A 144,179-nucleotide genomic window follows, 5' to 3' on the forward strand; every position below is an offset into this window, starting at 1 on the left:
ATTCGGCATCCCTTACCTACTTTTCTTTACACAAGTGTTTCTTTACACTCCTTTTATTTCTAAACAGTTTTGATTTAATTACATATTGATTAAAATTCTTAATGCTTAGAATCCTTAATTTCTAGTAAAAACTACAAAGTAAGAAATTGAGAACTTTTATACTAGCATTCCATGAACTGGCAAAGTTATAAATACTTTCATAACTTCCATAAGTATTTTCTTCCTCATAGTAAATTCTTCAGCATGGCACAAAATGTTTACTAATAGACCCAATTATCTTTAGTTCCTCTGTAAAAGGAAGCCAAAATCAGATAAACCTACATTCAGTAATTAATCTTTCAGTATTTTACCTTAGTTAGAAATGATCTACATAGTCAATAGATACCCATGATTCAACTATCTCATTATAATTTTAGGTTTCAAGTTACCAAAAAGATTTTGGAAACTCTTTTTAAGTTGATATATCATAAAATATAATTGTTGAAAAAGTTCACATATAAACTTTTATCTTTTATCCATTTAATTTACATGTTCTTAACAATTATGTTTAAAGTACTCACAAAAATTGCATAAGGCATTAAACAGCTTAATCATCATAAGTTATCTCTCTTGCAGGCAAATTCTACAACCTGAGCTTATTTGACTTTCAATAAATCTAGGTAGAGTACTAGTTGTATCTGCATTACATTTAATATTGATAACTCTAAAAACAAGCCTTAAGGTCTTAGTAAGATTTTGCCATTTTTGTACATATCTATAGTTTAGTTCTTAGACATAAAATAAGCCAAGTGCACTGAAAGGCGGCATCCTTAACTTTGAAATCTGAGTATCTTATATCTTGGCTAAGCCTCAGATATCTCAGAGACAAATTAATACCCAAGAGGTTTGTGCTGCTGGGTTGGGGATTTGACAATGCACTTCTCACACAGACATTTTCTTGAGGTTGACTGGTGACCTAGTACCAATCTAACCCATTCCTTGACTAACTTATCCTAGCACAGGAGTTTTAAGTTAGATGGCAAGTGCTCCAACAGCTTTTAAGTGCTAGACACATGTCCACCAATTTTGTGGCTTTGGCTTTTAAGATTCCCATTAGCAATAGATCTATTAATCCTTTCATGAAGTTTATTTACAATGACAGCTGCCCTAATGACTTGTGCCTAGTTAGTTTTGATGTGTCTTTCGTCAAAAAAAATCTAAATTTCTTATCTTCATTGATTTCCCCAAGTCCCCCAGTGGTTTATGTTGTGGACTTACTTAGAGGCCCTATGAGTCCCATAATAAGTATCATGTTGCTTTCTTTAGGTTTCCCCCCAACCGCTGTGTTCAAATAATATTTACTAATTCAACTAGACTTACTGTTTCTGGCTACCTGTGCAGTTTCTGAAATCTGTCAGAATTCCCCAAAGGTGCTTACCGCGTAGATGAGTCAGCCACAAACCCAAATGTTTGGCCCCTCAAGTCTCATTGTGAGAAATCGAGAGTCTATCTCACCCCAATTTTCTACCCTGAAAGATTGGGATGGGCAAGCAAATTCAAAGAGCTCAGAAGGCAAAACAAGCAGAGCTCAGTCTGAAGGAAGCTTATCAGAGATCTTGGAGAGCAGCTTGAGAGGCAGAGAACCACAGGCCTTGGTGGGTATTTTCACATGTATCTGGGAGCCATCCCCAGAGTCTTGAGCAGCTATCTTCCCATCTCATTGCAAAACTGTCAAATGACAAAATTTAAAAAAGTTTCAAGAAAACCCAATTCATGGATTAGGGGAATACTCACAAGCTGTGGAGCACTCTCCCTGGGGCACCTGGGACCAAAAAGAGCATTAGCAGAGGCAACATGGAAATGGAATGATTGGCTAGGAGCCTGGGGTCTCCTTTTAAGGGGAGCAGGTCCTATTTCCTAGAGCAAGGCAAACTAGCTAAAGCTGAGTTGGAGGACTGTGATTGGTGTGTGTTAGGTTTCCCCGTGTGACAGGTGTTTCCTGCAAGTGTAGGCTGACTTAGTTTTAGATTTGTGATGTGGGCTGGTCCACTGGGACGGCCTCCATTTGTGGGTCCCAACAGACAAATTAAATTTATTACTGAGTAGTTCCCCTCCTAGGTATATATTCAATAGAAATGAGCACGTAGGTACAACAAACTTCATGGTGAAGAATGCTCATAGTAGCTTAATTTGATTAAAACTAAAACAACCCCCTTACCCATGAATAGTAAAATCTGTTAATTGTGGTATAATCTATACATTTGAATACTCTAGAGCAATAAAGAGAAAGGGATTCTTGCTCGCCACAGCAATATATGAATCTCACAGTTATGTTGAACAACAGAAGTGAGACTTAAGGGAGTATATAATTTATATTCCAATTTTATAAATTTTATAAACAGACAAAATTAATCTATTTTGATAGACCGTTAATTCCAGGTGGTTAATGACTGGCAGGTAGGGGGCTGGGCAAAAGAACACCCTCTCGATGCTGGTAGTTAAGTATTTGTGATCTGGTTAGTTGTTTTGGGTAAAAATGTACAGATTCAAGTTTATCTAGGCTTTTTACAGGTATAGATTTCAATGAAAGATGTGTTTAATAAATAGCTTAAAATATAAGTCAGAGGAGAATTGTAGTTTGAAGCAGGGCAGTAATACAATGAAAACTAGTTGAATATATTTTGAAGGTAGAGGCAATACTCTATTGTGAAAATTGAGTGTGTACTATGAGATAAATAAATTAGAGTTGTCTTCTGAGAAGAAAGTTAAGTGTGCCGTTCAAAAGAAGCAGCAGTGTTTTGGAAGCAAGATCATATACTTGGTTTGTAACATGCTAAATCACATTTTCTTTTAATAGGTCAACTATAGATCAGGTTGGAAACTTTTATATACCCATCCACAGTTCAGAAGGGAAATTTTGGGAAAAAAATAAGTATACAGCAAAGATGAAAGAAAATAATAATTAGAAAGTATATAAATAGCAAATATTAAACCAAACGAAATTTGGCATATCTATAGTAGTATTACATAACTACTGTCCATTGTTTTGTGTATGTGTGTATGTGAGAGAGAGAAGTGTGTGTGTGGTGGCAGAGTTGAGGGGAGAGGCAGAGAGAGATGGAGAGAGAGAATCTTAAGCAAGGGGTCAAGCTGGGGCTTGATCTCACAACCCTGACATCACGACATGAGCCGAAATCGAATCAGATGCTTAACGGAAGGAGCCATCCAGGTACCCTCTCCACTGTTAAGAGAATTTTTACAGATGGAGAAGGAAAACTACATACTTATAAAATATAAAGTTGAAATTCACAGAATTATTTATATACTTCTCTCAGAAAATAAAGATTAAGCAAACAATAAGCCAAATAATCAATACTTTGGGTGTACTATACTTGAAAAGCACAAATAACACAATTGGTCTGACTGTATAAAACACTAACCATAACACAGAATATATATATATGTTCTTTTCAAGCATGTTTGAAACATTTTTTTCAGTTGAATACATAAAACCATAAAGCAAATATCAAAAACACGAAAGGCTCTTATTCATCAGGTCTCTAAAGACAATATATCTTTCTTAAATATCAGTAAACTCAGACACTGATGTAAACTGAGACAGTCTATTTTTTATGTCCAATATTCCATATCCATGGGGAGACATATAATAGGATGCACTCAGAAGTGTATCTGTATAGATGATAAAGTATATGTAACCATAGTTGTAAATGAATAATAAAATCTGTACTTAAATATATTTGGAAAAAAAGAAAACCTAAATAAACCATGAATCAAAAAATACCATAAAAACTATAATCCACTTAGAACCGAACAATAATAAATTTCTATAAATCATCTAAACTGGTTCTTGAAAGCAGCAGTGTTTTCTTCTCAGAACTCCTTTACAATCTTAGACGATATTGAGAAAACTAAGAGCTTTTGTACATAAAGTATTCACCCTGAATATTTTCAGTATTCACAATTAAAGCTGAGAAATTTTTAAAACACAATCTATGAACACACTGACTTGCAACATGAATGAATCAATTTCTAATACTAAAGTCTTATCTTGAGAAAACTCATGATTTCCATTTTTCTCCCAAACTGGTTACATCCATTTATGGTGTGTATTTAACATCTTCCTCCTTCTCATGTCATATTGCTAAGATTACAGTTTTAGAGCTGTAAAGTACTGCTGATCCTAGCTACTTCAATGTTAAAAATGTGGCTGGGCCATGATCCACAGCTTGATTTGCCTTAGACAAAGCTGCCTCCCAGCCCAGGGAAAGATTAATTGTTTCCATGGTTTTTCTTTTACAGTTCCTTACATTGGGCTTCACATTTTAGACCCCAGGGCCCTTGTAAAATAGGAAAATCAGAAACAGAAGATGTTTTATTCCATCTTTCATCCACTGGGTTCCCATAGGCAATGAACTGAAATTTTTTTTAAATGTAGGAAATTAGGGAAGAGAAAATACCTTTAATAAAACCATGTCTCTCTTCCTATTTCAAGTGTTTTGCATTCTGGCTACATACTATATTATATTTGGCACAGGGACCAATTCTTTAGAATAGATATTCTCAGAGGTAAACAAATGAGAAGCCATCAGCTTTGACACCACTTCAATATTTGTAGATTTCATGCAGGAATATAATTGCAGCATGCCCTCCAATGCCTATTTCCTTTTTTGGAAAAACCAACCAATCAATCAATCAAACAAACAAACAAACAAAAACTGCTTGCTGCCATAGAAATGCTCAACAGTGATTGTCTCTCATCTTGACAGATTATCTCTCCTTTAACTCTCCTTGCAGGTATTTTTGTTGTTTTCTATTTATTAGTCATAGTAATTTCTGGAAGGTTCACTTAAGACTGGATCTTTTGGCCCTGTTGACTATTTGCTTTCTCATTCAGGAGAAGACCCACTCAAAGTTTCTCGAGTATATTCAACCAATTAATGGAGAAATGTCGTTAGCACTGAACCAGGCTTTTTCAGGGCTCAAAAATAATTAAGTTTTGAATGATGGTCAAGACTCTCACACTATTTCCCAATAACTGGGGACCTCACTGATGACATTATTTTCTCCTGTCGTTTCAGCACGAATACGGTAATGACAGTGTTGCCAATAGATCTGAGAGTGGCTCCTATGGATCCATCTCCTGGTGTTCATATGTTCATGCAATCTAACTCTCCTGAATGTAGATAAGAGTTGTGATTTGTTTCCAACCAATGGAACACAGCAAAGGTGATAAGATATACTTAATCGTATGTATGTGATTATACAACATGTAACACCATCTTGCCTGAATCAATCTCTCTCTCTCTCTCTCTTTCCATTCTTGGCTTTCAAGAAGCAAGCTCTCATGAGTCCTACAACTGCAAAGAAATTAATTTTGACAACAACATAAGAAAGTTTAGAAGCAGATTCTTCCCCAATCAAGCCCTTAATGGGAATCCAGCCCTGGAGGATGCACTGCTTATAGTTTTATGAAAATCTAGGCAAAGGATCCAGCCAAGGCATGCCCAGACTCCTGACCCACCATAACTAAGAGGAAATATATTTATATCATTTTAAGCCACTGAATTTGTTGTAATTCATTTTGTAGCAATGAACATTATACACAGCATCTTCACTTTCAGTCGAAAAGATAATATTTTTCTGTTTTATTTCCCCCAAACTTTTCACCGACTGAATCCTAATGTCTATGCTATTTTAGCACTGCAAACCTATGAATTTTTGGTTACAGTGATAGAACTATTCGTTTTATTTAAGCAAGAGTGCGGAAATGTAAAAGTTACTGAAAAGTAGATAAAGACCTAAAATCATTATTTAATTTAATCTTAAGTGGCTGATTGATAAACTATCAAAATCCCTACCATTTCCTTGTACTAAATTACAACCTATGCCATTTTAAATGTATTTATTCTACTTTTATTAAAAGTAACATATATTATGCATAGCTACATTCTAAATAAAAGTATTTTAATAGTTGGGAACCTCATGCAGAATATTTACAAATATTACTGATTTACCATTAAATTACATAAAATAAGAAACATCAATAACTCAGTATTGTCCCTAAAATAGGAAAATTAATGGAACAGACTCTTCATATACCTGAATAAGTAAAATTTCCCCAAAACTCAACCTAATTACGAATTTGGTGCTCTTTGTAATAGATAATATAGTATTTGATGAAACATTATTTTTATATGGAATTAAAAACATATTTCATAAAAAGACAGCTATCAAATTATCTATTTTAAGCACATATTCTTATAAAACCCATAAATACATAGAAATAAAAAAGATCTAGCTGGTTACCGAAGGTAGTCAGAAAGCTGGCCAAACATCGAAATAAAAAGATCTACATTTAAAGGTCAAGAAAGCAGAAATGCACGATTATATTTCACACTTAAATTCCAAGAATATATTGGTAAGAATTTCAAGAATAAAGGCAGGAGTGAGAAGCTGAAACAGAAAAAATTGACAATATAAGGGACCCATCAAACAGAACTCAGTCACATAATTTTCGTTTATTCAGTTGTAACACAGGTGCTCTTTGAGTGGGCAGGTAAGCAATGGTTTCTATCTAGAGATAAGAGTCCGAAAAAGTATCCTGAAAATAGTAGTGAAGAAGGAAGAGTGAAATTTAATGATCCTCAAGGTGATTAAAGTACTAGGCTATAAGACATGAGTCACCTGTTTAATTATCCCAATTATTTCTAAAAAGAAAAGACCTGTGGTAACAATACTAACAGAACAATGCTCAGATACCTGGTAGACTAAAATTTGATGCTTATTCATAGCTGAGTCTCCAAGGGAGTGTAATTTTCTACTGATTTTGTGTTTGTTTGATTTTTCTCATTATATCCTGTTGAAAATGCAAGTCCAGCTTAACTAATATAAATTCTGGCCCAGAATTTATTCTGGGGTATTCCTAAATTTATTCTGGGGCAGAATTTATATTTATTTTTAAAAATGAATTCCAGAACAGACATAAATAAGAGGCATAAGGAGAAATACTAGGTTTGAGGTTTCATACGATATACAATATCATATAATACAAAACTACAATAACTGATAGAGCTTTGCTTGAAAAGCTCAGATGAACTATGTAAGAAGAACATATTATCAGATTTGGAAAGATGTGTTTTAATAACATTGATGATAATCTCCTTTATAATATGAACAGGTATTTTTTTATTTAAATTCAAGTTAGTTAACATATAGTATATTATGACTTTCAGGCAGAGTTTAGTGATTTATCAGTTGTATATAACACCCAGTGCTCGTTATGTCAAGGGCCCTCCTTAATGCTCGTCACCCATTTACCCCATCTCCCACCCCCATCCCCCCCCTACCCTCCGTTTTTTCCCTGTGGTGAAGAATCTCTCATGATTTGCCTCTCTGGTATTTAAAAAGGTACATGTTTTACTCAACAAGACTTTACTGTTTATTTTTAAACATCTTATTGTTTAAGAGTGCTTTACATATAATAAAATGAAGACATCTTACATGTTCAGTTCAATATAATTTGAAATTTTTATACAGTGTTTTAACCACCCCCAATACAAGTTATAGAGAAACATCATCACCACAAAGACTCTCTTTTCGACAGTTTTCAATCAATTCTTTTCATCTACCCAAAGACCACCACCACTCCACAGGCTGGTAACTATAAATAACCAGTGGAATCATACAGTATCCATTCTTTTTGTGTTCAAGTTCCTTTGATTGATTTTTAAATTAATTTGTCTTTGATTTTTTGTTCTTTTTTTCTAATTGTATTTAAATGTAGAAGTTTATCTGTATTTGTTCATCTACATTTAAGAACATTCTTGAATGAGTCTCCATGTGTATGTCTGTGCACATGGGTATCCACATACATGTGTATGTGTACATATATTTTCACTTATGTTGAATAAGTGGCAGGATATTGAATTACTGGGCCATAAAATAGGTGTATATTTAACTTTCTAGGAAACTGTTAAGTATTTCTCCAAGGTGATTGTACCATTTTTACTATCCGTCATCAATGAATGAGCATATCCTATGTTTCCCATACCCCAAAACATTTGACATTATTAGTCTTTTTATATTTTAGCCCTTCCAATCTGCATATTAAAAGATTGTTATTTTTCTAATTTATTATTAAAGTTTTTATTTAAAGTCTAGTTAGCTAACATATAGTGTCATATTAGTTTCAGGAGTAGAATTTAGTGATTCATCATGTACCTATAACACCCAGCGCTCATCACAAGTGCCCTCCTCAGTACTAATCACCCAGTTAGCCTATCCTTCCCCCACCTCCCTCTCTCAACCCCCAGTTTGTCCTCTGTTGTTAAGAGTTTCGCATGGTATTGCCTCCTTCTCTCTTTTTTTTTCTTTCATTTACTCTATCTTCACCTCCTTTGTTTCGTAAATTTAACTGTATTTCTTTTTGAGTACATATGCTTTTACTTTGTTTTCATATTTGAATGGAATCTTATTTGGACACAGAATTCTACTTTTTCTTCCTTTTAACCATGAGCCTAGTATCTCCAAGAACATACTTCTAGTCAATGTTTACTACCGCAAGCAGGACTGTACACCATAATCAAGCATGAGGCCCTTCTGTAAGAAATATAAGGAAGACTGGGGTGACTTTCTAAATCTTAAGAAGAGAAACTTGATATTATTATCTTTCTTATAGTTGGTAGCATTTCAGTGTTTGTTTATGCTATTAATAACTCAAGAGAAAATTTAAAAGTTTCCATTGTTATTGATGTTTCCATCACTAAGTTACTAATACTTACAAAGAATATGTTTATTTTTCATCTCAACAGAAAGAGCTCCTGACTTTTTCTTATAAAGAAAATTTATAGAAACTGAAATTATTCAAAGCTTCCTCAGGGTAAGGAGGAATATGGTCACTTTCTACTACTTGGGAAGAAATGAAGATAGAATTTCTTTTCTTGAAGAAAAAGAAAAAATTTTGTGGTACCCATAAAGAACTTTGACTCTAATAAAAGCCTTTTATTTCTAACACTTTCAGTGAAATTCTTTGCTATGATGAGTCTCCCTCTAAGAAGCTGCTCTTAAAACACCTGTCTCAATAAACTAGTGCAACCTCACAGATTTTTTTTTTTTTTAAACAACTTGGATTATTCCAGAGGGACAAACCAAAATGAATCAGATTCCAGAACTCAATCTTTTTTACTTCATTTTTCTTCATGTTTCAAGTTTTTATTTAAATTCTAGTTAGCTAACATATATTGTAATATTAGTTTTGGGAGTAGAATTTAGTGATTTATCACTTACATATAACACCAAGTGCTGCTTATCACACCAAGTGCCCTTCAATATTTTAATGACACTTTGCTAAATCATTTACTTATCACTTAAATAATTCAATCAATTATTTCTCATAGTGTTCTAGAACAAAGCATTCCTAGACCTTCTATCTTCTCATTTCAATAACTCATCCTGAAGCTCTTATAGGAAAGATAATGAAATACAGAATTGTGGTTTATCCACTGTTCCATTATATATAGCCACTAGGAAATATATTCTTTTCCAATAAAATCATTTTTCATAGCATCAGTAAAGAATTCCATTTGAACAAAATGGACATTGTGCAAAAATAGCAATCATATAAGAACAACAGTCTCCTGTATCTTCCTAAGTTTGAGTCCCACTCCTGTGCCAGAAAGTACAAAATCACTTATCTTGACTCTCAGAGATTTTCTAAAACACATTTGTAGCTATACCTCCCACTGCTTCCTGATAAAAACAAATCAAAAACCAATTAACCAATAAAAGGAAAAACCTTTTTGAACACTGAAATTTAGGTTGTTAAAAGACCAAATGTGGGGGGACTCTGAAAATGCTAAATTGCTAAACTATAATAGAAATTGCTAAGACGCTAAAGTATTAAGATAGAATTTCTCTGCTATGGGGTGCCTGGGTGGCTCAGTGGGTTAAAGCCTCTGCCTTCAGCTCAGGTCCTGATCCCAGGGTCCTGGGGCTCTCTGCCCCAGGGCTCTCTGCTCAGCAGGGAGCCTGCTTCCTCCTCTTGCTCTCTGCCTACTTGTAATCTCTGTCTGTCAAATAAAATAAATAAAATCTTAAAAAAAAATAAAAACAAATTTCTCTGCTAGTATGCTCTCCAAGTCTTCCCTTCACAGGCCCTCAAATCAGATTATGTTGCTGACAAAATGTAAGAAAAATGTGTAACTTAAGACTATCGCTGCTTCTAAATGACTGTTTTTCTTTGCCTGACTGTAGCTTTTATAAACTTGCAAAGAATATAGTTTTATGATAGCCCACTCTACCCCCAGCAGGGAAAATATTCCTCTTAGACCAGTATATTTCTGACTGGAGTAAAAGGAATATTTTTAACTTCTCTTCAGTTATTTCATGTACCATGTAGTCTTAACAATTTAGATAACCAGAGATTTCGAATACTCGACTTAAAGAACTAGCCATGCATTTTATTCATGTCCTTAAACACATTACTTTTTAACTTTTATTTTGCCAGTTGTATTCTTCTTTGAAATTCACCAGGTATATTCTAAAAATAATTTCTAATGCTAATTTCTTTTTGTCTTCATCCCCTTTATTAAAGTTATTTTTAACTATTCAATAATATAGAAATAAATGCCCTTTAAAAACATGTGATTGCATATTATTAAATAGATTGACACTTTTTTCCTGATTTTTGTAGAACTATTTCATTGATAAATCCATGTTTTCTAAAATCTGTACTTTTTTAAACGATTTTATTTATTCATTCATTTCTTCCTTCCTTCCTTCCTTCCTTTCTTTATTTTAGAGAGGGAGAGAGAGAGAGCGTGTGTGTGTGTGTGTGTGTGTGCATGCGCGCGTGCACGCGCAAGTGGGGGAAGGAGCAGAGAGCAAGGGAAAAGGATGAGAAAGTCCTTCAAGTAGACCCTGAGCTGAGCAGGGAGCCTGGCATGGGGTTTGATTTCAAGACACTGAAATCATGGGGCGCCTGGGTGACTCAGGGGGTTAAAGCCTCTGCCTTCGGCTCAGGTCATGGTCTTAGGGTCCTGGGATCAAGTCTCGCATCAGGCTCTCTCCTCCACAGGGAGCCTGTTTCCTCCTCTCTCTGCCTGCCTCTCTGCCTGCTTGTGATCTGTCTGTCAAATAAATGAATAAAATCTTTAAAAAAAAAAAAAAAAAGACACTGAGATCATGACCTAAGCCAAAACCAAGAGTCCGAGGCTTAACTGACTGAGCCACTCAGGTGCCCCTAAAATGTATACTTATTTTTAAACATATTTGAAAGCTCAAAAAGATTGTTTTCTCCACCCCAACCCATTCACATTTATAAAATAAGGTAGTTGTTCCAGTTTCAATCTCCCTAATCCCCAAACCAAAATCTATACTAGTTGTAGAATTTATACACTATTACTTGAATGCAGTTCCCTATTACCATATTAATTACCCCCATCTGGCCTCAGCAGCTACAGTTTCTGGTTGGTTATAGCTGTGGGAAAAATTATGAGGGGAGTTAATATAATAAATTATATACCCTGGCACTCCAATTGATCCTGATAGCATCTTTCTCCTCTGTCATCCTTTCTAGATTTCCCTCACATTTAGCTATCACTTCTACTGCCTGATTCTTTTTTTTCCTTAGTGAGGTAAACAAAATCTTCATTGCTGAGTGGACTAAGCCCATTACTAACATGGCCTTATTAGGTTGTTATTTCCCCACTTGCCAATTTAGAGTTAAAACTGGAAATTGGAGAACAATAAGATACCCCATTGGATTAAGTAAGGGCTAAACATATTTTTTCCCCCTCCTCATTATGTAGAAAAAGCCCTTGTTCCCATGATGATCAGGGACCAATTTGTTGTTTTCTCTGGAAAAACCTGACTAATAGTGATGTCAATAGCTGTCTAAAAGTTTTGAAACATTTTGGAAGCTATAAAGTTAATGAGTTTGTATTCAGAGACAAGCCAGAATGAGAAATCCTCAAACACATGATTATGGAATGAGCTGCTGAAACAATCAGTAACAGATTCCCAAACTGAGCCCTGAGAAAATTAATGATTTGTCAGGACAGGAGCAAGAAGTGGAGAGCAAGAGCAGACTCTGCGGATGACTGCTACATGAGAATTATATTCCCTCTCACTAACAGTCAAATTAATTTAAAATGAATTATTATATGACTGGGAAAAATGGTAACTGTTAAGATTGTTCTTATGACTGTTAGTATATATTATTGACAAATTTTGTTAAATTAGAACAAAAATTAACATTGGATATAATTCTAAATATATTCACAATTACTATTCACTCTGAAGATAATGATTGTGATTTTGGTAAAACACATGTTTTCATACAGAAAGAATTAAAATTAAGTAGTAGAAATACACAGTGAAATTCTGATAATCTTAAACCTAGGACTGGTTGAGATTTGTTTTGTCTTGTTTTGTTTTTTAGGATTTTATTTATTTATTTGACAGACAGAGATCACAGAGAAGCAAGGCAGAGAGAGAGGAAGAAGCAGGCTCCCCGCTGAGCAGAGAGCCCAATGCGGGCCTCGATCCCAGGAACCTGGGATCATGACCTGAGCCAAAGGCAGAGGCTTTAACCCACTGAGCCACCCAGGTGCCCCGGTTGAGTTCTTTTTTATTGAAGGTTTGAAAGAAGATTAAAGTAAATGTAGAACATTACTTTATAGAATAATTTTAGAAAAAGCTTCTACAAGTTATATAGCTTAACTTAACATCCTACGTGATCTTAGATGGCTATCAAACTCATCTGAGCTTTTTTGTTACTCTGGAAGCTGGATCAGTATTTTTTCCCCCATGCCTGAAACAGCTTTTTAACAAAAGAGAAGGAACAAGATATACTTTTCTATAGAGTTACTGAAGGTAAATATTTGAGCCTCTGAAATCAGAGTTCTGTTTTGCCATTAACACTCTTCAGCTCTTATTAGACTTTATTCTAGAATTTAACTATTGTACTAGTACAATAGAACTACCCATATCCATTTTACAAAATACCATTTTATTATTATTATTACTAAATTACTGGTGTTCTAGATGTAGAAAACAGTCTGGTTACTATAAACATTTCGAGCACGCTGTCTGTTTATAGCCATTTGGAGACTTCTCTCACAGTGTGTGTGGGATAGGTGTGTTTGTCTGAGTTATCGCCTTTCTAGAGCAGGCATTTTTTTCCTCCTCTACAGTTCATATTTTCTTTTTTTGGCTACTGTCAAATTAACCTTATTTTTTAATGTTAAAGGGAAAGAGTACTAAACTGGAAAAAAAAAGTCAGATATTCTCCATGGTCTTCTCTCTTGAATGAAGAAAATGATGAAAATTACCTGGCAATTTTCTGATAATAATTAGATGATGAAAAGTTTAGGAAGAACCAGCAGAGTATTTGGACCATGGATACCCCTTTGCAAGGACCAGCTAGCTCATTTCTCTTCTCCTGTTATGCTTTTATATGGGATACATAAATAACTCAAAGAGGGAATATAAGTTGTTAATTTTTGGAGGAGACACAGTGGCGGGAGCCATACAACTTATCTGGAAGATAGTAGTAGAAGTAATGACCCCAAGCTGAAACTCACAGTGGAGAAAGGGTGCCAAGAATTCTGTATAATGCATGGTGGTGATCACATTCATCTCTACTTTCATCAGTGATATAATGAACAGAAGAGTTAAAGCATTGTATATTATTGTTAAAAGAAAGGCAAATAAAATTTTCAGGTCACTCGATTCATGGTCATATACATATATATGTTGAAGCCTGAGAAGAGTCATTCTCATTGATTTCTGATAGTACCACTTTTGATAAATTACATATGATCACAATAAACAAGGCAGACACTTGGGAAGTTTTATGAGAACAGCCATCTCCACATGAATTTTAATAGTCATACTGTTGTAATTCCTCCACAAGGTATTTACAATAAAAATGTTGACAGAATTTTTAAGTATTTCTTATTTTTATTATATTTATTATTTTAAGGTGGCGGTGACTTAGGAAACATCTTTATTTGCCATCAAATACATTGTGTGGTGAAAGCTATGTAAGTGAAATATGAAAATTATCCTAAGAGGTTTGTAAATTAATCAATTCAGTGCCTGAATCTTTTTTTTTAAAGATTTTATTTATTTATTTGACAGAGAGAGATCACAAGAGGATCTCAGAGAGAGAGAGAGGAGGAAGCAGACTCCCGGCTGAGCAGGGAGCCCAATGCGGGACTCGATCCCAGGACCCTGAGATCACGACCTGAGCCAAAGGCAGTGGCTTAACCCTCTGAGCCACCCAGGCACCCCAGTGCCTGAATCTTAAGAGAAAGGTGCTTAAGTTTCACATTTAAGTGGACTTTCTTATGAAATTACCAAAAACAATATAATTATACATGACGTAACTACTAATGTATTGTAGCAATTGCTTAAAATATATGAAGTCCTCAGTTTATTTTTAATGTCACCACTGATTTAAAACAACTGTTAAATTGTTAAGCATATGTCTATACCTAAACTCCACCTATATCTGTATCTATATAAAATATCACACTTAAAAATACAGATTAGCAATAATGCACTACTTATGTGGTACAAAAGAGGTGGGCAGAGATTCAAAAGGGATATCAATTACTACACAATTCATAAAACTAGCAAAAAATTAGGAATTTGTTAAAAGATAAATTTGAAAGAACAGAAACAGAGAAAGAACCCAACAGGCTAGTGGAATATTTTTCATTCTTGGAATTATAGATGCGAAGTGAATTAAGACGTCAGAGACAGACTGACTGCACAAATTCAAGGTATCACTCAAAAACACTTTGTGAAAATGTTCCAGGAGCAACTTGGTAGTGTCTGAATTGTCTCATTGTCTCAAAAACTGAATTACATATCCAACTGACAAACCCAGCCTGAACATATGGGGATATATACTTATTTCCCTAACTTACTTTGTTTAAAATAGGAGTAGTTAACAGCTATGCTGCCTCATCTTATTGACAACATGAACCGAACGGAGACTTTTATTTGATCAGAAGAACCCCATTATCGGTGTAAAGAGGCTTTGGAGAAGGGGCATTAAATTAAGCTGCTATTTAGATAATTTCCTTTGCCCTTTAGCAGGGGTCAGTCCAGAGTGACTGACCTGGCAGTCCTACTGGCATCTCCTACTGCCTCCTTGCTTCTCAAAAACTGTAGAAGTCAGATGGCTGCCAAACTGAAGTAGCTTTCACAAACACTGTTAGATACTGTGAACTCATTACGAAGAATGTCCAGGAGAAAGCAGGGTCTAGCCCCCCAAAATGGCATTAACATATACTCCAAGCCTTGAGTTTTGTTACATCTGACTGACAAGTAATCATAACGCATCTAAATCCTACCGAAAACAAACCAAAGTAAGAGGCAAGCTCTGGTTTGACCAAAGTCAACTTGTTCATATCGACCCTACAGGACCTTCTTCCCTCCTTCAGATGTTTTTACTCAAAGCTGTAGTGCTTAGCATAGGCAAATATGTAAGTCATTCTCAAAGTCAAACTAAAGAAGCAAAATGAAACCCCTCACTCCTACTGTGTTGTCTGAGGTGGGGAAGCTGACAGCCACAAACCGGAAACAAAACAAAACGAAACAAGTCAAAATGGAAATCAAAACAATTCAAAATGGAAATCATTTAATATCAACTCTGGAAGTTTAACTGACTCAGAAGTCCCATTTGCTTTTGATTATTGTTTTAAGGGTTTGATTTCTGGAGAAAGTAATTTGAACAATTCAATTCTATGGAATTAATTAAATATATTAAGAGACACAGATATTTTGCCCAGTATGTGCATAAGCTCTCAGAGGAAAAAAAAATAAAATAGGGAATTACTGAAATGACAAAAATAAAAATTCCATTTAATCCCTCCCCAATATACACACATATTTTCTTCACTGGGAAGAGTCATGTCTGTATACTTCTAATGCAGACTATTGATGTACTACAGCTAAACATTAAAATCATCAATAAGTCAAAGTGTCTATAGTCCTTCACAAATATAAGTATACACACTGTCAAGAAATTTATCAGAGTAATTATAACCTGTCCATACCATTTGCTATTACTTCTAGTGATTGGAAGTAATCCTGGTATTCTGTTGAGCTTGAGAATTTAATTCAATTTATTATGTGATAGAGTTTATACGTACCAAATCTAATAATAACTTGGGATCTAGAAAAATTGTGATTTTTTAAAAAGTTTTTAAGGATAGGTACAGTTAAGTTTCAGGCAATTTATCATGAAGAACACTTGGGAGTAGGGAGAAAATTAGTTTCTTTGCTATGTTACAACTTATTTCCTCAAGGTGGTGTTGGGGAAGAAGGAGATTTTCAAGATGTGTTTAAAGTCACATATTGATATGATATATCAATAATTAATAAATAAAAGTGGTAAAGAAAATAGCATAACAATACAATGAGAAAATTTGTGAAATTGTAGACTTTTTTAAAAAATTATGTCCCACAATGACCCAGTATCTCAGATGGTGCTTTTTGCAATGACCTGCCCCCAGTTCCTTGTTTTCTCTCTCTCTGATATTAAAATCTCAGTCTTTGCCCCCTTTTCTCTGCTTCTAACTTATCCATTTATAAGTGATTGATTCCATTTCTAGTTTTAGCAATTCTCACTTAGGAAGTTGGAGGGAAAGATGCAAAATGTGATGATCACAGAAATTTGAGTTAAAAATTATGAAAGTGGAAAAAGGACTCTGAATCCAGAAAATGAGTTGGCAGAAATAAGCTAGAGAAGCTGGGGCACTGCTATCCTATTCCTGCAGTCCTAGTACCTATGTAATTCATTTAGTTGGTTAGGTCTGTTGAAATTGGTTAGTTTAATGTACATTTTGTGCCTGTCAAATGAACAGCATTCTTCTTCTGGTAGCCTAAATTTTCTTTTATGGCACTATCACATCTTCATTTCTTCCCTACTTATGATATATTTCATATTTTCCTTGACATAAGGGCAGTAGTATATATTAATGCTGAACATCTTTTTACTAAATGTAGCTGAAATTATAATCTAATATCATTTGTGACTCAAGAGTTTTGAATGAGATCAACTCTACCCCACAGCAGCAAAAGTAAGTAAACCTTTTTTGGCCAGTAACAGACATTCAGTGATTTATAAGCCTCTGCTACTTTTATTGGTTAAGGTGTAATTGCTTAACCCAAGTCAGATAAGAGACTTAATAAAAGAATTTGGTTGGAGTCACTGAGACAGAAAATCTTTATTTCCTTCACAAAAGTTAACTGTAAAAGTAATATGTATTTGGAGTTGCTGAGGGCTATTGGGTAGACAGGCACACATGACAATGAATCCACTCTGAGGAATTATGAAGCAGGAGATGTAGACAGAGATTCAATTGATGGTGTTATTTAAGCCTCTGCATTAGCGCAAATGAAAATGTCAAACCGAACATGAAATTTTAAGTTTTCAAAGGCTGCAATATCCCATTATTGCTTAAGGCAGTTTGGTTTTCCATCGAAGGAAAAATCATGAGCAATAAAATAATGAAATAATTACTGATGAAATGAAATTAATATCTTTTTGTCCATTATAATAACATTAACTCTACTAATCTACTTGGTCATAAATATTTCAAAATATTATAAAGCACAAGGAAATCAAATGTTGGTGTTTAGTGGACGTATTTCTACATTTCATAGCAACCACACAAAATTCAAGTTAAACAGAATGTATCAGTAATTTAAGAGAAAATTATTTGATCAACAATTTACTTTTACGAAATTCCGAATATTTCACTCATTTACATTGGTGTCTATCAAAAATAAGTTTATAATTACTATTTTAAGTTCCAGTATCATGGACAGTTCATTTTCCTCTTGATATAACCATATTCATGTAAAGTAATATTATCTTGTTTTGGCAATTTAGAAACACTGAAAAGGAAGATACATCTCAATGTATTTATTCTACTTCATTTGGAAGCTTGTAGGTAAATAATTAAAAGTACAAAGTGCATTCTAAGACTACATAAGGACAACAATTTAATTAAGGAAAAATGTCATTTATGCTATGATAAATTTAACAACTAATGACTGCATAAAGCCTAACTTTTAAAACTTGTATTAACATGTTTTAGATTTGTTTTATTATATTTTCAACTTATACTTTGAACCCAATCAAACTGTAATTTAGAAAACCAATTTACTTGTAGGTTTAGCTCTGAATCAGGTGTTTATGTACTTGGTTCCTATCCACCAATCTGTAAGGAGATCATGGCATAAAGTGACTTTAAGGTATAAATGCTGTCAGTATCTAAGCATAAATTAGTTACCTCCTAAAAATACCTAATGTAATTTTCTCTTGGCAAATGCAAGACTTTACCCTTCAGAGTCTGATTAACATTTTATAATTCAGGCTGAACTAATGTTAATGTATACCAAATTGAGATCAATCATTTTCTAATTAACAGTTTTTCATTATTTACTTAAACTAACTAGAGCCACTAAGCTTTAGCTGTTCCTAATTTTCTTTTATGATCTGTATAAGAAATATGGTTATTTTGTTATGTTAATACAGCTTGGCAGATTTAGAGCTTCAGTTCTTTGTGAGTTTCATAATATAGGGTTCTCATATGTTTCTTTGTATCCCCCCATCCTCAAGCAAAATGTCTGACAAGAGATCAGTACATGTATTTAATGAATGAATGAATACCTGCTAAATCATATACCTTCATGATTCTTTATTATACATTATTTCTGTGTGTTTGTTAGAAATTATTAAGGACCTTATAACAAAAATGTCATTGGCCAGACAAGTTGGTTTTTGATGAATGACTAACAGATCAATATTCCTCTGTGTGTGTGGTGTTATTCACATTTATTTTATTGAAAGCTGTTTTCCATTTATATGAAAGTACAAATATCTAGAGAGGGACGAGCATTCTAAAACCATAACAAAGATGGCAGTTAAATCACTTCACTGAGAAATAGACAGATGAGAATTACAATTAAACCAAGGCTGCATGCCAACAAAATAATAATGAAGTAAAAGCCACAAAAGAAGTCCTATGTTGTTGTTTATTTTTCCCTTTTTTTCCAGAAACAGAATACATAAAACTAGAAAGTGTTTTCCTTTTAAGTTAAGAGCTGTATATATGTTAAGGATGTTTAAACATGCCATATTACCGAGGTAAAGCTAAAATCTGTAGTACTACTGAAATCTTCTAACTTTTTAAATTATTTAGACTACTGAAATGAAAAAGAGCGCTGGACTACTAGACTAGACCAGCATTTACAATCATCAGCTCTGACTCTGGCATTGTGCAACACTAGATATGTAAACTTGAGGCATACTTAAAGCTCAAAAGGACTCATTTTCTTCTTTTGCAAATTTAGAATAACATCAGGAACAACCAAAGTGATAATAATATTATCTATTCAGCCAAACTTAAATATGGGGTTATAATGGTCTAATTGTCAGGAACCTTGCACGGTATTCTAATGGGCATTTTTTATACCTTATGTCATTTAATAAGAATGAATATCCTATAAGATACTACTAATTATCCTTATTGTACAAACAAGTTTGTTTTACAGCACACTTCACCAACTATAAGTTCATTAAACAGAATTACTAATATAATACATCTAGATTCTTTGTTGAGCAAAATGAAGAGCAGAAATTACATCCATAATGTGTTTCAAGCCATCAGTTGTAACTCTGTCACGCATGCTTATTTATTCATGAAGCATAATTAGTTATATTTGCCAGATTCCCAAGAGAGATCCTGAGCTTCATGAAGAAAGTATCATATCTAAGTTATTAATAGAGTCCTAAAGTACATAGGAGAAACCAAGAGTTAAAAAGTATTTGATAGAGGCGCCTGGGTGGCTCAGCGGGTTAAAGCCTCTACCTTCGCCCCAGGTCATGATCCCAGGACCCTGGGATCGAGCCCCGCATCGGGCTCTCTGCTCAGTGCAGAGCCTGCTTCTCTCTCTCTCTCTCTCTCTCTCTGCCTGCCTCTCTGCTTTTTGTGTTCTCTGTCAAATAAATAAATAAAAATCTTAAAAAAAAAAAAAAAGAAAAGAAAGTATTTGATAGGCAATATAAATGTCTACTTGGATTTTTATTTGATTTTATTTTTTATTTTCATGGCTGGATAATGTAATTAGTTATAAAGTACATTCAGGTCGCTCACATACAGAGGGCTTTTTAAATTCATATTATCACTAACATCATGTATAACAAATTATGCATTTATTTGTATAATATTTTTCCTTTGGTTTCAAAAACAACATTTACCAGATAGAAAATCCTTATATATAATTGACTGGTTACTTGAACAACATTCTTGAATAAGAATCATGTTTATTAAGTTACAATGATATTATAACATATTTAACATTTTGATGAGGCAAATTTCTTATTACTTTTCTTTTTTGGAGTGATCCTGGCTATTTTCACTATTTAAAATTCTTCCAGTTAAGATTATAATCATTTACACACTTTAGAATTGTGTTTGGATTTTTGTAATTTTATGAGTGGATTTGGACAGAATTTACATTTAATAATATAATTTCCCATTTAAGAACATAGTATACTTCCATTTATTTGAGATCTCTTTTGAGACTGTATTAAAGTTTTATTATAATCACCATGTCTTAAAAAATTTACATTTTTAACTTTTTTTAAAAGATTTTATTTATTCATTTGACAGAGAGACAGACAAGAGAGCAGGAACACAAGCAGGGAGAGTGGGAGTGGGAAAGCAGACTCTCTGCTGAGCAAGGAGCCAGACATGAGGCTCAATCCCAGGACCCTGGGATCATGATCTGAGCTGAAGGCTGACACTTAAAGACTGAGCCACACAAGCGCTCCAATTTTTAATGTGTTTTAATTTTGTATTGTTGTATTGAATGAGATTTTGCTCTCATATTCTCTAAATATTTATGAATTACAAAGCTGGATGGCCATCTAAAAATTCTTCCTCTATTACTGCTAGTTTTCAAAAAACACAACTTTTCATTGTAAGTATTAACAGTTTGACTTTTTATTTTTAATTATTTCTACGTCCTTAAATTTTATTTTATGTCTTTATAAACAGCATTAAACAGGATATCTACTGCATACTCCTAAAGTCTGAGACCATTCAATATGTCATTTTGCACACTTCCCAAAAACAAAATAGAACATCCAAAAAAAAAAAAAACTTGTTCCTTTAACAAAATCTTAAGATGAAGTGGAAGGTCTGTGTGTGGCCCTGACTCACTCCAGGCACTGACTATACAATCAGCCATCCAGAGAACCACATTCTGGTCAATAAGAGAACAGTCCTATCATGGCTGGAGCTATTTGAGGTTTGTCTTTGTGTAAACAGAACAAAAAGTTCAAACAGAATGGGAAATTACAAAGGCACTCAGAGGCCTAAGAGAGGAAATGGTACTCCCTGAACCAAAACCTACACTTTGTAACGTGTTATTATGATCCCTGTCTCTCCTTTGTTTTGTTTTCCTTCTGTGATAGTTCTTCAGGAAAATTCAGCCAAATGTTCTAAGATGATGTAACAGAATGGTCTCTTGTCTCTCTGTTACTTACAACTTGATTTGACTTAAAGAAGAATTATACCCTTGCATGGGGGAGAAACTGGGACACCGTTGGGGCAGAGGTTATCAGAATGCAAACACCACCGACACTGCATTTATTAACCACCAAGTTGACTCATAGCTTTATATGACTCTTGATTCCTCAATGCCTCTGTCAGGTGTCTAAGGACTGGTTTCTTTTTTCCCTTCTGTATATATATTACTAGTAAGTTCCCCCAGGTATTGTTTGCATTCAGAATGTCTGTGAATTTAATGTGATGGGTAAAGAGGATCACAAGGAAAACAGTCAATGTTGCTTTGTCTCATCCCTCATCACTTGATAAGGAAGTAGCTACCAGGGCAAGATCTTAGAGGGCCTGGGTCTTGTTTCCTTATCTTCTTTGTGCTTTTTTTAGTTGAGACCTTCAAGACAGCACTGCTGACCAGAAATTGGCTTACAGAAAATCATGGGGACCGTTGTATGTGCTATTCTTCAAGATCTCTTGTTTTTACAATGGCAAATCTCTTCCCACTACCACTCTGAACTAGTGCCACTGAGAGAACTGCAAGCAGAATATGGACACAAATTCACACAGGGGTTTTTAAAAGATAGAGGAAACAGGCTTCTTTGGAAACTTTTTAAGTTGTAAAGGACCTTGTTTCTAAACATTTTCTGTCAGGACACATGTAGCAGTCAGAAACCCAGGTGGATTTTCCAAGAAGTTTCCCCATTTCTATGTGGGAGGAGGTCCTCCTCCTGTGTGTTGAGGAGAGAAGGGAGAGATTCTGTCTCATTGCTTTGAATCTTGTCTGAACCTTGTATAAGTTAGAAGATTCCTCTACTTGGTAGCTGATTGCTATGTGACCTTCAGAAGTCAACTTCTATTTACTTTGCTTAAAAATAGCGAGGTTTATCTTTTATAATCACATGCCATTACTTTTCCATTCTTTTCTGTTTCATAGTTGTACTTAGGAATAACAGTAGAGAAATAGAATCTACAACTAACTGGCTATTATGTAAAGGGATTAAAAAAATGATTCCTGGGGCACCTGGGTGGCTCAGTGGGTTAAAGCCTCTGCCTTCGGCTCAGGTCATGATCCCAGGGTCCTGGGATCGAGCCCCACATCGGGCTCTCTGCTCTGTAGGGAATCTACTTCCTCCTCTCTCTCTGCCTGCCTCTCTGCCTACTTGTGATCTCTGTCAGATAAATAAATAAAGTATTTTAAAAAAATGATTCCTACAGCTGAAGAGACTAACTCTAAGTCATCATATTGTGATGGAAGAACACAGGGGCTTTGCAACAGCATGAACTGGAATCAAATTCAATATCTGACAAACCAGTTAAGTGCCTGACCTGTAACATTCCAAGCATTACCATCCTCATCACCACCACTATCACATCATCCACAATTATCTAACTCCAGTGGAAACATCATGACACTGTTAGGCAGTTAGCTGGACATGAAGGAGGAGCGATAAAGCAGATGCTGGCCACACCCTCAGAATCCTCCACCCACCAGCCCCTTCCCCCAGGGTTAACAGCCACACCTTCAGAGTCACCTCTAAGGGCTAACAGAACTGGAAAGTCCTAGCCACAGAGCTGGCTCAAAAGCCACAAAGGGACTTCCAAGAGCTGAGCATGCACACAAAGGATGCAACTTGCCCTTAAGTTCAAGTTAACGTCACAACAAAAGCTCATTAGACACTCATAAATATATAATACATAAATATATTCAGTTATAACAGAATGCATCATGGGTAGGCACATACGCAGTAGCCAAAACGTTTATAACCACCACTGTCAATCACAGCAAATTTACATATGTAGAAAGCAGTCTTAAAAGGAAATAGCTAGAGCTTTCTGTGCCATTGCCACTCTTGGACTGGCAGTGGCCCACTTTCACCTTTGAAAGTGTACTATACTTATCTACTCAACAAATTCCATCTCCCAACTCTGGTCTTGGAGCTCCAATGCTTTGGTGCATCTATGACAAGAACTGAGCGACCCAGCAACATAACAACTGTCTGTCCTTTAAGGCAAAATTCATCACGTGTATTTTAGCATTTCTGGAAAATCTTTTGACAATTTTTGAGTGATCTGCTGTTAGACTACTGAGGTTTAACAGCCTGATATCCATCTTCTTCTGGTTAACCTTGCAAAAACATAGACATACCAGGCAGAAGGTGCTATGGGAAAGATACTGTCTCAATCAGTAATTAACATTACTGAGTTTAGAAATTTTTGTCTATCATATTATAGCAAGGTAGAGAATACTAGTAAAGCAATCAGGATGTATTGACCCACTGACAACTGGTCATCTTATCTGCTCCCTGATTTTGTGTGAATTCAGAGCTCATCAAATAGCAAATATCAATTTGCTGAACCAGAAACTTGTTCAAAACAGACAAACTACTCCTTCGAGGGTATTCATCCTAGCCATTTTACCTATGAGTACGGGGGGGGAGGGGGCGCGGGGCAGACAGTGGCTGGGGTGAAGGCATGGTACAGAAAAGGGCGGCACAAAAAAAGATGGTGAAACAGTCCCTAACGGAGCCCTAAAAGGTCTTTGAAGAATGAGAAGCCTAGCCTAACATGGCGGCAGCCTCATAGCATCACTCAATTTGGTTGTCAAGTCAGTCAACCCAGGGAAGGAGGCATCATGAGGAAAGTAAAGTGTGAAAGGCAGTTGCTGAAACACAGTGCCACAAGGATAACAAAAAATTATCTATTTTTTCTCTAGACCACATGCCTCAGGAAACAGAGAATAGGCCGATCTACTCATATCTATATCGTTTACATGTGGGCCCGTGTGTAATCTTTATTGGGCACTCAATCAAAATTAGAAAAGTGAAGACAGAATTAATATACAAATACTGAGTAAATTATTAAAAATTATAATGGATATATAATTTGGCAGGCAGCAAGAAAAATCCCTTTGTGATAAGATAATTTTTGGATTCTTGAGTGGGATAAGAAGAACTTTGCTTTGTCTTCAATTATTTTTTTTTCCAAAATTAAGGTCTGCTGGACATCTACCTAAGTCTAATAAATATTCTTAGTTTGATTATTCTTATGCAAAAGGTTTTCTTGCTATGTGACTGTTAGCTGATGATTAGGTCTAGTCTCAGGATTCTTGTCTATTCTTTAGGCCAAGAAAAATTGAGAAAGAATATGCTTGATGTAGATGTATGTATTTTGTGGGGGGCAGATTAAAGAATCTGTGGTTCTCTGTATGATATAAAGAGCAATCGGAAACAAAGGGATGAACAGTTTTCCTTCATCTCTGCCTTGGCAGACTGTGGCCACCTGGAGAAATACCTAACTTTTTTTAAGAACAAAGTTTTATTTATTTATTTATTTATTTAGGAAATGATCAAAAAGTAATCCTATGTTCTTGAAATAACTGATGTTGATGGGTTGGCATGTAACCTTCTACAGATTTTCTTTATTCATAAAACAAGTGCTGGCTCTAAACAGGACAAATGGATAAACGGGTTTGCTCTTTTCGTCAGCTCTGGCAATAGATTAGAAGCTCAAGATTTATCAGAAACTAGATGAAAATAAACAAGACATCTATTTACTCACTAAGAGGTATCTGCTCATATATTGTACATAGTTACGTGTTATTATTTCTTGATGAGTTTATAAATGCACTATTATCTGTTTAAACTCATCAAAGTTTGGGCCCCTTTTTTCTAGTAGTGTACAACATAGGATGTCACTTATTTCATGAATACAGCAAATAAAAAAGCAGTTTTTAGTGGGCACAAACACACCCCACATGGCTATACACCTGGGCACAGGGCACAAGGAGCAAACAAAATGCCCACCTCCTGTTCTCCCTGAAAAAGCACTGACTACATACCTTCCCAGCAGCTGCCTGAGGGTCCAGTTTATAATCATCCTGCATCTATAATGAGTCTTGATACACTCTTAACTATTAGAAACCATGAAGAACAAAGACAGGCACTTGCAGAGTCACAAAGGTTTGAGAGACAACCAAGAGTTCAGACCAATCTGATTGACAAGGTTCATCAGAGACCAGTCTTCCAAGACTGGAAGAATGAGCTGATTCATCTATTGTGCAGAAACCAATACAGAGAGTCAAGAAAAATGAAGGAAAATAGAAATATTTTTTCAAACAGAATCAGAAATGTCTTAGTTTCAAACTATATTTTAAAGCTATAGTAATCAAAATAGTATTGGCTTAAAAGCTGACCCATAGATCAATGGAACAAAATAGAAAATTCAGAATTAAATCCATGGGTACATGGTCAATTAATTCATCATAAAGTAGCCAAAATTGCCAAATGGAGAAAAAAATAGTTTTTCAATAAATGGTATTAGGAACACTGGATATCTACATGCAAAAGCATGAAACTGGACACCAAATACAACATACACCATACACAAAAATCAACCTAAAGTGTATTAAGGACTTGAATGTGACACTTGAAACCTTAAAAATCCTAGAAGAAAATAGAGGGTGTAAACTCCTTGCCATTGATCTTGACAATGACTTTGAGGATTTGACACCAAAATCAAAGGCAAAAAAAGCAAAATAAGCAAGTGTGACTATAAAAAATTAAAAACTTCTGTACAGCAAAAGAAAACATAAAATAATAAAACAAACTATGGAATGGGAGAAAATATTTGCACATCATAAATCTAATTAGGAGTTAATATGCAAATTATATAAGGAATTTATTTGCAAAAAAACAAACAATAAATTTTAAAACGAGGCTAAGGACCTAAACGAACATCTCTCCAAAGAAGAAACAGAAATGATTAACAAGTATTTGAAAATGTGCTCAACATAACCATCATCAAGAAAATGCAATTCAGGGGAGCCTAGGTAGCTCAGTCGTTAAGCATCTGCCTTCAGCTCAAGTCATGATCCCAGGGTCCTGGAAGCCAAAGGTGGACAATTAAACCAACTGAGCCACCCAGGCACCACTGTCCCTGGAATTTAGATTTTGTTCATAAACCCTCTGCTGAGGCTTGCTAAAAACCTAGAAACACATGGTATGGGGGGGGGGGAGTGCCCATCTGTTAGAAGCTGACAAGGAAAAGACCATGGCTAGATATCTAAGAGGTATACAAGAATTCCACTAGAAATATTCCATAACCAACTGACCAGTGTAAACTCATAACCTAGGCCACATGCAACAATTTTATGTTGGTGGTGTAAATAAAACTGAGTTCGAGTTTTTTGTCTAATAGTTCAATCTAATGGAAGTATCCAGAAGGCATGAATGAATGAGTCTAGAGTTCTACTGACAGATGTACTTTGAAGTACAGGCTATAAATTCATCAATATGGTAGTCAAGTTATCAATGCAGATATGTTCACACAGATAATCTGATAAAAGAAGAAAGAAGTTAATCAACTCAGAGGACACTAATACTGTTTTGATTACAAAATCTGTCAATTAATTACTTTTCTACTAAATATATATTTTCTTCATTAGCACTTCTGAATAGGAAATTGTTGGAGTTAAATATAGAGTCAGTAGTCAGGACCATTATATTATACAACTTTAGAAGAATCAATTCACAGTGTGCCATATATATATATATATATATATATATATATATATATATATATATTTTTTTTTTTTTTTTTTTTTTTTTTTTTTTTAATTTGAGTACTGGGGTCCCTGAGTGGCTCAGTCAGTTAAGCATCTGACTCTTGATTATGGCTCAGGTCATGATCTCAGGGTTGTGAGATGGAGCCCTGCTCTGGGCTCCGAGCTGGGCTTAAGATTCTCTCTCTCCCACTCTCTAAAAAAAAGTTAAAAAATAAAAATAAAAATAAATTTAAGCAATAATGTTTAAAATATGTGCTAATTAGATCAAAACACAACCACATTATATGATTTTTTTTCCCATTAAAATCCTACATAAGGGGCATCTGGGTAGCTCAGTCCATTAAGCAGCTGCCTTCAGCTTGGGTCATGATCCCGCCCTGGGATCAAGGGTCATGATCCTGCCCTGGGATCAAGGCCCGCATCGGGCTCCCTGCTCAGCAGAGAGCCTGCTTCTTCCTCTCCCTCTGCCTGCCACTCTGCCTACTTGTGCTCTCTCTCTCTCTCTCTCCATCTCTTTGTCAAATAAATAAATAAATAAAATCTTTAAAAATAAATAAATAAAGTCCTACCTAAAAGCCTTCCTAAGAATTTGTATTTCCATGTTTATATAAGGTCTTTGAATTAAGAGACTATTTCATTCTTTATATCCTAAGAAACAAACCAAGGTTAGCTGTAACCCAAAGAGCACACTCTATGTTTAACTAACCAATGAGACTGAATGTTCGTATTAAGATTCTTTTTGCTTCTGACTGGTTTCAGCTTCTAAAAGCACAGAGTCAGTAACAAAAATTAACTGGGGATAAGCCTAGACTTTAGCTACATATTTTTATTTCATTTTAATTATCAGAATTCAGGAAAATAGGCACTATTTTATCACAAAAACAATACTTTAGTGACCTAAAACAACAGAAATTAATTTTATATTTTCTGAGATTCTAATGTGAGTAAGCAGGGACGCTCCTTTCTCCAGTCACTCAAGTTCCCAGGCTCCTTTCATCATTTTATGCTTACGGATTTCACTTTCGCTTGTAGCAAGAAAGAATGGTGGAAAAGGCATTCATTGCTTTTAAGTGTCTCAAAACAGAAGTGACGCATGTTACCTTTTTTCTCCATCCACTGATAGAACTAGTCACAGGGCTCCATTTTAAATGGAGGGGAGGCTGCAACAAGGCAGAAGAGGGAATATTTGTTGAGCACTGAGTATCTGCCACAGCATACTACTGACTAGAATAGACCCATATGGATCCCCATTTCCTGCTAAACATTCCTTTTATCTGACAATATTTGGTTAATGAACAGGCATAGACTCTCACCCAGACTTAATTAATCCTGATTTCAAAATCCTGCTAGCACAGGTGTATACTAAAAAAATTATCCAACAAATGTTGACTCAATAGCAATTTTCCATAATTTCATCGGTTATTCACCTCAGGTTTCATTTATGCATCTGCTATGTCATTATCTGAGTTCATTATAACATTAGCTTTCAAATTTAATAGACAATTACATAAGAGAGAAAGGTACTAATTATAGAGGCTTATTGTTGCAACATAGTTCACCACAGGAATAATATTATATGAATGCTTTTATCTTTTGAAATGAGCTTGCTATAAAATAATTAAGTAAATATGTCAATAAAATCATAAAAATCTCCTTTCATGTTTATATATAATTTTCCTATGTCATGATCATGATAAATAATTAGAAATATTTGGGATACACTTTTAATCCAAATCGCGATATGGATATCACGATATTTGGGATACACTTTTAATCCAAATCGCATATGCCATCATTTTTGAGAATGTAAACATTAGGAAGAATATAATCAGATTGGTCAAAATTATTCCCCATAACAGTGATACAGATTTCAGGCAGTATTCCTAGTTAACCAAACACCAAGCCCAATTTAGAAATCTTTTGATTTTGGTAGAAAATGTATTATGATTTGTGAGATTCAGAAAAAGAGCAGCAACTGCTTTGTATGACTTAGGCTAAACTTGTAAATCGTTAAAGTGGAAAATATGACATTTCAATTTTTGATATTATATTTTTGGCAGTTTCACAACAAACCATGAATAGTTAATTAAAGTGTATTGCAAGTGCCTTCTCAAGTTTAACTTCAAGTGTACTGTTACAGTCATCACTACATATGTGTGTCACTTCTTTCTACAGATGGTAAATCAATAGGTGTGGAAAGACTTAAAATAGTTCAATTATGAAAAAGCAAAGATATTTATAAAATGGGATTTGTCAGAAATATATTCTGTTCTTCCTTAACTCCAATATAAGTATCTATAAAACACTAATAAGAAAGTCATTTTAATGCTGGTAAATATAAGAGGTACATTTTATTAAAAACATTACATGTCAAAAAAGTTTACTAGCAGTGTAACATACAGTATTATTTAATCATATAATAAGATATGTGGTAAAAAGTATTACTCCCTTTTTTTTCAATTAGAATATAGTGTAATTTAGTTAAGGCCATACAATTATAAAAGTTATAGGCAGACTCTATACTCATTTCTGCCTAAAGCCTGCATTTATTTCATTAAAACATGCATAGGATCATCCAAATGAGACATTTAAAAAGAGGATTTAACATAAGTTGCTAGGAAAACCTGACTTTATAATAGATAAAAAGGAGAGAAGCCAAATCACAGTATTGTTTAAAGGAAGCATGCACATATGGAATAATATATAGATATTTCACTGACCCTATCCTTGAGAAGTTAAAAAGTGCATCAGAAAGAATATATACACACACACAACAGAATATTACTCAGCCATAAAATAAAGATATCTTGTTACATGGGTAGACCTAGAAGGTATTACAGTAAGTGAAATAAGTCATACAGAGAAAGAGAAATACCATATATGTGGAATCTAAGAAACAAAACAAATGAGCAAACACACAGATTTAAAAATAGAGAACAAATTAGTGGTTGCCAGAGGGGAGGGGAATAGTGAAGTGGGTGAAACAGGGGAAGAGGATTAAAAGATACAAACTTCCAAAAAAAAAGATACAAAGTTCCAATTATAAAATAAGTCACAGAGATGAGAATTACAGCATAGGGGACACAGTCAGTAATATTGTAATAATGTTGTATGGTGATAGGTGGTGACTACACTCACTTAGCATGGTCATCACTGAGACTGAGTAATTATCAAATCACTGTGTTATAGAATAGAAAGCAATATAACGCTATAGGTTATGCTTCAATAAAAAAATTTTAAGGGCAAAATACAATAAAAAGACAATTGAAAGATAAAGGGCTTGAGGAAAAATGGTAAATATATGAAAGTAAAATTAGAAAGAGAAATTTCATTTGATAAAGTCTAACAAGGAACTCGTTTTTTTCTCGTAAAATTAATAGAAAACTGACTTAATTGGGACAATCTTTTGGTATTGCTAATTTAGATGGATGTTGACACCAAGTGATACATTTTCCCTAGCTTCTTTTGCGCCTCTAAAATTTCATAATGAAATTTTGTAGCACACAACAAGAGTTTTCAAGATTTCATAGTGAAATCTTGTAGCATGCAACAAGAGTAGTAACAGTTGAGAACTTTCTAAGGTCTCCTAAGTATCAGGCAATGTATAGTACACATATACATCAAATGTCTCCTAAATATAAACAACAATATAATCTTAAATCATGGAAACAAAAATATTAAAATGAAGTTTTCTATTCATTGGGCACATGCCACTTTGGTGCAGTGTATTTTTAGATTTTCAAGTTTCTAAGAAACAATCAATCACCACAGACACCTATCTCTACTAGGACCCTATTATTAACTAGTAAGAAAATTAAGATGAAAAAATGAAATTGTGATGCAAAAACAACCTATTTCAAATGCTATTTAGAATCTTAAATACTTCTGCATTTTAATGTGTATTTGGACAAGACACTACAGATTACAGTGAAGGAAAGAGGAATTTATGAGTTTCTAAAGGAAGTTGCATGATTTGAAATCTCTCAAGATCTCCAATGTAGTGGAGTGTTTTAATCATTAAAAAGAAACTGCTCATCTTGAACATCATGATTACCTAGGATTATGTATCCCTTAGGCTGATATAAAGTCATAACTAAAGATACATGAAACAGACTGTTATAAAAAAATTTATTATGCAACACTAAATAAAAAGTGGAAGTGGCTAGAAGTTGTCAAAAGGACAATTTCAATTCAATGTAAATATAGTCTTCTGAAAACTAGAGACTTTTATATTTGAAAAAAATATTAATATATAGGATTGATAACCATCAAAAATACGATTTCTTAAAATACATTTGCTGAAGATTTAGTTTAGTTTATGCACCACTGAGTATAATCCCATGACATAGTAATATATATTCATATGTTAAATATCTCACATACATATATATTACACATATTACATGTGTTGTGCATGTATACATTTATCCTGACTTTTTAAAAATCTATGCTCTATAAAACATTTTTGGGGAATTAATAATCTATAATGGTGTTTCCATTGGATAGTAATGTTTTTCTCGGTTTCAGTGGATGTATGTTTTGCAGTGAGTCAGCAGAATCAGGATGGACATCACCTGAAATTTGGTGCAGATGTAAAGGCTGATGACATCCAAATACCCAGATAATTTGAGAGAAAATCTTTTAATCACATGAGGTACTTGTGGACAGACCTAGATACAAACTAGCAGGTCTGAGCTGGCTTGGACAAAGCAGAGGTTGTAGACTTGGCACTTACAGTGATGAGGAGATGGGACTTCAGTAAAATTCGTTACTGTGCTTTAAATTAAATTTCCAGGAAATTTAATCATCAGATAGGAGGCTGAAGGAGAAAAGGGAGTGAGGCATAAAAAAAGTGTGTAGTCAAATATCAATAATAGACTCATTTATTTTATTACATTTATTACAATTGACTCCCTGTTGTCTGATTGATGAGAGACATGTGCCTGTCTCATTTAATTGAAGTTGCATTTAAGGATAAACGTTGGAACCATATGACCGTGTAACCATCTATAATGAAAATGAGAAGACCTTGGAAGAACATAAGCATCCAATTACCCTAGATAGTTGAGGAGAGCCAGGAGAAGACTACCGTGAAGTTCAAGGCACTTGCTTAAATACCCTAGTGACATTAGTGACTTTAACTTGTTGTCTTATTTGCTATAACATCTGAGCAACTTTGCTTATATTGCTTATCCATATGAGGCAGCAAGTTCAGCGCACCCAAACTCCATGCCCACAGTCACTAGAAAATTTTATTTTAGTGTTTTTATTTCCAAGGCTTAGCTGGCTGATGGACAGTCTAATGCTAGACCTTTATCAGCAACCACAATTGCCAGAAAGGGTAGACATTCATCTATAATTTTGAGGGTAGAAAAGGTTTGAATCAGACATGTGGGTATTATTTTGAACAGTTCTGGAATGGCATCAATTAAAAAAATTTTTTGTATAATATTGTGGATTCTAAAAGCAGCACCATGTCCCACAATGTGATTAGCAGAATGGGGTAACTGGCAAGAATACAGTACACTTGGAAACAAGATTGGTGTGGTTTGTTTAGGGACAGGAGCTCAAGAGGATATAGTAAAGCCCTAAATGCAGATGGTAAAAGTAAAAATAAGAGGAGAAATCTGAGGAAAAGTATTAAATTAGCTTAGAAGGATGATAAAACCATTAACCTTTAGAGGATAAAGTCTTGAACCAAGAATGAATATGTTGCTATATCAGCTCTAGCACTGAATTGAATCTCATATGGGCAGAGGCATTTCAAATCTTAATTTGAATCTTTGTTCACTGAAAGTCAGGAATTCCTACAATTATTTACCCCAAAAGGACAGCCTTGAATAAAAAGTATTTTTTTATGGTCATTGTTTTTTGGAGTTTTTTTTTGGTGATGGCCCAACCAAATGACTAGATGGACTATTGACAATGGCCTAGGGGTCTGTGAAGATTTATAATTTGGGTCAGTTGTTGGCCTGGGCATCTTCCAACAGCAATGTGACTACCTGGAATTTGGCCTATTGTGCTCAGTATTGGGTTCCATCCTTTACAGAGAATGTTCTAGTTTAGGGATGAAAAGCAGCAGTTCTCTAGTGAGCTCTATCTATACAATGTGTGATTGTGGTACTTCTTCTCTTAAAGTATTATGAATGCATTTACTCTTCACTCAGTTGACCCCAAGGGGCTCCTCAGGCAGCCAAGGAATCTAGGAGAGTGGTGATCTTCTCTAGCATGATGGTACCTGGCAGAGGGCTGAGAGCAGAAGACCATCTCCTCTGCTATAGCCCAGATGTGGGTTTACCATATAAGTGCAATCTCCATCTCAGCAAGGAGGCCTCAGTGGCTGTGTTGACTTTGTGGAGTTCTATTACCATAACCCACAATGTGGAGTGAACTATAGACTCTCACAGGTTCAAGTCCTGTGAAAGCCTTAGTTTCTAAGAGGGTCTGGTAACTTGATATCCAAATATCATGTAATACAGGAATAAATAAGGCAATTTTTTCATGCAAAGTAACTTGCAGCCCTTAAGAGTTCTCCAGATACTCCAAGAAGCACAGGTCGTCATAAGAGTTTCCTCCATAAAAGAGTCTCCAAGACGTATTAAAGGGTATGCCTGCGCTGTGGCCATCTGTACTGACTCTTGGGCCCTCTGGTATACACAGCATTGTATAAAGTGGGAGGATTTATGGGTGACTACACAAATAGGTTTTGGTGGTGTATGTAAATGGGAAATATGTTGTTTCTAGAGCCAAAGAGACCTAATTGGTGTTGGGCTTACCTGACAATGGTCAGTGCTGACAAAGTTAGGGGTTGCATTTTAACTATATCATGAATAAAGCAGATCTTATTAGACCATATGATACCTTAGAATATTAACGAGACGGTAATGAGACGGCAAGCCCTTCAACCTTACATAGGCAAAAGCCCACTCCCTTTGGCAAATGCAATGATGAATGTTTACATGTTCTGTATGAGAGTGGTCCAGTGAATCTGCAGAAACCTGACATTAATGGAGAGTCTAAGCTAGGTGCCTGGCAAAGGCTCCTTGTCTCCTTGGTTGTTTATATCTCACTTCCCTTTGTGTTTGTTGTTGTTGATGTTTGTTTGGTTTACTTTTGAGTGTCTCTATTTGTTATGACATAAAGAACTTTCTGGGGGTTCATATATTGCACATGATAAAACAATAGTTTCCTTGAGTATTCTATAGACTGGATGCCAATATTTGGCTGAAACACACAGCCTAACAATCATAGAGTTCAAGTGTGTTCTCTAAGTCTAGCATCAGTCCTAGACAAGCAGTTCATTTGGTGTCACACAAATAGGTCTGGCCTGAGATGCATGATCCAGGGATATTTCCAGGACAGCCCCCAATTCTATGCTCATGTCCTTAAACTCCAGTATCAAAACTTTTGATCTGTGTCAGCAAAATTTTGAAAGGGGCTCAACAAGACTCAAAGGCAGCACAGTACAGCACAACTCAAAATGAAAGCTTGTCAGCAAGCAGCAGGGTCATTCCACACATACGTTCAGAGCAAACCAAGAGCCACAGAAAAGAGATGTCAAAGGAATGGTGGCGATAGCTTAGAGCATGCCAATACAATCCTCCTCAGTAGGCCAAGCCTTTTTTTGGTCACCCCATGGAAGTATAATGGACTGACACCTGAAATTTGGTTCACTATCAAAAGGGATGACATTTCATACACCTGTAAAATTTGACGAAAAGTTTACTATTCACAAGAAGGATGGTTGATGAGAGCTGGTCAGGTTTAAGGAGATTTGGTCTCACTTGGGCAAACTACAGGCAAAGAGTAGTTTGGGGAAAGGTTGGACTGGGGACACGTTCCTGTGCAATGGGAGTGCTAGGGAAAGGCCAGGAATCAGTACCAAAGGAGAAGATACACACATGTGAGTACTTTCTCATCAGTCTAAATGTGGAACGAAAGGAAAGGAGAGACTTAAAAAAAAAAAGTCAGGGGTTAAACATCAAAAAGGGAGCCAGGCTCTTTATTATAATATTCCAAGTCTAAGAAAATACAACTGTGACTATACTACTGTTACAACTACTTATTATATTAATGACAGTAATGATATTTATTGTGTAATGTCTAGTGTCTTATATGTGCCAGGCAATATGCCACACATTTTAGTACATATTCTTTATTGTCACAATCTTAACAAAAAGCTAATATCATTAGTCCCATATTTGAGGAAGATGAGGATCGGAAAGGTTATTCGGAGACCACAAATTTTACTCATGGCTTAAGACTCAACAATTATTGATAATCATATATTTTACTTTGTAAAATCCCCTTCTTTCTCAACTAAGATACATGGAGATTTTAGAACAATATATTTCAATTGCTTATTATTTCTCTGGTTTGACGTTTTATAGAAAATCTTATGAATTCTTGCTTTACTCATTTATAATTTCTCGTAATTTATAGCTGTGCTCATGTAGGAGTTTTTTTAATGTACATGTGAAAATAATTTGATTAGAAAATCTTTGTGTGCTCTAAATAAAATATATATATATATACACACACACATATAAACATGAATAATGTAAATATATGATATGTATGTAGTATTTAATATATTAATATATCAAGCTTTATTTGTTTTTTTCAGATATCCTAAATAAAATGTAAATATCAAGGTATATTCAACACTAATGTGCCCACCATTCATATTATAATTTACTGACTAGATTAGGAAGTATATGTTTGTAAGGTTTTGCTACACAAAACAAGAGTGATCATGAATTCACAATTTCTTTCTTAGGACATTTTATTTCCTATTAATGGTTAGAAGCTGTATCTTATTTGCATAAACTAATTAACTTATTTCTCAGGATAAAATCCAGACTTTTTATATGCATAATATCCTGCTGAGAATGGCTGGAACCTGGCATATTTCTCATCACCTTTTTCCTTCTTTCTTTTTCTTCTTTTCCTTTTTTTTCCTTGTATTAGTAAACGTGAATATGCTAATAAGGACAGTATGGAATTTATTTGCAACTGACTTTCGCATTCATTTTTTTCTTGGTGTCAAGAATTCAGAAGCTGATGAATATTAATTTAAAATAAATATGCTGTAAGAAAGCTAAGAACTGCTTTTATTATGTAATATGCTGAGGTCTTTACCATTGATCAGGGAGACTTGGCACATTATTCTTTCTACACATAGATCATAGTAATGACCCAGGAAGTCACAGAAAAATAAAAATTTGCATAGCTTGCTTTATATTAGTCTTATCCCTACTGCTAAAACACAGTAGACTAAAGGTGTAGTGGTTTTAGGCCAATAGGATAAATTCAGATTCTTAAATTGGTTTTGCATAGTGCATAGTCTTAGTATTGAAAAACAAATGGGCCATGTTCTATACATCAACAGAATAATGTTTTTAGAACTGATAAGAATTATTTTTACTTCTCCTGCATTTCAAATTGCTTGATAAAATCTGAGTCATCAAACTGCATAGTCCCGGGCATTAAGACAAGTTTAGGTTGATTATGTAGTTTAATAATTGCTTAATGATAACATATTTATTAAAACTACATCTTGCTGATCACATATTAAATATTACTTTTAATTTCAGGATATATTTAAAGACTAATTCATAAGCAATATGAGATTATCAGAAACCTGCAGGTATAAAGGAAAGGAAATAAAAATTACTCTGGGTTAATGGTAAATTCAAACACAAATCCATGGTCCTATGAAAGCAAAATTTTTTTTCTCTTTTTTCCCTTCTTTTTATATAATCATATGTATTGAAAAAATTAGTTTGAGATTGATTAGAACTACTAACACTAACTCAGATTCAACATTATTTGAAATGAAAATAATTTCTGATACATTATTTTTGCTACTAAATATGTTTGCTTATTAATTAATAAGAAGTCTATTATTCAAAACACACAATTCCTCTTGCTTGTGCATAATATTCAAGTTACTTTTATAAGTATTACTAATGCTGTATCACCTGTTACTAAAACAGGGTTGGAGTTAAACACAAATTTTATAGTTTGATATGGGTGATAAAATCAGGAAGAAAATGTCATACATTCATATCTTCTTAAACACTGGAAATAATTTAAATCAGTAAATAATACCAATCAGTAAAACCACTGCAACTCTCAGCAAAAGAGTATCTCTTGGTGCTGCTCTTTATCTTGCACAAATTTCTATTAATTCCAATTTTTCTTCAACATTTACTCTTCCCCCAGAAAATAGGCAAACATATGTTAGTGCATCTGGGTTGGATGTTAATTTTTGTTTCTCCAGAAGAAGGTTCTCTGGTACATTGAGGGCAGAGCCCTTTCCATTCCTTTGAGACTAAAGAAGTCACTTTGTTATGGTATCTTTAATTTACTCGCTCAAGGCTGAATGGCTTTAAGAACACTCAATAATTGTTACCTTTGAAACATAAGGTCACTCATTATTTATATTTGGCCAGAAGCTAGAATATTTTAATTGTTTTGATTTTTGATAAGTGCATTATTCAAATAATATTTTTAGATTATTGAGGCTTTTAAAATAAATATTGCCATACATAGGAGATCTTTTACACAAACTATGCTGTGGAATGGATAACCATTGATGTATAAACTTCAACATGCAAAAGCATAAATGATTTGTGTATAACTGAAATATAAAACAGTATAAAGAGCACAGAAATACATCAGTTCCCCATCATGACTATTAGGGAAGAGCAAATTATGCAAATTTTCATGAAGCAAGTATTTAAGAATGTAGTCTAATATTTTTAAAGTCTGCTTTCTAAAGTGGTTGTATGGTTTTACACTTCCACCACCAGTGTCTAAGAGTCTACTTCCTTCACACCTACAGTTGATAAGGACTGATTTTTTTAAAAAATTTTATTTATTTGAGAGAGTGCACAATGGGGGTTGGGAGAGCTTCAGGGAAAGGGAGAGGCAGGCTCCCCGCTGAGTATGGAGCCAGACACAGGATTCATTCCCAGAAACCTGGGATCAGAACCTGAGCTGAAGGTAGATGCTTGATGACTGAGCCCCCCAAGCACTCCTGGACAGATTTTCTTTTCTTTTTCTTTTTTTTTTTTAAATTAATTTGGCTAATATATATGCTATTTTAGCTTGCAGTATACTCCTTTAGGTGTGCAGTATTAAGCCACTGTGCTCCTCCTGCAGTTTTTAGCAAAGGCACATGATGACCTAGATTTTCTTCCAGCGGGCAGTTAAATTTGATTCAAAGAAGTGAATAACACTCTATTTTCAATATAAGGGAAAAATGACGTTAGTAACCTAGTAATTAACAGATATCCATCCCTCTATACTGTGAATTGTGTTTAAATTTATTTACGCAGTATGCTTTCTGAATATTCTTCTTCCCTTTCTCAGATAAAGAAATTCCTTCCTTTTTTAAAAACACAAGTAAATTCTCACATTCTTTGGGAAGCTCCTCTTGATTTATCCCTGGTCATAGTAATTGTTTGTCAGCATTAGATTTTTCTCTTTCTTTGGTATCTATATATACCAAAATGTATACATACTATTGTTTACACACTTGAGACAGTGAATTATAATTCTTGTTGATAAACATGTTCCCCCAATACATGATTTATGTATTCTTTTATTACTATCACAGATCAATCCAGACAATTGAGAACAGATTATAATATTTGGAGCAGTAATTTCTTAGAAAATCCTATAATTTTGAGACCTGAAAGTATAGTTTTTTATAAAACTGAACACATTTAAGCTTAATAATTTTATCTTTTTTTTTTTCTGGCTACAAATTACAAAAATATAGAAATACACAAAGTGGGTTTTTTTTTTTTAAAGATCAATGAAATCATCTGAAACGCCACAAACTAGAAATGAACACAATTAACATTAACATATTTTTCAGATGCTAAACCTATATTTCATTTTAATTGTTAACCATTTCTCTTTTTAGCTTTTCTGGTAATTATCATCGAAACTTTACGCTTTATATTTGTGACTCTTGTCCTGAAGTTATAAAACTTAGATGCATTCCACTAACTCTGCATTAAAACTGAGCTGTTCAGTGAGTTTATCACCAGATAAACCTGCTTCTCCATGGGGCGCCAGGGTGGCTCAGTTTTCTGAGCATCTGACTCTTGATTTCAGCTGAGGTCATGATCTCAGGGTCCTGGGATGAAAGCCTGCTGGTCTCCCTCAGTCAATTTTGTTTTTCCATTTTAAAGATAGTGGGAGTTCCTAGGCAATTTGCTCAGTGTAGATACTAACAAGGGTGGAAAGACGCATGAAAACGAGGAACTAGATAGAAAATGGGGGGTATTTTCTGAACATTTTAAAACTAGGTGGGCTTCTGGAAGGCTGAAACTAGATCCAAAGCACAATGGTAATTCACATAAGATGTCCAGTTAGGAGAAGGTGAAGCCTCATTATAGCTATAGGCAAAGGTGGTCATCTTCTATAAAATGGCCATTAGCACAAAGTTTTATTATTTGAATCAGAAGAATATACAGAATCAGTATCTTTAACATAGCAATAACCTCGTTCTATTCCCTCTTAATCCCTGTCTGTTCCCTCTGCCTGTCCATTCTCTCCCCATCCTCAGGCAACTGCAAAACCCCCTTCAGTCGCTGTACATGAGTTTACATGCCCATATAAATGGACTCATACTACATGTACCCTTTTATACTGCTTTCAATCACTCAGCATCATTAAGATTTAGCCATGTTTGCTACATGTATTAACATTTCTATTTTTAATCCCGAGTATTATGCCATTATAAATACATACACCACTTTGGCTTTGTGACAGCAGATGCATCTGTCAGTGGATATATGGATCGTTTCCAGTTTTGGCTGTTACAAAGAAAACGGCTATGCACATTCATGTATAAGCCAGTGAATGGACACAGGCTTTCATGCCTTCATTTTTATTAGCAGTGGAATGGCTTCATATATAGTATGTGTTTAATTAAAAAACAAATAACTAAATTGAAAAACCACTTTTCAAACTGTTTGCCCATGTTACATTCACACAACTGTCCATCTCACTGACATAAGATGTAACCAATCTTTTTAATTTTGGCCCCGGAAAGGTATACTATTGTATTGTGGCTTTAATTTGCATTTCTCTGATGACTGCTGATACTAAGGGGCTTTTTTTTTTAAGTTTTTATTTTGATTCCAATTAGTTAACCCTCAGCATTATATTTTGATTCCAATTAGTTAACCCTCACTGACAGTTGGAATAACTATCCTATGATATCATGCACCTAGTCTGATATTTTTAAAACCTGAATACTTCTGACTTGGTTTTGATGAATTTGTTTTTCTCGTTATATAGGCCATATTCTTCTTTTAAATTGCAAATCTGGTAATCCTTTATTGGATTTCTGAACACTATGAATTTCACTTTGTTGATTTTTGGATTTTTTCCTTAATTCCTAACAATATTTTTGAGCTCTATTTTATAAGGCAGTTAAGCTACTTAGAAAAGTTTGATGTTGGGGTAGCTTGGTGGCCCAGTTCGTTGGGCACCCAACTCTTGGTTTCAGCTCAAGTCATGGTCTCAGGGTCATGGGATTGAGCCCTATGTCAGGCTCCACACTCAACATGGAGTCTGCTTGAGATTCTTTCCTTATCCCTCTCCCTCCATCCATACCCCACTTGTGCTCTCTCCCTCTCTCTCCAAAATAAATAAAATAAGTCTTAAAAAAAAAAAAAAAAAAACCTGGGGAAACCTGGGTGGCTCAGTCATTGAGTATCTATCTGCCTTTGGATCAGGTCATAATCTCAGGGTCCTGGGATGGAGCTCAGCAGGAAGCCTGCTTCTCCATCTCCCACTCCCTCTGCTTGTGTTCCCTCTTTCTCTGTGTTTCTATCAAATAAATAAATAAATAAAATCTTTAAAAATCTGCTTCTCCATTTCCTATTTTGTGTGTGTTTTTTTTATTTCTAATGGTTCCCTTTAAGTATATAAATACTTCCATTCTAAATAACTATCTTTAAACAAACATGTGACTCTGCACTACTATAAAAGAACACACACACATCATCATCTGTACAAAGACTATACCTCCCTCTCCACCACTCAGATACCAGACAGATATATCATTTCCTAATGCTTTAATTTACAAAATAGACTATCTCATCTATAAGTATGTTTAGTGTACTTGTATAAATGCTGATTATATAAATGAAAGCCAGTATAAATAGCATCCCCAATATTATGGGAATTTAAACACACCTTTCTACTGAATAGGGTAATGTGATCATATCAATAAAAATAGTGTATAATTTCATATGACTGTATTTATCAAATCTGAAAGAGACCAGGGCAGGTATGAAGAGCAGATGGGTGTGCTTTTTTTAAAACACCTGTGAAAGCTCAAAATTGTGTCATCGTTATGCTCCATATTTTCAATATTTTCTACATGGCTTGGTTATCTCTCTTACAGATTTTGAAATGCCTTTCCACTGAAAATATTTACACATATTTTTAATTATAACATTATGTTTTTTTCATTTTCTTTATCATACAATCACTTATTTCACATACTGAATTGAGCCAATTGCTATGGAGGTCCTTTGCTTTCCTCTTTGTGTTGCTTTGCTTTTCATTGCATTATCGTTGTGACTGGGGGTTTTCTAAATCACCATTATGCTCATTCTTATATTTCAGTTTCATTTTTATAACATATATTTTTGACTAATATTCATTTCAGAAAATGTTTGGTGAGAGAAAAACTTTCCTCAGCCCATGACTGTTCAAAATACTTTATTCTGCATTCTTACATGAATAATGTCTAGCTAAGTATGTAAGTCTAAATTCGAACATATTTTGGACTCAGAACCTTGAGGGCTAGATTGAGTGCCTCCCAAAGATTCTTTTGTGGAAGACAAATCTGGAGTCAAAATGATTCTATTTTTTATAAACTTTATAAGGAAGCTTTGTAGACATTTTTGCTTATCCGTAGGTATCATTTAATTACACTACAATGCATGGATCTCTCTTCTTCACCATTTTCTTATTCATTTCTGCTTAGCATTTTTTTATGATTCAAGAATTTAAGTCACACATGCAAAACTTCCACTAACTGCATTAGCAAAAGATCAATGTAAAACCACTAGACAAATCTGCTATTACTAATTTAAAAAATTTTGTTTTAGTGGCTGAAAGGTCCAACCTTATATTCTTGCCAGCGGGCAAGCTGTACAGAACTTCATTAGCACAGAGCACAGACTTATAGAACCCTCACAGAGTAACTGCCTCAAAAATGAATTCAATGCCCAGTTTCAGGAGGGATGACGGGCAGGTCTAAGAAAAAGGAAAAGCTTAAAATAGTTACTGATAATACCAATCCTTCTTCATCACTGGTTGCATTTGACAGAAATTAACCTTTTAAAATTTTATGCAAGACACGTTTACTCCGTTTAATTATGATGTGTACAATGTAGTGTAAATTAACCTCCAAAGACTATTTTGTCAAAATAGTCTTTATTCTTTGATCATAATAGGTGCTGCCCACATCTCACCCGTGTCAGCCCATAGCTAAAGCAGATACTTCGAGGGAGGCACAAGGAGTAAAAGGCCTATTCAAAATCTGAGCAAAAGCGAATACCCTAAGTTTTTTTGTTTTTTGTTTTTTTAAGTCTCATTCCAAAATCAAATCAAAAAGATGGGATCCAGTGTTAGGGAATGGACAAAGGTTGATAAGCTACGCAACATTTCATGGCATAGATGGCAACATTTCATGAAGGAGGCTGTGTTGCTTTTGTATGAGAAACTAGTTGAGAACTTGGGAAGCTGCAGTGTCTCCTTAAAGACAAAGATCTTTAATGGTGAAGTGCTTAGTGTTCTCAGCACAACAATGCAACACAGCTGACAAGGTGTTTTCGCAACTCAAGCTGAGGGACCACAGAGGCTTTAGAGAAATAAGGCTTTAAGAAAGCTTGCCGTTTTAGGACTAAATTTTAATTTAATGTGAGAGTTTGAAGTCTTACACTTTAAACAAATTAAACCTAAAAATTCCTGATAGGTTCAAAATGGTTTTATGAAAAAACTAATCTGTAACAAAAGCTTAGCACTGAGTGAAGGGCTTCACCATTTTTGAGAAAAGAATAGGAAGATTCTGAGGAGGACAGGCCAGCACAGGGGCCCAGTGGGTAGAGGGGCCCAGACATTCAGAACAGCTGGCATTTTCTCTTCCTCGTCTTGACTGAAGGAGGGCAGAGAACCACCTTGGTTCTTGGAGAACCAAGAGCTACACCAAATATTGTCTTGAGGCCTCAATGGAGTGGGGAGCACTGAGTATATTTGATCTCCTTAGCCATGGCTAAAGCCTGTGGGTAGGGGGTGGGCATCAGCCTTGGCTCCTTCAGTTTCTCAATCGTGTCCCTGTGGTCCATGAGATTGAGTTTAGTCCACACCAGGATGATGGGGGTGTTGGAACAGTGAGGTCACCCCCCCTCCCCACCACCCCCGGCGCCTGGCCATCCAGCCCACGGGAAACCAGAGCCCAGAAGCAGCTGCCACCCAAAGCTGGGGAAAGCTGCAGAGAAAAAGGAGCTTTACTAAAGAATGTTCTAAATTCTAGGATTCTTGGCATTGAATATAGCAGACTAATATACTTAAAATTATGGAGGTTACTATACATTGAGAAAAGAGACAAAACATAAAGAAGTTAAGCAGCATAATGGCATTTGGGGAAGTTAACAGAGGATCAAGTTCTATTAAATCTTGAAGTTAGGGTAGATCTCTCTGAGACAGTTGCATGTGGACAGACATGGCAGCAGCAGGAGTGTTAAACATGTGAGCATCTCTGGGAAGAGCAGTATGGGCCAACCAAAGTGTCAGTTCACACAGCCCGAATCCGAGGGTCTTCAGCCTAAGGAATATAACAGAAAGCAGGTGACCAGAGGGGCTGAAGCAAGGAGAGTTGTAGGTGAGGAGGTCAGAGAGATGGGACGTGCTGATCTGTCAGGGCCTGAGAGGTCACTCAAGGAATGTGGCTTCTGGTTGTAGAGAAGTAGGAATGCACCAGCTTTGGACAGAGAAGCAACAGGATCTGGCTTTGCACTGCCGCTGTTTTGAGAACCATCTCTAGGGGCTCGGCAGGTAAAGCAGGGAATCTGCTTACTGCAGTCATCCATCCAGACAGAGAGGTGGGGATTCAGACCAGGGCTTTGGCTGTGCAGGTGGTAAGAAGTGACTGTATCCCACATATCCGTATCTGGTTCTGAGGCCAACAAGGTCTTCTTATCTTGGAATGAATGCACATTTAGAGGAAAAAAAAAAACAAAAAACAAAACAGGCTGCACCTTTTCTGAAACTTTCTTCAGTGTCATTTTTGACAGGAAGCTTCCATCTACTTCAGCTTAGATGTTAAAATGGTATCATGTGCTCCTACTCTTACAGGAATTCAGTCCCTCCTCAGCAGATGAATTTTTGTTTTTCTTGCTTTCTGTTCTCATCTCTTCAGTGTTAGTACCTAGCTCTAAGTTTCAGTACTTCAGTGTTACTCTGGGTAGATGGGAACACAAATTCATGTTCTAGGCTCTGGCATTATGACAATTAATTCCAATAATGATTTTTTAAGACTGTATTTTCTAGAGCTGTTTTAGGTTGATAAGAAAAGTAAGAGGAGGTACAGATATTCCCCATAAGCACCTTCCTGCCACAGGTGCACAGTTCTCCATAATCAACATGACTCACTAGAGTTATACATTTTACCAAGGATAAACGTCCATTGTTATATTGGAATCACCTAAAGCCCTCAGCGTATGTTAGAATTCATTCTTGATGTTGTGTATTGCTTGGGTTTGGGCAAATACATAATTACATATATCTACCTCATACTATCACTCAGAGTATTTTCATTGCCCTAAAAATTCTCTATGCTCAGCCTATTTATCTTCACACCCCTCCAAAAGACTTTGTAAATATTTTGTTACATAGCGCCACGTTTTCTAAAACCCAGTTTGTTCTTCCTCCAAAACAAGGTGACTTTATCTTTCATTGTCCACATTTCAGTTACATATATGATATTTTTTAAAATTTTAATATAATTTTTAATTATATTTTTAAATTATTTTTTAATTTTTTAAATTATTTATAGATATTATTAAATTGACCTGATGGTGATTAGCTGGGTAGTACGGAGAAATGTAGGAGACAGTGATACATTAGAAATGGTGCTCAGTGAACTTCTGTTACTGTTCAACACCTAGAGAGAACAGATGCTAACGAATGCAAGCCAAGGTCTTATTCACAATTGCTGCAACTGGTCCTTAGGTAAAGTTCACAAGATTAACCATTTTAGGTAAGAAAACCTTGAACTGAATATCCTTTCATAATTTTATATATTAAAGCATTAAAGAACATAAGCTGAAATGTGTGGAATATACGTACATGCTAATTGATTGCAAAATGTAAATTCTTCTATAATTTTAATTCAATCATAAGAGAACAAATTATCTTCTTAATTTTTCATTTTCTTCTGTTATACTTCAATTGACTGAAAACCTTTAGCACTATTTCAGTGTGAGCCCTCTTATAACATAGCTACCTTATATAGAGTAATTTTTAGACAGCTTTTATGAGACAAAATTTAATTAAATTTTCAAAGCTGAATCTATATCAGGTTTTTGATGAGGTGCACTTAAAACACAGTATGTGTTTTATTAAGTAAAAGTTAACAATCCATTTGTATACTTAATCATTACAGAAAACATTATCTCTAATTATTGAGGCAAAACAGTAAAAAGGCAGTTCAAGCTAGAAAGATTTATAAGTAATAATTCCAGTTATACTACCAATCTGCTGTCGCCTATTTGACACAATTACTTTGTCAGTCCTTCTTTTATTTATTAATTCAGTGAACTTCTACAGCTGCTTACAGTGCTTGGTACTAAAAAGGGATACCATGAGATAACTCACAGACATCTTCCTCAAGATGCTGACAGCTTCATCTAAAACAAAAGATTAGCAGAGACGCATAGAGCAGAACGAAAGCATGCACTACTGGGGTGTGCAGAAGGGCTAGAACACAGAGGACCAGGAGTCCCACATATAGATTCAGGGTGAGGAAGGTGCAGTTTCCCAAAGGATGCTTCCTCTCCAAAGCGACAGGGTTGAAGAGTAAGTAGGAAGTGAGCACGGGCAGTCAGTTTTCTAGCCAGGAAAAAAATGTCTGGCAAAGTCTTGTCTGCATTGGCAAGACAGCAGATTCACAAACTAAGAGCTCTGTACATCCACCATCTGTGGCTCTCTGATCTGTCACTCTTCAAACTCAGTGCTTTATCCTTTGTACCTTTTATATTTTCAGCAACCTCCTCAGTGTGTCCTGCCCCCAACCTGTGTCTTTGTCTTCCAAGTTAAACTCCACATACATGAAAGAACTATAGTTTCCTAAGTAACACAGTCAAGATAAATCATGTCAAGATCAAACTTAAAAAACATCCCTGACTTCCCACATCCCATAAAGAAAATTGGCTCAGTTGGTTAAGCGTCTGCCTTCAGCTCGGGTCATGATCCCAGTGTCGTGGGATCGAGTCCCACATCGGGCTCCTTGCTCGGCAGGGAGCCTGCTTCTCTCTCTGCCTCTGCCTGCCATTCTGTCTGCCTGTGCTTGCTCTCTCTCTGACAAATAAATAAATAAAATCTTTAAGGAAAAAAAAAAAGAAAGAAAATCTTAAAACCTTAGGTTGACACTTGGAACGTGCTCATCCCTTTGAACTCAGGCTGTACTCCCATCCCTAATCCTCACTCCCTCAATCCCACACCAGTGACCACTGTGGAGAGCCATCCTTGCCAGCACACGCCACACTCAGCAGGAGTCTGCAAATGCTTGTTTTCTGAGTACAGAATCCTTTCCTCTCACTTTCCCCCATCCTTCACCCTGTCACTTTGTACCTGAAAATGCCTATTTGCTCTTCAAGATCCATTTGAAAAATCCTCTCCTAGTGAAGTATTTATCATCCTAGATGTTAAGACTGAATTAACCACACCCTTTTCTGGAAACATTTTCTTCATATTCATACCTTTCAGTGTTTCAAATGCCAATTATTTCTCATATATCCAAGGCCTCAGTACCGAGGATTATACAAAAGAAATGTTATGTTTGCTACCCTTACAGAGATCACGTTTCAGGAAGAAAAAAAAAAAAAGACCTATCTATAATACCTAAAATAGATGGTGATAACGAACATCGTTAAGAATATATACAGAGAGGGGCACCTGGGTGGCTCAGTGAGTTAAGCCTCTGCCTTGTTTTGCTCAGATTACAATGATCAATGGAAGAAGAAAGACATTTAGCAACATTATTTAAGAAAAAGCCATCCCTCGGGGCGCCTGGGTGGCTCAGTGGGTTAAGCTGCTGCCTTCAGCTCAGGTCATGGTCTCAGGGTCCTAGGATCGAGTCCCACATCGGGCTCTCTGCTCAGCAGGGGGCCTGCTTCCTCCTCTCTCTCTCTGCCTGCCTCTCTGTCTACTTGTGATTTCTCTCTGTCAAATAAATAAATAAAATCTTAAAAAAAAAAAAAAAGAAAAGAAAAAGCCATCCCTTGGTGTTTAGTTAAGTACAGAAGGTTTTATGTTCTTCTATATTTGATTTCATAGACCTAACTGTCCTGGGATCAGGCCCCACATCAGGCTTTCTGCTCAGCGGGGAGTCTGCTTCCCCCTTCTCTCTCTGCCTGCCTCACTACCTACTTGTGATCTCTCTCTCTCTGTCAAATAAATAGAAAAAAAAATCTTTAAAAAAAAAAGAATCATTAAAAAAAAAAGAATATATACAGAGTATTCTGGACACAGATGAGGGAACATTTAATATGAACTTGGGCAAGAGATGAAGGAAGCATTGGTCAGAGATAGCTGTGAAAGGAAAGTAATATTAGCGCTGCTCTTGCGTATTTAATAACAGGAGTTACTGGTGAGTGTAAAGGCAGAGACTGGACACATACACTCAGATGGGAACAACGACTAAGACAGGAGCAGCTAAGGTGCTGTCCAGATGAACCAGGGTGTGCACCCCACTAGGACCATTGTGTTCATTTCTATCTCCTTCCTGGTTCTTGTAGACATAGAAGGTTTTGGACCCCCACTACAGCAGTCAGTGGTTGCTAGGTCATGAAAGAAAAGATAATCCATGGCAGGAGGTTAGGCTTTATCATGGAGCAATGGGGTGATTTAACATTTTGAATAAGGAGATTGACATAATCAAGTGATTCTTTAGAACTATTGCTTGAAGGCAGTGTGGGAAATTCACTGCAAGCCTTGAAAATATTGCTTCCTGGGATAGGGGTTGGGAGTTTATTGCAGGAGTTCAGAAGTTCAGCAAAGAGAAGTAAGAGCTTGACCTAGAGTTGTGACAGCTGGAGTGAGGTAGAAGATTTGAGCTTCAGAGTCTTTTTGGAGACACTATTCACCAAATTTTCTGACCCATAATAGCTAAGGGATATGTAGGTACAAAGGAGACCAGGTTTCTGTTTGGGTTTCTGGGCTCATGGCAATGCAATCAAGTTAAACAGAGGAAGACAAATAGACAATCACACTGAAGAGAGGAGAGGAGGGGGAAGAGACACTCATAATTGCACATCTTGCTCTTTTGATTACACTACACATGTAACAGGTAAAGATATAATTTTATAAAAAAATGGATTCACTATTTTTAATAGCTGGATATACCAATTTAACTACCTCTTTTATTACCATTTAGGTAACTGGCAGATTTTTTTTCCCCTACCACAAAACTAAATATATTTTTGCGGGCAAGTTTAAGAATAGCTTATGATGTAAAATAAATTTCTGGATCAAAAGGTATATGCATTTTTTGATAGACAAATATTTTGGGGGGAACAGATCTGGAGTATAATAAAAGCTCAAAGAGAAATCTATAGTTTTGCTCTTTTGCAAATAAGCATCTAGCAACCATGAATAATGATGGATTGTTTAGCTCCTGATAATAAGTGTCATAGTCAAAGAATGGTAGTCAGGAGCTTTGACATTCAGGGTTATCTTTCAACTAAGAACATGATAACAATTATCAGGATAAAGGTTATTATGCAGCCAAAATGATTCAATCCCCCAAATATACTTTATTATATGAAATATATACAATAATCTATACACAAATGAAAATCTCAGTTCTATAAAAGCACTAATGACTATTTTTTTATAAGTGCCTTCTCTTGAAATGATGTCTAGGTCATGCAGCTTAACGAGGCATGTCTCAATTTCTTGGAGCAGAGGAAAAAACACTGAATTCAGAGCTATGCAGTATCAGTTGAGTACTCAAATTGTAATTGTCCTTAGTTGACTATATATTTTAAGAAACCTCTTTAATTCTCTAAATATCCAATTTTCTCGCTTTATTCATTGCACTGTGTACAATTCCACCACAGCAAGCATGCATTTTGGATATTACTGAATATAGCAGGATTCGGTAAACTTATTCTGTAAAGCGTTAGATAGTAAATATTTTAGGCTTCGTAGCACATTCAACGTCTGTCGCAACTCCTTCCCTCTGTCACTTTGGTGTAAAAGCCATCAGAGACAATACCCAGACAGGTGCGGCTGTGTTCCCATAAAACATTACCAAAAGGTGGCAATCTAGATTTGGTCTTCAGGCTGTGTAGTTTGCTGACTCCTGAAATCCAGAAGTGAAGGAGATGCTTAAAAAATTATATTTTAGGGGCACCTGGATGGCTCAGTGGGTTAAGCCTCTGCCTTTGGCTTAGGTCATGGTCTCGGGGTCCTGGGATTGAGCCCTACATCAGGATCTCTGCTCAGCAGGAAGCCTGCTTCCCCCTCTTTCTCTGCCTGCCTCTCTGCCTACTTGTGATCTCTGTCAAATAAATAAAATTCTAAAAATAATAATAATTTTTCATATGTTCTCCAACCCTGAGACACCACGATCCTAAAGAGTTTGTCTTTTGGTAATAAAATGTTCTAATTAACAATGTCGGGGGTATATTTATAGATATTTTTCAAAGTAGAAAGAAAATATGGATAATATAAAAGGTGCAAAAACCAAAAATATTCCAGGATCCCCACTAACAAGTTCTGACACTCCTCGATAACTTTCTAGGACTCTTTCAAAACTATAGGAAACTCAAACAGCAGCAAACTGCACTCTCAGCCACTCTCACAGAGGCCATTCTCTTCCAGCTAAGTTTCCAAGGCCTTCCTTGTCTTACTTTGAAATGCAGGAATGAGTCTACAGAGACCAACCTGAACAGAATTGTTTGGTTTGAAATGGGTGTAATTGTCTTAAGTGTTGCTGTGGTTCCACGTTTGAATTATGGTTACATTCCAGTTTTAATAAAGAAGTGGCCCTGAAAAATACAGACTCGGGGTTTTAACATTAACCACAAGTGACCAAAACAATGAAATAACCTAACAATGTGCAGGGTATAGACCAGTGTCCCTTTTATTTACTAATAATAGTTCTGTTATGTTATTTTCCTGCTAAAGAAAAGCTACATTTCTTTCCATCATGTATAAGATGGAATAGCATGTCACAAAATTAAACATTATGATTTATGGGACTTATTAAGTATAAAAAAAGAGTATAATTAGTTTTCCAGTGCTAGAGGCATGTCTGAATTATTTGAGTGGAATATGGCTGTTTATGTGATAAATCTATAACTGCGAGTCAATGATACCTCTCCCTTTTAACATCTAGAGCTTTTTAAATATCGTTGTTGTTGACTGTAACTGGACGATAGAGTCATTAAAGCTTATAATTCATCTTTTTTGAGGCTCTTTGTAAAGACTTCTGAAAACATGACCTGGCTAGCACTTATCTGAACCTATAGACAGTTTAATTAATCAAACAAAATTGACAAAGATTAGGGAAAGTGGCATTAACAATTAACTTACTCTTTTATTACGCCATTTTTTAGACTCACATATCTTACATGATAAAATCTATTAGAATTTCTAATGGTGGTAAAATCTGACATTCGGCTCCCAGCCCGTCGTTCCCTTCTCCAGAATACAGTTTGACTAAATGGTTTTGGTCTTCACCATTTTCATCATTCTGGGTCCGAAGCTGAAGGGATACACAAGGGAAGCTGTTCCCATGGTAATCTTAGAGGCATACACACACAGAAAAAGAAAGAGAATCCTAAGAGTCCCCTTATGATCTTGTTCATCAATGCTTCATTGTCATTTTCATATACATATTTTTGTCCAAAACAACATAATTAAATCCACAATCAAGAAATAAGGAGGAATGCTGTCCATATGATGAAGCAAAAACAAAGGTATGGATATTGGTAAAGATGAACAATTATGAAGAGTGTTTCAATCTATTACACAGGCCTACTGTGCAAATAAGATGATCTACATTTTACCTTATGTCACTTTTTTTCAGAATAATTAAGAGACATAACAATATTAAATTTAAAAACTGTAGTTACAGTTTATTTACCAAGTCTATTTAGAAAGTTAAATCTAGCTTACAAAACTATTAAAAATAACTTCAGAACTGGGACACCTGGGTGGCTGGTTAAGTTGGATAAATTGGTAAGGTGGTTAAGTTGGTTAAGCGTCTGCCTCTGGCACAGGTCATGATCTCAGGGTCCTGGGATTGAGCCCCGTTTCTAGCTCCCTGCTCAGTGGGCAGCGAGGAGTCTGCTTTTCCTTCTCCCTCTGCCCCTTCCCCCCCTCATGTGTGCTCTCTCTCTCTCTCTCAAACCAATAAAACCTCTAAAAAATATATATCTTCAAAAATATATATATCTTCAGATATTTAATTTGATTAGATTATTGCCTATTATGCAGTTATCAATACAACATTTATCACTGTAAAGAATACTTACCGACACAGCTTGTACTCTCAAGGAATTCACAACTTACTGAGAAGCACAGATGTGTAACTGAATGATAGTATATTGAGCCAAAACACTGTGATAAGTTCTAAATTTGACAGAGTAATATGGAAATTTTGGAGATAACTCCACTTTGAGAATACAGTGAAGTTAAATGCTGAAAGAGAAGTAGAACTTCAGAAGCAATGGTAAAGGGCATTTCAGGCAAGAAGTAATAACCAGAGCACAGACACAGGCATGTGGGTGAGGGCCTGCCTTGTCCCCTGACATGTTTGTCAGGGGACATGAACTGGACTATGAAAACTATGTGTGAGATCAGGCAAAAATACAGAGATGGAAATTACTATCACCTGTTCCAGAATGTCAAAGATCTCGGTGTGTTTGCTGTCTGTGTGCTTGTGCTAAAAATAAATGCCTAGAAATAAAAGGAGGATAAGGACATAGAGAGCATTTTAGATCTCATGTCTTCATCTGGGGCACCCTCCAAAAGCATATCATCAGACAAAGCTTCGGGGTAAGTAATTTGCAAGATAAGCACAAGAAGAAGAAAAGGTGGAAAACAAGAAAAGAATAAATGGAAAAAAAAAAAAACAAAAATAGTAACAAAAAACAGTGTGTCAATGAGTGTGTCACTGCTGGGCCAACTCTTGTTTATTTCTTCCAGGAACACTCAAAGATGTTGTGAAATAAGACTTGTGGAATGAATACATCAATAGGACAATGAGAGACAGCAATTAAAGATGGAACTTAGCATAATTCAGAACCTTAATCCTTGAACAGTTTTCCCCTCCATCCCTTAAACTCCTTTCTGGGCTCTTCAATTGTTCACACAAAACAGTTTTGTGAATTTTGCTCAATCTATGATCCTCCTGAATATCATTTGGTTAAAATTTTTCTTTAAATCCGTTAACTATTTGCTCTCCTCCTGGAAATAAGGATATGAAATCACAGTTGGATGTATTAGCCTCATGTTTTCCATCTTTCATTTGTTTAGGGCTGCTCCAGGGGTATTAAGTCTCTAGCATTTCTGGCCTGTTATGGATGAGTTGAGTGCTTTTCCACGGAAAGAAAAAGCCCTCAGATAAAAAAGCAAGAATGGAACACTCTTCCACAGAAAGTGCCTTCAGACAAAAAAGGAAGAGATGAAAACATAAGAAAGATTATAGCTCCTTGACATGGATTTTGGTAGCGAATTCTTGGATATGATACCTAAAGCACAAGCAACAAAACAGAAAATAAACCAGTGGGACTACATCAAATTAAAAAGTTTCCACACAGCCAAAGAAACCAAACCAGAAAGAGAATGGGAAAAGATTATTTGCAAACCATATATATGGTAAAGGGTTAATAGTCAAAATGTAAAGAATTCATACAACTCAATAGCTAAACACATAACACAATTAAAAAATGAGTTAAGGATCTGAAAAGATATTTCTCCATATCAGACATACAGAAGGTCAGCAGGTATGTGAAAAGACATCTCTAGCCATTAGAGAAATGCAAATTAAAACCACAATGGGATATCATTTCCTGCCTATAAGAATATCCATCCTCAAAAGGACAAGAAATCACAAAATGCTGGCATGTACATGGAGAAAAAAGGAACTCTGATGCACTGTTGGTGGGACTGCAAACTTGGGATAGCCACTGTGGAAAACAGGATGGAGGATTCTTGAAAAATTAAAAATGGAACAACCATATGATCTAGCAATTCCACTTCTGGGAATGTATCCAAAGTAAATGAAAACATATGCAGAATAACTTGAAAAGATATCTGCACTGCCGTGTAGAAAGCAGCATTATTATCAATAGACTTGGAAACAATCTAAGTGTCCATGAATAGATGGGTAAAGAAGTTGTGGTATATATAAACAGTAGAATATTACTCAGCCGTAAGAAAGAAGAAATTCTACCATTTGTGATGATATGGATGAATCTTGAGGTATTATGCTATCTAAAAGAAGTCAGACAGAGAAAGACTAATACAGTATGATCTATCTCACTTATATTTGGAACCCGAAAACAAAACAAAAAACCCAACTCTTAGAAAAAGAAATCAGACTTGTGGTTAACAAAGGCTTAGGGTAGGGTAGAGGGAACTGGAGGAAAAGTGGTCAAAAGCAGAAACTTCCAGTTATTAAATAAATTCTATGCATGTAATGCAATTTTTTCAATATATATGGCAATACTGTATATCGTATGTGGAAACATAGTAATATAGATTGCATAGAAAGAGGCTACAGAGAAGCTTAATAACTTTAAGATGGTAGTTGCCTCTGGGCAGAAAAAATGGGGAAAAAAGAATATTTCTTTTAATAGAATCTCCATTCTTACTGTTTTAAAAATAGATCTCAACTAAATATATTAATACATAAATATTTGCAAAACTGTATGAGTGCAAAGGTGTTTTTGAAATATTTTCTGTCCATTTTTTATGTTTGAAATATTCTCCTACTTTTAAAATGTGTAAAATAAAATGCTTGAGTGTAATGAAGGAAATTTGCTTAAATCCTACCAATAACCAATATCTGAACTACATTATCAATTTGCATCATTCACAGTGAAACAGCATATTTAAACTATAGTAAAATTTAACTCTAAACAATTATCATACAATTTAAATTACTATAGCCTGAATTTATAACATTTGGTTATGAATATGGTTATAAATAATGAGTGCAACACAAATTTCTTTAGGGCACAACAATCTGTAGGTACAAAGAGCTCATATAACCATCAGTGTTCAAATTTATTAATGATTCCCATCTGCATTTATTCAAGATCTCCCCTCTAACCAGATACATATGACCTCTACTCTGTTAGTTATTCCTCTCAGAAGGCTCTGTGTTGATGACATAGAAACTCTAAGGGCAAAATTTGCTTTTTGTCTTCTTACTATCTTTTGACCATTTTGTTGTCAGATGCCTGCAATACAACTAGGGAAGCATCTGTTTATGTGGACCAAGAATTAAAAATCCTGCAAAACGCTGAGCTGTCACCGAATTCTGTTTAATCTTCTTTTGGACTCTCAAACAGATCTGTTGGTGCCCTGGAGTCTTAAATACTTTTTATGATCTTAAGTTCTCTCTGTCTGTCTGTCTCTCTCTCTCTCTTTTTTAAAGAGATAGAGAATGAGAGCCTGCGTGCAAGCAGCGGTGGGAGAAGGGCAGAGGGAGGGACAGAGAGAATCTTCAGCAGGCTCCATGCTCAGTGCAGAGCCTGACATAGGGCTCAAGTCTCAGGACCCTGGATCATGACCCAAGCGGAAATCAAGAGTTGGATGTTTAACCAACTGAGCCAGGTCACGTCAATGTTTTTATGGCTCTCTCAGTGTTTTGTTTTGTTTTGTTTTGTTTTTCTCTCAGTCTTTATTTAAAGTTTCCCATGTGAAGAATCAGATCTGTTTTGGGGGAATTGCTTAGATACAGATACCACCATGCTTCCACGGTTGCCCCCTAATAAATACTTTAAAACTTGGATACTGGATCAACTCAAAAAAGAGGTTAGAGGGTGTGTGCACTACTAGTTCATTAGATACCCATTCTCCTTATATAGGCTCAATGAGGTTACCACTCGGTGTCTAATACTATTAACTGTGGTGATAACGCTCTCATATTTTATAATTCAGGGAGGTTTTCCTGAGTATGGGATACAATTTGTGGGCAGTGCTTTATGATATAAAAGCACTAACAATAGCACCAAATCTTTAGTATATTCAGGAAATAGAAGTGACCCTTCAACAACAAGGCCTTGAACTACGTGGGGCCATTTACACATGGATTTTTTTTTCAATAAATACAGTACAAAACCATAAATGTATTTTCTCTTCCTTATAATTTTCTTCATAACACTTTTTCTCTAGTTACTTTATCATAAGAACACAGCATCTAATACACAGAACGTACAAAATCTGTGATAATTGACTGTTTATGGTATTGGCTAAGGCTTCCTTCCAGTCAATAGTAGGCTCTTAGTAAAGTTTTGAGGGAGTCAAAATTTACACACAAAATCCAACTGCATAGGGGGCTTGGTGTCCCTAACCTCCTGTTATTTAAGAGTCAGCTATGCATAAGTAGCTTAATGTGGTCAGGTATATTTACGTTTGACTTTTCACTCTTACCAACATTGATGTTAATGTGGCAGTTGCAAGCAACTTTAAGATTCTTGGCAACTCAGGGTCCCTGCATGGCTCAGTTGTTTAAGCATCTGCCTTCAGCTCAGGTCATGATTCTAGGGTTCTGGGATCAAGTCCCATATCTGGGTCCCTGCTCAGTGGGGAGTCTGCTTCTCCCTCTCCCTCTGCCACTCCCCCTGCTCATTCATTCTCTCTCTCTCTCTCATAAATAAAAATAAAAATAAATCTTAAAAAAATAAAAGATTCTTGGCAACCAAATACCATAGTAAGTATATTCATTATTTGCTAAAAAGCAAAAAGGGAAGTTAGAAAATATACCAGACAATGGTCTGTCCTTTAGAGAATTGAATAAAGAGAATGAAGAACCCCTAATGCAAAACCCTTAAATGCACCTGGAGATAAACTTTCTGAAATTGTATCATTGTTTAATCATTGGGAACTAACTAAAGCTCTGAGTTTTTCATTGAGGATCTAAACTGAAATTATAGTATATGCTCAGAGGCCATATGAATATTTCTGACAAAGACAAGCAGTGAAACGAGTTGATGCTTCTGTTGAAAAGGGATAAAACCAGTCTACTGGTGAGGCATTTATCATTACAGGAAAAAAAGTATCAGTAATTTTATTCCCCATTCTGAGATTATCACTCACAGCTATGGTCTCTGTTATTGCAATAACAAATTGAGAAATAATATTTCCCCCAGGAAAATGTGGGATGTTTTAATGTTTTATGGCAGAAAGACATTTTTGCAGACATTGCAGAAAGCTAATGTCTCCTTTAAATTGGGCTATAATTCAAAGAGAACTATGAAATGCAGCTGCAGAAAGTCAGCCAAATAAGTAAGCTTATACTTTCTAGTTTATTTTTTAAATATCTTTTATTTTTTTATTGTTGCTCATTTTGTGATTATAGGACTTAGTCCAATTAGTTTGTATCATATCTGTCCTTGGTTAGAGAAAAATTAAGTATCCCTAAATAATAAGGTATAAGGCTCAATATAAGCAGAACCCTATATAGGTATATGTTGATATATATCTTTTATAAATACATATATATTATATAGATACAGATAGATCTAGTGATGTCTCCATTTGCATTTTACTATTATTTAATGCAACAGTCCATTAACAAATATATATTGAGCAAGCTCCTTTGCCAAACAATATGTTACATGTGTTATACACATAATTTAAGGCAAGATCTCCATCATGAAGCCTAAACTTACTGGCTTAAAAGACAAGCAAGATCAAGTTAAAAATAAAAACATATATAATGAAAATCTGTGATAAGATGTCAAAGAAAACATAAAAGCAGATTATTTTATAGAGGAAAATCTATTTTTAAAATATTAATTTTCTACAGAATTGTTTTATTTTCTAATTGAAATTAAAATTTTATTATAGTCAGCTATATATTCATAGATTTGTTATTTTAGTCTTTATTGTGGTATACACTATTAATTTAGAAAAGTATATAACTGTGGAACAAGTCAAAGACTTATAATAAAATCAATACTCATATATACACAGCTTAAGAAGTAGCATATTACCAATACATGTAATAACTCTCTATGTCTCTCCCCCAAAGCATTACCTACCCTACCTCTCAAAAGGAACCATTATTACAAATGGTTTGCCAATTCTATTGCATCTCTTCATAATTTTACTACCTACATAGTTAATATTGCTATCATTAAATTTTTAAGAATGGAATTACATGTATTGTTCAGCAATTTAGCTCTTTTGTTTAATTTCTTGTAATTTCTCCATTTCTATATATGTAACTGAAGTCCATACACTTTAGTGCTTCATTGTATAACAAAATTGGTTTTTTCCACTGTACCTTTGATACATTTCCACTGTACCTTTGATGAATTGCTTCCCTTTTTTTTCTTTTCTTTCTTTCTTTTTTTTTTTTTTTTGGCAATTATGGACAGAACTTCAATGAGCAGAACTGTACATGTCTCTAGGGACAGGAGCATAATCATTTTGCCCATGATATATTTACTAGTTTACATTTACATTACACTGCATGCTTAACTTTACTATCTAATGAAAAGAAAAAAAATTTTTAAATAGAAAACAAAAACATTTAATGCACAATATTAACAGGATAAAAATAAAAGTCTTATAAGCGTCTTACTAGATACAGAAAAAAATCATTTGATGAGATACTAATTCATTAAAAACACAACTACCACAGTAAAAAAACAAACCATAATATCTGATAACAGATATCTTAAGTAAAAACTAAAACAAAACATCGTGCTTAAAGACAGAATTTTGAATGTTTTCCCTAGGAGATCAACAGTAAGATAGGAAGGGCCACTATTGTCCTCTCTAGTGAATGTTTTACTCAAAGTCCTGACAAGAAAAGGTGAGAAAATATATGAAAATTGAAGGGAAAAAAACCCTTAAATCATCTTGGATTTTCTACATAGATAGTCCTATTATTTGAAAAATACGACATTTTTCTTTTTCCTTTTCAAATAATATATTACATTCCTCTTCTCATGACAATGCTGCATAGATATGTTAGATCATAGACATGTTTGAAATTGTTTTGACTAAAAGGAAATGGCTTTATTATTTCAAAATTAAGTGTTATATGTGTATAGGTGTATTATAAATGCTCTTTTTTAGTGTAAAGATGTGTCCTTTTCTTTTATTGACTAAAATTTTGTGTAAAAGGTATTCCACAATGATTGATTTCGCCAGTGAAGCAGGTAACCATAGTATTTTTGTTATAGTAAGACTTTTAACTGCTCATAATTTTCTTTCATGGCTATAAAAGTATTTTGTGTCTTTAACAACTTTAAGAGCCACTACCAGAAGGTATTTTTAAAAGTAACGATTTCTTTGAAAAATTTAAATTACTGGCCTCAATTTATTTATATATTTTTGTAAGCTTTATGGTTCTGTCCCTTTTTCATTTACATTTTGTTTCCTTTTACTTTCTCTTTTGATCTTGATCAATCTTAAGATGTTCATGTTATTATATGTTTCAACTTTCAGCTTTGTTGATTTAATTTGCTTTGAATCTCATTTTTTAAAAAGATTTTATTTATTTATTGGACAGAGAGAGAGATCACAAGTAGGCAGAGAAGCAGGCAGAGAAAGAGGGGGGAAGCAGGCTCCCTGCTGAGCAGAGAGCCCTATGCAGGGTTCAATCCTAGGATCCTGAAATCATGACCTGAGCTGAAGCCAGAGGCTTAACCCACTGAGCCACCCAGGTGCCCCAATCTCTCTTTTTTTAAAATGTATTTACTTAATCGAGAGAGATAGCATAAGAATGAGTCAGGGGATGGGCAGAGGAACAAACAGACTCCCTGCTGAGCAGGGAGCCCAATTCTGGGGCCTGATCCCAGAACCCTGATATCATGACCTGAGCAGAAATCAAAAGTCAGATGCTTAACCAACTAAGCCCACCCAGGAGCCTCCCTCCTTTTTTAAAAAGATATATTTATTTATTTGAGAAGGAAAGAGAGAATCTCATTAATTAAAGATTTCATCTTTGACATTTACTTCTATCTATTGTCTGATTTATTCCACTTTCCTTTAGTTATTATCTTATTATGGACTGTTAGCTGAAGTTTCTCAAAGGAAAGCTATATATTTCCATCTAAATACAACTTTACCTTTCAGATATTTTAAAACATAATTCTGCATTTTTATTTATTTATTTATTATTTGTTTGTTTGTTTTAAAGATTCTATTTATTTGAGAGAGAGAGAGTGCATAAGCAGAGGGAGAAGGAGAAGCAGACTCCCCAGTGAGCAGGGAGCCCAATGTGAGACTTGATCCCAGGACCCAGAGATCATATCCTGGGCTGAAGGCAGACATTTAACCACCAACTGAGCTACCCAGGTCCCCTTGCAGTTATTATTTTTAATACTTTATTTCTGTTCTGGTTTTTCATCTGTGGTTAGGGTTGAATTTTTAAGTTTTAAAAATGCTTTTTAGTTGTTTTTAAAATGAATATCTAATTGCTTCTGTTCAGAAAAATGTCTGCTTGAACACAGATGTTTACAGGTATTCCAGCTACCATGTCATTGCAGTAGAACCTCAAAGTCTCCAGACTCTGATGATCTTTTAACCTCTAACTTTCCTACTTTCCCTTCATCCCAATCTTTCTTTGGATTCCTCCTTACACAGCTAGCTTAATGATTTATTTAAAAGTTGTAAATGACTTTTATTCACAATTTTACTTATTTTTGCCAGGCATTCTTAGGCAGTATCTATTCTACAGGCCGACATAACTTCAAGTCCTCTATTTTCTTTTAATCTCAGAAGGTGAACAGATCCTCTGAGTTAGTCTATATTTAAACTCATTTGTGGGTGCCTGGATGGCTCAGTGGGTTAAGCCACTGCCTTTGGCTCAGGTCATGATCTCAGGGTCCTGCGATCGAGTCCCACATCAGGCTCTCTGCTCGGTGGGGAGCCTGCTTCCCTCTCTCTCTCTCTCTCTGCCTGCCTCTCTGTCTACTTGTGATCTCTCTCTGTAAAATAAATAAATAAAATCTTTAAAAAATCCTTTAAACTCATTTGTGTGATTCCCCCATCCACATATTTTCTGTCAATGTGCTTATTCAGCAGAGATTTTTTCAGCCCCACTATTTTCCAGACACTGTTTCACATGCTGGTGATATAACTGAATGTTCAATGTTCGTCCTGGGGAAAAACACAAATAAATACTACATTAAATGAGATACTAATTATTGGTAAGTCCTAAGAATCAAAACAAAGCAGAATGAGTAAATGATGAGTGAAGGAGGATGCTCCTTAGTCATAAAAGACCTCTCTAAACGGTGATATTTGAGCTAAGATCTGAAAGTCTCACCTGAAGGAGTCAGATGTCTATCTGTAGGAAGACTAATCTGGCTAATAAAAAAGTACAAAAGATAATGAGACAGGAAGACACATGACATGTTCAAACTGCAAGGAAGCTGGTTTTGCTCTACCTGAAGGATCTTTTGGAGAATAGTCACAGATAAAAGAAAAAGTAGTAGCTAGATACCTGTGTTAGAGTTTCCTACTGCTTACAAATAGTAAAAGCAATTTCTGTGAATATTGATGGCTGGCATTTGATTTTTCATAGAGAAAGGGAAATTATTTTATTTCTGTTTTTTCCCTGTTTCTTTTGTTAGCCTCTTTACCTGAGTATATGAAATTATTTTTCTTTAATCTTCAAAATACAAGCATGGACAAGAGTCCATTAATTTTGCATTAATTCTGCCAACAATAACGTGAGTAGCTTTGTCCTACAGAAACAGGTTATTTTAGAATAGAGATATTTTTGTTTAATTTTTATTTCTACTTTATCTGTTTGTTTTGTGTACTTCTTTTGCTATTCTATTTGTAATTAGGACATTTTCCTCACTAATCCTCAATTTTGATCAGCTTCTCTTTTCATATCTGTCTTTTTTGTTGTTATTGCCATCATTCTTCAAGAATGAAAAAAGTTTACCTTCTAAAATTTCTACTCCCATTTCTTCAATTTCCATTCAAGATTTTACAGCGTCCAATGAGAATGATAATCATTATTGTATTTTTTATTTCCCTGCATTGCATTCTTAATTAAACAAGTTCTTTTCCTCTTTGCAACCTGCTTCTCAGATTTACGTCTTTGCATTTCTGCTTGCTCCCCTTCTTATGTTACTGTTTTATTTTTACAGGCAATTTCACTTTGAACTTTTTGCAAATGCAAAACTGTATTCTGTAAAACTTCTGTTGTTGTTGTTGTTGCTGCTGCTGTTATTTTCTATCTCAGTTCTCATTCAGAGTTATTATTCTCTTTAATTCTTCCTGGCAGTGGTTCTCCTTACTGCACCATTAATTGTGTTGCAGTCTATTTTTCATTTACCTTATACTGTCTTATTATTGTTCAGTCACATTTAAATGAAGAAATAAATACTCAAGTGCTTATTTTCCAAATATCCAAGTTGTGGTCTTTTGCTTATTTATTTGTTCTAATAATCTTGCTCCCTTTACTTATTTTCCACAGGCTGTTGGAATGGAGACTCAGAGATTAAGCAATGTAAGAAAAGGGTAATACACAACGGATAAGAGAAAAAATAAAAACAAAATAGAGAAACTTTCTGAAACCATGGAGCCACCGGATTGCTTATACTCATAACAGCAAATCCTACACTTTCAAAGATATTAAAAGAAAAGCTGAATATATATTTTTTTCAATCTTAAAAAATAATCATCAAATAAAGAATGTTTAGAAATGTGGCACTAATGGAATCACATTATGAAAATATCTCAGGTTCATTAATTGATTGAACCACTTTTTAAATTATCATTTATAAATACACTCAATTTTATTAATTTTGAAGGTTTATATTCCTCAATGTTAATTTCACATCTTGTATTTAATAAAAAAAATAGAGATTGAAAGTTAATATAAAATAGTCATACTTCCTCTACACACCTTTCACTTCATTTGGAATAAAGTTGCATCTGGACCGTTCTTCTTTCTATTAATTTATATCCTTTTAATTTACCTTCAGAAAATATTCTTCTCAAGTAATGTGAAAAAAAAAACTTCCTAACTCATCCCTTTTGGATAGGCCTTTTGAAAGTATTTTTTTTTTCCTCTAAACCTCATATATTGGTGACTACTAGTCTTTCTTTTTTAATGTTTTATTTATTTTAGAGAGAGCACATTGTGGGCGGGGGTGGAGGGGAGGCAGAGGGGGAGAGAGAATCCTGGAACAGACTCCGTGCTGAGCAGGAAGCTTTTAACCACTGAGCCACCCAGGTGCCCCCTGTAGCTATTAGTATAGCTTTGGCCTTCAGCAAGGACTTTTAAGAACAAGCTTTTCCTTTTAGCAATGGTTGGATTTCTGTTTTGAATGACTGAATTTTAAATCTGATTTTATGACCAAGTTGTAAAATGTACAGATGGAATTGTGAAGGGTGATCTTAAAACAAATTTATAAAACTGAGATACCAATGATTTTTGGCTATTAGATTGCTTATATTCTTAGTACTTATAATAAAAATCTCACTGTAATTTTTTTTTCCCCTCTCTCATATAGAAGAGAAGAGCTTTTAACCTTAGCATTCTGGCCTAATTCCAATTACTTAACGAACTTCTTTTTTATTCTACTTACTACCTTTTCAAATTACAGCAATTCATTTGTTTAAAAAATATGACCATCTGAGATCATTCTTCCCCAGATGTAAAACTCACAAACAGCTTAGTGATATTTGTAACTGAGTAAATAGTTAAATTGTGAAAAACTGGATTGGGTATTTTAACTCTAGCTACTGTAACATATTGATCCAGAACTGATAATGGTTCAAACCCAATGGTTTATTTCCTCGAATACAATAGTCCAAAGTAGGGGTCTATGTTGGAGGCTCTGCTCTGGTCTAAACAGTTGTTCAGGAACCTAGGCTGGCCAAGACGCTACTCAGCCTCTGAATACCAAGGTTACTGTGACCTTCCTCATCCCCTGTGGGAGGTCTCAGTGAACCAAGCCTGAACCTAAGACACAGTACTTCCTCTTCTGTAACATACATGGCTACATTTAACTGCATGAGGAGCTAAAAATCAGAGTTCAGCTCTGTGACCAGGAAGAAGAGTGCACAGGAAGTTGTAGAAAAGGGAACAACCCCACCACAAAACACTGAAAAGAATAAAACATTCCTACGGGATTAAGTCCATCAACGGTTCCGGTTTGCCTGGGGCTATCCTGATTTTAACACTGTAATTCCCAATTCCTGGGAATCTCCTCAGTCTCAGAACCAGGACAATTTGTCACTGAATTTAGAAAATTAATGTATTTTAAAATATTAAGGAAGAATGGCTTAAGTAATGATTGGATTTGAATCAATTTTGTCATAGGCAGAAGTAATCTAAAAATGAGTTATTCAAGAGAAATAATCCTTCATTTTTTTTCATTGTGAAATATGGCATACAAACTTGGAATTTATATGATCAGGAAAAATATCTTGAGACTATGAATATTTGGCAATATACTTAAAGATTTTGTATATATTTACACTTTATAACGAAATGGTCATAACTAACAAAATGTAGGAGCACGTTTTTCCACAAAGCTAGTTTATTTTATATCATTTCAATGTCTTCACACATGTATTCATTCTCAAAAATTATTCATAAACACTGACATTTTAAAAGAGACAATTCCTTGGGGCACCTGGGTGGCTCAGTGGGTTAAGCCACTGCCTTTGGCTCAGGTCATGATCTCGGGGTCCTGGAATCAAGTCCCGAATGGGGCTCTCTGCTCAGCAGGGGGCCTGCTTCCCTTCCTCTCTCTCTGCCTGCTTCTCTGCCTACTTGTGATCTCTCTCTGTCAAATAAATAAATAAAATCTTTAAAAAAAAAAAAAGAGAGAGACAATTCCACCAAACAAATAAAATAATGCCGGATTCCTTTCATACAAATAATATCTGGAAAATATTTCAAAAATGTAATCCTTTAATTCAATGATTGTGGACTATTCATGGTATATTATAATGTTACATAAAAAGCAATGCTTGTTCAATATTATCTCTACTATCTAAATAGATGAGTTTACATGTATGTAAAGATTTATTTATTTATTTGATACACAGAGTGAGAACAAGGGAGCACACAGGGCTGGGGGGACAGAGGGAGAGACAGAATCCTCAAGAAGACTCTCCACTGGGTGCAGAGCCTGACATGTGACTCAGTCCCAGGCCCTGAGATCATGAACTGAGCAGAAATCAGGAGTCAGCCACTTACAAGACTGAGGCACCCAGGCGCCTCTGTTTACATTTATATAAAAATAAATACATGAGAATGAAAACAATGCTTACTTCCAGATGCTAATATTCACAGGTTACTGAATTTTCCTTGGATGCTGAGTATACATTTCTTTATGAGAAAACACAAACACTATTTTAATTAAAAAATAAAACACATTTTAAAATTCTTAGTATATAATTAGTAAGTAAATCTGCACTTATACACCAGATGCAGGGTTGAAGAAATCTGATTTTCTTGTTTGTTTCTCTGAAGCACACTAGGTTACGGTATTTTTTTTCTTATTTTTGAGTCCTTTTTTTAAATGTTGTTTTATTATCTTGATTTCCATATGGAAGTCTTTAATTCTATAATGAAGAATTAGTGATAGAGTATTTATTTATTTAGTTGTTACTAATCTTCCTAGGACTTTTGGAAAATACAATGTTCCTTTTCATTTTCAGAGAACACATAAGAATGCAAACGTTCTTAACAGATAGAAAACCAGGGGCTCTTCGGTGACTCAACTGGTTGAGCATAGGAGTCTTGATTTCAGCTCAGGTCATAATCTCAGGGTCATAGGATCGAGCCCAAGTCCAGCCCCATGTTCAGTGTGGAGTCTGCCCCAGATTCTCTCTCTCTCTCCCTGCCCTTCTCCATCTTGCATGCATGCTCTCTCTCTAAATATTTTTTTTTTAAATAATTAAAAAGCCAGTTTTTTAAAAAAAAACTCATGTGACGATTTGATATACAAAACTGGTATTTTAAAGTACAAATTTGAATATATACTGGAATGTGTGTGTACATATATTAAAATTTGTGTTCAAGAATATGTAAAATTACATAGCCAAGTCTGATCTAGTATGAACTCTTGTCTCTTGCACAATTTTCCAATCAACAATAATAACACTTTTTAAAAATAAGTATCTACTGAGGGGCCCCTAGGTGGCTTAGTCAGTTAAGTGTCTGCCTTCAGCTCAGGTCATAATCGCAGGGTCCTGGGATCGACTCCCACAGTGGAGAGTCTGCTTCTCACTCTCCTCCTGCTTGTGCATGCTCTTGCTCTCTCTCTCAAATAAATAAAATCTTTGAAAATAAATAAATAAATAAATATCTACTAAATATCTACCTCATGCCACACTAAAAACAGATTTAAAAGCATGAAGCTTCATATTCCTTATAATGAAGAAAGATTGAAAATTATTATTACAAATAATGAATTTAGGTATAAAGTACTATGGACCCACAGTACTTACTGTACTTACAACACATACTATCTATTCCTGAATAATAAAGGAAAACCTTCAGGGTGCATGGGTCGCTCAGTCATTAAGTGTCTGCCTTTGGCTCAGGTTATGATCTCATGGTCCTGGAATTAAGTCCTGTCAGAACAGGGAGCCTGCTTCTCCCTCTCCCACTCCCCCTGCTTGTGTTCCCTCTCTTGCTGTATCTGTTGTCAAATAAATAAAATCTTTGAAGTAAAAAAAATTAAAAAAATAAAGAAAACCATTTTTTGCTGGTGTTGGAAAGCATATGGAGTAGAAGCAATTCCAGAAAGCAGAAATAGCCTGTATAAAAGAACAGAGTTGTGTGCAAACACGGTATCATACATCGCGTATCTTTATACTTCTCAAACAGCTGCCCTCTTTCATGGTGCTTTGTAAAGGCCATTTAGCCTAGGCTTCCCCTCCATGTTCTAACCCAATGCAGTCTTCGATATTGCAGGAATTAATAGAGACTTGCTCCCTGCCTTGCCTGCGTAATGACACCAGTCCTGTGCTCGTCATCCTTTTTAGGTGTCAGTGATCAAATAAAGGTCTCCAATTTCAGTGTAAGTATCATAGGGGCATGATGCTGAACCCAGGAAGCATGGGAAGCATTCTGATGATCTAACTTTGAAGTAAAAGAAGAAAAAATGTAAGTCATATAAGTCAAGAAACAATTGAAGACATTTATGGAAACACAGGCATATTAACAAGCTTCAAATAGCACATGGCAAATAATCCCCTACTGCTTTTATATTCTAGATTTAACTTTCTTAGTGCAGGCTGAAATTTTAACAGAAAGAGAGTATTCTTATCTGCCTCCATTGACATGATGTTTTTCTTTAAGTAATTATAATAAAAGACAGTGACATTTTACGTGGAACTGTTGTTTGTCCTAAGTGCATCTAACTGATTGTTAACTATCTTTAAATAAAGAAGTTCCTGCTGCCACTTATTTGGGATAATGCTAAATAAAAAGAGCTTTCTCTGCGAGAAGCATCTTAATCACAAACAAACCTGCAATTTGGAGTGATCTCCCTTGAAACAGAAAATGTGAGGAGCATGCAAAAAAATTACTGTTTATTTTCTCTGTTGACACTGAGTTAGCATGTGTGACAATCTCCAGTCCAGCAGTCCAGCGGAACCTTGCTGTAAGGTGGAGTCACAGCGCTGGAGGACACATGTCTATCATTTCCGCTGTCCCTGAGGTTACTCGTAAGCCATCTCTATTAGCTTCTATTACTGGGCAAATACACTGTCCCAAACTTAACTGCTTATGAAATACATATTTACAGGCACCTGGATGGCTCAGTTGGTTAAACATCAGCCTTTAGCTCAAGTCATGATCCAGGATCCTGGGTTCGAGCCCCACATCTGGCTTCTTACTCAGCAGGGAGTCTGCTTCTCCCTCTCCCTCTGCTCCTCCTATTCCTCATGTTCTCTCTTTTGCTCATTCTCACTCTTTCTCTCTCAAATAAGTAAAAAAAAAAATTAAAAATTCATATCCTGATAAATAAATCGTAGCATAATTTTGAGTTATTTAAATCCTCAAAAACTCATGACTCTGAGTTACTTCTGGAATGTTAATCAAATGCAAAAAAAGGAATAGTTCTATTATATACAGCATCATTTTAAGGAAAACTAATTTTTAAAGCCTTGCTATTTTATAGCCCTTCTCAGTTAAAATAAAATGCATAATAGCATGATTAATTTATATAATAATTCAAAGTTATTTCAAGTTACAGAGAGTACAGTTCAATAAGCTACGTAACAAATTAGAGAGATGCTAGCTAGGAAAGAATAACCAGCACACTAGCAACAACCCTCAGAATTGCATTAACGTGGTAATTTGCCAACATCTCAGGCCCAGCAGTCTTAAACATCTGATTCTGACAGGACACCATGAGCTAATCCATATCTCACTGGAAGATTCCCATTATTTGTCTGTAGGTGATTAATGGATGAAAAGAACATTCTCTTTCATAAACATGGCAGATAAACAATCAAGGACACTCACATAAACATCACTTCTGTACCTGTTCCTAATTGCAGACCTGTAGAGCATGTCAAGTTTTAATAAAATTAAAATAGTACTTTTGCAGCAGGAATTGTGTGTGTCACGTTGGTGTTGAAGAAATCTGGGTTGGTGGAGAGGGTAGTTCACAGTGAGTCAATGCTTAGAATATGGTTTTATTTAAACTCTAGAAGATCCCAGGGATAACAGAGACCTATGAAAAAGGTCACGATGTTCAGCTCTCTAAATAACTTCCTTTTTCCGTTGTGTCCCAGGTTTCAAAAAAGTTCATGTTTTATGACAAGCTTTGTCACACACTTATGGCATATTTTAATGTTTTATTTTCTAAGGGAGTTTACATGCAAACAGTTTAATTTCATACTGGATGCCCTAATCATACAGAACATTTAATATAACACACTACTGCTCTATGTCAAGGGAATATAGCTTAATTTATACAATCACCTGAGAAAATATCCAAGAAATATTGTGGGAACAGACTTCCAAAGCACATGATATTTTGCCACTGTTTTGGATTATCTGCATTAATTTTACACTTCATTAACATAGACAATCAAGAGTTGGCAGTATTGATTGGTATTGATGCCAAGAAAACAGAAAGAGAGGTAGCCTGAATTTGCATGAATAAGAATGGATTTATGAAAAACTCTAGGGCGTAGGAGTAAATGTGAAACTCATTTCAAAGCAAACACATTAGTGAATAGTTTGATTGACACAAAGCTCTGTGTAAATGACAGCTGCATTTCATTTGAATAATAAAGGTGTTGACCTTGGTAATCAATGGTTTATCTCTAGATTTTCACAAGTAAGAGGGAAGAATATTAGTATAATAATACAGTATATGCTATCCCAAAATGGGGATTAAGATTAAGAATAATTGGAATTTACTGATTTCAGATTCTGATAGAATTCGTATGATTTTGCAACAAAACCCATTATTACTATAAAATGGTTAATAAAAGATACCATTTATTCTAAACTAGAAAAGAAGGCCTAATATATTCTACTCTATGCTTTGGTAAGTTATTGACATCTCTGAAAAATACAGCTGGGAGCAAAATATGCCATAGCCTGAAATTAAAAAAAAAAAAAAAAAAAAAAAAGAAAGAAAGAAAGAAAGAAAGAAACAACAACAACAAAAAAAAACTGTAACAAAACCCAGTAACTCTAAAATCAAATTAGACGATGATTTAGCATAATTTTAAAAGCAGATACAATCAATTTTAGGCAATGAACATTTAATCTGCCAAGGGTTTAGGAATACAAGCTTGTGGTGGATGAGTTAGATGTGATAAAATTTCATTTGTCAGAAAGAGGAACTCTCAAATTCCCATCTTTGTATTCATTGATCATGTACTCTGGAAATGAATCCAGGGATTCCTTTAATCCCAGTCCTATGGAGAGTTATTGACTTTTAGATAGTAAATGAACACTAATTAGATAAAATTGGTCCTTGTGGTAAAACAATAGCTTGAGGGGGAAAATATAATACTCAAAATGGCTTCACTGAGGACCAGAAAGGGATATTACACTTTGCAATATTTTGTACTCATGCTTCACAAATCCCTGAGTGAGGAACTAAAAATTGGTGCATAAAAAACTAATGTATGCATCTTCTTGATTTCCCTATATATGATAAGTTCACGGTTTATTGTATGTAATTTATGCCTTCTTTATAATAGTTTCTTTTAAAGCTCATCTGTTCAGGCATTTTGCTATTGTTCACTGCTGCTTCAGACATTGCCTAAATGTATGACTAAATGAATGAACAAATGATTCTTTGTACACTTGCATTTTTGTACTTACAGTATTAAAAGTAAAGAAACAACATGATTGTCAAGGTTTGGATCACAAATGGATTACGATGGCTTTGTAACTTCCAGTGTAACAAGACCAGACTGGGTGGTTGATGGACTATTACACACAAGGAGTGGTGCTCTTGCACACACAGAAAAGAAGAGATGCCAAGAAAATGAAGCAAGAGATGGCCATTCTATCTCCTATTCTGTTCTTGTTATCTATACTACATGTTCTGAACAGTTGCTCTCGTGTGGACATGGACATTACACAATTTAATAAAAATAAGCAGTAGAATACTTACACTAATACAAATAGTATACATCTAAGTGTAACAATAATTTTCAGTGATTTAATTGGTCTATATATTTGAGAATCCAGAGGAGTGATAAATACATGGTATGTTCAAAGTTCCTGTCTACAAATTTAAAAACATAAGTAAATCAAAAGTAATTCCTTAGTACTTATGTCATCTTGTACAAAATACTTAAACCCAGAGCTTCATTCATAAACTGGGCATAGTAATGGTTCTAAATTCATAGATTTGTCATTAAGATTGCATGGATTAATATACACAAAGTGGGGAAATGTGGCTGGCATGTATTTAAGCACTTATTAAAGTGCTCAATTTTAAGCTAAGCTATTTTCATTATTATCACCATTATTAGGTTTATTTTGCTGAGTCAGTCATACGGCCTTGTTCCCCTTGCCACATGAGACTGAAAACCAGCATACTATCTAATGACTCCCGTAGACAGATTAGGGAAATAATATCTTGCTTTACTAAGATGTCCAACAAGGTAAATGTCCCCAAATATATGAGGACATTCTAATTAGCCTCAGTGTTTCAAGTGTTTTTAGTGTAAAACTCACAGCAAAGTTAGAAAGAATTCTACAAGCAGAAAGAAACTCAGACTCCAAGAGAAGCTGAAGCGCACATCAGAAGCATGAGGAGTGTAAAAAGGAATTAATACCTACTTCATAGGAGATGACAAGAGATGAGAGTAACCAAGGATATTGTTAGCCCACCAGATGTATTATTTAATCCTGAATATAAATAAATTATGTTCCATTTCTCTGCCAGGCTGCAGAACTTTCATATCCTTGCAATTAGCCTTTATCCCCTGAAGGAAAGAAGTTTCTGTTGCCTAAAACACTAAAGAGCCAAACTAACATACATTCTTTCATCTGTTCTCACAGTGATCAAGATGGAGGCTAGGGCTATGGATTGAATACTATAGTCACATAACCATGTCTTTGATATGCCAAGTCTTGATTACTCTCTCCCTGAAAGTTCAAAACTTTCCTTCACCTCAGGAAAGCAAGGTCATTATACATTAGCTTCTCTACACTAATGAGTCATATATAAAGCTATGCACATATTCTTAAGCAAATACAGCTATGGTTATTTTTTTTAAATAAACGGGCACAAAATATTTCCATCCAAATTGGTTTAGTGAACTCTGAGACTGCTTTCTCCTTTTAAAAAAGATTAAAAAAAAAAAAAGTATTCTGCAACAATTCTCTAGAATAGTTGAACAGGACAGACATGAACAGGACAGACATGACATGAAGATTTTAGGAGCACTATTAAAAGAACCTCCCCAAGGCCATCCTGCTCAGGGTCCACCTGCTGGGGTTGCCCTGTAACCACCTAGGTTTATGATGAAACAGAAAGAACAACATTTGACCCATATTACATCTAAACATGAGGTATAGTGAAAAGACAATGATAATGGAATATATAAGGCTGGGGTGCCTAGGTGGCTCAGTTGGTCAGGCGACTGCCTTCGGCTCAGGTCATGATCCTGGAGTCCCAGGATCAAATCCCAGATCAGGCTCCCTGTTTGGAGGGGAGTCTGTTTCTCCCTCTGACCCTCTCACCTCTCATGTTTTCTCTCTCTCATTTTCTCTCAAATAAATAAAATCTTTTAAAAAAAAGGAATATATAAAGCTGGCTATATTACTAATTATCTCTATATCTTTGAAAAAGTAATTTAATTTCCCTTGTCCTCAATTTCATTGCCTCTAATGAGATGTGGTTATAAAAGATCGTCTATAATAAACTCTTCAACACTTCAAATCCATAAATTAGCTTGTCAAGCCCCTGACATATCTATATGATGCTAAAGATGTTATTACACTGAACATAATTTTATATCAGGGATTTGTTTAACTCAAACAAGAAATCATGCTTTAAATATGGTAACTTTAAAAACTGATACATGAACTCAGCTGAGATGTTGAGATGTACATTTAATCACTTGAAATGGACACAGTTTTGTTAGCATTGAATATGTTTAGTAATACATTAATAAGTTATATAAATAGGTAACAATCCACATGGTTCGTTAATTCTTGAGAAAAAAATGGGGAATTTTATGTCAATGTGCTTTTGTAACATGAAAAGAAAAGACCTTCTCCCTTAATTGAGTTTCAGTTTTAGTCTGCTTGTTTGCTTTTTCCCACCGAATATTAAACTGGAAAAAATGTTTTTTTTTTAATTTTTAAAAATATATTATTTATTTGACAGAGAGAGATACAGCAAGAGAAGGAACACAAGTAGAAGGAGTGGGAGAGGGAGAAGCAGGCTCCCCGCTGAGCAAGAAGCCAGATGGGATGTGGGGCTCCACCTCAGGACCCTGGGATCATGACCTGAGCCAAAGGCATAGGCTTAACAACTGAGCCACCCAGGCGTCCCTGGAAGAAATGTTTTTCGGTAAAATGAATATTCCAGCATTTATCTGATAAGATTTGTATTGCTATGACATTTTAAGGCATGTGTAATATGATTTTCTAATGGTAATTAAAAAGGACTTAGGTTTAAATCTCAGCTCTACCTTTAGTATTTTTATCCACCTGATTGCAGGCTCTCTTTTTTAGTGATCATGTGTACTTACTAAGGCAAACACACTGGAGAAGGGATGCACACACTGAGGTGGAAAGCAAAGGAAGGCGTTAGGTCAGCACAGGAAGGGGAATTACAAACATTTCAGCCTTCCTTTCCTACCTTTCTTGGCATTACGAACCCTCTTTATTTCATTAGATACCCCTTCATGGTAAATTTGGAGAAAATCTCCTCCTTCCTTCTCAGTACTCCTCTAGAACCATAATTATGTTTTACCTGTAGTAACTACAGAAACATATCTTAAAGTAATTGCATTTGTGAATTTTCTCCACACTAGGTTATTAATTCCTTCACGACAAGAAATCGATCTCAGTTCTCTCCATATAAATCAGCACCCTTTCCTAAAAAATAAGAACACAACAAATAGTTGTTCAATCATATTGGACCTAGAATCCTTAGGATTAATTTTCTCTGTTAATATTCAACTCTCAGTATCAGTCAGATTATAATGGAAAATACCCAATGGTTCAATGAATAAGATAGTAAGATAGATTTATATATAGAGCAGCTATACTTAGTAATAAATGACCTTCAAAGCTCAGCTACTTGCAATTGTGATAATTTCCTGCCCAATTTAGATGGTGATTTGTTGTCTAACTGTACCTACTCTCCCTGCAGTTTTTCTAGGAGGTGTTTGACACTGTTCCATTTATCATTTCTTTAAGAAAAGAGGGAAACCCTAATGTGAAATATGCCAATTAGCATGGAAAAAGGAAAGAAAAGATGGCTTACATTTATCAGAAATTGGCAGGTAAAGGCTGTGACCAAATGAACTAGTTGTTAGGAAAGATCAGCAAAATTAATAAATTTTTAATCAGACTCATCCAAAAAAAAAAGAGAAAGACAGAGAGAGAGGGAGAAAGGACCCAAATGAACAAAATCAGAATCGGAAATAAAACAGGAAAAAAAAAAACTGAATCCAAAAAAATGCAAAGTCTAAGAGAATATTATGAAAAATCATATGCAACAAACTGGACAACTTAGATAAATGGGTAAATTCCTAGAAACGTAACCTCTCAAAACTGAATCAGGAAGCAATAAAAAATTTGAACAGAATAATTATCAGCAATGAAATTGAATCAGTAATTTTAGAATTCCCAAGAAACAAAAGTCCAGGACCAGACTGCTTCATGGAGAAATTCTACTAAAACCTTTCAGGAAGAGTCAATACCTATTCTACTTATACTATTAAAAAAAAAAAATAGAAGAGGACGGAAAGCTCCCAAAGTCATTCTACAAGGCCAGCATTACCCTGATACTAAAACCACTACAAAAAAAAAAAAAAGAAAGAAAGAAAGAAAAAGAAAATTTCAGCCACTATACCTGGTAAACAAATGAAAAATCCTGAACAAAATATTAGCAATCCAAATCCCATAATACATTAAAAAAATCGTTCACCATGATCAAGTGGGATTTATTACTGAGATGCAAGATAGTTCAATATTAGCAAAGCAAAGAATCTAATATATCACACTCATAAAAGAAAGGATAAAAACCATATGATCATTTCAACAGATGTAGAAAAAGCATTTGACAAAGTACAATGTCCATTCATGATAAAAAAAAAAACAACCCTCAACAAAACAGGTGTAGAGGAAAAAATACTTCAACATAATAAAGGCCATATATGAAAAACCTATAGCTAATATCATATTCAAGGTTGAAACACTGAGAGCTTTCCCCCTAAGATGAGGAACAAGACAAAGACCCTCCCACATTCACCACTTTAATTCAACATAGTATAGGATGTCCTACCACAGCAATCAGACAAGAAAAAGAAATAAAAGGCATCCAAATTGGTGAAAAAGTAAAACTTTCATGATTTCCAGATTACATTATACTACATAGAGAAAACCTTACACACTCCACCAAAAAAACTACTAGCACTGATAAATAGATTCAATAAGCATGCAAGATATGAATCAATGTACAAAAATCTGTTGCATGTCTATACACTAATGATGAAACAACATAAAGAGAATTAAGAAAGCAATCCCATTTTGATTGCCCCAAATGTAATAAAATAGTTAGGAATAAACTTAACCAAGGAGGTGAAAGAACAGTACTCTGAAAACTGTAATATTGATGAAAGAAACTGAAGATGATATAAACAAGTCCATGCTCATGGACTGAGAGAACAGATATTGTTAAAATATCCATACCTCCCAAAGCAATCTATAAATTTAATGCAATCCCTAAGAAAAATACCAATAGCATTTCTCACAGAACTAAAAGAAATACTCCTAAAATTTGTATGCAACTACAAAAGACCCTGAATAGCCAAGATGATCTTTATTCAGAAAAACAAAACTGAAGGTGTCACAATTCCAAATTTCAAGTTATACTACAAAGCTGTAATAATCAAAACAGTGTGGTACTGGAACAAAAACTGACACACAGATCAACGGAATAGAACAGAATGCCCAGAAACAAATCCATGATTATATGATCAATTGATCTTTAATAAAAATGGCAAGAATATGCAATGGGAAAATAGATAATCTCTTCAACAAAAGGCATTGGGAAAACTGGAGAGCATCATGCAGAAGAATGAAACTGGATGACCTTCTTATACCATACACAAAAATAAACTCAAAATGGATTAAGGAACTTAATATGAGACAGGAAATCATAAACATCCTAGAAGAGAACACTGGCAGTAATTTCTCAGACATCAGCCATAGCAACATTTTTCTAGGTATGTCTCCTGAGGCAAGGGAAATAAAATAAGAAATAAATTATTGGGACTACATCAAAATAAGAACTTTCTGCAAAGCAAAGGACCCAATCAAAACTAAAAGACAATCTACTGAATGGGAGAAGACATTTGTGAATGACATATCTAATAAAATGTTAGCATCCAAAATATATAAAGAACTGATACAACTCAAAACCCAAAAACCAAATAATCCAATTCAAAAATGGACAGAAGGACATGAACAGATTTTCGCCAAAGAGACATCCAGATGGCCAACAGACACGTGAAAAGATGCTCAACACCACTCATCATCAGGGAAATGCAAATCAAAATCACAATGAGATATCACCTCACACTTCTCAGGATGGCTAGAATCAAAAACACAAAAAGCAACAGGTGTTGGTAAGAATGTGGAGAAAAAGGAAATTTTGTACTGTTGGTGGGAATGCAAACTGGTGTAGTCACTATGGAAAAAAAGTAGGAAGGTTCCTCAAAAAATTTTAAAAAATAGAACTACCCTATGCTCTAGTAATCACACTACTGGTTATTTACCCAAAAAATACAAAAACACTAATTTGAAAGGATATATGTTTATAGCAGCATTATTTACAATAGCAAAATTATGGAAGCAGCACAAATGTTCATTGATAGATGAATGGATAAAGAAAAGGTGGGGTGCCTGGGTGGCTCAGTCATTAAGCATCTGCCTTTTGCTCAGGTCCTGATCCCAGGATCCTGGGATGAAGACCCGCATTGCACTCCCTGCTGGGTGAACCCTGCTCTCCCTCTCCCACTCCTTCTGCTTGTGTTCCTGTTCTCACTGTGACTCTCTCTATCAAATAAATAAATAAAATCTTTAAAAAAATAAAACAAGGAAGAGATGGTATATGTATGTGCAATGGTCTATTACTCAGCCATAAAAAGAATAAAATCTTGCCACTTTAAACAACACAGGTGGAGGTAAAGAATATAATGCTCAGCGAAATAAGCCAGTCAGAGGAGGACAAATACCATGGTTTCACTCATATGTGAATTAAAGAAACAAAACAAATGAACAAAGGGCAGGGGCAGGACAACCAAGAAACAGATTCTTTTTTTTTTTTTTTTTTAAGATTTTATTTATTTGAGAGAGAAAAAGAGAGAGAGTGCACAAGCAGGGAGAGTGGCAGGCAGAGGGAGAAGCAGGCTCCCTGCTGAGAAAGGAGCCCAGTGTGGGACTGGACCCCAGGACCCTGGGATCATGACCTGAGCTAAAGTTAGATGCTTAACCAACTAAGCCACCTAGGTGTCTCCAAGAAACAGATTCTTAACTACAGAAAACAAACACCCCTCTGATGTTTACCAGAGGGGAGGTAACTTGGGGGATGGGTGAAATAGGTGATGGGGACTAAAGAGTACAGTTACCATGATGAGCAGTGAGTACTGTATACAATTGTTGAGTCACAACACTATACACCCAAAACTACTATACTGTATGGTAACTATACTGGAATTAAAATAAACCTTAAAAAGAGGACTGTGCCCAATGAGTTATATATTACACAGAAAAGCATGTCATCAGTTATGATAATGATCAATTTCCATATAATAAATTTCACCCACTCTAAATACACAGTCCAATGCATTTTTGACCAAGAGTAATTGATATGAAAAATATATAGTTTAATAACTTTAAAAATTCACCCACAGGTCTTTTCAATTGTATATAGTCATATAGCCACAACCACATCAACATATAGAATATTTCTATTTCCCAAAACAATGCCCTTGTGCTTTTTTGTAGGCAGTTCCCTTGTTCCACCTCTTGGCCGCATGAAACCACCAATCTTCTTTTCGCTATGCTTTTGCCTTTTGTAGAATTTCTAAGACAAAGGAATATGCAATCCTTTGTGTCTGCCTTCTTTTATTTTCTAAATATGTTTAACACTCCTGCAATGATGCATGTATTAATAGGACTTTTTATAGCTGAGTAATGTTCCACTGAAAGGATATATCACAATTTACTTACTGATTTACTTGGTGAGGAATATTTGAGTTGTTTACAGTTTGGACAATTATGAATAAAGTTTCTATGAACATTCACACAGAGGTTTTTACATAGACCTGTATTTTCCTTATTCTTGACAAAATACCCATGAATTTATTTTCTGAGTTATATAGTAATTATACATTTAATTTCATGAGAAACTAACAACCTATTTGTCCGTGTAGCTGTACTATTTTGCATTTCCGCTAGCAATGTCTGAAGAGTTCCAAATGCTCCATCCCCTTGCCAACAGTTGATACTGTCTTCTTAATTTCAACCATTCCACTTATCTACTTCCAACCAGTAAGTACTGATATCTCATTGTTGTTTTCATTTGTATTTCTGATAGCTGATATTAAGCATAATGCCCACAATATCATCTCATTAAACTTTCCTGGCTATAACATCACAGTTCATGTTAGTGTTTGTAAAAATGGCCAAAATAATTCTTCCCAACCCTGCATGGCACTCTTCTGAAATATAAATTTAAATATCCTCCCCACAGTGAATGCAGTTTATTTTTTATCCCCTGCATCTGAGCTTAAGAATATCACTTGCTTTAGCAATCTGCCATTTGGAAATGGGTGTGTCACAAGTAAGAAATTAAAAAGCCAGAATCAAGTGGAAAAATAATCTCCTTAGAAAAAGACAGTGTTTATTATCTGCCCTCAATTCATTGATCTATCAGCAACATTTGATACAACTCTTCACTCTTCTTTCAAGTGACTTCTTTGTAAGTCATTTGACTTCCAAAACACCACACTTGTTTAATTTTCTTGCTGTCTTTCTGACTCTTTTTTCTCCAGAGCTTCATCCAAACAACCTCTTAAACGTGGAGTATACCAGGATACAGTCTTTAGAATTCTTTTCTTTTCCACTGAAATTCACTCTTTGTGATCTTATTCATTCTCATAGATAGTAATACATGTGTATGGTGAAGGACACCAAATATATATCTTCATCTCGGGCCTCTATGTGTGAGCTCTAGGTTCCTGTACATTGTATACCATTTCCATTTAGATGTGGCCTGATTTTCCTAACATTAATATATGCAAACTGAATTCCTCATCAATTACCCCAAACAAAAACCTTCTCATATTGAAATTCTTGCAGATCTCAGTTACTCTTGTGAAAATATTCTTGGAATCATTTTTAATCCCTCTCTTTTTCATGAATCCCTTATCTAATTCCTTAGAAAATTGTTAGCTCTAACTTCAATATAAATATAGAGAGATAGATATTATATATATATATATATAAAATGAGATAGGTATATGTACATATAACCCAACAACCTCTCAATGATTCTATCACCACAGAGCTGATTTGATCACTGTCATTCTTATCAGGATTATTATCATAATCTTTCAACTCATCTCCCTCATTCTTTTCTGGTCTTTATCCATCCATTTTTACTCTAGAAGCAATACTATGCTTTTTTTTTTCTCAATACAATGCTTTTAAACCATGGGTCATATTATGCCATTGCTCACAATCGGATCACTGCTCACAGTTATCAAGATAGTCTAGTACTCCATTACCTCTTTGGATTCACCTACTATTCATTCCCCCACTTTTTCAGCTGCATTTGTAATAACCTCCATACATATTGCAACACCATAGTCTTTGAGCTGGCTCTCAAATTTGACTGGAATTTCTACCATATATCTTCACTGATTCATTCACGTTCATTTTTATTCTACCACCAATTTTTCAGTGAGTTTTCTCCTAACCAACCCATTTAAAAATGAACTCCCCTTTCTAAATATTCATTCACCACCTTGCTTCTTTTTTCCTCCTACAGCACTTATCATTCCCTAACATCATACATGTACACAGTGTACACACATACTGTTTGTATTTACTCTCTAAAATATGTTCTCCATTATAACCGAGTATGTGTGATTAACTACTTTTTCATTTTTCTATCCCAAGGGCCTAACAAAACAGTAGGTTCTCAATAAACATCTTAAATAACTTAATGCATTAATGAATCTAAATTATACTTTCATAGTTACAGTTGTCATTAATATAATAAGATCCAGTTTCTCTTTGGCTTCATTTCCAATGAAGTGGATATGTTAAATGCACAGACATAAAATGTATCTCTGATTTTCTGTGAACTGCTAAGTCTTTCAAATAATGCACAGGCTGAAACTACCTCGTAAAACTTACTGAGGCGATTTATCGCACTAAAATTACAGAGGATAAATGATGAAACTCAGAATGTTGAAAACGTATCACCGAAATGAACATACAAAAACTGTAGGTTAAAACATATACCAATATTACGCTGCACCTACTGTTGAAAACTAACATACTCCAGAGTTTTAACATTAATATTAAATCACTAAATATACCCTCATAATGGTTACTTGACGAACTCAAGCTTTGGGTACTGTGTACTTAGTTGCTTCCATATAGTTTAAGAGTCATGGGCAATGATATAGAAGTTGTTTTGAATGAGATTGTACCAGTCTTACTTTATCCTAGCCAAATACCTAAACAATATAATAACCAGTGTGTAAAATAGTAACCCAATATGACTTTCAAAACACTTCCTCAAATATCCATAGCTTAGCCACTATTCCATATTGACTTATAAACTACAATATGTTGGTTGTGATCAAAACCCACTGTAAAAACAAACAACACACACACACAAAACCATTTCAGGAAACTCTCAGTGTGGGATAGAGGGAGGGTTAATTCAATGACAGAAATGAACATGAAAAAGGCTATTTTACAAAAATGGAAAATATGTTATTCTGTTAAGAATCAGCTTAGAAAATGTAATTTTCCAAGCAGGAAATATGAGAAACTTTTTCTAACTGAACAGTAGGAGGAATTTGGAAGGCATGAAGGGATATGTTCATGATAGAAGATAGCTGCATATCCCTAGTTGCTTATTTTACTATGTAATTGATGAAAATGTAATATCACTTAATATATAATATAAATATTTAGTACTCTCCTTATTCTAAAATAGAGTTTAGGTCACTTAAGAGAGTTTATGAGGTATAACAAAAATAATAGTAAAATAAAATAGTTGTAAGAAGGAAAATAAATCAAGATTTTTTAAAAATACATGAAAATTCTTGACAGGCATTTTGATTACATATGTATGAAAAATAACTCAGTAGGTAAACTTTCGTCAAGTTAAACCGTTTGCAGAAATACAGCACATGAATCACAGAGGAGTAAGACTCCCATAGATATGACAAGAGCATGAACCCAAAGCCCCATCATCTTCCTACCTATGGGTTTCACAGAACATACATTAGAAACCACTGTAGCAATGCCTGCATGGCTGGGTTAAGCGTCTGCCTTCAGCTCAGGTTATGATCCCAGGGTTCTGGAAATGAGTCCTGCCTCCTGGATAAGGCTCCTTGCTCAGTGGGGAGCCTGCTTCTCCCCGTTTCTGCCACTCCCCCTGCTTGTGTTCTCTCTCTGACAAGTAAATAAAAATCTTTTAAAATAAAAATAAATTTAAAAAATAATTTAAAAAAAGAAATCACTCTCCTATCCTAATGTAATACAATAAGGAGCTGAGTGTACAGGTATAATTTGGAAACATGAGGACAGAATACATTGATATGTTTTGATGTGTTTTTCTAGTTAAAAGATGGAAAATTATTTAAAAAACACTACAAAGTTCACAAGTTGGCCGATTAAGCAATCTTAAAAAGTTTACTCTGAATTCTCCTATACACAAATCCATACCCACAAAACATATTTTATATAAATAAAAATACATGAAAAATAAGATAATAAACATATAAAAACACCCATATAATTCTGATGGAATAAAATTTTATCAAATGCTTTATAGTTCTTAATAACCTAAAAAAATCACAAAATGTATTATTCTTTTTTTTCCCCAAAATGTATTATTCTGATAATGAAATGGAAAATGGAATCAAAATGGAATATAAGAGAGAAGACTGTAAATTTGAGAAAGCAGTCAGCAGACAGTGGATTTGAGAAAACTCCAACTCCAAATTGTTGGAGTTAATGTAGAGCATGAAATCAGCCATAATACCTGACTTGCTTTAAAATGTAACATAGAGGCCATGGTGGGGGGCGGGGGTTGGTGAAGGAAGGTTTCAGAGAAGGGTGGGCCTTTGGAATGCCAAGGCCTGTGTGACCACTCTGCAGTTGGAATGCCTCCAGGAGTTGCCTTGCCCCAAAGCATTCTCACCCCAAAGAGCCACTGCCCCATCTAAGAGAAGTATGCATTGTCCCTTAGGCTATGTTTAGCAACACTCAAAGAACACACAGACTAGCATATTGTATTTTTCCTGTAAATAAATCCTCCCAGTTTCAGTAAGACCCCTTGTCAAACATCCAAAGCTTGAGAAACAGTGATAAGGACTTGTGATTATCCTGCAAAATCAATGAAAACAGAAGCAAGGAAGAGCAGAGGGTCTCCTTCTCCAGGGTTGAATCCCTTGCCTTCTCCTTCCTCGCTTTCGCAGCAAAGTTTGGAGAAATCCTTCATCTGTTCCTACAGGGATTGCTGGCCATTCCCAGCACAAAATACTCTCAACAGGGATATTTGTGACAGCAATATAAACTAAGGCAGTAACAGTGGAAACATGAGGGAGGGAAGTATTCAACAAATGTTTGAAAGTAATGTCAACAGGACTACATGACACAAATAGGGAATAGGTAAGAGGGACGTGTATGATTAATTTTGGGTAAAAATATTTGATGAACAATTCAACACTGATTTCTAGATTGGGATGGGTTTACCAGTAGTACAATTGCAGGGTCCTAGGGAAGCTTTATTTTTAATTTCTTGAGAAATCTCCACACCGTTCTCCGAAATGGCTGCACCAACTTGCATTCCCACCAACAGTGTAAGAGGGTTCACCTTTCTTCACATCCCCTCCAACACATGTTGTTTCCTGTCTTGCTAATTTTGGCCATTCTAAGAGGTGTAAGGTGGTATCTCAATGTGGTTTTAATTTGAATCTCCCTGATGGCTAGTGATGATGAACATTTTTTCATGTGTCTGAAAAGCATTTGTATGTCTTCATTGGAGAAGTGTCTGTTCATATCTTCTGCCCATTTTTTTTATATGATTGGGTTTACCTTGATTATTTATTTTGCATTCCTTACAAAAGCCAGTTAACAATCTCATTCAAAAATTACTAAGGATTTAGATTAACCCAATCAACTACCAAATGAATTTATAAATCAACATCTCTTAGAATGGTGACAGAGTTACCACTCTTTGTGTTGCCCATTTGCTATATTACACAGAAGAGGGGAAAAAAAAAAAAAAAAAGATAGATTTGAGCATCAAGAGTTTTGGTCCAAAAAAGTTAAAAGCCACATGCTGCTTAGAGACTTCATGGAACATAAAGGAAGGTAAAAAAAAAAAAAAAAAAATAGTAGTCTTGAAATTTCTTACCCCAGAAATAGTTAATTTTAAACAAAATTTCTCAACCAACTACAAAATTTAAGTGAGAGACTGTACTCATTTCAGTAGAAAGCATATAATTCTAAATATTAAGTATTTATAAACATTATGTGTTTGTATTAAATGTGTGAGTTTATAGTCATTCATATCCTTAGTTAAAAAATTCAAAAATATTGCTGTATTTTAAGAAACAAGCTGTTAGCTGATGAACTTCATTTATCCCAGTATAGTTTGGTAGGGATCTGTGTTTGTTCTAACATATATCCTCCATGATCTAAATAAGAACAAATATCATAGTTGCACTGATGGTCATTTACAGGTTTTTTTGGAATAAGAAAGAATTTGGAACATTTGAGTCAATATGTTCAGAGTTCAATTGTCTATTGGAGAATTTTTCCTTTCTTGGGGAATGAATTAGCAAATGAACATAGATTTGCAAGTTCCAGTTAAAACAAATTATCTATTTATTTTTATAAAGAAAAAATATGAGAATAGCTTAACAAAGCCAATTAAATCTTTAACATACTTAATTTCAGTCTTTAACATACAATTCATTCCCTAGGTTTCATCTGTGCACAGACACACTTTCTGCATGTCTTTCTGGTTTTGTTTCAGATGAACAGATAATTCTGTCCTTGACTGCCAATATTAACCAGCAGAAATAAGACACATGGGAGCAAAGCTTTCAGCAAGCTATCCCTAGGCAAGAGTTATTTTCCTTTAACTATTTCCTATCTCATGACAAATAAGTTTTCAATATTACTCCCATAATATTTTTAAAGTTAAAAAATTAAATTTTTAAAAATTATGGTTAAAGAGAAAAATCTGTATGTTGCAATTTTGCCATTTGACTTTAATCAGTTAAATTGCCCTTTTTTATTATGTAGTAGAATCTTAAGTTCATTCCAAAGAAGTAGTACTCTTAAAAATATGAACCTGTTCTGTTTCTTAAATACATGTGACAGGAACTGTTGGCTAACAAATCTATTATTCAAGGAAAGTCAAAATCCATCTGACAAGTCTCAACTAACTAAGTCAGAATGTCTCAACTTACCACCTACTTTTAGTGATGATAATTTTTATTATAAGAGATTTTCCACTTCTGAAGAGAATTCACCTCAACAACTTCAAATATCAATCAAAATTTGGTCAGTTAACAATTAATTTGCAATATTTTGTCTGTATTATCTTCAGAGAAGTGGTTTTACAAACTGTAAAGCAAATGTAAAGAAACAATAAAGAAAGAAAGGATAAAGAATCACTAGCATCTTTCAAAAAACAAATATTAGGTTTAAAAAACAAAGCTAACTACCTAAATATCTAAGGGCTATGTTTCTACTTTAAGTCCTTAGTCATTCAAAGCAAGGTCTGCAGATATTAGTAATTCAGTTTAAGAATAAAAAAAAAAGGCACTTATTTTAATAGGATTCAAACTATAAAAGGGAAATGAACCCAAATTGTTTGAGCTACTTAAATCATTTTTATCAGGGTATCTCCCTAAAGGGGGATAATTTAATTTGAAAAGATCAGAGTATTGACTTAGACATAGATCCCTAGGTATTTAACAGATAAATGAAACAGATTAAAATGAAACCTATCCAGTGTGACAACACTGTATGTGGATATTTATGTTTAGGACTCTGTCTTAAGGCAGTAGATTATCTAGAATAAAATAGTGTTTTTAAGACATTAACTTTCATCGGATATACTAAAGAAGAATATAGCAATTGCTGACATAAAAAATGTAGGCATAAAACATTAAAAAGCTGGCATCAAAAAGATAGTCATTACTATCAAATCTGAATATAGATCTGTTATAAGCTACATAAGAGTATAAACTTCTTTCCCCATGTGACTAAAGGAGCATTTTCAAATTCTAATATTAGGAAAGGTAGAGGTGATCGTTAATAATTTGGACTCTGGATTCAAAGGTCCCGGATGTGTTCTTACTAGCCGAATGATCCTGGGTGAGTTGCACACTACCTGTAAGCATCAACATTTTCATCTGTAACGTGGTGGTGCTGTGGTGATACTATGGTTAATGAGAGGGGCTACCTCAAAGTGGAGATTTAATGATATCGTACTTTTTTTCCTTTTCTTTTTAATTAGTACTTAAAATATATACAGAAAATGGCAGAAAACATACATTTACAGTCCAACAAATTCTTCTAAAGCAAATATCTAGGTAAATATCCAGTGAACACCAGATTAGAAATAGAAAATTGTCAGCAGCCAGAAGCTCCAACTCTCTCATTTTGATCATTTATCTCCTCCTTGCCAAAAGTACTGCTTGCTAATATTTACAAGAAAAAAATCCATTTCTTTTCCATAGTTCTGCATTTCCCTATGTTCCCTCTAAACAATGTGGTTTAATTTGGTCTATACTTGAACATTATGCAAATAGATCATATTCTATGCATTCATAATGTAAACATTATGTTGTTAACATTCATCCATCCCATTGCATATAGGGGTAATTCATTCATTGTTATGGCTGTATACAATAGTTTATTATGAATATATATCACAATTTACTTAATCATTTTATCTTGATGCCTGTTCTAGTTCTATTTCTGCTTCTACTTTTTTCTCTTCACAAACAGAGGCACTTGAAATTTGTGAGATATTTTCCCTAATGTTTCCTCGTGGTACTACATATTTACCTTTAGGAAAACACAAAATACACAACATTAAAAAAAAAATAAAAATTCTGTTTAAAGAAATTCTCCTGTGCTGTTGATTTTAAAATTCACAGGAGCCCTGAGAAAAAGACTCTCTCTTCATTATCAGAAACAGTAAAATTTCTCTTTATATTCCCAATTTGTATATTAGAGTTAAATTATAAAGTACAGAAACATTATTATGAAGATAGTATATGTTTCTGTTATGAAGTAGTGAATCAGGATGGTGTGATCGATGAGAGAGTATAGCTAGTACAGGTTCTTTGGGTTATAAGGTCATAGGCGACTAAAGCTAGCTTGAAAAAATAGTATTTAATTGTGAAGGGTAGTATAAAGGCATATTATACTATTCATTTATGCAGTCAAATGCTCTACCACTGAGCTATACCCCCTACTATTCATTTGTGAATAACTGCAGGTAAGTAACTACGTAAAACATGTCCTGTGGAAGCTAGAACCAGAAAGTAAGGGAAATGTTTTGCTCTCTGTCTCCTGGACACTGCAGCAGCTTCTCTCATTTTTGCCTCTTTCTATATTTCCCTCTGGCAAATAATCCTCTTTCCCCAATGTTATTCCAAATTGACTGAAGGAGTTGAAAATATTCATGTTTCACTGTATTTTCTTTTCTTTCTTTCTACCCCTCCTCCTATCATCAAGCCACCAATTATAAGATTATATTTAACCCTGCCCGAGATCTTACTTTATTTTCTACTTCTAAAACACTTAGCCTAGTGACTGGCATAAAATAAATTCTTAAATGATTTATTTTTTTAAAAAGATAGCTCTTGGTTTTACTGATGGTTTCATTGTTTATATATCTCCCCATCAAGCCAAAAATATGTCAAAAATTCCCATCAGCTGTATCATTGATTAAAGTCTCCCTTGTTTCGGTTAACAATGAATGAAGGCTAATAAGTAATCTGTTAAGTGGATTATCGAATCAATAATTCATGCTAAAACAAGAAATCACATCTCTGCAACAGGCTTGCAAACACTCACTATGCCTGCCCTCATTAATCTTGGGAGTAATTAATTAATTTAATTAATGATACACATATTCTATTGCCTCTTCTATTGCAGAGCTGATAATATGATTCTGACACTAGCAGCCCTTTAATTATTGTGTTTAATTTGTCTCTGAAATCAAACCGGTGTTCTCCAAATGCAAAGGATAGAAAGAGTGAGAACATGGTAAGAGTTAAGTAATAAAAGGTACTGCTCAAGTCATAAAAGGACTGGTATTTTAGTCAAGGTAGCATGGAATTGCAGTTGCAAAGCTTGGAATTGCTGGCTCAAAGATCAGGGAATCCAAACCTGGTGACTTTGTATTGTGAGTAAAGCTGTAAAGCTAACACTGGCTGAAAGTAAAGGCTGATAGGAGATTTAGGTATGAAAAAAGATGTAAAATCACCTTTGAAATTAGGAGAGTCACATTACTGAGGTAGTTTTGCTTGTCTATTTGATTTCTGTAACATTTGTGGCTTTGACCCTAAACATCAATTTCTGGAGCTGTGGAATTTTCAACATCAATACTCAGCTGCATGTTTGAAGACAAGGAGAAAATACATGGCTATGTTGCTAAATTAGGAAAATGGAAACACAGAGAGTAGAATGATAAAGGTTTTGGGAAAAGAGTGCTTATAATGATGGACTACTGACTACATGATAGATAATGAATTAAAGGAAGGCAAGAGGAAATTTACTTATGGGTAGAAAGTGGATTTGTAGGGTCAATAACAAATAATTTTTGCTAAGAGTGAACTATAGTATATAATGATGGAATTTATACATTTAGAAATAATAAACTCTGCTCATCCAGAAAATAAAAAAAGTATACACATCAATTCATGCTAAAATTGACAAATAGAAGAAGGTATGAGTGCTTTAATTACTTAAGTTATAGATTTCAATGTTTATTGGTGTTTCATCAGAAATCAAATGTTCTAGAATGACTTTTCCCCTAATGGGGAAATTTCTTATAAAAAAGAATAATAATCAAGTCTATCAGTCTGCTACTGTCCCTACTAAATGTATGATAGTTTATGCACCATCAATTTGAAACTATCACCAAATGTATTGTCCTACTATATCAAAATTTAGTATATGGAAGCCAGTGAAACATCAGGCAACCTTCCATGAAAATACCCTATTTGAAATAATTACATATTTAAAAACAAGGATAGACTTAGAAGATCAGCATGCATCTTTATAACTCAGATTATTCATGCTTAAAAACTTTATATAGTTTGTGATTTATCAAGTACAACAGAAAAAAATATGGATGAATTTGTAACTTATCAGAAAACTACTGCTTTCGAGGTGAGAACATCTAAAACTGTGGAGAGAAAATATTAAAGGAATAAAAGCATAAACACTCTGAAGAAATACAGGCAGTCCTTACAGTAAAAGTAAATAGAAGAGTTTATAATTTCCACTAAACTGCATGTAGGAAAAGTTTGTATTTGATGTTCTGTTTTACGAACATATTATAAGAACCTTGGTCTACCATGACAAAACTATAGCCTACAATATAGCAGTGTTTCAGTTCTGCCATATAAATTTATGTTTTCTTCAGAAGTAAAAATCTTTTGGCAGAGTTGAGGAAGCAAAAAAAAGAGAAGTTCCAGAGACAAGAGAATAAATGGAATAGATGTGATAACTCAGTGAAAGCTTTTGCTTCAATGTTAATTTGTCCTACAATGAGGTTATTGGCAAGGACACAAACTTTGCTTTTTATATTTATAAGAGTTATAATATGTTGTATATTTATTTGAAAAAGGTCAAATGGGCACTCCCACACTTTCTCTGAGATCGCTAGAATAAAAGGAAGCACTTTGAGCAGACCAGGTTGGATAAGACTATGGGATTTCTGAAGACTTATTTTCATCACACAGCCTATCATTTTATTCAACGCTGCCAAAGGACAGAAAATTTCTCCAGGATAAGAAAGATCTCCCTGATATGAGGAAGTGGTGATGCAACATGGAGGCTTAAGTGGGTAGGAGAAGAATAAATGAAACAAGATGGGATTGGGAGGGAGACAAACCATAAGTGACTCTTAATCTCACAAAACAAACTGAGGGTTGCTGGGGGGAGGGGGTTTGGGAGAAGGGGGTGGGATTATGGACATTGCGGAGGGTATGTGCTTTGGTGAGTGCTGTGAAGTGTGTAAACCTGGTGATTCACAGACCTGTACCCCTGGGGATAAAAATATATGTTTATAAAAAAAAAAAAAAAAAAAAAAAAAAAGAAAGGACCAATACCCAACTTTTGTAGCAACATGGACGGGACTGGAAGAGATTATTATGCTGAGTGAAATAAGTCAAGCAGAGAGAGTCAATTATCATATGGTTTCACTTATTTGTGGAGCATAACAAATAGCATGGAGGACATGGGGAGTTAGAGAGGAGAAGGGAGTTGGGGGAAATTGGAAGGGGAGGTGAACCATGAGAGACTATGGACTCTGAAAAACAATCTGAGGGTTTTGAAGGGGTGGGGGGTGGGAGGTTGGGGTACTAGGTGGTGGGTATTATAAAGGGCACGAATTGCATGGAGCACTGGGTGTGGTGAAAAATAATGAATACTGTTATGCTGAAAATAAAAAATAAATTAAAAAAAAAATCAAAAAAAAAAAAAAAAAAAAAAAAAAAAAAAGAAAGTATTTAGTTTAAAGAAAGCACCCAAATGTCTAGAGTCAATTCCACCCTGGTGAAATATTACCTGCTTTTTATTTTACAACAAAGAAAAAACATTGCAAAATTATTGCACTTGATCTTAGCCAAAAGGCCGAGAAGCGATCACATTGCAAAATTATTGGAATGACTTTCTTCACTTCAAGACAAATCGGTAACAAGTGGGACAACGCCCCCTCCCCAAAACCTCAAGCAAATCCTCCTCTGCTTTCATCCAAACTTCCGCACACCTGAAGCCAACGGAGCAGTCTGTGTGTGTGGACGGTGGATGAAAACTCCAAGAGGTCCTTTCTCATTAAGGAAGATGTAAACAGAACTCCCACTCTTGGCCTACAGTGAGGTACTAAAGACACAACTGAGCTGCTCACTGTTTAGAACAAACTCCATAGCCCAACCCCCAGGGTAATGTGCTAAACACAACTTCTTCTGAAAGAAGTATTTGACAGATTAAGTATCAGTTCTTACTTGAGAGCTATATGCAATCCCGTGGCTCCTGGATCCTTTGAGTTGATGGTTTCTTGGCCAGTAGTGATGTGTATGCCTCTGAATAGTTTCTAGTGCGTGAATGATTGGGGGGGTTTGTGCAGAATCTGGTGTTTGTGATTCACCTGGCAATGGTTATACAAACAGGACCTACTCAGCGCTGTTTCTAAAATCTCCTTGAAATCCACTATTTTGTGGGTTTACATTTTTTAATTTTTATTACTAGGTAAATTTCAGCATGTATTACCTAATGTGCATTTGCCTAGATCATTCCTTCTGTATCCATACATTTTTATAAAGCTTGAGATTTCTAGGCAGTAATATAGTTTGTTTTTTAACTACAGGGAGCATCAATCTGGCTTTGGTAAGAAAATAGCTTTTGTTAGCATATTTACATATTTGCCAAGCTTTCCACTTGATTCAGCGTTTCTCTATTTATATGACTTTTTTTTTACAGGAATAGTATTTGCCTTGCATGACTTAGTTTTTTATTTGCACTGTGAGTTTATAACCATGCAGTTTAATACTTTGGTCTTTGAAGAAAAAAATTTCAAAGTAAGCCTAACCCTTATTCTGCCAGAGCTCTTAGCTCAATTATTTATTTTTTACTGAAGTTATTGATGTTGCAATTAAGGAGACAGAGCTTACAGTCTGCATAAACGATGTGTTCTCATTTTATTTCAGAACACTACAACAATAAAACTACTCTTTGAAAAAGGAACATAAAATATTACACATTAACCACGGGTCAGCTGGAAAGGACCCATGAAACATCTCTCCTTACTACATCCAGCCATCCTTCATTGCAACTCAAAATGCAGGGAGGGGGTAGCTAGTGCTAGAACGGATAATAACTGCGATGAAACCAAAGCTAGGGGAGGAGTCCACTAAAAAGTGGAAGAGATCATCCAGGTGCTTTTAGCAGAATTTGGGGAAAAAGAGAATTTCAAAATGGGCATTATGTTCCAGATTAGAAAGAAGGAATACAATGGCAAGAAAAAAAACTCTTCCTTCACAGCCAGAATGGAAAATCTTCTCAAAGTACCAAAGTTACATCATATATTTTTAGATACTTTCTTTGTAAGTGCCTATTAAATTTTCAGATTCTAATTTGGGTTAGAGACTTTTTTTCCTGCATGCCATTTGATTATTTCCAATGAAGAATTTGAGGTTGAGGGTCTACAAAAGCAATTTCATTAACTGCCATTTCATAACAAATCCACCTCTTCCTGGTGGTTGGTGTTAGTTATAAAGAAACTGTTAATTTTCAGACTACCGGTTTTAACTAAGGGAGAAGAGCTAATACAGACAAGATTGGTTAGCCACATAGCTTTCCCATAATTGTGCTTTGTGGGGGTAGGGGGGTGCTATTTTAGGAAGTGATAAATATGTACATTATCTAACACTGAAGATGGAATCTGTTATACATGCTTCCTTACTTTTCCCATTGTGTTACCGTCAAAATCACACATCTTACATGTGATGAACCACGTCCAAATACTGTTAATACGGAAAGGATTCAATCATTTATTATGAATTCTTGTATTCATTTTCTTCATACACTGGGAGATTCTTAAAGATAGAATCAATACTTGATTCATTTTAAATTCTCACCACTGAGCCAAGTGGTTGCTACAAAGTAAATACTTAATAAATATTTAATGTATATTCAGAGAATAAATAGGTGAGGAAATGAATAATCTGAGACCCAGGTATTTCAACTTAAGACGTGATACATGTTTTCAAAAGTATTTTAATTATTATTTAATGTTTTTAATGTTAACTTTGCTCATAGCAATAAACTTAAATGACCACTAACTAAATCAAGATCATAGGGATTTTCATACCTGTGGGCAGTTTCCTTATGCCTTTTTCTATTTAATGACCTCCTTAAAGATATTTCTAGGCATACTAGGTTAATATAAACTAATCTCCACAGTTCTCAAGCTACATGTTAATGGATTCACAGTTTCCATTTGTTTGTTTTTAGCTTATTCTACTCAACATGTTTTTCAGACGTATCTGTAGTGTTACCTGTATTGGAAGTCTGTTCGTTGTTATTGCTATGCAGTATTTCATTATATAAATACACCACTATTTGTTTATTCTCCCATTGAAACTCATTTGGAATTTTTCTTGGTTTGGATATGAACACTAAAACTGTTATATAAACATTCTTGTATAAAACATTTTACAGACTTAAGCGTTCTTCTTAGATCCATAATTAGAAATAGAAACGTAGGGTTAGAGTTAAGTGTATGTTAAAACATATAAGAAATTGAAAAACAGTTTATCAGAGTGGTTTCATCATTTATACTCCAACTAGAAATGCATAAAAACTACTTTTGATAAAGATTTCATTCTCCTTGGTATTTTTGAGCCTACTATATTACATTCTGTTTTCAAATAAATGCTTACATAGAATGTTATTTGTTCGTATAGCACAATGTATAAGTCAGGATGGTCTTCCACCTGCCATTCAATATATTTCCTCCCATTTCCCACACTGGTTAATTAAGAACCAAAATAAAAACAATTTGTATTAATTTAGCTTTGCCAACATAAACAGTATAATAAATATTTTGTTGTTAATTGAAAACATAATAGCTTATCACATATCTGCATTCCAAAACCAAGCATGGATATGTTTCTTTTGTTATATCATTTTCAAACACACACACACACACACACACACACACACACACACACATACACACAATCACAATGAAGCAAAAAAATATAGCTAGATTTCACTGGAGTTAGTATGATTCATAATTCTCACAGTATCAACACTGGATACAGAGTTTTAAAACAAGAGCTAAGCCAAAAAAGGCTCCTCAAAGAGTGTTTACTTTATTAGACACTGAAGATGTAAACACCTTGAAAATATCAATAGACATCTTTCCAATGTACTCCACAGATTAACTATAGATTCTGGAACAATATCTGTAACAGAGACAATAAACAGTCTACCAAAATTCATGCTCACTCTTCCATAATGTAGAGTTGTCACTAGAAGAAATCTGTCAATTCAGGGAATGAAATAAAATCTTCATTAGCTAATACCAGGTGTTATATATTATTTTATCCCTGGTGTTGATGCTAAGCCTAACAGAGAGTAGGCCCTTGACCACTACATAATGAACAACTCTAGGAATCCCTATATAAACAAAATTCTTTTAACTTCAGTCGTTAAACTGGTTTGCTTTAATTAATGTCATGCTTATGAATGCATACCTTGTTTGTACTGAAAAAATGTCGGACACAAAGAGGTCCCAAAATATGTAATGGGTCAAACATAGTAGAACTTTTATGTTCATTCATTTATCCATTAATAACAGATCTGATTGGGGGTCATCTTGCTGCTACAAAATGCTAAAGAAACATTAGTGACTCTCCTATTCCCCAAGCCTTTGTGTTTCCTGAATGCCACCAGTGGAAGAAGAAAATGCAGAGTGGGCCCACCAACTTCATAAAGTCCTGATCTGGAAATGTCACATGTAATTCTACTTTATTAGCAAGAATACAGTCATATGGTCTCATCTAAGAGGGTCAGAGAACTTCATTTCTGGGTGCCCAGTAATAAAAGGGAGTGGCTATTTTAAAAGCAGCTTGAAGTCACTGTGAAAACTTAGGTGTAAATCATTGTCAATGTGAGCGATTTATACTCTGTTGCGGAGTCCTGATATAGTAGAATTCCAGTGACTTTATTTTTAAGTGTCAATTACACAGTGAATTTGCTTTATTTACACATTTTAAGGTTTACTTAAGATAATAAAGAAATACTTAGAACTGAATTTGCTTTATTTATACATTTTAAGGTTTCACTTAAGATAATAAATATTTAGACTAAGCCACCGTATCATTCTACTGTAGTCAAGCATTGGCAATAGAGCATTTGTGGAAATCCTGTGAGTGTTGACACTTTGTTAATCAGATAAAATTACATTTAGTTTCTCTGAAGATTTTTTTTTTTTTTGACTAACGTGTGATCTTTTGAGCTTCCTGACCACCTATGGAAGCAAGGACAGGTACTGATGAATGACACTGATGTGAGTCATTGGAAAATGTCCACTTTTAATTTAATATGTTGTCTACATACTGTATCTAACATCACACATTCCTCATTGATGGGTATCACATGTTGTTAACATGTTGAATTTTGTGAGATTTTGGGGGGAGTTTACACATTATATTTATAATGGTCAAAAAATCAAACTATTATTCAGGTAAAGCCTGGTAAAAGTCTAGAATAGCTAGATTTTGTTTTCCCCTTGACTATAGAAAAACTAACTTTTTGGAACATTGACTGGAATATTGTGCCAAAATTTATAAGCATATATGAAACCTCCAATGATTTTCCTTTAATTTAAATAATACAAAGGCTTATGTTTTACTGAACACTGAATTTTTTAGCAATTCCCTCTATTTCAGCAGGGCTGGTATTATATCTGAAATGAGATAAAGATTTGCATTCATTCACTCAAGAAATACTTATGGGTATCAAGCACCTTCCAATCATGGCTTTAGGCACTGGGAAACAGCAGTGAAAAAAGCAACAAATTCTTAGAATTCAGAACATAGAAGTATGTGGAACCTTAACATAAATGTCTTCTAAAGATAAGATATTGGATGAGTCCTGTGATATATTTATTCTACCATTTATTCATTTTAAAGTATAAATATCAGTATCTATCCAATGCTTTTGAACAAAATAATTAAGATAAACTTATATAAAGTTCTTAGTGCAGTGTCCATCATATATTAAGAATGGTAGTTTTCTTTACTAGAGCAAACATTTACTGGGCATCCAACCTCTGCTGGACCCTATACATGCATGTGTCATCAGAGTTAACTCTCATCATGACCCTGTGATGTAGGTATTTTCATTCCTATTTTAAAGATAAGGAGCCTATAACTTCTCCCCACTACAAGATAGCTAAGTAATGTAAGAAATTACATTCAACGATTGTTTTCTTTAAGTGCAAATACTATGTTCTTTCTACTGTACTACACTATCTTCTTCTATCTGCTGCAGTATGCAGAGCATTTAGTTGGAAAAATGTAGATTTCATTTGGCACTAGAATAGTATTCTTTTTGATATTATCAATATTAGTATACTAGAAGTATTATTATTGGTATTAAAAATTTAGGAATACAATTCTTGACAGTTTTTTTTCCTTGCAAAACTTTAAATGCAGCATCACATTGCCTTATGGTTGCATTTTTTCCTGATGATAAATAAGCTATTGATCTTATTGGAGTTCCTTGTAAGCGAAAAGTTGGTTTTCTCTTGATAGTTTCAAGATTTTATCTTCATTTTGTCTTTCAACATTTTGACTATGATGTATTTGTTAAGTGTTTATCTTATTTGTTAAGTCCATATTCTTGGCCATACTCATCCAAACCAGTTTCCATAAGACCAATCTCGAGGGTGAGGAAGAGAGCAGATGAGTGTTCAAATGCCACAGACTCTCTGTCCTTAACAAGATTTAGTAGACTTTCTCAAAGAAACACTTCTCCATTTTCTATATGCACTGAGGAAAATTTTTAGAAACTTTAAATGATATTTTTGTAATTTCCTCTAGTTAAATGGTTATTTTGTTAGGGAGAAGATCGTCCTAACTCCTTACTCTTCGATTATGAAATTCTGTTCCCTCTACGCTATATAGGGGGAAACTGAAGTACGATTTCTGGACCTTAAAACAATCTATATAGAATTATATTTGGAATTTTGAAATCCTGATATGAGTTCATTTCTTATTATAAGTGGAAATGAATAAATCAAAGAGATTTTAATAATTTTTAAAACTTAAGGACAGAGATAATACCCCACTGCTTTTGGAATTTCAGTAGCTACTATCTAATAAATATCCAATATATTAAATACATATTTATTGCATTACTGAATGAGTGAGGTGATGTAGTATAATTATCTTCTAATACTACTTTTAATAGTCTAAACTTGCATGACAATAGTAAGTGTGTACACTTCACTATATTCCAAGGTTGTAATTGAGTCCTTAGCATATAGTAGATATATAAGACCTCTCTGTTTACCGTATCATGAATGATGGATGATAGAGGCCCCATGTGTAGTGTGAGCAAGTAAACTTGTTTAGCCAAGACAGTCTTTCTGAATTAAATTCTCTATGTTGGACTGAGTGGCTGATAAGGCTAGACATTAATTTTAGAAAAAGCAATGCAAAAATTATTGCTAATAATGTTTGAAAACCATTTCTTATTTAGGTAGATGTTGCCAGATACAGTGTCAGATTGCATCAGTGCAACTCTTATTCTCTGAGCCAATTTGGAAAAAAAAAGATGAAAAGAAGGGGTGTTGCTCTCATTCTTGGACTAGGACTGGATAGAGTGCCAATTCTTGTTGGCAGTTGTGGAGACATTTTTTTTAAACACATCTAAGAAAATATTATAACTATAAAATGTTTTTCTGTATGTAGCAGGAAAGTAAATGAGATCCTCCTTCTTTAGTTCCAGATTAGACACAAGTAGATTAAAATAAAATAATAGGTAACAAGTATGCCCCAATTCAAAAGTAAAGTGCTAGACCGTCCACAGAGGACTCTAAGAGAAAATGGTTTAAACTTAATTCTGTAACACTTAACCAGCAGCCTTTTAAGAGTAGTGTAGTAGATTGTAGGTTCTCCCCCCCCACACTTTTTTTTTTTTTTTTAAATCATAAGGAAGGAAAACAAAACAACAACAAAAGAAACTCAATCTCCTTGGAGCTAAGCCAAGCCATGTGACTAATGCTAACCAATATGCTGTGAGAGAATTTGGCATGACACACTTCCAGGCTAAGCCAGGGGGAAGCAGTGTGGAGGACCTTATGCACTTCTTGTCCTAGCAACTGAGGATCCTGCAAATCCTAGATGGCACAGCTATATCATGGAGGGGCTTCTATCACACTTGGCTCCTGAGTGTCTGAGAAAACAGAATACATCTACATCAACCTAAATGAATTAACAGTGTGAAAAATAAATTGTTCCATTAAGTTTTAAGATGTTACCACAGCATAAAGTTGTCCATCTTGATCAATACTGGGTAAAAGAGACAAGATTGAAGTGACTAAGAAAGTAAACCCTTTAAGAAAATGTGTTGATCTACTCAACAAGAGACAGCATGATGATCATCACCTTGACTTTAACTGAGGCAGAAGAGCCTCATGGCTGCCAAAATCAAAGCATGACTTGTGTCATCTGGATCCTATTAGGATACAGAGATACTTAATAAAAGGAGGCAGGACACGGCTGACGTAGTCCATGTCATTGAAAGAACAGGGTGGCCATTTCTTCCAGAATTTGCCAAGGTAAGTACATTTATAAGTTTGTTCTCCCTCAACACAAACAAAAATGTAGACAAAATATCTAAATCTGACATTTTCAGAACTCTGGAAACTGACCAATGCTACAAAATGAACTAAAAATCAGTTATCCCAGAGAAAATACTTAATCTTGGTAAGACGGTGGGGTCTGTGTTATTTTAACTTGGAGCTATTCCCACCCATTCCCTCTCCCATTATCAGTGGAATGGAGAAGAACAGAGAAAAGCTAACAGCTTTTAGCCAAAGAAGATGACTAACCTCTTTTGGAGTTCCATTAAAAACACCTTCCCCGAGGACATTTTGTCCTCATTCTCAGATTCCTGGAAAATCTCTTCTCAAGGTATGGTGCCTATTTCATTTGACACAGACCTCAGATGCACAAGGTATAGTGAGCCAACTTCTAAGGCAATACTGAAACAAAATAAAATTGCTGCCAACATCTCAGCTGCCTACAGCTGTGATTTCAATTGGAGTAGTTCAGCCAGAAATTTAAACGCAAAATCGGGAGAATGAGATGACAATAGGGAACTTTAGAAAGGCCCAACACATACCTGATGATCTAAAAGGTTTATAATATGTGCAAAGTTGTGGCATACCCAAGAAAAAACATGAGAAAGGAGAAGGCTGACCTTGAGACACTACAACACAAGCAGGCAGTGAAAGGAAAGGCTGTCATAAACTGCTCCAAGTTTGAGGGTATTCTTTTCATGCAGATCCATTTGCAAAGGGTAGAAAACTTACAGGTTAAGTAATAAAATAAATATTCTGACTAATCATTGGCTGAACACAAAACTATACTAAACTAGGTGTGCCGCACAAGAAGCCAGGCTTAAAAAGGGAAAACAAGAACTTAACAATAACAACTAGGGGATTAAAAAAAACCTTTAAGGCCACAAACTACAGGGAACTCAGAATCTACAGAATCAGTCCAATAGAGTTGACAAACAAATAAGCAGGAAAAATGGAGAGAAAAAAAATACAGTAACAAAAAAATTTGGGAAGTATAGGAGGAGAGAAGAGAAAGCAGACACCTGAGTCATTATGTTAGCTAGAATATCTAGTGTTCAAATAATTATGAGATGTGAAACAGAAACAGGAAAGTATGCCACAAATACAGGGGAGTAGGGAGACATAAAATACTGAGGCGGCTCATATTTTGAACTTAGTTGACAAAAACTTTAAGCTTTTATAAACATGTCTAAAGAACTAAAGAAAACCACGTCTAAAGAAGGTATGCCAACAAGGTCTTACAAAACTGACCACACCACCAAAGAGATAGAAACTGTAGGGGCACCTGGGTGGCTCAGTTGGTTAAGTGTCCAATTCTTGGTTTTAGCTCAGATCATCATCTCAGAATCCTGGGATGGAGCCCTGAGTCCAGGTCTGTGCTCACTAGGTAGTCAGCTTGAATATTCTCTCACTCTCCCTCTGTCCTTTACCCTGCTCGCTCGCTCATGCTCTCTCTCTCTGTCTCTAAAATAAATAAATAAATCTTTGAAGAAGAAAAAAAGACAGATGAAAATTATAAAAATTAACCATATAAAATTCTGCAGTGGAAAATCCAATAACCAAATAGTATATCCACTAGAGTGGCTTTTTGGGCAAGAAAAAAATTTCAGTGAGCAGGAAAAGAAAATCAGAAAGCAAAAGATAGCTCAACAGAGATTTTTTAATCTGAGACACAGGAGAAAACTAATGAAGAAAAATAAACAAGGCCTCATAAACTGATGGGACATCATAAAGCATACCAACATAAACAGTGAGAGTTCCTCAGAAAATATTTGAAGAAATAATGGCCAAAAACTTCCCAAATTTCATAACAAATGCTAATTGATACATTAAAGGAACTCAATACACTTCGAAAGGGAGAAATTCAAAGTTATGCACAGCTAGACATATCATCATCCAATTGACAAAATTCAAAGACAGAGAAAAATACAAAAGCAGAAAAAGAAATTAAGACACTCTTTGATAAAAACTGAGAGTAAACTTCCCTAAAAGAAATACTAAAGAAGTCCCTTAGATTGAAATGTTAGGCCACTGAGGAGTAACTTGAATCCACACAAGCAAACAATTTAAAAAACTCCAGTACCTTTTATGATTAAAAACATTCAACAAACCAAGACTATAAGAAAGATCTCAACTGAAATAGCAGGGATCTTTGGAAAACCTATTAACATTATACTTTAATGGAAAAGACTGAATGCTTTCCCCATAAGATGAGGAATAAAACAAGAATGCCCATTCTTGCCATACCTATTTAACATTCTATTAAAGGTTCTAGAAGAAACATTTAGGCAATAAAGAGAAATATGAGGCATCCATATTGAAAAGGAAGAATTATATATGTGTTTGAACATGACATGATTAAATAAATAAAAAATCATAAGGAATCTACTAAATAAAACAAACAGAATTAAGAAATGAGTTGGACAGCAAGGTAGGATATGAGATAAATACACAAAGTAATTGCATTCCTATGCACTAGTAATAACTCAAAAAATGAACAAAAAATTGCATTTATATAGCAGCAAATGGAATAATATACCTAGGAATAAATTTAACAAAAAAATTATAAGACTTTTACATTGAAAACAGTAAGACATTGTTGAAAGAAATTAAGTAAGATCTATATAAGTGGGAGATACTGTGCTCATGAATAGGAAGACATTTTAAACTACCAGTAATTGTCCAATTTACCTTCAAATTAAACACAATTCTTATCAAAATACCAGTACTTTTGTGTATATCAATAAAAAAGAACTTAGACCAAGATATAAATCCTTATGCATATAATCAACTGATTTGCTGCAAGTACTCCAGGATAATTTATTGAGAGAAGAAAAAAAACAGTCTTCAAAAATCTTTAGTCTTGGGACACCTGGGTGGCTCAGCTGGTTAAGCGGCTGCCTCCGGCTCAGGTCATGATCCCAGCATCCTGGGATCTAGTCCTGCATCTGGCTGCTTGCTCAGCCGGGAGCCTGCTTCTCCCTCTGCCTCTGCCTACCACTCTGTCTGCTTGTGTTCACTCTCGCTCCTCTCTCTCTCTGACAAATAAATAAATAAAATCTTTAAAAACAAAACACACAAAAAAATCTTTAGTCTTTTGAAGGAATAGTTCCCATTTCCCAAAGTATAAACCATGCCTATACAGAATTTCACTGCCACTGTTGCTGAAATATACTTCAGTAGTCTTTCCATTACACCTGTTCACAGATAAAGAATACCAGGAAGAAAAAAAATAATCAATGGAGCTGACCTTGCCTGCTACTAGTAAAACAACCTATCCTGGTACCTTTGAAGTCAGTTTAACCTGGCACTGGCAGTAATTTTTTTTTGAAATGCCAAAAAATTCACTTTCAACTAATTATAGTAGTAAAACCACCTATTTTTACCCTACAAAACAAAATGAGACAAAACAAAACTTGTGTTTAAAGAAACCATTTAAAAATCTCCAATAACTGGGAGACTCAGTCAGTTGAGTATCTGACTCTTGATTTCTGGTCTGGTCATTATGTCAGAGTCATGTGATTGAGTCCTGAGTTAGGCTCCACACTTAGTGTGGAGTCTGCTTGTCCCTCTCCCTCTAGTCATCCCCTGCTCATTCTCCCTCTCTCTCAAGTAAATACATAAATAAATAAAATCTTAAAAAAAAACTCTAAGAACCAGTTTGGCAGGGTATGAGAAATATATTTTTGAGAAGAGTCATATAATGTGAGGATTGTATCATTGTTACTCTGGTAATACTGTTGTGATGACAGGATTTGTCTCCTCTGCCTTTAGAGTAGAACACAAAGAAAGAGGGAACATATGCCAATAACAATCTATGGTTCACAGACTATTTCTGAGCCTTCAAACAAAAACTCTTATAAGAGGCATTTTCTGTATTTATTTAAAATACAAATTGCTTGCCTCACTTTTGACTCACCAATAAAGAAGTCAACACATGCAGAGATACAGGATCTTGATTTTATTATTGTATCTCATCCCTGTTTGCAATTTCATCACATTCTCCTAGACAAAGACCATCTTTTTAACTTAAAAAAAAAAAGGAAAGAAAAGAAAATTAAAAAAAAAAAAAAAAAAAGAAATCCTGTCCCTTTCAGTGTAGTCTTTTAACCTTTGTGTCCTAATTGATGTTCTCTTACAGGATGTAAAAAGCTAACTATTTAAAGTCATTATATCTCTAAGTTATTCTCCATCTAAATTTATTTTCTTCCTTACATTCCATTTAGAGGCTTTTTTCTTTACTACTGCTCTTGTCAATGTTATTGATAATCTCCATACTACAAAAACAATTATTCAATTCTCAGTTCTTATTTTAGTGGACATTTAAGCTGAATTTAATGTAATTAATAAATAAGATATCCTTTCTTCAGCTGTGTGTGACTCTCTTTTGGTTATACTCATACCTCCTCAGTCTCTTTCACCCAGTTCTTCCATATGTTGATGCTAGAATAGTTAGTCTTCAGAGTTTTCCAGTTCATAGGGAGGTTTATCAAAACTATTGCTTTACATATTACATAAGATCTGAAAATTCCCAAATGTGTATCTTTAATCCTAACCCTTTCCACAACTCCAGATTCTTATAAGCAATGGCTCATAGACATCTAGACTTGAATGCCTTGTAAACAACTTCAAGACAATATATTTCAAACCAAACTCTTAACCACTCATATCCAAATCTAATTCATCTCAGATTTTCTATATTTCAGTAAATGGCAACAGCATATTTCTAATTTCTCAGTCAAAATATCTTGGGGTAATTTTAAAGATAGATTTATTTATTTATTTATCAGAGAGAGATCACAAGTAGACAGAGAGGCAGGCAGAGAGAGAGAGGAAGGGAAGCAGGCTCCCCGCCGAGCAGAGAGCCCAATGCGGGACTCGATCCCAGGACCCTGAGATCATGACCTGAGCCAAAGGCAGCGGCTTAATCCACTGAGCCACCCAGGCGCCCCACTTGGGGTAATTTTAAACTCATCTTTTAACATTACAACCCATACCTAATCCATCAACAAAGCCATTTTCCTATGTTTTCAAATATATCCAGAATCTGAGCACTTCTCACCACCAATACTATCATCCTTGTCAACGGTATTACATTTAATTGTGTTTAATATAATAACATTTTTAATGTTTTTCCACCTTCTTCCCTACTCTATTCCTAGACTCTTTTCTCCAAATATCAGCTGATATTCCTAAAGTCATATGTCAACCTTATGTTCCACATTTTCCAATGTGGAAATCAGAGGTAATAAAATCAGAGGTAATTTGCATAGCTTATTAGGCTCTACATAACATACATCTACTGAACTAATCTTCTTTCTTTCTTTTCTTTTTTACTTTTAATAACATTCTTCATTGAAAAAACTTTATTCTTTTTTTTTTTCTTAACATATAATGTATTATTTGTTTCAGGGGTACAGGTCTGTGATTCATCAGTCTTATGCAATTCATAGCACTCACCATAGCACATACCTCCTGAATGTCCATCACCAGCCTCTCCATCCTTTCCAGGCCCCCACCCTCCAGCAGCCCTCAGTTTGATTCCTGAGATGAAGAGTCTCTTATGGTTTGTCTCCCTCTCTGGTTTTGTCTTGTTTCACTTTCCCCTCCCTTCCCCTTGATCCTCTGTCTTGTTCTCAAATTCCTCATATCACTGAGATAATATGATAAATGCCTTTCTCTGATTGACTTACTTCACTTAGCATAATACCCTCTAGTTCATCCATGTCTTGCAAATGGCAAAAAATTTTTTTGAATACTGCATAATATTTACTGGACTAGTTTTCTAATCTCATCTCCTGATATTCTTTTCCTTTTTCATTGAACTCTACCTCCACTGGCTTTATCACTAAATCTCCAATGTAGTAGCATATTCTAAATTCAAAGCCCCTTCTCAGTGTCCAGAATACTACGTTCCCCCATAAACCCACATGGTTCATACCATATCTGATAAACATATCCAAAAATGATTTCTTTTGTTCCAGTTCTCAAAGTATGGTCTCTGAAACATTTACATCAAAAAGAGCTCATAGCTGTTATTAAATACATAAATTTTATTCTCTCTATAGACCTATGGAGTTAGAATCTATAGGACTATGATCTTGGAAACTGTGCCTTAAAATTACCTCTGAATAGATTCCAATTCCTTACCAAAAATGAAAACCACTGACAGGAATCTATCTGGAGTCTGAATCAATACAGTGAACACTACAATAAAGCTTATTTGCACATGGGAGATGGGTTTCAAGAGGTTCTGAGTCCCTGTATCCATTCTTTAGCCTCAGACTTACATATTCAGCACTTTAGTAGATGAGAGTTACAGAAGAAACGTAAATAATTTATAAAGTTGATTAACTGGGCTATAGTTCCTGGATGTAAAGGTAATGATTTAATATGTTCTTTTTAATTTTAAGTTTCCCATGATATAATACTGACTGCCTAATCTTCAAAAAACCATATAACAAGGAATGCAAATAATTATGTCTATATCATAATTAGAGAGAAAACACTAAACTTCAACTTATACCTGAGTGGAGAATGTCAATGTATATATAAGTGAAGGAAATACCTAAAATCAACAGTGCTAGGTTCAGAGCTCATGACAAACAAGTATTCTGAGACACTGTACAGGAAAGAGAATAGGGCAGTGAAAACCCAGCAGAAGCAAAACACAGATGTAATTGCCCTCAGAAAGAGAGTCTCAACTCGTATGTCAATTAACAAGAACGAGTCTGCGATCTGACAGAGCAAACACATGCCAACTAAACAACCCAAAGGAAAGGACTTCAGAGTGAGTGGGATAAGAGGCAGTAATCTCCGAAGGCAATGTTTCATAAGGAGAGAAATATCTTGGAAAAGGACATATCTTTTAGAGAACCAGTAGTGGGGGGGGGGGAGTTGCAAGAGGTAGAAATTAAAAGTTCCCCAGAAACTGAACATCACAAAATTAGTAGAATTCTTACCCCCAAAGAAAAAACAAAAACATCATTCATTAATGTGAAGCTTCATTGGATGAAACAAAAATAATCTGGGACTTCAGTAACAAAGGAATATGGAACAAAAACCAGCTTTGATTTAGATGTTTTCCTCAGGGAAACATCTAAAATATCAAAGACATAGTGGGGGGAAAAAAAAGCCCACACATTATGTAGTAAATAAATGTCAGGTCATAACTTCAACATTTGTATGAGGAAGAAGCCAGTTAAGGAAAGTCCCTGGTTATTCCTTTATTTTTCATTGTGTAACATAAAAATGTGTATGTATATTCAGAAATCATGTTACTTTCCCAAAAGTTACTTAAAAGAAAATATAAAATGTCTAATACAAGTTGCATGATTTATCAGGATTTAGGGATGCAAGAGATGTAAAGAAATTAACCCAAATTACCAAGAGCATTGATTCTACTGATCATCTTTGGTTTTCAGTGGGCCTCAAAGCATGACCCTAAAGTCACAAGCCTAACTGTCAATGAGGCTCAAAATCTTTGACATAAAACATTTTCACTCCTTTTAGATAAATCAGAAGTCCCAGTCTCTTAACCCCTGTGTTAGAGAAAAATTCAATGGGCTCTTTTGTGTCTCTAATAGTATAAAAGGTTTTCTCAGGTGAGTAGTCATTTGTGATACTCACTCGCTCAAGAAAACATCCCTTTTTGATTGATAGTGCCCTTGTGACACTGGGCAGAAGAGTAGACTAACTTTGATTGATGAAAGAGAAGAAACTGTACTATATAAGAATGTGACCAGAGGAGAACCTGTGGTTACTGATTCCTGTTATATAACTTTCTTTTTCCAGCCTGCTAAAATTCCTATAAACACATATCCCAGAAAAGGGACAAAAGATTTGAGTCTACACTTATATAGAAATATTAGAATCTTATTAAATCAAAACAACCTCTCTAAAACAAATACATCAGATCTACTGACTTAACAAATAAAAGACTTAACAAATTTATTGATTCCTAAGGAACAAATTTCAACAACAGAAATACACTGATAAACAAGTAAATATATAAATAGACTCATAATAAATGCATTCTTGGGTAATATTAATTTAGTGAAATATCATACCCTTAACCAAATCTGGTATATTAATATTGTATCTTAGAAATCATTACATTTAAGAAATCCCCTTAGGGGGCACCTGGCTGGCTTAGTCCATAAAGCACGTGACTCTTGATCTTGAGGTTGTGAGTTCAAGACCCATATTAGGTTTAGGAATTACTTAAAATAAAATCTTTTTTTTTTTTAAGATTTTATTTATTTATTTGACGGAGATCACAAGTAGGCAGAGAGACAGGCAGAGAGAGAGGGAAGCAGGCTCCCTGCTCAGCAGAGAGCCCGATGCAGGGCTCAATCCCAGGACCCTGGGATCATGACCTGAGCTGAAGGCAGAAGCTTTAACCCACTGAGCCACCCAGGCACCCCTACTTAAAATAAAATCTTTAAAAAAAAGAAAGAAAGAAAGAGAGAGAAAGAAAGAAAGAAATCAATCAATCCCCTAAGAGATAAAAAGCAATGTCTTTTAATCCATTACTTTACAAATTTATACCATCACAAATTTGACCCCTTTGTACTGTACCATACTATTATACATACATATATATGTACATCACCCTGCAGACTAGGAAGTATGTATTATAATAGATTCATTATATCAGACTAGGAATTATATATTATACTAGATTAATTATATCCTAGATCTGGGGTCAATCAGAAACTGTCCTGTGTGACACCGCCCTTACTGAAGGTTAATGATTCTAGGAATAGTTAACTATGGAGAATCAATGTTTAAGTGGGTAAAATTTCTATTTCAGTTATGCCACCTAATTTTTGAGAAGCACAAAGGAACATTTGGATCAATTCATTTAGATAGTTAAGCAGAATTCACTCATCTTAAAATAAAGGTACATAGCAGAGGTTCAACTAAAATTTGCAAGCCTGCCCCAAATCCTTTCATTTGCAACATACTTGAAAATTCTAGTAATTGCATATGCATCCAGTGACTTCATTAATTAATTCTTTATTGATTCACTTACCAAAGATTAACTGATCACCTTTTGTGTATCAAGTGATCTGTAAAATGGTCTTCATGCAGACACTACTTGGTATTAAGGATCTCACTGTTAGTGACAGTTTCATTCACTCAGGAATGATGAAGTCGAGAGATCTGGAGCTCTTAATTGCAATAAACACTTTATTTTATTTTATTTATCTATCTTTTTATTTATTGTATACTTCTCACACAATTTTACATTAATGTCAGGTATACAACATAGTGATTGAACTTCTCTATATATTATGCTATGCTCACCGCAAGGGTAGCTATCATCTGTCACCATAAACACTATTCCAATAACACTATCGAAATGGATGCTTTATATGTAGCAGTTTGTTGATAATAATAGGGAAAAGGCTAATTTTCAGAAATGATACTATATTACAAGTCTAAAAACCAATGCTTAACTAATTCCTTATAATCACTACTATGAATTCCCTAGAAAGATTAACATTAAAAATATGTAGCAAAGGTCTAAGTGACAACAGGGTAATATACTGAAATATCTACTCATCTTTTTTTCCCAATTTTAAAATACTATAGCATTAAAAACATGATGTTCTATATAGCTATCTTATTAGATTAATTAAACAGAAAGTCATCACAAAAGCTCTACTTTGCTATCTATGTATTAGAATACTTATCATTTATTGCATTCTCCTTTATTTATTTTTTCATATTTATTAATACGAGTAAATCTGACAGCAATAATGAGAAGCAGGTACTAACGCTTTTGCCATTTAATACGAGAGGACGTTAAAGTAGGGTTGACTAACTGGTCCCACACTCACTTACTCTATAAGTAGGGGAGCCAGTATTCCAATATTGGCAGTCTGATTCCACTGACCATGTCTGAATATTTTCAGTGTTTTGTACAGATGTATAAGGTTGCGTATTTATGCATATTTACATAGTATTTTGTACATTTAAGTGTTATTTATCCATCAACATACACCCTCCCACACACACACACATATACACATGATTGTTTTGTTTTTGCTTTCGGTGAAGAAGCAGTAACATGTTGAATAACATATCATAAGAGTCTGAAAGTCAAATTTAATTTAAAAAGTTAATAAAACATTTTGAACATATTTTAAATCAAAGCAATAAGAAAACCTACTAAGTACAAGATAGTAGAAGTCTGAATGTAGATCTGAAAAGAAATTTACTTCTCTTTGAAATGAAAAAACAAAAACAGCATTCTTACTACATAAATGATTCACCATCACATTCACTTAGACTCCACATCTTTATGTTTTGCTATATCTGTAGTTTTTCAGAAATATCAATGGTATTGATGTTTACTTGATATTTTATGATTAATTTCTTAACTTTTCCTTTTGGACTATGAATCAGTTTTAAAAATTATCCTAATTTGAATAGTCTTCCAGATGTTAAGTTTTATTAATATTGTCTGTTTAAATCTCATAAGACTATAAATAGACCATCTTTGTTCATACCTTCCCAATGGGATAAAATGAGAAGGCAGCATGTGGTTTAACTGCAGTATACTGAGTTTGAAAACAACCTGAATACTGGCCATGCTAATGAATATAAATTAGCATATATTCTGATACTTTCCAATACTGAGATCAATACATTCTTTTTATGAAAGTGGTTCTCATTAAAATATATGTCATTTTAATTACATCTATTTTTATAAAATACCTCAATTATACTTAGTTTTAAATGATTTAATCTTTGGTAAGCTTTATCTTATTATAAGTCTAAAGCTTTTAGGACTGGAAAATAACTTGATACTAACCAATCCTTTTAAGATTTTCAGATTTTTACTTTAACCTTTAAAATGTTGTTATGATTTATGCATTACTGCATCTTTCCAAAGGTTAAAAGCAAAGTCCAACCATACATGGTACCAAGAGAATAACCCATATTTCCTGTTTTTATCCTCATCTTCAGAATAGATTGATCTCATACATTTCAATGGAACTTAATTATATTTTTCTAATTCCCTGAATGTTTCTCTTAAATTAAGAAGTTCATAAGTTAACAGTTCCATTTTATCTTACTGCTTTTGCATTTTAAGAATATAATGGCAACAAGGAATAGAAATTTCTACTAATAAACACATTTCTTCCATCCAATACTATTATAACCAACACACAGGTTAGCATTTCAATGCTAAATATGATCTGCTTTGCTTCTACATACTGTTTTCTCAAGAAACCCAAAATTTTGTGTTGGGATGACAACAAACATTCATTTTTATATACTCTCCTTCCAAATTCAGTTTCATTGTAGTTTGGAAATTATCTCCATTAATTTGCCCAATTATTTAAATTCTAATTTGACATACTACATAGTCCCTTTTGAATCATTATAATGGCCTTTGGGGTAGTGCCATCTTAATTTTTTAAAATATATATAATCACTTGTCTGTGGGACTACTGAGTTGTCTAATCCATGAAACTCTACATGTTCATAATTTTAAATGGATATAAATTTCTGTTTCTGAGTCCACCTTTCAAACACTGGAACAACATAGGATGCCAGGTTTCACGACACACAGCAATTGATCTTCTGGGTCCAAAACAGATTAGAGCCAAAACTTTATCAAGTATACTAATTCATTTTCAACAGTAAAACTAAAACAGAGCACAAAGAAGGAAAAGACTACACATGCAACATAACAGTGCTTGAAATCTTTTTTGGAAAAAAAAGGGCGGGGAGCGGTTCCTGGGTGGCTCAGTCAGTTAAGCATCTTCCTTCAGCTCAGGTCATGATTCCAGGGTCCTGGGATTGAGTTCCTTATCTGGCTCCCTGCTTATCTCTCTCTCTCTGCCCTTCCCCTTCATTCTTGCTCGCTCTCTCACTTGCTCTCCAATAAATAAAATCTCAAATAAATAAAAATAAAATCTCAAATAAATAAAATCATTTAAAAAGCTGAAGTGGTGAAAAATAAGAAAAAAAATAATTTCTTCTTGTACCAGGCTCCTTTTATTTTTTTATCCTTCATATAGAACTATCAACTTTGTTTCTGGTAATTCTTTTAATCCTCACCTTAGATACTATTGTCTCTGAAAAGCTTCCCTTTGTTCCCAATATTACGTTGTTTGTTTATTCCATGTTCTTGAATTTCACACTTCTATATCAAATTATGGAATATTGTATTTACCTTTTTTTGCCTGTATGGCCACTCTGTAAACAAAATGCATATTAGAGAAATCACACACTATCTTTTTCTCTGTTCTATACCTGTTTGTCCTCCAAAAATTGTATAACACATGGGTAAATGGATGGATGAACACTTATACAGACAAGTGAACTGAGGCTTATATATATTCTCTGTCTTTTACATTCTAAGGAGTCATTATCTTAGGCAACAATAGGCTCTCTCTAGAAATTCACAGTAGGTCATTACCTCTCTCTATTACATAAGGTTCTTCCCTCTCAGTAGACATTCTTGGGTACATGGGTGGCTCAGTGGGTTAAAGCCTCTGCCTTTAGCTCAGGTCATGATCCCCAGGGTCCTGGGACTGAGTACCATATTGGGCTCTCTGCTCAGCAGGGAGCCTGCTTCTCCATCTCTATCTGCCTGACTCTCTGCCTACTTGTGATCTGTCTGTCAAATAAATAAATAAAATCTTTAAAAATAATAATAATAATAATAAGTAGACATTCTTACACTTTGGATATTCTGACATCTTCCATAAAACTATTCTGACTCTAAAAGTTCTAGCTGCTTTTATTCAAACTTCATCCTATGCAACAGGGGCCAAAAAACTATACTCATTACTTTACATGTAACTTCTCTGAGCTAATTTGTGTGGATAAATAAGTTATGTAAATTTGTATAAGACAGGAGAGTCACAATATTGAAAATATTAAACATAGGAATAACAGTAATTACCTAATTTAAAATAAATTCTATGCAATGCTTTATATACATATTAACTCCCACTAGCTTCTCTTTGAGAAATATTTATTTATTCTCAGTGAAAATATAATAAATCCATTCTAGCTTATTCATTCTTAAGACAGCATAGTTAAATTTATCTAGAACTATAAAAGAAAATGAAGGGATAAAATGTCAAACATATGTGCCCTTCTACAATTATGTATATATAATTCCAAGGATCCCATGTAAATATTTTTAATACTATGATTCAAGATTAAGACTCTTCTTAACTGTTTTTGTTTCAATATTTCTTATAAGAATTATTTTTGCATTAAGATCTCTAACTGTGTGCATTGTAAGTTTATCAGACTAAGTCCAAATTTGTTTCTTAGATTTCTGAAGAAAACATATTTATGAAGAAATACATTCCTTTAAAATGCAATTCAGGGCGCCAGGGGCTGGTAATTCTTGCTTCTGGTAATTCTTTTAATCCTCACCTTAGATACTATTGTCTCTGAAAAGCTTCCCTTTGTTCCCAATATTACGTTGTTTGTTTATTCCATGTTCTTGAATTTCACACTTCTATATCAAATTATGGAATATTGTATTTACCTTTTTTTGCCTGTATGGCCACTCTGTAAACAAAATGCATATTAGAGAAATCACACACTATCTTTTTCTCTGTTCTATACCTGTTTGTCCTCCAAAAATTGTATAACACATGGGTAAATGGATGGATGAACACTTATACAGACAAGTGAACTGAGGCTTATATATATTCTCTGTCTTTTACATTATAAGGAGTCATTATCTTAGGCAAGCCTCTTAGTTTAAGCCTCTACCTTCAACTCAGGTCATGATCTCAGGGTCCTGGGATTGACCCTCAAATTGGCTCTCTGCTCAGCGAGGAGCCTGCTTCCCTCCCTCTCTCTGCCTACCTCTCTGCCTACTTGTGATCTCTGTCAAATAAATAAATGAAATCGTTAAAGTAAAATAAAATAAAATGTATTTCATGAGAGGGAGAAACGAATTCTATGAAAAGGGAATTTAAAGAGGTCTCTAAAGAGATTATGATAATTCTTATTAAGACTTAAAAAGAAATATAGTGGTACATGCAAAATGAGATAGATGCTAATGCAAATAAGTATATTTTCAATTACAGTATACAACTTCAAAAATAAACGTGGTATCAATCAGCAAAATTCTTTTGGTATGATTTTCTTTAGTAATAACAGTCTATCTGAGGAATTCTGTGTGTGCTTGTGTGTGAACTTGTGCATGGTATTGATGAAGACCAAGAACAATAGAGAATTCCAAGATCAAGAGATGGACTACAACTTTACTAGTCATCACTTCACTGCTTTTTATCTTGTTTTAAAATAAATGTGGGAGGGGCACCTGGGGGCTTAATGGGTTAAAGCCTCTGCCTTTGGCTCAGGTAATGATCCTGATGTCCTGGGATCGAGGCCCGCATCAGGCTCTCTGCTCAATGGGGAACCTTGCTACCGCTTTCTATGTCTCTGCCTTCCTCTCTATTTGTGATCTCTTTCTGTCAAATAAATAAATAAAATCTTTAAAATAAATAAATAAAATAAAGTAAAATAAATGTGGGAGAGAGGCAGGATGGCGGAGAAGTAGCAGAATGAAACGATATCAGATTGCAGGAGTTCAGCTGCATAGTTATCAAACCATTCCAAACACCACAAACTCATCAAGAGAATGAAGAGAAGAAGAGTAACAATTCTAGGAACAGAAAATCGACCACCTTCTGATAGGTAGGATGTGCGGGGAAGTGAATCCGAAGTGAGAGGAAGATAGACTGTGTGTGTGTGGGGGGGGGGGGGTGAGTGTTGCGGGGGGGTGGCTCCTGGCAAGGGGTGGAGCAGTAGAGCACAAAATCAGAACTTGTAGAAGTCTGCTCCACTGAGGGACATTGCTCCAGAGGTTAAGCAGGGGTGGAGCCCTCGCGGGGAAAATGTGGTCTCAATACCTGCAGGGTCACTGGAGAGTATGAGTATGGCAGAACTCCCAGGTACCATACTGGGAAGCTGACTACAGAGACAGAGCCAAGGAGTAAGCTCTCAGCTCAGGGATACCTTAAATTGTGATCCAAGGAATAGTTGGACCACTGCTTTTCAAGCAGGGACCCCACAAATGCCAGACCAAGAAGACACGCCTTCCCCCTCTGGGACGAGCAGCACAGCATGAATCTGCTGGATTTGGAGACTCCAAATGGGGCCATGTGCCAGAGATAGAAACACTCAGTCACAGACCGGATGAGCCCAAAACATGGCTGGAGACCAGGAAGATGGGAAGGATTGACCCCTTTTCTCTGAGAGCACACTAAGGATGGGGCCCTGAGCTCTCATCTCCTCTGGGCCAGAAACTGGGAGGCTGCCATTTTCATTCTCATCCTCCAGAGCTCTACAGAAAGCATTCAGGGAAAAAAAAAGAAAAACTCCCGAGAGCAAACCTGAGCAGCCCAGCCCCTGGCAAGGGTGGTAGAATTCTGTCTCAGTAAAAACATTTGGGAATCACTATAATAGGCCCCTCCCCCAGAAGATTAGCAAGAACATCCAGCCAAGACCAAGCTCATCTATCAAGGAGAACAACAGAACTCCAGAGCTAGGGGAAAGAAATACATGGAATTCATGGCTTTCTCCCCATGATCCTTTAGTCTTGCAAAGTAAAATTAAATTTTTTTAATTTTATTTTTTCTTATTCTAATTTTTATAACTTCTCCTTTTTCCTCTTTTAATGTCTTAAACTAGTTTATCTTAACAATACCCTTCTAAAAAATCTTCTTAAACCTTCATTATTACAGTCATATTGTATCCTTCATTGTATTTCACCTTATTTTTTGTATATATATAGAGGTTTTTTTTCCTAAAAAAATTTTACATAAAACTTCTTCTACTAGATCAAAATACACCTTAAATTGAGCACAGGGCTTTGTTTTAGTCCCCAGCCTCAGCACTCTCTCTCTCTCTTTTTTTTTTTTTTTCTTCTTTCTTTTTCCAACCAACTTATCTTATCAATCCCTTTTTTAGAATTTTTTTTTTATTTTCAGCTTTTCATTCATATTCCATCCCTTCATTATGTTTACCCTTATTTTTGTATGTATATGTTCTTCTTTCTTTAAAATTTCAGGAGGTAATTTCTTCTAAGAGACCAAAATACCCAAAACTCAAGAGGGTGGCTCTGTTCCATTCACCAGTCTAACATATATGTATGTATGTATGTATGTATATATATATATAATTTTTTAAAATTTTTTATGCCCCCTTTCTTCACCCCCTGTATTGGGATCTCTACTGATTTGGTTAGAATACATTTTTATGGGGTCCTTGCCGCCCTTCTGGTATTTTATTCTCTCATTCATATATTCTTATGTGGATAAAATGACAACATGGAAAAACTCACCACAAAAAAAAAAAAAAAAGAGAGAGAGAGAGAGAAAGTACCAACAGCTAGGGACCTAATAAATACCGAGATTGGTAATATGTTAGATCTAGTGTTCAAAATGATGATTCTCAAGGTGCTAGCAGGCCTCAAAAAAGGCATGGAAGATATTAGAGAAACCCTGTCTGGAGAAATAAAATCTCTTTCTGGAGAAATAAAGGAACTAAAATCTAAACAAGTTGAAAAAAAGAAAACTATGAATGAGATGCAATAAAAATTGGAGGCTCTTACTGCTAGGATAAATGAGGCAGAAGAGAGAATTAGTGATATAGGAGACCAAATGACAGGGAATAAATAAGCAGAGCAAAAGAGAGACAAACAAATACTGGGCCAAAAGGGGAGAATTCAAGAGATAAGTGATACAATAAGACAAAACAATACTAGAATTACTGGGATTCCAGAAGAAGAACAAAGAGAGAGAGGGGCAGAAGGTATATTGGAGCAAATTAAGTAGAGAATTTCCCTAATATGGCAAAGGGAACAAACACCAAAATCCAGGAGGCACAGAGAATCCCCCTCAAAATCAATAAAATTAGTTCCACACCCCATCATCTAATAGTAAAACTGAACTAGTCTTAGTGACAAAGAGAAAATCCTGACAGCAGCTTGGGACAAAAGTCTGTAACATACAATGGTAGAATTATTAGACTTGCAGCAGACTTATCCACAGAGAGCTGGCAGTCTAGAAAGAATTGGCATGATATATTCAGAGCACTAAATGAGAAAAATATGTACCCAAGAATACTATATCCAGCTAGGCTGTCATTGAAAATAGAAGGACAGATAAAAAGCTTCCAGGACAAAAAAAAATTAATAGAATTTGCCAACACCAAACCAGCCTCATAGAAAATATTGAAAGGAGTCCTGTAAGCAAAGAGAGAGCCTAAAAGTAGTAGACCAGAAAGGAATCGAGAAAATGCAGCAATAGTCGCCCTACAGGCAATACAATGGCAATAAGTTCATACCTTTCAATAGTTACCCTGAAGGTAAATGGGCTAAATTCCCCAATCAAAAGACACAAGGTATTAGAATGGATAAAAAAAACAAAACCCATCAATATGCTGTCTACAAGAAACTCATTTTAGACCCAAAGACACTTCCAGATTTAAAGTGAGGGGGTGGAAAACAATTTACCATGCTAATGGACATCAGAAGAAAGCTGTGGTGGCAATTCTTCTATCAGATAAACTGGATTTTAAGCCAAAGACTATCATAAGAGATGAGGAAGGACACTATAGCATACTCAATGGGTCTGTCCAACAAGAAGATGTAACAATTTCAAATATCTATGCCCCTAACATGGGAGCAGCCAACTATATAAACCAATTTATAACAAAATCAAAGAAACACATCAATAATACAATAATAGTAGGGAACTTTAACACCCCTCGCCCACTGAAATGGACAGATCATCCAAGCAAAAGTTCACCAAGGAAATAAAGGACTTAAATGACACACTGGACCAGATGGACATCACAGATATATTCAGAACATTCCATCCCAAAGCAACAGAATACCCATTCTTCTCTAGTGCACGTGGATCAGTCTCCAGAATAGATCACATCTTGGGTCAAAAATCATGTCTCAACAGTACCAAAAGATTGGGATCATTCCCTGCATATTTTCAGACCACAGTACTCTAAATCTAGAACTCAATCAGAAGAGGAAAGTTGGAAAGAACTCAAATACATGGAGGCTAAAGAGCATCCTACTAAAGAATGAATGGGTCAACCAGAAAATTAAGGAAGAACTGAAAAAATTCATGAAAACAAATGAAAATGAAAACACAACTGTTCAAAATCTGTGGGACAAAACAAAGGCGGTAGTAAGAGGAAAGTATTGAACAATACAAGCCTTTCTCAAGAAACAAGAAGGGTCTCAAGTACTTGGCCAAACCCTACACCTAAAGGAGCTGGAGAAAGAACAGCAAAGAAAGCCTAAACCCAGCAGGAGACGAGAAATCATAAAGAGCATAGCAGAAATCAATGAAAGAGAAACCAAAAGAAAAAAAAAAAATAGAACAGATAAACGAAACTAGGAGCTGATTCTTTGAAAGAATTAGTAAGATTGATAAACCCCTGGCCAGACTTATCAAAAGAAAAGAGAAAGTGCACAAATAAATAAAATCATGAATGGAAGAGGAGAGATCACAACCAGCACCAAAGAAATACAAACAATTATAAGAACATATTATGAGTGCCAGCGAATTTGACAATCTGGAAGAAATGGATGCATACCTAGAGACTTTTAAACTACCTAAACCAAACCAGTAAGAAACAGAAAACCTGAACAAACCCATAACCAGTAAGGAGGTTGAAGCAGTCATCAAAAATCTCCCAAAAAACAAAAGCCCAAGGCCAGACAGCTTCCCAGGGGAATTCTACCAAACATTTAAAGAAGAATTAATACCTATTCTTCTGAAACTGTTCAAAAAATAGAAATGGAAGGAAAACTTCCAAACTCATTTTATGAAGCCAGCATTACCTTGATACGAAAACCAAAGACCCCATCAAAAAAGAGTATTACAAACCAATATCCTCGACGAACACAGATGTGAAAATTCTCACCAAAATACTAGCCAATAGGATCAAACAGTACATTAAAAGGTTTATTCACCATGACCAAGTGGGATTTATTCCTGGGCTGCAAGGTTGGTTCAAAATCTGCAAATAAATCAATGGGATACAATACATTAATAAAAGAAAGAACAAGAAACACATGATATTCTCAATAGATGCTGAAAAAGCATTTGACAAAGTACAGCATCCTTTCTTGATCAAAACTCTTCAAAGTCTAGAGGTAAAGGGTACATACCTCAATATCATAAAGGCCATCTATGAAAAACCCACAGCAAATATTCTCAATGGGGAAAAACAGAGCTTTTCCGCTAAGATCAGGAACACAGCAGAGCTGTCGACTATCACCACTGCTACTCAACATAGTACTAGAAGTCCTAGTCTCAGCAATCAGTTAACAAAAAGAAATGTGTCTGAATTGGCAAAGAAGAAGTCAAACTATCACTCCTTGCAGATGTTATGATACTTTACATGGAGTATAAGACTTCACTCCAAACTGCTTGAACTCATACAGGAATTCAGTAAAGTATCAGGATATAAAAACAATGCACAGGAATCAGTTGCCTTTCTATACACCAACAAGACAGAAGAAAGAGAAATTAAGAAATCAATCCCATTTTCAACTGCACCCAAACCATAAGATACCGAGGAACAAACCTAACCAAAGAGGCAAAGAATCTGTACTCAGAAAACTATAAAGTACTCATGAAAGAAATTGAAGAAGACACAAATAAATGGGAAAGTGTTCCACACTCATGGATTAGAAGAACAAATATTGTGAAAATGTCTATGCTACCTAAAGCAATCTACATGTTTAATGTACTCCCTATCAAAATGCCATCAAACAGTATTAATGCACTTTGATTAAATTGACTGGCTATTCAACTGAATTGGGAAGCTATTTTTATCCATATTATTGAAAGCTTGTTACATTTTGACAATGTTATGGTAAATTTTATCATAATGGTAGCTTTTCCAATGAAGAGATATTAGAAAGATAGATAAGTAGATAGATTGATACAGATATAGATCTTTGTTTCCAGACAAAAATGTATATACACACATAATACTGTTAGTAATTTTATCCCTTTTGCCCATAATTTAAGCCCATGGTGAATAAATGACAGTGATGGAATGACAGCAGGTCAAGGTGAATTTCGTTGACTTTACTGAAAGTTTATAGTATCCAGAATCAGAATAGCAATCTATGAATATGTTTTGTCCAGTATATTTTGTTTTGATCTCTCAATATTCCTCTTGTTACCATGACATGGCCTCAAGGAAATAAAAACTAGAAAACATTACTACCATAATATCCATCCTATACTGAAAGTATTATTTTGTTTATTTGGCTATGATCATATTTTAATAATAATGGAAGATGTTTTCCTTAATGTGCCCCTGCTTCCATCTGTAACCTTTACTTTGATAGCTTTATAGTTTTTCATTGCTTCTTTCATTCATTGAATGAAAAATAGATTTTCAGGAAATCTCTTACTACCTTACTCCACAGTTACTTTTCAATTCACTGTAACTTGATTCTCAATAAATACTCTTATCAAGGTCACCAGTCAAGACTTGGAGGAAGGAGCAGAATAAGATAGTCAGACTGCCAGGTGGTCAAAAGAACCATTCCTACTTCTTGTCCCCTTAAGTAACACAAAATAAGTGTTAATAATAAGTGTTAATAAGAGTTACCCTCTTTGTAAAACTGGGATACCTCTTCTGTTACCCCATATATTGCCTATGTCTTTTAAAATTACTACTTTATTAAATTCTTTTCAAATTACCAAATTTATGTTTATCATTTGCTGCCTTCATGATCCTGATTGACAATCCATTTCTTTTTTTTTTTTTTTAAATTTTATTTATTTATTTGACAGACAGAGATCACAAGTAGGCAGAGAGGCAGGCAGAGAGAGAGAGAGGAGGAAGCAGGCTCCCCACAGAGCAGAGAGCCCGATGTGGGGCTCGATCCCAGGACCCTGCGATCATGACCTGAGCCAAAGGCAGTGGCTTAAGCCACTGAGCCACCCAGGCACCCCGACAATCCATTTCTTTTTGAAACCTTTCCTCTCATCTGCTCCAGTAGTACCCACTCCTACTTTCCTTTCTATAATTATGGTTCATGGAACCCATCCTTTTCCATATCCTGGCCCTTGTATTTTAGTGTTTTCTAGGTGCCCCTCCTTATATTTATTTCAATAACTCTCTATTCATTCCTTGTCCCATTGTTTAAATTACCATCTATTTTCAAATAAATTACTTAAATATTTCCTTAGCTTGGATGTCACACTTAAACTTCTGGCTCAAGGCACATATTAAATGACTCCTCCTATGTGTTCTAAAACTGACCATACCAACTTCCACCTCACACATACATATATTTATGAATTCGTTGAATTATATGCCATCTACCAAATTGGTCAATTTAAAGAACCGCATTATCAGGGCACCTGGGGGGCTTAGTCAGTTAAGCATCTGCCTTTGCCTCAGGTCACGATCCAAGGGTTCTGGGACTGAGCACCATACTGGGCTCCTTGCTCATCGAGTAGCCTGCTTCTCTCTCTGCCTGCCACTCCCCCTGCTCATGTGCATGCTCTCTCTCTCTCTTTCTCTCTCTCTGACAAATAAATGAAATCTTTTAGAAAGAAAGAAAGAAAGAAAGAAAGAAAGAAAAAAAGAAAGAAAGAAACTGAGCTATCATTGGCAAATTTGTCTAATTCCCTACCTTCACTCATGAAATTCTATCAATTTTTCTCTTAATATCCCTTCAGTATTATCTCTTCATTGTACTTTCATAATTATTAACTTAGCTCAAGCACAAATAATACTTCTAGTACCTTCATTATTAAAACCTACTATGGTGTTCCATGTCTCAGGGTTTCACTCAGGCTAACACCTGAGCTCTTACCTCTAAATATTGATATTTGCCTAGCCAATTCTGACTGAGTTATGTGCTCAGCTTCAGTGAAGGCACCATTCTCTATACAAAGCTGCCCCTTGCCCTCCCATCTTTAGTTACATGCTTAGATGTGGTTCTATAGACATTCTAAAGACATACATAGACATTCTAAAGACCTCTATTCATATATCTACTAACACATTTGTCATGGTGGTAGATAAATATCTGTTCATTAGTTTTTGAAACCAAGGATATTGACATATACAACTTTAAGTACTAAGATAGCACCTGCAATGGTGTAAGCATGCATTCTATTAACTATTACATAAGAAAAGGAAAAAAAAAGACATAAACCCCACTCTCAAATAACTTATTTTAGTAAGTGTGCAGATACATTCTAATTGCTATAAGTTTTGCTAACTTCACCAAAGTTAGCAGATTGCTCCTGCAGGTGCTATAATGCCCCAAGATGCAGTATTCCATACCATATGGACTGGTATTTAAACATGAAATTCAAAATAGAACAAGAAAATTTAAAATCATTTTGAGGTTATGCAAGTAAAGAATTAGATGTTTAATATATATTTTTTCTAAATAAATTCTCTTTCTTTTTAATGGATACATCACTCTAGAGAGTTGATATTGTATAATGAGAGAAGAAATTGGCACAGGAAAGAGCTTTGGATTAGTCTGAGATTGTACTTAATTTTATTTCTCTTCAAAGTTCCCATTAATGGGCAATATCTGTTTCCTTTGAAAAGATAGTCTAAGTAAACTAGGGCTAAGATCAATTCTGCTTTCAGCCTGCAATAAAACTGTCATAGAGATTTACCAAATAAAATAAAATAATGATCGGCAAAGAGTAGCAGGATCAGCAGCTCAGTCAGACTAATAATATCAAAGAATCTTGCCAGCCTGAAAAAAGAGGTAACTTGATGGTAATATAAAAAGTTGCACTTGTTATTGTGTGTTGATTTTTGTGTTTTCTTTTCAGCTATAAATTGCAGAATTCAGACTTTTAAGTATTTGTAGATGAAACAGGGAACATAAACTTAAATACTTCTCCTCAGAGAGAAATCAATAGTTACAGTTCTCTCTTTTAAGTCAATATTTTATACTCTCAAAAAACAGAGTGCCATATCAATACTTTAACATCAGTGTTGTACTCATCCTTATTTAGCCACTTGTTCGTTAAGTGTCCTCTGATGATAGTAAAAATGTCTGTGGTGGTTTCTAAATAAAACTTCACAGTAAAAAATAACGGACCATTAACAGTAACTTAATGAGGATATTTCTGCATCCTAAACTTAAACTTTAATGATCACTTAATTATACAAGCATCATCTACCCAAAATAAGAAATGTCACTAAATTTATGATGGGGAATGTATCTTTCCTTTCATCTAAATGCAAAGACAATTAAGAATTCAGATTTAAGTGTCCACAATTTTAACCTAATGTAATCATTAAATATCAAAACCACAGTATCTTGGAAATTTGACTTTAATTACTATGTAGATATGATAAAGTAAATACATGATGAATATTATTCAGCCTAATAAAAGAAGGAAATCCAGTCATTTGTGACAACATAAATGAAAGTGGAGGACATTGTGCTAAGTGAAATAAGGTAACCAAAGAGAGACAAATACTGCATGATTCCACTTACGTAAAATACCTAAGAGTCACACTTTTGAATGGAGAAAACTTAATAAGTGGTCGCCAAAGGTTGTAGAGTAGGGGAAATGGGGAACTGATATATAATGGGTATAATATTTCAGTTTTGCAAGATGAATAAGTTCTAGAGATTCATTATACAACACAGTACCTGTAATTATCAATATTGTCTTCTTAAATGTGTTAGGATGAAGATCTCATATTCAATATTCTTACTACAAATATAAACACACACACACACACACACACACCACAAAGGAACACAAAGAAACTCTGGAAAGTGGTGGATATGTCTATAACCTTGGTTGTAGTAATGGTATCACAGATGTTTGCATATATTCAGACTCACCAACTGTAGACATCACATATGTGCAGTTCCTTATATATCAATTATACCTGAATAAAGCTGTTAAAAATAAAATAAAATGAAAAATTTTAAGTAAATACATGCCTAATGTAACCTACGGAAATAGCTAGAGGAGTCATCTCACTAAGGCTGTGTGTGTGTGTATGTGTGTGTAATAGCCACTGGTTTTTCATGATTGATTATATAATCAAATAATTCATTAGTTATTGATATTATCACATTCTACTAAGCTGATTTATTTAAGCCTTTATTAAGGTGAAACGAACAAGGTAAACACAGTCTGAAGGCACAGTGGCTTTTAATAAAATCAACCAGGATCTTGGTAGTCTTCTCACCTTTGCACTTCCACTGAGAATATTTGGCCTTTCTCTTTTAAGTGAACTCTTCCCTTAGTACCTTAAGTAAATTTTGGAATTTTATGTACCTGAGTAGTCCAAGACTCATTCTAAATAGCTCAACAGTATATCACTTTACATTTTAATTCAATTCTAAGGAGGGTTTCATTTCTGATTATTCTATTTGCTCACCATTCTAAAGCCCCAGATACTAATAATATGCTTTAGTTTTTGCTAGCTAAATTTTGGCCTTACTCTCTAACCTCAAGTTCCTATTCTAGTTATCTGACCACTATTTTAGATCATACCTCTGAAAAGATACAGCTCTATTTTTACTATCCTGGAAACTACATAGTGAGACCTGCTGTATCTCCCAATGCCTCAGAGTATGATATACATTGATGAATCTATCGGATGCTTATCTGAATTTGAAGATACTCTAAATTACTATATCACACTTAGAGATATCCTTATTTTGAATTTTAAAGCACACCTGGGAGATAATATTTAACATATTCAAAAATGCCTCACTGTATTTTGATCCCCTGCAGTGCAGAACCACTCAGAAATGACACCTGTTTCGTAAAGCATAGCCCCCATCAAGTACTAAGGTCAATGAATTCTGGTCTAATGCACTGATGGCAGATGAAGACTGATTGTTATCGGTTTACCACATTATAAAGAAGCAGACACAAGATTCAGACTTCAGTCCCCTGAACATGACAGATGATGGACTGCTGCTATTTCCGCAACCATGAATTCTGAAGAGGTGGCACAAGAGGGATAGATGCAGTTGTATTTTGCTTTGTTTCATAATATCACAAGATTTGATTCCAGTTCCTGTTTATACCAGGCAAAGAGATGGTTCTTTCTCAAATCAGTCTTATTAGGGCTAGGGACCAGATTAAACAATGTCCCATACGTCCCAGCCCAAGGAACCTAGCCTTTATGTCACTTTGCGTGAGGTGGCTTTCTGCAGCAGAGGGAATTCTTATATGGGCTGGCAATTAAATATGGACTTTCAGGGGCGCCTGGGTGGCTAAGTGGGTTAAAGCCTCTGCCTTTGGCTCAGTTCGTGATCCCAGAGTCCTTGGATTGAGCCCCGCATCGGGCTCTCTGCTCAGCGGGGAGCCTGCTTCCCTTCCTTTCTCTCTGCCTGCCTGTCTACTTGTGATCTCTCTCTCTGTGTCAAATAAATAAATAAAATCTTAAAAAAAAAAATACGGACTTTCAGTAACTGCAGCACAAATCTACCTTTGCAGGATGAGCAGAACAGCAAATCCCAGTGTCAATCCCCTGCTTTGAATGCCATCTATGTTTTGAGTCCATGTTAATTGTGTGTATACGTATTTAGAACTGCTGTATCTTCCAGGTAGACTGAACCCTCATCTATATAAAATATCACGCTTTACCAAAAGTAATCCTTCATTCCTCAGAGTCTACCTTATATTAACATGTAGAGCAGCTTTCTTTGGTGGGTACATATGTAGTTTATCTTTTTCTATCAGTTTACTTTCAAGAATTTTGTTCCAGGGGGCACCTGAGTGGCTCAATGGGTTAAAGCCTCTGCCTTCCACGCAGGTCATGATCCCAGCATCCTGGGATGGAGCCCTGCATCAGGCTCTCTGCTCAGCAGGGAACCTGCTTCCTCCTCTCTCTCTGCCTTCCTCTCTTCCTACTTGTGATTTTTGTCTGTCAAATAAATAAAATCTTAAAAAAAAAAAAAAATTTGTTCCAATATATTGAAAGCCTGTCTTTTAGAAGCAATATTTTAAAATTCCAATTTGAAATATTCATCTTTTAGCTGAAACTCTTACTTCCTATTCATTTGATGTGCTGATACATTTGGTTTCATATCTGCCTTCTCAACATTTGTCCAATATTTAACTTATCTGTCTTAAGTTCTTTTTTCCCCCTTTTTGCCTCCTTTTAGATGGATCAGTTTATTTATCATTTTAGTTTAATATTACCCTTGCATTCTTTTAAAATAAAACAACTTTTATTTGTTGTTCTTTTACTTGGTAAATGATTCAACCATATATTCTTTACTAATTATAGTACAATACAAAGGTAATAATCCTGCTTTACTAACAGTGGAATTTAGAACACTGTATTAAGCCATATATCTCCATCCAAGTATGGGTGTTATTTTATATTATTTTACATGTTTGAATGCTACATATATTTTAACTTCCAAAGTGCATATCAATCATTGTTTTATAAGAAAATATTTATTTATATTTGGTGCCATGTTTAATTTTCATTGCTCATTTTTTCTACATTACCATTGTTCTACATGGAACAATTATTTTACTTGTCTAAAGAACTCCATTGAATATATGGTTTAATTTAAGGGTATAAGTAACTAATTCTCACAATTTTTGTTTCTCTGGAAATATTTATCTTTTCTCCTCTCATTATTTCACTTTTTTTTTCTTTTTCTTTGGTTTAGGCAATAGGCCAAACTGGAAACAGCCCAACATGCAATGGTATAGATAAATCTCAAAATCATTAAGCTAAATGAAGGTGGCCATACAGAAAAAAAAAGAAAAATCCTACATGGTTTCATATTTTATCTATTTTCAAAACACTAGAAAATAGAAACCAATTTATAGTGACTTAAAGGTCAGTATTAGTGGGACTGGGAGAATACTTTAAGAATATTTTAAGGATAGGGAAATATTTTAAGTATAGAGAAAAAAAACTAAGGGTTGCTGGAAGAAAGTGGGCGGGGTTTTGATAACCACTGAGTGTTGTATGTACATGATGAATCACTGAATTCTACACATGAAACTAATATTAAATTATATATTAATTAGCTGGATTTAACTGGAATTTAAATTAAAACATGAAATTAAAAAAATTAAACTAAAAAAAAAAATGCCTGAGGTATCTCTTTTGGGTGATCAACGTTGTGAAACTTGATTGGGATTTCTGTTTTTTCATGGGTGAAACTTTTGTCAGAACTCATTGAATTGTATATTTTATATGTATGTGGTTTATTGTGCATAGTAAATATTGATAATTTTTGAAAGAAGTTCAAGTTAGGAGAATTAGTTCTCCTAGTTATTAAGAATTACTGTAAATTTGTATATATTAAAAAACCATTCTGTGATACGAGAGACAAGTCAATAGAAAATAATAGAAAGCATAGAAATAGTGAGATTATGTAAAAGTATGTACTATAATTGCATATAAAGGAATGTAAATACATATACATGTATAATCATATATTATTAGATTATATATACCTTATATATGTGTAAAGTATATAATGTATATTATATTATAAAAAGTATACATATTATATAATATATACTTCATATGTGTAAAAATATATAATGTATATTATAATGAAATATACATATTATATAATAGATACTTTATATATGTATAAAGTATCTATAATATATTACATATATAATAAAACATTATATATATAATACAATACATATTACATGTTATATAATATACACATATATAAAAAAATCATGCAAATACCTATACTTTGATACACTATATCAAAACTTCCAATATTTTATTTTAGAATGATGTCATTTTGTGTATATTTATATTTATCAACTTTTATTAGGCCAGAATTCTGATTACAACTGAGAATTTTCTTTTATTTGCACTTTCCAAACTTTTTGTGTAAAAGGTCTTAAAGATAATGTAAAGATAGAGAGTTCCGGAGAATGGGAATGAAAATGGCAGCCTCCTGGTCTCTGGCCTGGAGGAGCCGAGAGCCTGGGGCCCCACTCCTCAGTGCGCCCTCAGAGAACAACGCCAATAACTCCTGTCTACCTGTCCTTTGGCCACACTCCAAGCTCACCGAGCCTGCGACAGGTTCAAGGCTTAAAATTAGGAATGGAGCAAGACACCTGGGTAACAATCTCTGAATAGGGCGAGAAACTCTACAAGATGATGTGCAAACAAGGGAATCTGACCAAAGACAGAAAAAGAAAACTGACCACATTCCCTAAATGCTTCCTTGGAAGTGAATTTGTGTCATGGCTCTTGGAAATTGGAGACATTCACAGGCCTGAGGAAGGTGTACACTTAGGACAAGCATTATGAGAAAATGGAATCAACCACCATGGTACACAATATAGAGATTCACCTCCCCTGCCCCAACGGCTGTTAGCTCCTGTTGCCAGGCACTGATTTGCGTTGGAGACTCGGGTGCACCTCCCCCACCCCTATCCCCTTCAGCTCCTGTTGCCAGGCACTGGTTTGCATTGGAGACGGAACCCTTGTAGGGGTTCCAAGCAGTTTCTAGTGGCCGAGAGGACACTGGTGATCAGAGACAAAGCCCCGAGGCCCTCTGGAGCCAACTGGTGGCCATTACAATGTCTCCCCACACAGTTCTGGAGCTGCTGTGGACTCTCCGGGAGCAGCTGTGGGCTTCTGGGTTGGTGATATACGAACGTTTGCCTCATGGGCCATGAGTCTCTGGGTTTGGCTGGGAGATCCTCATGTGGACTGTGTTGGTGGTGTTCATTACAGTAAAGTGTGGACTCTGCTTAAGAGGAAGAAAGGGGCACTGTGCCCAGAATGAAGTATCTGGAAAAGACATGGAGAAGACCGACCCGGGTGCACCAGCCAGTGGAGCCGTTGCATCATCTGAGCACAAGGCCAGTCCTCTCCCACTACGGATCCTTGCTCTGGCTGCCCTGAATCAAGATGTCGGGTATTTTTCCGTGGAAGATGCTATGCAACTGCTGAAGGGAGTTCAGCAAAGGCTGTTGAAGAAGAGCCCTCACCAGTTCACTGATGAAAATCCCATCTGTGGAGCAGCCCAGGATGATGGAGAACCCCCTGCGAGGAATATGCCAGAAGACTTCAAGGACAGCCCTGATCTGCAGGGAAGTGCAGACCCTCTGGCTCAGGACATTGGCAGCTGTGGACAGAGAGTGCAGGAAGAGGCAGAGGAGGCAGGCAGGCCAGAGCTTCCTGACGGAGGTGTGCCGTGGCAGGCCCCCGCTGAGCGCCAGAGCCAACACAGCACCCTCAGCCAGATCCTACTGACGGTGATGCATCTGCTAGAGCTCCTTAGAGATCATCTGGAAGGTGGGAGCTCAAGGAGGCAGGTGGAGACTGGCTCCTCCTCCACTGATCATGTGCCCCCAGGTGGGAGCCCCCTGAAAAAAGGAAAGCCACCAAGGGCACTGAAGAAGGCACGTCAGGGAAATGAAGAGCTCCCAGGAAACACAACAATCCACCAAGCTGAGCAAGTATCTTTTCACCAGCGAAACAGCCTCCTGGAAAGTGAGATTCAGAAGTTGCACCTGAAGCTCGAGGCAGAGCCTGAGCTGTGCGAGGAACACCTCAAACACCTGGAGAGGAAGATGATGGAAGAGAAGGCACGCTACCTGCAAGTGAAGAAGGAACTTGCTAAGGTGCACAGGAAGGTGGATGCTGCCCACTGGAACTTAGGTCTCTACAAGAAGATGGCCAACAACCTGCACTGAGAATGGCAGAGAATCTCCTCCTTGCATGAACGACAGCGCCTCCTGGTGGAGAACAGAAGTGAGGAGAGCCAGAAGGCTGTTCTGTGGGCAGAGAGGGAGTTCCAAAGGCTCAAGGAAGAAAACCATTGCCTCAGGCAGGAGCTGGCCAACTCTGGGCCCAAGGTCCAGCCTGTCTCCGGGGGGGCCCTCCTGCTCCTGCTCTTCTGGACACAGCCTCCAAATACCCTCAAGGGCCACAGGCTGAAACCCCAGAAGCCCAAGAAGGGAGCAAGGGTGCACTGGCCAGACTCCAAGTTCTCGGGTCCCCTGCAGGTCTGATTCCCTTTCCCAGCAGCCAGCAACACTCACAGCCAGAGCACAAAAGCTCCTGTGCTTCCTTATCCCTTAAGCCATACCCATTGCTCCTTTTACTGGAGATCCACCCCATTATTGAACTGATGTTACCTATTCCCTATAGCCCTGTGAGAGAGCATTTTTCAATGTTAAGCACCAAAAAAATAAAAATATCAAATTGCTGATAAAAAAAAAAAGATAATGTAAAGATAATATGACTTTTTACTAAAATTTTAGACTGCCTTATTTTGTATTATTTTGTATTGAATCAACTTAGAGTTGGCAATAATAACAATTCAGGAGACTGCCAGTACATTTGAACAATATACTTTTATTATTATTAATATATGTATCAAACCTTAAAAACATGTCAAAAATGTTAATTTGTATATTTTATTATAACTACTCCTAAATGGAAATAAAATATTTCATATAATATCTAAACATTTCTTACCATGAGATTCCAAAAATAAATTTTATTTTTAAATATATGCTTACATAGCTGAATATGTCTCTGTTTCCCACTGTTGTTGTTTTTTTTTTAAGATTTTATTTATTTATTTGATAGACAGTTATCACAAGTAGTCAGAAGGCAGGCAGAGAGAGAGGAAGAGAAGCAGGCTCCCCGCTGAGCAGAGAGCCCCCCTGAGGTCATGACCTGAGCTGAAGGCAGAGGCTTTAACCCACTGAGCCACCCAAACACCCCTAGATCCCACTGTTTTATCAGCCCAATTTCTCAATTTCCTTTTCTTTCTTCTTCTCATTTTTTATTTGTTATTCTTTTTCAATGCACCTACACAGAATAAGCAAATGTATTGTTATATCCCACTAAAAATGGACTCTAACAGGTCCTGATAAAGGCATTCAGTTACAGCTTATTGCTATTATTAATGGCCCCCTCAAATGACTTCTCAATTATGTAAAAATACTTAAAAACTAGTCACAGAATAAAGAAAAAAAAGAGAATATGCCTTGTACATTGGAGGAAACTAACCTCCTTTGAACATTTCTTTATAAATCGTCAAATATAAGCACACAGGCACATTTCAGCCTTTTACATATACTTTTAGATGAGGTTAATTTATCTTGGAACTTCAAGCAACAATTTAGTGTAAAGAATAAACCCACTGGAGACCCAAACTCTTTTTAAATCATACAAATCAGAGTAAGGTGTTTCTTTGCCATATGAAGGAAAAGAAGATAGCAAATTAAAGTACTGTTAATTAAGGTAGATGAAACAACTACAAAAAAAAAAAAAACCAAAATATTCCTAAGGAGAAAGACAGGATTCTGTTAACAAAGGTTATAAATATAAGCTTAAAAATTACATGGCATAATCAATTCCGGTACATGGTAATTTCAGTATGCTAACATAATTTTGTTTATTCTCCTGTAAAATTCACTAAATATTGTTCTCCCCAAATCTAATTCTATAGAAAGTTTTAAAGTTCCCTCATGTAGTAAGCTTGATTCCAAATAAATATTAATGACCATTTGGGGGAGTCCCTTGAAATACATTTTTGTTGTTTTAGTAGGTGTTTTTTAAGAAGCAGAATATATGTCTATATACTTTACTCCACACATAGCAGGTTAATCAAATACAGTAATTTCTGTAACAACTATATAATAGACACTATTTAATGGCAATAATTTTTTTTAATTTTTTATTTTTTATAAACATATATTTTTATCCCCAGGGGTACAAGTCTGTGAACTGAATGGCAATAATTTTGATAAAATAATAACTTTATGAACAATCATCCTTCTATAAGATTTCACTTTTAAGTTTAAAAAATGTAGACAAACTACCAAACCAGTTTCTATAATGTCATGTCATTTTAGATAATAAGCTATAATGACATTCATTCATCTCTTTCAGCATATCCTACCCTTGTAAATCACAAAATAAATTACCATACCATCAATAGTTTCAAAAAAATATATATGACCAACTATATAACTAGATGAGAAGGTTTTGGTTTGTTTTTTAATAAATTACTAGAAATATTTAAATTAAACTAAGGATTTGAGCATGAGAATCTAATAAGGAAATAAATACTTAAACTTGTTGTGTCAGGCTTTCAAAAAAATACAAATATCATACATATAAGGATACTATTTATATTATAACAGAAGAACAACTTAAATGCAAATAGTATAAATAATGATAATTACTATTTTTACTGAACCAAGTGAATCTACCACTCCAATCATTTTAAAAAAATAAGCCATATGTCTCTTTCACAGAAATTCTTGACCCTAAATTTTCAATCCTTTCCCTTCTAGACTTGACCAATCACCCAAGTCATTTGCAACTGTCCATGGTTCATACACACACCCACACTCACACCCACATAAACACATACACATATCTTTCCAAAAATGAATGGCCATTATAACTATTAGAAGTTCTACTCATAGTGAGGGCTTATTTTCACCCTTCTCTTTTAAGGTTATCTTTGAGCTGAGCTACAATACATTCTGGCTTGTAACAATACACCATCCCATCCATTGATGAATCAAGTTTAACTCCTCTCCTTCATCATTCTTCATAATGGAAATCCTCTGCCCTAATATATCATAAGTTTGAGTTGAAAGGGTCATTAACAGTTGTCTAGCCTACTTACTCCTGCAGTTTATGTTTGCTTTCTAACTTTGCTTGTGACCAGTCAACAAAATAACACTTCCATCTTTCAGTGGCCTGATGCTCCATTTAAATTTAAGAAAAAGTAAGTCTGACACCTACAGTTCATTACATTGTCACTTGATACTCTACGATAAGATGTTTCTCTACCAAGGTCCAACAGCATACCAAGACTCGATGGATCCACTGTTTCTGTACTTGGGACAGTAACCCATTTTATTACCTTGTGCTCATACATCCTAACTCTAAGGCAGAGTAGTGGTGGTGGAGCAGGGACAAAGTTTTAACATCAACCCAAACTTTCAATACAAAACACTAGAGTTGTGTTCTCCCTTCCATGTTATGTAGATATCACAGTAATTGCACAGAGATCCACTTGTGAAAGAACCAAGGGAAATCATTATCTGGCTTCTCCTTCAGTCAGTAAGTTTCAGGTCTAAAAACTGGATCAGGGCTGGAACTGGACAAGAGTTTATGGTCTTTTTTAATTGCAATGACTCTCAGACTCCTGATCATCTATCCTGGATTGTTTTTGATAACACATATTGAACAATACCATCAATCTTGGCTACCCATATTTACCTTCTTCTATTAAGCATCTGCATAATTCTTTGGCCCCTGCTGCCATTCTGATTTGGCCATTCATTACAAAATATCAGCATGATTCTCTGATTGTTAAATACTACTACCTGGCCTCTATTATTTTGATATCCTATCATGCCCATTGCTCTTAGGGTCCTTGATTCTTAAAAAATAATCACTTGCTGGTAGTACTGACCAACAATGACCTTCACAGTGATACTGGTATGCAAATTTTCCTCCATCTCTCAGTCATCTACACTCAATATCATAAGGACACAGAAAAGAGGACTGAATGTTAAGCCATCTTCCTTATTTCAAAATGGATCAAAATGTGTCCAAAATTAATGCTTCCTGACAGTGCACGGGAGAAGAATGAGGCACAAACAAGTCAGCTGCAAGAGAATGGGAGCAGGGGACAACAGTAGGAAAGACTGTCGCCCCAAACAACTCCTCGATCTCATATTTATTAGAAAGTGAGTAATGATCAACAAAGAAGCCAGAGTAGATTACACTTGACCATGAGTCTTGTAGATACCTAAGAAGAAAGGCAAAATATGTCTGGTTACTTGACCTCCAGTGAGCAAGCCCAAAGGAAAGGATTGTCTGACTAACTGCAGATGCTCTCCGGGGAAGGGGAGATAACAGAAAAATGAAGCAGGCCGGGTTCTGTCCTGAGCAAGCTGGGCATTCTCAGCTGCTCAGCTTCAAGGACGAATATTGTCCTCTCCCACAGAGGAGAGGCTGTTGCCAGTACATGTTTTTCTTAAGGCCATATCTAAGCATACTTGGTAACTAGTATAATTTCTCATAGGTTATACTTTAAGCAGTACGTTGTTCTGAGGGATGGATACACCAAATCAAGACAAAAGTGAAAATGAAATAAAATGCCCCATAAGTTTTGGGAAGGAAGTCAAGGAGTCACACACAACAAATCAAGGTAGAATGGGAATAGTATACGATGACCAGTCTCAAAAGAGACTTGAAGAAAATATAATTTTAAAAAAATATATAATTCAATGAATATAATACTTTTAATGCTTATTCTATGCTGTGGAGTATCTTAAAAGCAAATGAATTAAATAGAACAAACGTCAATTATAAGTTCACACACACAAAAAAGAATTGAGTGAAACCAATGATCAGTACTGAGGAAAATAAGCAAGGGTCAAAACAATATCATTCAAGGAATATTTAATAAAGCAGAAACTAAGAGCTGTAGTGGAAAATGAAAGTATGGACATAGGGGAAACATTTATAAAACATGGTTTCACTAGATAAATTAACATAATTATAAAGAAGCTAAATTAGGAGACAAAGCTGATTCGCCTGATAATAATTAGAAACAAAAAAAAAGAGTGAAGATGGAAGAAAAGTACTGAAAATGAATAAAGAACTGACACTAAAGATATACACATATCTGACATACACACATATATAAAACATCAAGCATCCCAGGGAACAGTGAGTTATTTACTTATCTGAGAACAAATACTAAATAATTCCCAAAGGTTAGAAATCAGGCTGCCTCACATTTCTCCTAAAGAACATCTAATGTCAAAGAACAATGGAAACTTGTCTACAAAGTTCTGAGAGAAAAAAAGTATAAACTGAAAATATTATTGTCAAGTACCACAAGGGCATTTTTAGACACTCAAGAAGTAAAGTCATGTATAACCCTGGATGAGTACTAAAGAAAATGCAAAACTACAAAAAGAGTATATTAATATTGACTCAAAAAATAAGCATACATATAAAATAATTCATACAGATCAATGAAAACATTTAAATGTAGAATTAATCTAAAACATCTTTATAAATTATCATTATAGAAAGGAATATAAATGTTCTATCTCTGGTCATGTTAAAATGAATAATCAAATACATTAGTGGGAGGAAGGTGGAGTGGATTTGGGAATTATTAATTTCATCCACTTTCAACACAGCAAGTAAAGAGCTAATATCACAATTATTAAAATAACTTAAATTACAGAAAAATAAAATTACAAGTTATTTTGCACTCTTAATGTTTTTACGATATTACAATCAGTAAAAAAATTATTCAGGAAATAATCTCTCTTCATGCAGTTTAAAAAACCTTATTAAAACTTTAATTTCTTTGTGTATATATACCACATCTTTAGGGTAAAAATATATGTTTATAAAAAATAAAAAATTGTATTAAAAAAAAAAACTTTAATTTCTTTTATTTCTCTACTTCCTCTTTTAATTTCAAGAAAATGAATAGGTTTAATTCATGTTTTTTAATTAACATATACATTATGATCAGTTACCTTTCTCCATATTCAACCATTACTCCCTCTCTCATTTATCATTCAGCTGTTTTATCTAGCTAGTCTCTATTTCTTTCATGTACCACCTACCCTTTCTACCTATCATCTACATATCAATCTGGGGCCAATTATCTACACATCTTTCCATTATTTTTTATATATCTATCATCTGTCTACAGCCTATCTTCTTTTTTAGAAAATATTTTCTATTTTCTATTGATTTATTTGAGATAGAGAGCATGACAGGGCACTGGTGGCGGGGAGGGAGGTGGCAGAGGGAGAGAGTGAAGTAGCCTCCCCCACTTAGCAGGAAGCAGGACAAGGGGCTAGATCCCAGACCCTGGGATATGAACTGTGCCGAAGGCAGTTGCTTAACCAGCTGAGCCACCCAGGCACCCCTACAACTGTCTTCCATCTCCTTCTCTTTTAATCTACCTGCTATTTATACATTTATATGTCCATTCATCTCTGCCTTTGGTTTATCTACAATTATTTATCTCTGTTGTTTTCACAATATGATGTTTTACTTGTTAATGAGTTAAATGACAGATAAGACATTATCTGTCTTATCTTCAAAGTGTCACTTCTTCAGCCTAAAATACTAAAAGAAAATGATTAAGATCTATTAAAACAAAACAAAATCCATTAAACCATAAATATTTATTTTAAGCAAAGCCGTGAAACAATGGAAGGCAGAAAAAAAGCTGTTACTTGAAAAAATTTTTAAAAAGGGGAAGAAAAGTAAAAACAAATAAACAGATTAAAAATAGCCACCACATCTTAGGCAACAAATATATGTCAGATTTCACATCCAATTAATTATCTAAATCTTATGATAACCCCATGAAGTAGGAATGAGTATCTACTGGCAGAACTAGCATTCAAACCAGGACTTGCTGAAATAACAAGTAGAATTTGTTTAAATTTCATTAAAATTAATATTCTGAAAACCTGGTATAGGATAAAAAAAGGAAAGATTTTTAAGATTTGAAAGAACTCCTTTATCTGAGACTATGATGGCTCACTGTAATACTCAGTAGCATCTGCCAAATTCCTGAAGTCAACAGGGAAGAAGAAAGTCATAATTCTGTATAATATGCCACTTGCAATTTCCATCAGAGACTCCACAGATAGATGGAAGTGGGCCATGGGTTTGACTGAGTGAAGCCAAAAGGTAGGCTCCTGTGTATAGTAAGTTGCAAATAAAAGGCAAGCAAATATATGGGAAACTTATTTTACTTAATTTCTTTCATTCATTCATTCATTCATTCATTCATTCATTTTGCAGGGGAGGGGAAGAGAGAAAATCCCAAGCAGGTTTTTCTCCCAGAGTGGAGCCTGATGTTGGTGGGGAGGGGAGAAAGGAAGTGCTTAATTTCTTGACCCTGAGAGCATGACCAGACCTGAAATCAAGAGTCAGATGCTTACCTGACAAAGCCACCCAGGCACCACTGACCTTTCAGTACATAAGTACAATATGTTATAGTAATGACAGTTAAAGAATTACTTACCTCTATCAGAATACCTTAGAATAACTGGCATATACTCTGCTATAATTTAGTTTAGTAAATTGGCATATACTACATTAAAAAATGTACATTTTTTAATCAAAAAATTCTTAAAAAAAATAAAAGCTAGGGAATAAGTACTTTTTTCCACCATCATTTTGTTTTGTTTTGTTTTAATAGGGGAACTGAATCTCAAGAACATTCAAACAGGTACCATGTATATATAGGTTATGAAGAGGAAAGCAGGGACTCAAAATCAAGATTTCTGATTATATATCACCTGCTATATTAGACTACTAAATACATTAAATCACCAAGGGGTGGGGGGGGGATATGTGTTCAATTCCCCAAGAGCCTATCACTTTCCTGTATAAAAGTAATACAGGTAATACCATGAGTAATAGTAACACCATCTGGATCAGTCAACTTCTATGGTCTCTTCCATACACACAATATAGTGCAACACCCTTTACCTGGTGCCACCCTGACCCAGACACCTAACAGGCACACAAAGGAAAGTAGCAGCAGTGGTTCTGCTGCAAAACTTAGCCAGAAAATTTCTTCCTAATCAGTTTGAAACATCAACCTAGGGAAATCGTGGGCTAACATGCTATTGGTATGGCTAACTGAGAAATCAAGAAAGAGATGCAATCAATTCTGGAAGTTCACAGTAGGAAAAGAAGGAAAGAAAGAAATTATCATCAGGGCTGTGTTCCCTCAGGAAACTGAGCGAGAATCCATTCCTTGGCCCTTTCAGTGACTCTAGGTATGCTTTGCTGTTGCTTGGCTTATGTTAATATCACTCCAATCTCTGTCTTCACCTCCACGTTGCTACCCTTTGTATTTTTGTGTCTGTGCTCTGTATGTCTCTCACTAGGATATTTGTATGGATTATATGGATTTTTATATAGAAATATATCTCCATCTAACTTATACCTGATATTTAATCAAAATGCCTGTATCTTTTCAATATTCTTCCAGATCATAGGTCTGGTGAAATTATTCCTAGGTGGCTCATTTAGAAATTCTGTATGATTCTGAGTCATTCTCCATATGTCTATGGCTAGTCCCACCATAATAAATATTTAGCAAAATCTTAGATTCTTCAGAACAGAACATGACTGTGACACACGAGGGAAGGCAGGGTTTGATTACCCCAGTTTATAACTCCTTTGCACATCTAATACTGGCATTAGAAGAACTAAAATTAGGATAATGGTGAATTTAGGAATTAGTATTCCTACTTAACGTCCCTTCTCTCCTCAATAAAATATCCTAAATATACCAGTGTCTAATTATGTATATCTCCTTCACAAATTACATTTTATTTGAAATTTTACAAATCTATTTATCTATATATCTCCCTCCCTAACAATCAATCTTATTACTTGAAGAGGAGTCATTCCTCATGTTTCAAAAATGGTTTCTAAAGAAATTTCCCAATTATCTTTTTAGAGGGTGATGATCTTTACAAAAGATAGGTAAATGTCAATGTAATTTATAAGTTATGTAGAAAGTAATTATGACAGAGGCTAACTGAAATTTATGGAAATGTATTGACATAATCAAACTCTCAAAAATGCCAAAGAAAAATTTAGAAAACACAATCATCAACTTCCTTATCTATATTTACACTACAGACAGTACTCTATACACACACACACACACCCCATCCTCATAATGTGTGAATGTTGCCTCTCTTTAGTGTTTAGGTTTATTTTTATTTTTCATAGTGAAAAAGTTATATTTACATACAAAGAATAACTGTGATCCTTTCAAAGAATATTGAAAAGTTTTTCTCTTATAATTGCTCTTATTCTCTATAGGAGCTGCTTCTGAATTATGCCATAATCTTTAAGCTTCAATCATAAACTCTTTTTTGTTTCAAATTATGACCAGGCATTTGAACCTGGACAGAACTTTTTGTGCTCTGGATCTCATTTTTGCTTACTTTCTCAAGATTTAATCCACTGTGTATTTATGAAAGAAATAATACAATTTGGTGTATTTTCTTAAAAATAACAGCTGGGATCTGGGGAGGGGGATGGAATCAGAGGAAGTATGGATGAAACAAGATTAACCATATGTTGAAACCAGGTTGAAACTTGAAACCAGGTTAGAGACATGTGGGAGCTTATTACACTATTATTTCTACTTTTGTTTATATATAAAATTTTCCATAATAAAACATTTAAAAATGTATCTTCCTTTGGCAATCCCCTCTTTCCTCCATCCTCAAGCAGTTTTCTCTTTTTTAAATAGTTTCCTTAACATTCAAATATATTCTATTATTATAAATCTTTAAAAAGTGAGCACCTCAGGACTTATTCCACATGCTCTGTTCTTCCTATCTTTATTGGTGAGCCATTCTTGAGTCACTATCAAGCATATATACCTTCTTTATGTTTGAGAATAAATGTTCTGATGCCTTATTTCCTTACTTTTAACCTCATTTGGATGTCTTCCACATTCTAAATTTTAAAATTCCCAAGATGCTTTGCCATTTCATACACACACACACACACACACACACACACACACACACACAGATTCCCTGGTACCACCTTAACTCACCCTTATGTCAGTAAATTGTTCTTTGTTTTTTTGTCACATCAGTCAAGAAAGCTAAAATTTTATCCTTGGTCCTTTTTTCTCATTTCACCTCATCTACTCCATGAAGAAATCATTTCTTTTCTACTTTTAAAGTCAAGATGGCGGAGAAGTAGCAGGCTGAGACTACGTCAGCTAGCAGGAGATCGGCTGGATAGCTTATCTAAAGTATATCTCAAATTTAACCATTTATTTCTACCTCAGTATTCTGGTTCAGGCACTATTATTAAATACCTAGATTTTTCATACAATAACTTGTAAATTGATTCCTGATAACAACATAAATCAAACTCACTCTGCCAATCCATTATCCACTAACCCCAATTTAGCGTGTTTGTTTTTTTTATTTGTTTAAACCCAAACCTTAAACAAAGTTTAAACAAAGGTTAAGTCACAACACTACTTAAAAATCATCAGTGGCTTTTCATTGCATCTAGGATGAAATACAACAAGGCCTTACTAAAATCTTGAAAGTTTTGCATGTTTTTGTCCATATCTACCTCTGTGACTTCATCTGTTTATAATCATCTTTATTCATCAAATTTGGGTCACTTGACTTTTTTACTTTACTTGTTTTCATATTCCTTAATATATCAAGAACTTATTTTAAAATATTTTGTATTTTCTATTTTCACTCCAAAAAAAAATGTTTCATCTACTTTTGAAAGGGTTATATTCTTATTAGTGTTCTTGGTTGATATGTTAAATATTCAGAGATAATGTCCTGAAATAGTTCCTTCACAAACCTTTAAAAAAAAAAACAAAAAACCTAGTTCCTTAACTGTACTTCAGTTTATAAATAGTTTTAATTGGTTACTTTGATTTCTATGCCCTCCCTTTAAAAACAGTATCCCTTTGAAACCATATTTTTTAATTTATTGCATAAAATAGTATCTTATTAATCTCTAATGTATTTGTTGAGTTCAAAAAGTAAAATCTTTAGAGAATATTTCAGTATTAATCTGTATGGTAATTAGTATATGGTATAAATTCATCTAAAATATAAACTATAACATGTTTGTTAAAATAAAAACGACCCTTGGGGCACCTGGGTGGTTCAGTGGGTTAAAGCCTTAGCCTTCGGCTCAGGTCATAATCCCAGGGTCCTGGAATGGAGCCCCACATCCGGCTCTCTGCTTAGTGGGGAGCCTGCTTCCCCCTCTCTCTCTGCCTACTTGTGATCTGTCAAATAAATAAATAAAATCTTTAAAAAAAATTGGTTATCTTATTTCATGATTTTTTTCAAGGTGATGTAATAGAATGTGGCCAACATAACCCAGGCAAACAGATATGATTTACTTGCTCTGCAGGGAGCCTGCTTCCTCCTTTCTCTCTCTCTGCCTGCCTCTCTGTCTACTTGTGATGTCTGTCTGTCAAATAAATAAATAAATAAAATATTTAAAACATAAAATAAAACTGACTCTTTTAGAAGATTTTTATTTGACACAGAGAGAGAGAGAGCGAGCACAACCAGGGGGAGCAACAGGCAGAGGAAGAGGGAGAAGCAGGCTCCCCACTGTGCAGAGAGCCCAATGTGAGTCTTGATTCCAGCACACTAAGATCACGACCTGAGCTGAAGGCAGATGCTTCACTGACTGAGCCACCCAGAAGCCCAAAATCAAAACTATTCTATTTTTAAAAAATTATCTGTAACTTGTATGTTAGGTTAACATAACTTTTAGAAACTGTGCTAATAAACTCTTCAGTACTGAAAAGGAATTTCTGGAAACTGGACTTCAGGCATTTACATGGAAATGTGGATCAAGTTGTTCAACCAATTGTTACTTAAATATAAAATGTTTATAAGCACAAAATTTACTTCATAAGGTGATTGGACATAAAACATTATTTTTACACACAGTAATTATTCTACATTACAATCTTGTGATCTGGAAATTATTTTATTCTTAGGTACAAGAACTTGAGTTTCGAAGAGTTCTAATGTTCACATAATTGGTATGTAATAAACATGTCAGAAGAAAAAGTGAGGGTCTTTAAGATGGGCAAAAGATTGGTGGGGGTCCCTTCAATGGTATCTTGGGCTTTATTATACTTTTTGGACTAATTCTCTGCTATCTGTAACTTTCATTTTCTTTGAATATAACTCTATAAAAAATTGAAGACAATGCAAGTGGGCCTTTTTTTCTGCCCTTAGAAATGCAAATTTAAGGAAGAGGTACAACTGTTTTCTACTGAAAAAGGTGATTTCAAACATTATATTTTATAGCCCTAGAGACTTTAAATATTTTGCACCTTTGGAAAATTTGGTTTGTCATTTCTGATTGCCCATTTGTGTCTGTATCTGTGTGTTTGCTCTTCAGATATTCCTTTGAACTGATGTAGCACACTATTGGTTGCTTCATTACTTAATGTGTTAAATAAAAGCCTTGAGATGGTGACCACTGTATAAAATGTACAATTTTATCTTTGAAAATTATTCTCTAGAAGCCAGAACACAAATCCTAATGAGCTGACTATAGATTTTATGGGCTCTTTCCATTCATGCCAGAGTTACTACCTAGGATGGGCTGTTGTTACCTGCCTGAAAGTTGGGGAACTTCAATTAGGAAGAGTTTGAAAAGACAGGAGAGGAAACAGAGAGTACACGTTTTGACAAGTACTAAACTTATTTTGTTGAAATATTCTTCTGGATGTGAATAATTCATTAACTAGTGATATGCTCCTTAAACGTAGTTATACTTCATCAGAATTTTGGAGAGCCAAGTACATTTACTGTTTTAACTTCACATACTAAAAATGCATTGCTTGCCTTGACAATTATTTGACCAGTGTCTGTAATTGACTGAACAACACTGTGTGCCCCACCATGGAACTTTTAAGAAAGGAGCCCTTGTGACTCTAAACAACAACTTAAAGTCTATTAGATTCAAATATTTAGTTTTAAGTCTAGAAAGAGGGGTCAAGTAGCTCAGAGTGTGTCCCAGCAAGATGTTCCTTCCCCTTTTTGATGACCAGGACTTTCACATTTCCTGTAAGATCTCATCCATTTATTATTTAGAGTTCTTATGTCTGACACAATTGAGGTGATGAACAGATCTCCCAGATTCTTTGGCTCCAGGTCCTATCAGTTATGCTTGCTGCCTGGAAATCCACTTAGGGACAATGCTTCATAGTTGCCATGGATAGAGCCAACCATCATAATAAGGATTTAGCAGCAATGGTCAATCTTCTGAAGTGCTAAAATTGCAGACTTCTTTTCTCTCTCTCTTTTTTTTAAGGATTTGTTTATTTATTTGAGAGAGAGAGAGAGAGAAAGGGGTGGGGGAAGAGAGACAGAGAACTTCAAGAAGACTCCCCACTGAGCAGGGGGCCCCATGCAAGGCTTGATCTCACGACCTTGAGATCATGACCTTGAGATCACAACCGGAGCCCAAATCAAGAGTCGGAAGCTTAACCAACTGAGCCAACCGGGTACCTCCAAACTACAGATTTCTTATGATTACAAAGGGAATCTTTTTTCACTGTTACTTTTTGTTGGATTTAAAAACTGTGCTCATTTTTATGACCAATGTGACAGGGTAAGTTTGTCCTCTTTTCTGTGTTATATTTTGTCATTTAAACATCCAAGTAATATTCCTAGGCCACCCAAATCTGTGACTTAAAAAGAACTCTTCTGAGAACTAATAAAAGCTCTTTCATAGAAGATTCAGTGTGGGGAAGACTGTACTGACAATCCTTTACAAGTCCAAGTAACCCTAAGCCTTGCATTCCACTTTTGCTTCTCAGTTCTCTCCATCTCATCTCTACAGTTCAATTCCCAAGTCTCATCTCCTGTTCCATCCCTTTTTCAGATGCAAACCAACCCACAGAGTAGATGTGCATGAAAGGTCTGATGTTCAGGGAGACTCCATATTCTTCCTATGTAGTTATGGTGACCTCGCAAGAAGCCTTGCTGTGTTTTCTAAGATGTATAACAAATTATTACTGATGTAGCTTAAAACAACACACATTTAGTGTTTCAAAAAAGCACAAACTTATTATTTTACCATTCGGGAAGCCAGAAGTCAGAAGATGGTTTCAATAAGTCCAAGTGAAAATATTAGCAAGGCCATGCTTCCTCTGGCAACTATAATCTGTTTCTTTGCCTGTTTCACTCCCTAGAGCTGCATTTCCTGGCCCATGGTTCCTTTCTGTTTTCAAAGCCTGAAGCAACACTATGTTATCTTCTCATCTTCTGTTTGCAGTCAAATCTGCCTCTGTCTCTTCCTTATAAGGACACCATGATTGTGATTGCATTCAGGTCCCATCTCAATAATCTAGGATGGTCTCTCCATCTTAAAGTCTTTACCTTAAATATAACTATAAAGTCAGTTTTGCTAGATAGGGGAGCATTCACAGGTTCTAGGGATTAGATCTCGATATCTTTGGGGACCATTTTTCAGCCCACCACACTCGCTAACATTTTACTATCGTTACGCTTGCTGCCAAAGCATCAAATAACAAACTACCAAACACTTGCCAGTGCTTTCATGCAAAACATCTGGAGGGAATTAAATGTAAACTTAAGGAAGTAAATATTAGAAGTAAAAATTAATAGAATGGAAGTATCACATACTACAAGGAATACATTAATTAAAAATTGTGCTGAGGAAAAATGATGTTTGGCATTTTTATAAAGGGAAAACAATACATGAAAAATGTAAAATTATTTTAATTGCTAAAAAATAAAACACTAAATAAGATTTTAAAAGAATAAACAGAAATTTAAGAGATATTTCTGGAATCCTGAGGGGAAGGAGCAGTATGTGAATCACAGAGCAGATAATGAACAAAAGTTTGACTCATTTTATACAAAGCAAAATTGACCATAGTCCCAGAAATAACTACTGAGAAAAATAGAGGTTCATATGCAGATTTATATTATGTAAGAGCTGAGAAAGGAATTCAGTGAAAACAACAGATGAAGATATGTTAGCACAATGCTTATTTAAAAAATATCTTGATCTGGAAACTTGCTCAAAAATAGAATGATATAAGCAGATTTCATAAATTTAAACAGACCTCAAACTTTCACAGAACATTGACCTGAATCTTCCAGATTTTACCTTAAATAGAAAAATATTTTCTCTAAAATTCTTGACATCCCTTCCATAAGTCATATTAAAAGTATGTGCTAACGTGTATAGAAGGTAGACATAGACTATTGTTCAGGTTAATGCAACAACTGTAATTTAAAAACCTTTATATTTACCATTAAAATATTTTATTTCACAGCAATTTGTACATATACATGAATATATCTTAAATATACACTTACACAAATATGTATTAAATATATCAAGGTGTATGCAGGGTTAGTTCCTTCTGAGGGGATGTGAAAGAAAGCTGTCCCACGCTTCTCTCCCAGTGTCTGACTGCTTCAGGTGATCTATGGCTTATAGATAGTGTTCTCTTGTCTTCATAGCATGTTCTCCCTATGTATTTCCATGTCTGTGTACAAATTTTCCTTTGGATATATTTTTATGAGGTCCCCTAACACTGTTATCCTAACTTGATCACCTGTAAAACTATATTTCCAATAAAGTCACATTCATAGGAACAGAGGTTAGCATTTCAACAGTTTTGAGGGAGACGGAGTTGGTTTATTCACTTGTTGGGATAGCTACTGTCTTTTACTATCAGAGAAAGTGTGCAAGCCAGCATTTGGATAAAAATTATGAAGGAGCATATTGAAATGGAGAAAAACTGTATTCTTACTCCCTAGGAATTGGATAGGACCAAGGTTACCGTACTTCAAGCACTAAGATACCACAATCTACCTTATGAAAATATGGATTTGAAATCAATTTTCTCATGGAGGATTGGAGTTTCCTAAACCTGAATTAAGATGAATTTCAAGTGTTTGTGATAAACAAAGCCACAAACTGAACTCTGAGGGGGTTTGTCTGTGTGTGCAGACTCAGGACCACATTGTTTGATTAAGCCTCACATTTTCCCTTTCATTATTTCATAATTTCCATTTGAGGAAAGAGGAAGATTGTGAATTAAACCCAGCTCTAATTTTTTTTAATTAAAATCTTTCTCTAACACACTTTCCTTTTTAGAAGATTCTATATATTCTCTTAATACATTTAAAATTTGTGATGTTCTGTTATTTTTTTGTACATTATAATTCATTATATAATTCTGTCAAAACGTATTTCCTATTTTGCTTTCCAAGTCAATTATCTTGCCTAAACTCAGTTGAGAACCTCCATGTCTGATCCAAGCATAGTTTGACCATTCCTATGAACTCAATAGTTCAGGCGTTCCTACATTCTTAAATAACCTTAATTGCTTCTTTTTCTGCAGGTATAAGTTTACACTATGCAAACCACTAACTTTCAGACACAAAAACTTGCAATTATTTCTTGTATATTTTTCAGAGCCTACATTTCCATAGTAATTTATCAATTGGTCATAAATTAATTCTTTCAACATTTAACTGATGTTTACCAGATACATATTCTTAGCTATGGATTGTGTAAATTGGTGCTATTCCTTAATTCCAGACAGGTAATTAAAACAAATCCTAGGACTGTAACTCCATACCTGCTCATGGTTAATAGCTTGGGTGTATTTTGCTCATGTAGATGATTACCTTCACTTACAAGTAAGCTCCTATAATCCATTGCTGTACTATAAATCAGAGAAGGAAGACAAATTGTGCATTAAAGTAGATCAATAGAATTTAAGAGTTCACTAGTAAGTGGTGGCGATTTTAGACACAAAGATATCAATTCAAGAACTATAAATTATTGAATAGGTTACCTTACTACAAGAAGAAAGCATCAATACAAACTTGAATCTTTGATATATATGCTTTTCTAGATTGAAGTTTATATCCCACAATTACACCATAGTTCAGCAAGTCACAACAAAGAATTTAATGCTATTAATGACATTTTATTTCTTGGCCTTTTCTAAGCAAATGGCCATAATTTCACCATCCCATGCATAATGGTCCTCACAGGACTTAATGAAAATACACTTCTAGAAACCCTACACCAAGAAAGCATGGCCAATAGAGAGTAATTTATATTATAGAATTGTACAGATCATGAATCCTTCAGTGTACAAAGTTCTTCATTACCTATATTAGGTTATCTCAGAGATAAATTAGGAAAACAAAATATCCAAAGAGTTATTTCTGACTACGTAGTCTTCATGGTAGTGGATGACATATGAGCATATCTGAAATCAAATATCAAATACTTAAGTTTAACTTTTTTTTTAAAGATTTTATTTATTTATTTGACAGACAGAGATCACAAGTAGGCAGA

This window comes from Mustela nivalis (genome assembly GCF_964662115.1).
Source record: "Mustela nivalis genome assembly, chromosome: 13".
Lineage (NCBI taxonomy): Eukaryota > Metazoa > Chordata > Mammalia > Carnivora > Mustelidae > Mustela > Mustela nivalis.